Source organism: Caretta caretta, chromosome 26, assembly GCF_965140235.1.
Source record: "Caretta caretta isolate rCarCar2 chromosome 26, rCarCar1.hap1, whole genome shotgun sequence".
Taxonomy (NCBI): Eukaryota; Metazoa; Chordata; order Testudines; family Cheloniidae; genus Caretta; species Caretta caretta.
This window is the reverse complement of record NC_134231.1, coordinates 12,170,954-12,294,555: the sequence shown is the minus strand read 5'-3', so window position 1 is coordinate 12,294,555 and position 123,602 is coordinate 12,170,954. Positions and strand designations below refer to the sequence as shown.

At 47.1% G+C, this 123,602-nt stretch overlaps 2 protein-coding genes across 3 annotated transcripts; both read left to right on the top strand.

Annotated features, from left to right (window-relative positions):
- The first annotated feature begins 6,091 nt into the window (after positions 1–6,091).
- ADD2 (adducin 2) lies at positions 6,092–105,867 on the top strand. 2 transcript variants are annotated; one of them, XM_048829540.2, is made up of 16 exons: positions 6,092–6,418; positions 34,686–34,819; positions 71,890–72,120; positions 72,871–73,006; positions 74,292–74,443; positions 76,054–76,134; positions 76,935–77,084; positions 78,716–78,859; positions 82,070–82,168; positions 85,909–86,085; positions 87,190–87,447; positions 88,691–88,810; positions 89,565–89,654; positions 90,970–91,135; positions 91,497–91,625; positions 100,393–105,867. In XM_048829540.2, the coding sequence occupies exons 3-16, from the start codon at positions 71,923–71,925 to the stop codon at positions 100,707–100,709; spliced, it is 2,217 nt and encodes a 738-aa protein (XP_048685497.1). In that variant the 5' UTR covers positions 6,092–6,418; positions 34,686–34,819; positions 71,890–71,922; the 3' UTR covers positions 100,710–105,867. The 2 variants fall into 2 exon arrangements, with proteins under 2 accessions (XP_048685497.1, XP_048685496.1); XM_048829539.2 differs by lacking the exon at positions 34,686–34,819 and having other exon boundaries at positions 6,093–6,418.
- A 6,534-nt stretch (positions 105,868–112,401) lies between these two features.
- SNRNP27 (small nuclear ribonucleoprotein U4/U6.U5 subunit 27) lies at positions 112,402–119,855 on the top strand. The gene is made up of 6 exons (XM_048829549.2): positions 112,402–112,545; positions 113,501–113,621; positions 114,285–114,397; positions 115,975–116,054; positions 117,662–117,726; positions 118,990–119,855. The coding sequence occupies exons 1-6, from the start codon at positions 112,509–112,511 to the stop codon at positions 119,042–119,044; spliced, it is 471 nt and encodes a 156-aa protein (XP_048685506.1). The 5' UTR covers positions 112,402–112,508; the 3' UTR covers positions 119,045–119,855.
- The last annotated feature ends 3,747 nt before the right edge of the window (positions 119,856–123,602 follow it).

Here is a 123,602-nt window from a genome sequence, read left to right as displayed (position 1 = left end):
TAAGCCTCTGAGGGTGTCCACATTCTAGGTATATCTTGCTTAATAATTTCAGGGGCACCAGGCATTGATGTGCCTTGGTCCCTCCTATTCTATGCCTGTGTCATTGAACAGTCTAATCTCCTGTGAGCTGTAATCTTTTGGTTGTTGGCTTTCGTGTGCGGGTGCTGGGTGATGCTAGTGGCCTGTAATACACAGGAGGTCAGATTGGATCATCGGGTAGTTCCTTCTGGCCTTAAACTCTGACTCTTGACAAGCCCTGCCACTAGATATTTTTTTCATTGCCCGGTAACTTTACTTCCTAAAACTGCTCCAAGTTATGGTCTCTTAACCACACTGTCTTTCAGGTGTCAAACACTATGGATTCGTGGATGATCTTCTTTTCAAGTGAGATTTAATGAAAACTTGAGTTTCCCGGGATGGGTTTTTTTTGCTTTACGAAAACTTTATTTAAAAAATTCAATAAACTACCAGAAGCTGAGTGTTCTCTCTAGCTTGTGTTTTTTTTCACTCTTGAAGCCTGATCTTAGTTTTATTTCGCAAAAGAAACGCTTTTCTTAATGGCTAGCAGATGCACAGATGTGCACAGAAATAAGTAGAGCTGGTTGGAAATTATTATAATTTTTTTTTACAAAGGTTTTTGTTGGAAAATGCAAATTTATTGAAATGGGGAACAAAAACAAATTATGAAATGAATTTTTTTTCCAGCCAACCCTAGAAATAACAAAAGGGGTGAATGAAAACAGCTCTAGTTATTTTGGTGCAAATCTGTGTGTAGACAAACATTAATATAGTAAACAAATGGACTTGTGTTATAAAAACTTCCTCCTTTTATATAAAGTTAGCTTCTGTCCTCCGAATTCCGCAATGAACTTTTCATCTTTAAACTGAGATGCAATTACAAACCAGCATTCAAGCCCAGATTTTCAAAACTGGCCCCTGATTGTTGTGTGCTGTAGTTTTGGACCCCCCCTCCCACCCCCACTACAATTGAGTGGTTCGAGCAGGGGCTCAGCCGCCTCGGGCTCCTAAAATCCGAGGCTGTGTCTATACTGAACTAGGGGCATGATTCCCCTGCTCGCATTCAGCTAGTGCAAAGATAAAGAGTGGAGCGTAGCGTAGCCACGCTGAGTACAAACCTGCCTCAGTGCTACGCATCTGCTGCCAGTACCCATGGCTATGCTGCTGTTTATACTGGTGTTAGTCATGCACACAAGCAGGAGACTCACACCGCTAGCTTGTAGTGTAGACGTAGTCCACAGTGATCCAGTGACAGAATTAGGCTAGGGCAAGTAAACATAACTTCTGCAAAGCTGAGAATACCTGCCCCCCTCCCCCCCGCGCCATCATGGGGAGCACTAGAAAAGGGCCAAGTATCTCTCATTACCTTTCATCGCCAAGCATTTTATCCACAGGAGCTGTTTGTAATGATCTATCAAAGAGAACTTGCATTGCTTTGAGATCGTGAGCTTTGCATAGATTGACTTAAGCCTTCTTGTGCAGCTCCCAGCAAGCTGATGGAGTGTTTAGTCACACCAGCAGCTTCTGGGCTAGAGCTTGACCGCTGTTTAATCGCGCACAGGAATGCTATGCAACCGTTTAGGAAGAGTGTGAAGAAACAGTCAGGGTTGACTAGAGTGGAGAGAGGAAGGATGATCCTGGCAAGATGGAGCAGCTGCTACAGGACTCAATTAATAAAGAATTAAAAGAGGGGAATATAATTAATGCCAATTAAAATGGGTTTATGGAAAATCCTTTTCTGATGAGATTACAAGTTCAGTTGATAAAGGTAATACCGTTGATGTAGTACTTAGGTTTCTGTAAGGCATTTGACTTGGTGCTGCAAAATGTTGTAGGAGGAGCATTGCCAGCAGATCGAGGGAAGCGATTGTTCCCCTCTATTCGGCACTGGTGAGGCCACATCTGGAGTACTGCGTCCAGTTTTGGTCCCCCCACTACAGAAGGGATGTGGACAAATGGGAGAGAGTCCAGCGGAGAGCAACAAAAATGATCAGGGGACCGGGGCACATGACTTACGAGGAGAGGCTGAGGGAACTGGGCTTGTTTAGTCTGCAGAAGAGAAGAGTGAGGGGGGGATTTGATAGCAGCCTTCAAGTACCTGAAGGGGGGTTGCAAAGAGGATGGATCTAGACTGTTCCCAGGGGTGGCAGATGACAGAACAAGGAGCAATGGTCTCAAGTTGCAGTGGGGGAGGTATATTAGGAAACACTATTTCACTAGGAGGGTGGTGAAGCACTGGAATGGGTTCCTAGAATCATAGAATATCGGGGTTGGAAGGGACCTCAGGAGGTCATCTAGTCCAACCCCCTGCTCAAAGCAGGACCAATCCTCAACTAAATCATCCCAGCCAGGGCTTTGTCAAGCCTGACCTTAAAAACCTCGAAGGAAGGAGATTCTACCACCTCCCTAGGTAATCCATTCCAGTGCTTCACAATCCTCCAAGTGAAATTTTTTTTCCTAATATCCAACCTAAACCTCCCACACTTCAACTTGAGACCATTGCTCCTCATTCTGTCATATGTCACCACTGAGAACAGTATAGATCCTTCCTCTTTGGAACCCCCTTTCAGGTAGTTGAAAGCAGCTAGCAAATCCCCCCCTCATTCTTCTCTTCCGCAGACTAAACAATCCCAGTTCCCTTAGCCTCTCCTCCTAAGTCGCGTGTTCCAGTCCCCTAATAATTTTTGTTTCCCTCCGCTGGACGCTTTCTAATTTTTCGACATCCTTCGTGTAGTGTGGGGCCCAAAACTGGACACAGTACTCCAGATGAGGCCTTACCAATGTCGAATAGAGGGGAACGATCACGTTCCTCGATCTGCTGGCAATGCCCCTACTTTATACAGCCCAAAATGCCCTTGGCCTTCTTGGCAACAGGTGCACAGCTTCTGGTCCACCATAACCCCTAGGTCCTTTTCTGCAGAACTGCTGCCTAGCCATTCGGTCCCTAGTCTGTAGCAGCGCATGGGATTCTTCCGTCCTAAGTGCAGGACTCTGCACTTGTCCTTGTTGAGCCTCATCAGATTTCTTTTGGCCCAATCCTCTAATTTGTCTAGGTCCCTCTGTATTCTAGGGAGGTGGTGGAATCTCCATCCTTAGAGGTTTTTAAGGCCTGGCTTGACAAAACCCTGGCTGGGATAATTTAGTTGGTGTTGGTCCCACTTTGAGTAGGGGGTTGGACTAGATGACCTCCTGAGGTGTCTTCCAACCCTAATCTTCTATGATTCTATTTTTTTATTTTAAAAAAATCTAGAATGATATAAAATCAACATAGTGTGCATTAAACAGTGGTGGAGAGGTCTCACTGTAATTGTTAATGGTGAACCATATCTGAGCAGGTGTATTTCTAGTGGGATCCCACAGGGATTGGTTCTTGACCCCATGCTATTTAACACCTTTATTAATGACCTGGAAGAAAATATAATCACTAATCAAGTTTGCAGATAACACACAGACTGGGGGAGTGGTAAATAATGAAGAGAACAGGTCACAGCTACCAAGCAGTTTGGATTGCCTGGTAAGCTGGCTGCAAACAATGTGTTTTTAATATGGCTAAATGTATATGTCTCGGAACAAAGACTATAGGCCCTACTCCATGGAGGACTCTGTCCTGGGAAGCAGTCTCTCTGACAAAGATTTAGGGATCATGGTAGATAATCAGCAGAACATGAGCTCCCAGTGTAATTCTGTGGGACAAGGGCTAATGCAATTTTTGGATGCATAAACAGGAATCTCAAGTTGGGTTCTAGAGGTTATTTGACTCTGGTGTAACCGCAGCTGGAACACTGTGTCCAGCTCCCATGCCCACGGTTCAAGAAGGATGTTGTTAAATGGAAGAGGGTCCATAGCAGAGCCACAAGAATGATTAAAGGACTAGCAAACATGCTTCATAGTGAGAGACGCACAGAGCTTCATTTACTGAGCTTAACAAAGAGAAAGTTAAGAGGCGACTTGATCACAGTTTAGAAGTAGCCGTCGAGGGAGTAAATGTTTGAAAATGGGCTCTTCAATCTAGCAGACAGATATAAAATGATCCAGTGGCTGGAAGTTGAAGCTGGACAAATTCAAAGTGGAAACAGGGTGTACGTTTCTAACAGGAATTATTTTGGGCTGGCTCTGTGGGCTGGCCTGAGTCATGCAGGAGGTCAGACTAGAAGATCACAATGGTCCCTTCTGGCCTTGGAATCTCTGGTTTGGGCACTGGCCTATGACTTGAGAGACATGGGGGTCAATTACCTTCGCCACAGACTTTGTGTGTGACCTTGGGCAAGTCACTAACCTCTCTGTGCCTTTGTCCCCTGTCTGTAAAATGGGGATAACAGCACTGCCCTACCTCACAGCAGTGTTGAGGGAAAATACATTGAAGATTGGGCAGAGCTCAGATACTACGGTGTGACTGGTGACATATGAGTACCTTAAATAGAATGGAGAAGCACCATCTACTACAGTACACAAATGTGCTCTGCTGGCCTGATTTCTCCCCCCCCCCCTTAATACAGACAAAATGTCCATTAACTCTAGAGAGAGCGTGGCTGGCCCATCTCATAGTAGCAGAGGTCACAACGTTCTCCGCTACCTTAACGGCCAACACGTTGCCACTCCCAGCCAGCGTGCAATTTGCGTTAGCCACTTCTTGTGTGCTTTCCAGAGTAACATCATCTCAGTGACACTGCAGTCAACTTGCAAGTGTCGCTTCACGGGAAAGATCTTATTGCCATATTTGTTTCCCAACGGCTCTTCTCCAGAGAAGCTACAGGCTCCGAGGTCTTCTGAGTACACGTTCTCTTCTTGATCTTGGACAGGATTTGAGGCTTTGATGTTGAAAAACAATAGCTGAGTTAAAAAAAAAATTAGGGTGTGTGTGTAAATAAGACAGCTACAGACTAGGGACCGAATGGCTAGGCAGCAGTTCTGCGGAAAAGGACCTAGGGGTGACAGTGGACGAGAAGCTGGATATGAGTCAGCAGTGTGCCCTTGTTGCCAAGAAGGCCAATGGCATTTTGGGATGTATAAGTAGGGGCATAGCGAGCAGATCGAGGGACATGATCGTTCCCCTCTATTCGACATTGGTGAGGCCTCATCTGGAGTACTGTGTCCAGTTTTGGGCCCCACACTACAAGAAGGATGTGGATAAATTGGAGAGAGTCCAGCGAAGGGCAACAAAAATGATTAGGGGTCTGGAACACATGAGTTATGAGGAGAGGCTGAGGGAGCTGGGATTGTTTAGCCTGCAAAAGAGAAGAATGAGGGGGGATTTGATAGCTGCTTTCAACTACCTGAAAGGGGGTTCCAAAGAGGATGGCTCTAGACTGTTCTCAGTGGTAGCAGATGACAGAACGAGGAGTAATGGTCTCAAGTTGCAGTGGGGGAGGTTTAGATTGGATATTAGGAAAAACTTTTTCACTAAGAGGGTGGTGAAACACTGGAATGCGTTACCTAGGGAGGTGGTAGAATCTCCTTCCTTCGAGGTTTTTAAGGTCAGGCTTGACAAAGCCCTGGCTGGGATGATTTAACTGGGAATTGGTCCTGCTTCGAGCAGGGGGTTGGACTAGATGACCTTCTGGGGTCCCTTCCAACCCTGATATTCTATGATTCTAAGAGAGGACCATGCTAATTTGAAACCTTGTGGTATGTTATTAATGGAATAATTCTCACCCACTCAGCACCTTCCCTCTGCTAGTGCAGAATTGTTCCATAAACTGATATTCCTACTGCTCTTACATCATGTCCCTTGGGAGACTATTCCACAATCTAACTCAGTGACAGGATTGTTTTTATTCAACGCCAAAATAAAAAACCCAGTCGACAAAACTCCTGGCTCCCAATAGCTTTCATTAATCTATGGTGGAGGAATTAGTTGGATGGCTGCATCTATATAGAAAACATGGTCATAAAAATGCCTCATTGCATCATGTTTTCCACACTGCAGCAAGAGAGAGTCAGTAAAGGATGGCAGTCCCTAGCCCGTGCCCTGCTGTTGGGGACATGTGCCACTAGAGGGTGCCCGGAATGCGTAGGGAGTTGGCCTTTTGTCATCAAAGGTATTGTCAAATAGACGCCTTCCCCTCCAACATCATGTGAGCCCTGGATTTAATTTTGATGCCAACGTAAGGAGGGTGGGAGGAAGTGAAGCCTCCCTTCTGCATTCTCCCCCGCCCCCGGGTCTGTGCGGGAGCCCTAATTCTCTTCCAACTCTATGTCTGGGTGATATTGGCTGGAAAGTGGACTAGCAGGCAGGCGTGGTAAGGAAGCTGTTGCAGCTGACCTGTCAAATCGGAGAGCCTGCAGGATGGATGGAACAAGCTCATCTGCTTAGCTGTTTCGATTGGGAAGGCACAGGAGAAGAGATTAATCACTGCAGATATCAGGGCTGGGAAACAGATGCTAGAAGATGCTTAAAGAGGTAAGCAATTTTGGACTATTGCAACCCCTCACTCTTTTGGCTGTTCTGTTTGTGTATCTACTATATATTTGTAAATTCAAGCCAAGGTTCCCTGCTCCTTGCTAAACCCACGCAGGTCTCTGAATGCCAGTGTGGCTGGGAGACTTTGGGCATAGTGATGTTGATGTGTTTGAATTTAATTCCTGCAAGTCTAACATGGTGCATTGTCTGCTGCCTTAGGTGGAGTCTCTCAAGGACTAATAAGTGCATTCTCCAGGGCAAGTAAGATGGGAGTCAGTGCGTTTCTTGAAATGGAATGCTCCAAAAGCATAATTTGCAAGAGATAATCCCCCCTCCTACCCCCCATCTGACTGTATTCCAAATATCTGCAATAGAAGATCTTGTTGCACATTTTAATGGGGATACAGGAGAGATCATACACCTCAGACAGCTGAGTCCTCCCCCCATCCCAAATGCTTTTATTCAGGGACAAAAAATGTTTTTTGTCTGGCGAGACTGCTGTATGGCTTCCGCATCGTTTGATCTCAGGGAATCCCTCTTGTTTCCTAGGCAGCAATTCCTGCAGGGACACTTGGCTGCAGAGGGGCTGGTCTGGGTCTTGTGGAGTGGCTGAAATGTTAAACCTTTTGATGCTGAGACTAATACGAATGACTCACTGTACTATTTATTTTGCATGTGCTGGTTCTCTAACCTTTTCCAGGGCAGTTAAGAGAGCAACTTTAAAATCACTGATTTTAGTGTCCCTCCTGTATAATTTTTTTGGAATATCTGGGTTTGGCCTTCCCCACTGAATACAAATCACTTTCTTTTGTCCTCCCCATCTGAAGCTTGATACATTTATCTCTGTGACACAGGGTCGCTGCACATCTGCTCGCTTCTCTTCCCCACCCCCGCTTCTTCACAGTTCTCTAAAGTACCGTCAGATCAGCTATTCCCCACTGAGCTGAACCCAAGATGTATAATGTGCCTGAATCTGGCACTTCATAGCGTCCAAGTCTGTGGACAACAACCCTTTCCAAGCGTGGCCAGCACTCTGAGACATTACGACTATGGTCAGAATTTAAATAAAGCTATGTCTGCCCATTTATATCAATCCTTAATTATAGGTTTTTGTAAATACTCAGCGATATGAAGTCACTTGGAGGGATATTTGGGGGTTCTCTGAATATCTGTAAACTGGGGATATCTCTTCTTCTCCTGCTGCCTCTCCCATGCAGCTTGATTTTTTGGTTAATTCGTGGAACACCATACCACAAAGTAGAATTGGAATCTCTGGTGCTCCCAGGTGCTGAATATGGGGACCTTGAGGGTGGAAACTAAAGTTTCTAGGCACTGAAATACTGTATGTCTGACAGATCTGGGTTACAAAGCCTGTGTCTGCGCAGTTAGCACCTGCAACTCACCCCGATACAGCTTTGCTGGGTGTGTCAAAGGTGCAGGCTGGTGTGTAGATTCAGGGGCTTTTACTACCGTATCTTCTATTCTGAGGAAGATTAGGGGACACAGGTAAGATTCTGGCATTTTATCAATGTGCAGGCCTGCGGAGAGAAATTTTCATCCCTGGTACATCATGTTTGCTACATTTCACTTGCTATAGATATTTGGTGGGGGGCCCTGAGCCAAGTACAATTGTCTCCCCCCACCCCCTTTTCCCCACTCTCATCAGCCTTGTCTACATGTCCTGTTCCACTGAGCGGCACAAATTACAGGTCCTAATTTTCCTAGCATAGTCAGTGCCACAGAGACTGGGTGTGTCGACAAGACCGCATGGGAAAGGAATGTCTTCTGTCAATGCAGGGGACATGACCATGATAATAGTCTAAACATGCATGTGCAGGCTTTGGGGAACATTTATTTTCAGCAGAACCTGAAGGACTTAGACAATGGAAGTTCAATCCTCTTGAAAGTAATGGGATTGAGGTGCCAAGATCTCAAATACTTCTGGACATTTTGCCCTTCGTCTTTCTGTATCAAAACCCTTTATCCCAGATTAAAAAGTGAGTGGCAACTAAATTTAACCCTCTTCTATTCCAGTGCCCCATAATTCATAACTTATGACAAAACTAACTTTTTCTGTGTCAGTTCTTTGATCAGGCTTGTTGATGTTACCTATTCACTTCTCAGTTTAGAAATAACTCGTTCACGCCTGTCAAAAGGCCTGTTCCGAAGCAACGTAAACTCTCTCTTACGCCTTCTGATTTAACAACAGGCGGGGTGGGGCAAGGGGATGAAAAATTTTGTAAATTAGTGTCAAATGAGCTTGTGGCATCAAAATGCTTCAGAGGCTAAATTCAGCCAGACACAGGTGTTTCTCCCTAATGCATGACATGTGGGAAGAGGTCATTTGTGATAACCTGTCAGATGTGAACTGGTGGGCTGGAGTTTGGTCTGGATCTCCATCATCAGACCCGCATTAGTACGTGAACCATCTCTTAGGAAGTAACTTGGCCAGTAGGGTTTTTACTGCAGAACAAGAGAGCATGACTAATCAAAGTGTCGGGGCATTTGGGGCTTTCTCCTGAATTCTAATCGCCTACAGTTGAAGTCAGGGGAGTAGTTGCATCTCCAGAGCTACAAAAACATAACTCATCAGGTTATTTGGAGGGCCAGAGGTGAACATAGGTGTATGACCTTTAGGACAGCAAATCACGGGGAGGAAAGTGTGTGTGTGTGTGGAGAGAACCACTGATCTGCTGCTACATCCTGGATATTCACTGTAGCCGACAATCGAGAGATGTGGTTTACATCTAGGTGATCAATATGCAAAACAAGAGGTCACTGATTCTGGGTTTGTTACTAGGCTCCCTTGTTTCTCTGACTCGGACTCCAAATGGATTGTTGCTGAATGCGTTTATAAAGGCCTGTTCCACACACCACCTCCCCTGCTGATAAATATGGGGTGAGAAGCTAATACACAGTAAGCTCAGAAACCATAAGCATGGTCACTATTCTTTATTTCTATTACACTAGTTCCTAGAGATCCCGCCCCCAACTGAGACCCCATTGTGTCTGGACAGCACATACCAGGACAGGAGCTCTAAAATGCAATTAAGCATAAAGTAACACATTTCAGGTGCTTGTGTATCCTCTGAATAAACTGAAGGTGCAATTTACCTTGGCCTGGCTAGTTCCATTTACCCCTTTTATGTGACTTCTTGGTCACTGCATTTGCACACAGACGTGGACGGTGGGTGATAGACAGTGACACCAAATAGCCAGTGACTAAGTTGGCTTCTCATCAGTACTCTCAGAATGTCTGAGCTCTTGCAACTTAAACATGAACGAGTCTCTCAGGGTACTCTTGTTCTTCTAGGTTTTACTGCAGATGTATGGCTTTAAGGTCAGGGCCAGACTTAAGGGGAATTCAGTTCTTTGAGACTACTGCTTAGCCACAGTGCTTCATAGCTGGAGTCCCTCATCTACCAACAGGAGTAGAGAAGGTGAACCTGGCTTTACCCTAGAGTTCTTGCTTGAAGTGCCACCAATCATAGGCCCAGACCAGTATGAGTTTGTAACTTGCCCCAGTCTCTGAAGTGTCTAAGCTTGGGATTAATTTTCCAACCTCTAATGTATTGTGGTGTTGCAGCTAGGGTATGTTTCCCAGGCAAAAAAGATGTGAACAGGCTTTGCGGAGACCTGCTCTATTGAAGAGCTGCCATCTTGGATTTTTGTGTCAAGATGGAGCCCGCATCTCCCCACCTGCCAAAGCCCAAATGTAGCACGCTATGTGTGAGAGACTCAGAATGAGCGTTACCCTGACTATCGATGCAGGACAATCAAAAGGTTGCATGGCATTCCTTCCTTTGGTATAACGACTTAGCCTTCCTTTCCTGATTCTTTATTTCTGAGGTAAATTTTCAGCAGTAACAGTGAGGCGATACCAGGTCTATGTGGAACTTTGGGACTAAAGTGATGTCCCTCAAAACGAGGGACACTTGAGCAGCAGGATTGAAGGAATGTCAAGTTGGTGAGTAGCCCTGAGTGAGCAGAGGGGGCATCATTCCTTCTCTTAAACCTTGTGCATCACGATGCTTCCTCTTCGACTGCTGTTCAGAATTCCTTCTACCGATGTGACCTCACAGCCGCTCATTTTGTTTCAGTCACATTTATCTTAAATCAGGGTTTCCTTTACCTTGTTCTTGGAATTTAACAATGAGCACTAAAATATGTATGAGATTTATACTTTTGAGATATATACTCTGATGCAGTTCACTGGGATATTTCAAAAGGACCAAGCAGTCCTGCTTGGATAGTGTTTATATTTAGTAGAGAATGGAGCAGGGGCTCCCAAACCAAAAGGGCCCTGATCTTGACAGGGGCTTCTGATTACTACACTAATTGTTCTCCATGTGCAGGAGAGTGGATTCTCCATTTTTCTCAGTGGGTGCTGGGCTCTTATGGAAAATTTGGCCACTTTCATTTAGGTGCTTAAATGAATGCTGGGTTCTTTTTAAAATTTGACCCTAATTGTGGGTACTGTGCACTTCTGGAAAATCTGGCTGGCCAAGAATAAGTGTCTGAATCTTGCACTGCAGCTTACATATCAGTTCTTCCCCCAGTATATCAGTGGAATTTGTAGCCATTATGATTGGTCTTCAAAAAGAACAGGAGGATTTGTTTGGGTGCAGTAATCTGAATGTAGAGTGTTTTGTATTTTTTAGGACACTGGTCACCCAATCAGTTTTTTTCTTTAGATGGGCAGATTTGGCTGTCGTGAGATCCTTAATATATATGTGGTGACTTTGGAAAGACCTGATTAATTCTGACTACTAACTGAGCCATAAATAAAATGGACTGGGGTAACAGGCACCATACACAAGACATGTATTAGCTCCTCTGCCTATATTGTGTTCCCCACTCTTGACATGCTCTGGTGATGAGTGGTAAGACTGGTCATTAAAAGCAATCTAGGAAATAGTCTAGTTGCTTTTGTGGATCTTCATCAGGCTATGGGTCTCATCCTCAAAGACCTCCACAGGCTCCCTGTCTACTGCAGAATTACTCTCCTGATTTCCAAAACCCTGCATAGCTCTGCTTCATTTTACTGGGTTTACAAATGCAGCTCAAAGCCTGTCGTGTACCTGCTGCCTGAGCTCTGGAATCAGGACACCAGCCTCCCATGGTGACTCGTTCCCTTTCGCGTCCCCTGCTCCAGTTATAGAATCCTAGAATATCAGGGTTGGAAGGGACCTCAGGAGGTCATCTAGTCCAACCCCCTGCTCAAAGCAGGACCAATCCCTAACTAAATCATCCCAGCCAGGGCTTTGTCAAGCCTGACTTTAAAAACCTCAAAGAAAGGAGATTCCACCACCTCCCTAGGTAACCCATTCCAGTGCTTCCCCACCCTCCTGGTGAAAAAGTTTTTCCTAATATCCAACCTAAACCTCCCCCACTTCAACTTGAGACCATTGCTCCTTGTTCTGTCATCTGCTACCACTGAGAACTGTCTAGATCCATCCCCTTTGGAACCCTCTTTCAGGTAGTTGAAAGCAGATGCAAAGTAATTACAATCTCTCATCTTTGGAGATGCTCCTATCTTTAAGAGCGTTAACTTTTCCCTCCTACTGCCTGCTCTAGCATTTAAAGGAACATGTATTTTTGAATTTCAGAGTAGTAGCCGTGTTAGTCTGTATTCGCAAAGAGAAAAAGAATGCATCCAATGAAGTGAGCTGTAGCTAATGAAAGCTTATGCTCCAATAAATTTGTTAGTCTCTAAGGTGCCACAAATACTCCTTTTCTTTTCATGTATTTTTAGGTACTGGAACAAGCACTTTTCCCTTTTGGGGTGTGTTCTTGCATGGTTTATTCAGTGTTTCATCTGTCCAGACCTCCACTTACAGCTTGTAGAGTCTTTCGTTTTTAGCCTCAGTGCTGTCGCGTAACTCATTTGCCTCCCCCCTTGTTCCAATTTGTCTCTATGTAATTAATGTCAGCTGCCACTTCCTCTGCCTCCCCACCTTGTTCCCTCATCCCACGCAGATCCCTGAGCCTCATTCTCCCACTCTGTTCTGCATGCCATCCTCTGTGCCCCTCCGTGAAACACCTCCCACTCCTTCAAATGCCTCCTTTAAAATTCCCGTGGCCCTCTGTCAATCATCTTCACTTGCTGCTGTATTCTCAAGAGGACGGTTGTATGTGCGTTTATTGACTTGTGCATGCAAGTAGCTAGATGCATTTTCCCACTCACCAGATTTGTGTGCAGTCACAGCATTGTGCACGCAATCTAGATGCATAACAGCATACCTAAATTGCCTACAGATGGTGCCTTCTGTGTATTTTCATGGGCTTTTAGCTAATGTAGGCATACAATTGTGTAGCTAGACAGTGTGCATGTAATTTAGGGTTCTTGAACACTCAGACATAAACAAAAAAGACGATCAGGCTTCAGAATTTTCAGTCATCAATAGCTTGTTGAAATCCATAAAAATGTTTTCTAGTCTTCATGTCGCATTCCCTTACGGGCACAATCATTTACCTCTTAATTCTGCAATGTGCATACTAGACTGCGTAAACACTCTTTACTAACCATTCCCATCTAACCCCTCCATTCTTGTACCCTGAATAAATTACTGCTTTACTTGGAAATTCTGTCTTTCTGACTGCAACGCATCCTCCTACAACTATAGGCTCCATGTTCTGATACCCTAGTTGGCTAAATGAGGAAGATAGTCTTCGTTTCCATGGTTATTTTATATTCAGCTGAAATCCTTTAGCTGCTCTCTGAACAGAGCATATGTTGAGTAAAGCAGGAATTGTCCATTCTCATGTGGATCCTACATTTAAATCTAATGGATACATTTTAAGAGGATGTGATTCTGGATAGGCAAGGTACGAAAGTACTGCTTCCTGAAATTTACCAAGATGGTCTGTGACTGCCCTTTTTTGGGGCAAATCTTAACCCCCGACCCCAATTACATCATTGTCGAATACCAAATGTGAGGCCCCATCCTAGAAACCGTTACTCGTGTGATTAGTTCTTGATAGCAGTTCTGTTCTAAACAGGTGGGGGTTGCTCTTATGAGTCCAAGTTTGAAATGAGTGAAATTTAGTTGGGGATTGGTCCTGCTTTGAGCAGGGGGTTGGACTAGATGACCTCCTGAGGTCCCTTCCAACCCTGATATTCTATGGTTCTATGAGTGGACCTGTGCTGGAAGCTCTTTCGCGCAATGGCATTGGGTAAGTCCTCTCTTCAAGAGAGGCTAAAGCACTTAGCCTGAATCCCATTGACTTTCATTAAAACTAAGGCTCTTGAGTGCTAAGTCACTTTGGAAATGGGACTTAAGTGCTTTTGAAAAATGTATTACTTGTCCTTTGTTTGCAAATTGCCATGTACACTTACACACCATATAAATAATAATGTGTTTACTGTTTGTATCCAACTGTGACAACTCCTATTTCTGTAATGGTCTGACCCCCCTGCTCTCCATGTCCTTCAGCTTCTCCAAACAACTCGACTCCAACTTAGCAGCTCAAGCCCATGTGTATTTGAAACAGCAACTTATTTCCTTCTTGAAAACTTTCCTCATCATTCTTTTCTTTTTGGGGGGAGGTGGGCAGCTAACAAACCCCTGTGGGCAATGGAGGAAGAGAGATTCATGAAGGAAATGATCTAGGTTTTAAGCATCCCAGGTGGCCATATTAAACATTGGGTTGAATTTTTTTTTGTTTTAAATGATGGGAAAATGCCTTGAAGGCTGTGAAGCCTTTGCTGGTCAGTCTCATTTTTCTCTGCAAATGAGCAGGAGACAGATCAATCTTGGAAAGCTTCCTAGAAAGACATTTCACCCGGCAAGATGAAAAAGTGGGTTGACTGGGAAGAACACGCTATGGTGCAGATATTAGGACACTTACTGCCTTTTGGTTTACATCCATCTAACCCTTTTGAAACCAGCAACTTAACAGTATGGTTTCCACTTATTCCACTTTATTGCTAGGTTATAATGACCCGTGGCTCCAGAAAAACAGATGGGTTCTGATCTACCATTCCTTGTGCACTTAAAGAAGTCAAAATTTTCGGTACGCAAAGAATTTCATTGCATTATCCCCTATTCCAGTGCGGGATCCGAAAGGACCTAGCCACTTCTTGGACAAATCTATATTTGACTTTTTCAGCGGTGTTAACACATGGTAACTAACATGACTGTATATTCTAGCATCACCACCTTACAAATGTTTGTTCCTGAGTATGTAGCTACGGTTAAACACAAATAAGGACTAATATTTGTGTAGTGCGCACACTAGAATCAGTTCATTTCCATAGGTTAATTACATATGTTAACGTGACTGAAAAGTCAAGTGTAGACGTACCCTTTCAGGGCAAATGGGGTGTCCTCGCCAGCTCTAATGGGCTTCCTTGAAACGGGCTATGCAGGTGCTGTTTCAAATTCTTGGGCCCCTTATAGGAGCTGTGTGCTACACCACCGCCAATTCATGACACAGAGCCCTTTGGATCTTGGATATGTCAACACGCACGAAACATACAACCTGGGCCCCACCATGACTTAAAGTGAACCCCCCTGAGACTTCAATGCCGCGGAGCAGACGCTTGGGCTGGATGAATAATTGATGCTTCTGCCTGCAGCCAGAAAGCACTCTGGGAAATGGCATTAGAAGTGCGTCTTTAATCAATGATGTGTTTGAATGAACCTGGGAGGTGGGGAAAGGAGACGGAATGCCTGCTGGTCTGGGAAATCCCTGTGTGAATTCAGTGCTCCTGACGAGTGCCAGATAGATGACTCTGGAGATGGATGTGTTTCAGGTACTGTGTAAGTTTCCTTCACACTTCCACGGTCACTGTGCCTCAGCTCTACCAAGAGGCATCATCTCAAGGGCCAGGGGGGACACATTCAGGCGTTGGTGCTTCTGCTGAGGCTATGAAACAATGCTGCCAATGCAGTGTTGAGCTTTATGATGTGGACACATAAGCACCAGGATCTGAATGGATGTTACTACTTCAATAATAACGTTCCACTGCTTTTATTAGTGTGTTCTTCGCTTTCAGTATTTTGCAGAACAATCCTCCCAACCATTGTTGGAGTGAATACAATGGCCCTTTATCAGTGTTCTTTCAGGCCACCTGTCTTTCTGATTATCTGCCTTGCTTTGCAACTTGTGACCCCTTGTTTACAAGTTGTAAGAATAAGTTTTGGAGGACGCATTGAAAAAAAAACAAAAAAACTTCCACTGCAGCAGTAGTTCGATCGAACGTGGAGAGGAGATTTACACGCTTTCTATTGCTCTGTTTCTAAAGACCACTGCGGATGCGCCTAGCTCCAGTAAAGCCCTATATTACATCGTTCCCTTTAACAGCATGATAGAACCTCAGTTAGCTTCTGAAAAACTCTGAATAACATTCAGCACAATGTTCCCAGGGTGGGCACGGGGCCCGTCTTCTGGATGAGCCCTAACGGGGCGCTACCACTAGGAAAGATTGCATTTCCATCCATCGCCAGTCGCACCTGAAGGAATTTTAAGGCCTGGCTTGACAAAGCCCTGGCTGGGATGATTTAGTGGGTGTTGGTCCTGCTTTGAGCAGGGGGTTGGACTAGATGACCTCCTGAGGTCTCTTCCAACCCTCATCTTCTATGATTCTAAAGAGGTTAGAGAGACAAAACACATTCCATTTCACTTACTGTGAGGTTTTCTTCCCTCCCTTTGTTGCTCCGTGGCTGACGTACAAACACGCTGCCCTTTCGTTAGGGCAGACCGTGTAGCCACAAACTAGCCCGTGACAATGATTTCCAAAGACCACATCCTCCCCTTTCCTCACAGGTGTCTCTGAAAATGGATTTTCTAAAACTGGTGCCAGTGAGAAGGGGCTTATTTCCATAGAGACTGTCTGCCCCAGATTATCTTCTCCCTGATGCAGGAGTAATTCCGCTGAAGTGAGTGGATTTCCACCAGTGTGAAGAGAATCAGGCCCTATCCCTCTGGTGTCTAAATCACAGCACTTGGTGCATCTGCCTGGTACAGAGCCATATTGCAAATTCCACTGTTGTACATTATTAATACACTTATAAAACGAAGCCGTGTGAGTGAGCATCTCTGAAAGATTAATCAGGCACTGAACAGCATGCAGGTGCTTCCACTCTGGGCTGCCATACTGTCAGCTCTCACATGCTGGGTGTGGTCTGTACGAGGAGCAGAGTCCGCCACGTAAGCCCAGCAGGCTGCAGAAAGTGACGGCTTATTTGGCAACACTCTTGCCTCGAGCTAAGTTCTGCATTAAAGCCTCAGCACAGGGCTCAGATAGCGAACGACGTTTGGAGGAGCCCCTCTGTCATAAATTAGCTGAAAGACTGTACATGGCTTTAAGAGCCCACTGCAATCTTAGCAGAAGTTGAGCTGCTTGCCTGGCATCCTAGACGAATTCCAGTAGGGGTTATTCTGCTCTCTGGGGACCTTATTTGCAGCCTTCTGTTTGCTCCATCTCCTGTCTTTCCATGGTGTTGTCCTGTATTGCTGAAAAGCCTCTGTGTTCCACCTCACATGTGGCTGTATGTCAGTGATGGGTAAATCATCCCACTGTGTTTAATATAGGTCTATATGAATACTGCTGCACTCTGCAGGTCAATAAGTGGGCATAGTTTACATGCTGAACTCACAGAAGTGTGAGGCTGAAGCAGAAAAAAAGATAGTGGGAGAGTGAAAGGCTATCTTGGTTTTATCTGACACCTCTTTAAACCCTCTACTTGGTGGATTTTCCTGCCATGTTCCCTTTCTCCCTCTCGACACACGCATTGTATTCACCGCTCACAATAGCAGATGCCTATTTACTGCGGTGCTGTTTACATGGGTGTTTATGCCACCTCTGAATCAGGCCTTTAAACACAGTTGCTAGCAGCCTGGTAACACTGTTTCCCTAATTAGTGCAGATGAAAATTTACCAATGCACGCCGTTCTGCTGTATCCATACCTACAGCCACAGATGTAAAATATTTAAATATCTCTTGCTAACATAGCTCTAGAGTGAGCAGAGGCTGGGCCATGCTGAATGGCTTTGGGGCAGGGACTCGCTAAGGACAGATCTGCAGGACTGACTTCCTGGTTGAGCAGAAGGAGATCAGGACCTTGGACAAGGCACTGTCCCTGCTAGGGTATTTACTGTATGTGTTCAGAGTAACCCAAACAGCGATGCCCCAAGACGACAAAACAATCGGACACAATCCCTGGGAGTGTTGTTCTGCCTAGTCGCCCCTCTCCCTTTCCTGGTCTTTCTGTTCAGCAAATATACTCTGAACTAAACAGCACCTCTGACAGCAGTAAATAAACAAATCCTGGAACAAACATCATGTTTGCTGTTGTCACATAGATCTTTCTGTCTCTGTGTGTTCTATTCCTTTCCCCGCACCCTTTGCCTGTGAGAAATGTAACTTCTTTAGGGCAGGGAACTACCTGCTCTTGGGTTTGTACAGCCCCTAGCACCATGGAGCTCTGCTCTTAAATGGTCCATAGGCACCACCAAAATAAACATTAGTAAGAAACTCAGGATCTGTGTCAAAATCTAAATCAAGCCTGACGGGAGGTAACTGTAGGCCCTTGATGGGTCCTGATTTGCTAGGTTCCAAAAAGCCAGGTAACATCTGTGAATGAGCTGTTAGCTCTGGGGAAGTTCAGCTACATTTCTCCTGTGGAAGAACTATTGTTCCTGCTCAGCTCGTCCTGATTCTGTCTTTTGTCTTAGGCCAAGGCAAAGTGGCCTTATTTGTTGTTTCTTTACATGAATGTCATATTCAGTTCTGCACATAAGCAGCTGTTGTTTTAGCAAGGGGTTTTCCCAGAAGTATTCCTTGATAAACCCAGTGTCTCTGGAGTGTGAGGAAGTGTCAAATCTATTGGCTTATTTTGCCGATTAAAGAAACACTTCTCATCATAATCACAGCAGTACCGTTTGGCAAGCAAATGTTTGGCTTATGCCTTGCATCACAGAAACTATGCTGAGAATCTTGGGTGAAATTCTGTGGTCAGACTCAGTATGATCCTTTCTGGGATAAAAATCTATATCTTTAATAATATAGCACAGTGTTTTGCAAACCACCATGCTGAACCTCTTCAGACACATTGGCTAGTTTTTATTTATTAATAATATTATGTCTCAGAGCTTTGGTGCTTGTAAGCATCGCTTCATAAGGAGGACCATGTTCAGTAGCCCATTATCAAATTGCTATATATTATTTAGATACTTTTACTATGCTTGGCTACCCCATGGATTCCCATGCAATCTTGTTTTCACACATTCTTGTTGAGCCCCATTTCTGCATCAACACCAACAAAGAGACACAAAGTCAATTTTGCTTTTGTTAGCAATTGATTCCTTAGGGGTTTTTTATTAGTGGTCATCGATAAATAGACAATCTGGGCTTCATTTCAGTTTCCAGCAGGGTTGACTTTTATAGAAAGGCCCTGCTCCAAAGAGCTTCCAGTCTACATCAAATGTACAAGGAATGAGGAGATAAGAAAGGAGGGGATAGAGAAAGGGGGGACCATGGTTAGACAGTTAAATTGGACTATATGCTTGGGCGTGGGAATAAGGGGAATCACCCCTTTCTGCCTCTGCCTGGGGTACCTGGATTTTGGGTCAGGCGTGCAGGATTAGAGGAGGAGGAGGAGAATGAACTGAACCTCTCCCTCTCCAATGCACTGGCCAATGCAACTAAGCTGATGCCGGGAGATTGTAACTTTCTCCTGGCATAGGCTAGCAGAAAACTATTCCTCACCAGAGCCATGGGGAAACAAGGAGGGGATTGTGTCTGAGTCACAATGCCTTCCAGAGTTGTTAAAGGACTGGTGCAACATACACCCCGCTCCTTGCTCAGAGCTGGGCTGACCGGTGAAATCTGCCCTTTTGATGTTCGTCTTAGGCTCCTATCCACAAGGGAGAGAGGCAGCAATAGAAAGCATATGAATCCTATCAACAGCTGGCTGGATTTTATCAATTTTGGAATGAAAAATGGCTCTTTGACCCAAATGAAGAATTTTGTGGAAAATCTTCACTGGAGTTGAAATTTTCTAAGTTTTTATGAAAAACTGAAAGCTTTGCCTATTTTTGGCTTCCTTTTTTTTTTCCTTCTGCAAAACGTGCCTTTTTGGAAAATTTAAACAGTACATAACGCCCTATGAGAAATAATTGGCATCTTTCAATCAGCTCTTGTCACATCCTATTGTGAACAAACTTTTCAGGAATCATAGAATATCAGGGTTGGAAGGGACCTCAGGAGGTGATCTAGTCCAACCCCCTGCTCAAAGCAGGACCAATCCCCAATAAAATCATCCCAGCCAGGGCTTTGTCAAGCCTGACCTTAAAAACTTCTAAGGAAGGAGATTCTACCACCTCCCCAGGTAACGCATTCCAGTGTTTCACCACCCTCCTAGTGAAAAAGTTTTTCCTAATATCCAACCTAAACCTCCCCCACTGCAACTTGAGACCATTACTCCTTGTCCTGTCCTCTTCTACCACTGAGAATAGTCTAGAACCATCCTCTCTGGAACCATCTCTCAGGTAGTTGAAAGCAGCTATCAAATCCCCCCTCATTCTTCTCTTCTGCAGACTAAACAATCCCAGTTCCCTCAGCCTCTCCTCATAAGTCATGTGTTCCAGACCCCTAATCATTTTTGTTGCCCTTCGCTGGGCTCTCTCCAATTTATCTACATCCTTCTTGTAGTGTGGGGCCCAAAACTGGACACAGTACTCCAGATGAGGCCTCACCAATGTCAAATAGAGGGGAATGATCACATCCCTCGATCTGCTGGCTATGCCCCTACTTATACAACACAAAATGCCATTGGATTTCTTGGCAACAAGGGCACACTGCTGACTCATATCCAGCTTCTCGTCCACTGTCACCCCTAGGTCCTTTTCCGCAGAACTGCTGCCTAGCCATTCGGTCCCTAGTTTGTAATGGTGCATTGGGTTCTTCCGTCCTAAGTGCAGGACCCTGCACTTATCCTTGTTGAACCTCATCAGATTTCTTTTGGCCCAATCCTCCAATTTGTCTAGGTCCCTCTGTATCCTATCCCTGCCCTCCAGCGTATCTACCACTCCTCCTAGTTTAGTATCATCTGCAAATTTGCTGAGAGTGCAATCCACACCATCCTCCAGATCATTTATGAAGATATTGAACAAAACCGACCCCAGGACCGACCCTTGGGGCACTCCACTTGATACCGGCTGCCAACTAGACATGGAGCCATTGATCACTACCCGTTAAGCCCGACAATCTAGCCAACTTTCTACCCACCTTATAGTGCATTCATCCAGCCCATACTTCTTTAACTTGCTGACAAGAGTACTGTGGGAGACCGTGTCAAAAGCTTTGCTAAAGTCAAGAAACAATACATCCACTGCTTTCCCTTCATCCACAGAACCAGTAATATCATCATAGAAGGCGATTAGATTAGTCAGGCATGACCTTCCCTTGGTGAATCCATGCTGACTGTTCCTGATCACTTTCCTCTCATGTAAGTGCTTCAGGATTGATTCCTTGAGGACCTGCTCCATGATTTTTCCGGGGACTGAGGTGAGGCTGACTGGCCTGTAATTCCCAGGATCCTCCTTCTTCCCTTTTTTAAAGATTGGCACTACATTAGCCTTTTTCCAGTCATCTGGGACTTCCCCCGTTCGCCACGAGTTTTCAAAGATAATGGCCAATGGCTCTGCAATCACAGCCGCCAATTCCTTTAGCACTCTCTGATGCAACGTGTCCGGCCCCATAGACTTGTGCACGTCCAGCTTTTCTAAATAGTCCCTAACCACCTCTTTCTCCACAGAGGGCTGGCCACCTACTCCCCATGCTGTTATGCCCAGTGCAGCAGTCTGGGAGCTGACCTTGTTAGTGAAGACAGAGGCAAACAAAGCACTGAGTACATCCTCTGTCACTAGGTTGCCTCCCTCATTCAGTAAGGGGCCCACACTTTCCTTGGCTTTCTTCTTGTTGCCAACATACCTGAAGAAACCCTTCTTGTTACTCTTAATATCTCTTGCTAGCTGTAACTCCAGGTGTGATTTGGCCCTCCTGATTTCATTCCTACATGCCCGAGCAATAATATTATACTCTTCCCTGGTCAGTTGTCCTATCTTCCACTTCTTGTAAGCTTCTTTTTTATGTTTAAGATCCTCAAGGATTTCACCGTTAAGCCAAGCTGGTCGCCTGCCATATTTACTATTCTTTCGACTCATCGGGATGGTTCGTCCCTGTAACCTCAACAGGGATTCCTTGAAATACAGCCAGCTCTCCTGGACTCCTTTCCCCTTCATGTTAGTCCCCCAGGGGATCCTACCCATCAGTTCCCTCAGGGAACTGATGTCTTAAGGATGGGAAATTTACTCAGCCAGGGGAGGTGAGCAGGGGGTTGGACTAGATGACCTCCTGAGATCCCTTCCAACCCTGATATTCTATGATTCTATGATCTGTAACCAGTTATTGAGGGACCGAGTATCTCAAGCTGCCGATTGTCTCAAATAATGATTGCGAGGTCCTCAGCTCCCATTGACTTCATGGAGTGTTGCAGATGCTCCATGCCTCAGAAGTCTCTTGGTCCTAAATAACAGGCCTGATTCTGCAATGTCTTTCTAACACAGCAAGGCAGGGTATAAATCTATAGTATGTCCGTTTGCCATGTAGCAACCTCCTATGTGGATGCAACAACAGCGCCCTGAAAGTGCTGGAGTGTGGCTTGGCATACTAGACTTGGCTACTTAGCTTTCAAGCAGTATTACGGCAGACTGCACTCCAGGACTTTCACTGCCTCATAGCGGTGTCTACACAGGAGAAGGGGCACTGTAGATTCAGGGGCACTGTAGATTCACACCCTGACTTGCCACATGGTAATGCACCATAAAGACAAGCCCTAAGAGCTACTAAATACCTTCAACTCCTTTTGAATTCTGTAGGAGTTCTGGGTGCTGAGCGCCCCTCAGAATGCTCAGGACCCTGTAAAACTAGGCCCTGTGTTCTTGAGACCCCATGCTACTTGCTAAGAGGATGAGAGGCTTGATTTGTGGGAGGAGGATACTCTCTCAACGTGATGAAAAATTGAGTATGTCGCCAGACTGCTGGGAACAGATTCTGCACTCGGTTACATCAATGTAAATGTGACCTCGTAAATTACTCCATTGCAGCTACTCTGCATTTACAGCAGTGTGGATACAAATGGCTACATTCTGCTAGCATTTTCCCTTTTAAAATAGGTGTTGAATTTACCCTTCATTTTCAGGCTCTTTTCTGCGCAATGTGCTTCCTAAATTTGTCAATTTATTAAAAAATACAAACAATAGACGGAATTATATTATGTTCTTTTTATATGGTACTTTTGCTCTCAAAATACTTCATTTATGAAGTCCTCCTTCAATATTCTACCTTGTGATTGTTCTCAGATAAATCAGGGGTAACATTAATGAAACAATCTTGCACTTAATTAACATCTTCATTTTATCTATCTGGGGAAAATACCTGTGTTTATATAAACAGGCTGCTAGATATTACCATTTTATGGTTGAGATTTTAAAAGCTGACTAGGGGCAATTACAAATAATGGGAATTGTGTCCCTAAATTCCATAGCTAGATTTGAAAATACCAACCTCTGTTATACCTAAATTGCAGTACAGTACCTCCATTTTCCTTTTTTATCATTTCCATTTTTTTCCATTAAGCTTTGACAAAAACAGGACTACACTTCGTTCTGTCATGAGTAGCTAAAGCAAATTTTGCACGGCAATCATGCTAGCTAAAGGGAAGTGCAATAGTGTATATCTTGGTTACTGTGTACAAAACGTTTGTAAGTATACAATAGTGAACAGCCAGAGCCAATCCCAAAGCAGATCTGACAGGTTCATTATTCATGGGATATAACCTCTTGAGAATATGCTCAGCGGCTGTTGTCTAGCTGCCATCTTTAAAGAGGGGGATCATCACCCGAACAGATTTCATTTTGCTTTGCTTTGGTAATGCTTCCTGTGTAGCACACTCTCAAACCTAGTTTCTAAAGTAATGTGTTTTGCAATAATATCAAAATCCAGGTTAGCATATTTTAAAACTCGACACCAACACTTCTTTCAATCTGAGCATTTTTGTACTTCACCTAGGCTGGACTTTCAGGAAAATACAGCAGAGAGCATCTTGCAAAATGCATCTAAGAAAAGATCACGTTCACCCTATCATCTGCACTGCACAAAGAAGCAAGATTTGACCAGGTGGAAAGACAAATTGTTTGTCATTTTTAAAAGACACCCCCTTCTCCCAGAAGAGCATCAATCACTGTGGCCCCAATTCAGCAGAGCACCTCTGTTTAGCAAAGCACTCAAACACGTGCTTAAAGCCCAGTGAAGTCAACAGAACTTCAGCATGTGCTTTGCTGGATATGGATGGGTGCAGGGGGTATGTGCTTCGAAGCAGGGCTGCAGTGGAGCCTGAGCGGGTGATCTCATGGAAAACACTGTGAATCCTTAATGTGGGGCGGGGGAGGGAGAAAGACCAAATTTTAAAAAAAACAACTAGTTCCTCAAGTCAGTAGAGCTACTAAGATTTACCCCAGCTCAGGATCTGCCACTTTGCCTGTTACCCTCCTTATTGCACCAAGGATTTATTTTTAAGGTAGACTTGAAGCAGAAGGTACTTTTGTGTCTGGAAGATGGAACTGTGAGTGACGAGACGCTCATTTGCCCAAGTCTTGTAGGGTCCGATTTTTCCAAATACCTTTGGAAGCTGCTTGGATACCATAGTAACGGGCTTGGGAGGAGAACCGGATGCTCCATTCGAACCTAGCAGAATCAGGCCAAGTGGCAGGCCCAGTATTAGATAGCACAGAGTGGTTCTTGAGCCATACAGAGCCTGCACCTAGTATAATTCACTGGAGTCTTGCCCTGGACTTCATTGCAAGCAGGAGAAAATTCTAGTTGTACCTGAGGGCACTTGCACATCTCAGGATCATGCCTGATTTCTAAGCTGGTTGTGACCTACCTCGTTTACAGGCCACCCCACCATATGCATTCCCTGCTGTCACCCCCATCATCCCATCTCTGCAGTCTCGGTCCTGGGTTGGCATCGACAGCCTGGCTTGCAAATCAGTGACACAACGGTAGCACCCAATCAAAAGGGAAGAGACACAGCAAATGACCTATCAGGATGCTTAGGCTAGGGACCACCCCACTTTGAACCAAAGAACGATCCCCCGCCTGTGTGCTGCAGCCATAGAATGTAGCAAAATCTTCTTAGCAGACTTAATCATAGAAGATTAGGGTTGGAAGAGACCTCAGGAGGTCATCTAGTCCAATTCCCTGCCCAAAGCAGGACCAACCCCAACTAAATCATCCCAGCCAGGGCTTCGTCAAGCCGGGTCCTAAAAACCTCAAAGGATGGAGATTCCACCACTTCCCTAGGTAACCCATTCCAGTGCTTCACCACCCTCCTCGTGAAATAATGTTTCCTAATATCCAACCTAGATCTCTCCCACTGCAACTTAAGACCTTGCCATCAGGCCTTAAGCAGAACCCCTGAGGCCAGTGGAGAGTCCTGCTATCGGAGGGCCAGATCTTTGAAGTCATTAGAGTTACTGATACACCAGCTCCCGATAGTACAATATGACCCACGGGTTGACCTACTTTGGTGGAAGGACAATATAAGCTTTCAGGATTCTTGGCCTGCGTGTGAAGGCCTTGGTGTGACATGAGCATATTTAGGGTTTTCTGTATGTGGTGGGTATTTTCTGATTTCCCCTGCCTCCCCCCCACCCAGTGTTTAATAAGTAGGTAAACTAAAGTTGACTCTCTTTTTCTTGGAGTCTGAAGCAGGGTTTTTAATGACTTCAAGTATTTTTCTCTTGAATTGTACACAAAATTGGGCTCCCTCTGAAATGAGAGATTGGTGAGCAACGGTAAAACGTAGGTTCACACCATACTTATTTTCAACACTGCAAAAACTGTAAAAGTCAGGGATTTTCTGTGTGTATTTAATACAAAGCGGTTTATTTTGCTTCTGTTGGATTTTATTGGGTTTTAACCCACAGCAGAAGGGCCCATGTGTATTATAACAGCTTATGGGTTTGAGTCAACTGATGTCAATTGGGAGCAACTCCATGGGCCAGATTCTCAGCTAGTGTAAATCATAGAATATCAGGGTTGGAAGGGACCTCAGGAGATCATCTAGTCCAACCCTGTGCTCAAAGCAGGACCACTCCCCAATTTTTGCCCCAGATCCCTAAATGACCCCCTCAAGGATTAAGCTCATAACCCTGGGTTTAGCAGGCCAACACTCAAACCACTGAGCTATCCCTCCAACATAGCCTCAGGGACTTCCACCGAGGGACAACTTACACTGGCTGAAGGTCTGGCCCAATGGAGTGAGGAGAATTGGGTGTTGTGTACTTCCCATGCTGATTTTTCTGAGCACTTTAAATGATGTCATCCAAACGAGAAGTAATTCTACAGCAGGTGAAAATGGATCTGGGGCTTCTCTCGCCCCAGCGTGACACGGGTGTAACACCACTAAATTAAGTGGAGTCGCTCTTTACGCTACTACAAGTCTGGGGAGCTGAATTCAGCCTACCAGCGTGAAAGTTGCAGTTATTTAGTCAAGGCTTTCACCTTTGCCTTATCAGAATCTCCATGTTCCTTGCCATCTCTTTGTACTGAAAGGAGGTTCAGCTTGCTGTATGCTCAGATTTGCATTAAGAGACAGCGTGGGGTATTTGGGGGAGGAGCAGAGAGTGGGCTTTTCATTGCCCAGGGGAGAAATGGGAGAGGGAAATGAGATGCAGCATGTAAATCTAGGAATACATACATAAACATAATGCTCTGTGAAAGCACAGACAAATAACCTATGTGCTCTGCAATCTTTAATACTAAACACCAGCATAAAACACGCTGTTTTCATTAGATTTCCTGCTGTCTTTATTAGATTTGCAGGACAATGGTTCTTACGATTGTATTTCTTTCTGTAGGGTTCTGCTACTTTTTTTAAAGGTTGGGTACGGCAAGCAATGGAACACACACACACCCACACACACACCCCATAAATGATGCATGCTGCAGGTGCTGTTATTGCATCTGGTTCAAACCCCAGCTCTGCCCAGTTAAGGGCTTCGTTAGCAACTTGCCATGGGCCTGCAGCTCTCTTCTGATTTGCATGAAATGGAGCAGATTGCAGCTGCCCTGGTCCTCCTTTAGTCTTGGCGCTCACTGGAACGAGGTTTACACCAGCATGGTCAACTTCGGTGGAGCGGCTCTTGATTTGTATCCGGGCATGAGGAAATCAGAATCAGGCCTGGTTTTGTTCAGTATGATCAGCTTCCCAGAAGGTTAGGAGACTTGATTGGCCAGTTCCCGATTCCCATTACATTTTTCTGGGAAGTGGATGTCCATATCTCTTCTGTGTCAGACTTTTAAAGCTGCATATGTATTTTTGGGCCTGATCCTGTTAGGTGCGCTGAGAACCTCCAGAGACCCCAGGGGAGATGAGGGTGCACAGCAGTTTGCACAATTGGACCTTAGGAACCCCAGCCACGGACCAGGACCCCCCTGCTGACTCCGAAGCTGGAGCACCCATGGGGGAAAAGTAGTGGGTGCTGAGCACCCACTGGCAGCCCCGCGGATCAGCACCTCTCCTCCCTCCCGGCACCTCCTGCCTGCCGTAATCAGCTGTTCAGCGGCAGGCAGGAGGCACTGTGTGGGAGGGGGAAGAGCGGGAGGGGGAAGAGGCAGGGCAGAGGTGGAGCGGGGGTGGGAAGAGGCCGGGTGGAGACTTGGGGGAAGAGGTGGAGTGGGGTCAGGGCCTGGGGCAGACCGGGGGTCGAGCACCCCCCAGGAACAGAGGAAGTCGGCACCTATGCCCCACTGGGCAAGGTGCTGTACAAACACAGAACCAAAAGATGGTCTCTGCCCCAGAGAGCTCACAATCTATGTATAAGACAAGAGGTGTCACAAAACACAAGACTTCTTCTTTAGTTCCTTAGTTTCTCTAAGCAGGACTTAAATAGAATCATAGAATATCAGAGTTGGAAGGGACCTCTGGAGGTCATCTAGTCCAACCCCTTGCCCGGAGCAGGACCAATCCCAACTAAATCAACCCAGCCAGGGCTTTGTCAAGCTTGAGACGTCACCTTGTCTTTGCCCTGGTCCGCTCTGTAAAAGGGAACGTCACCCAACCCAAGGAAAATAAAACGTCAAACCTGCCTGGAAATATGGGAATAATCTTCCTATTAAAAGAGAATAGTATTAAGGGACATGCTGTTAAATAGCTGCTCGGTGGATAATTCAGACACTAAAAGCTGTCGGGTGCATTTGCGGCAGAAATCATCCTGACTAGCTATAGGGGAGGGACTTTGGTGACCATTTTGGCCTGTTTTTTTTAGAAATTGTATGTGTGCTTAATGGCCTGTCCTGGAGCATCAGGCAGACCTTGCCATACACTTGAAGGAATGAATAAATTACTGGTTATCCTCAATGGCAGCGATTGATGAATATCATGCTAATCGTGGGGCCCGATCCTGCATCGCTTGCCCACCCAAACAATCACTGACTCCTGTAAAAGCCAGGATTGTGCAAAGAAGGCCGGAGCAGACGCAGTGGAGCTGTGGTGGTAATGGAAGAGAAGGCAGGCCAACGAGAGGCAAGTAGAAATACCAGATACAAGAAATGTCTTTCCCAGGCTACACGAAAGTAAACTGTTGCATAGGGCAAAGCAGAATTTATCCCTATTTTTTTAAAATGGAGATACCCAGATTTTCCGGCCAGGGGCTCATGGTGTCTGTTCACTCTGACCACCTGCTTAACGCAGACCACAGAACTTCATGGCTCGTTCTGATGCCCAACACAGTAATTACAGTGGAACTAGAGTATGTTTTCTAGAAAGACATCAGGTTTTGATTTAAAGGTTGCGGGAGATGCAGCCTACCACTCGGTCAGCTGTACCAATGGTGAACTCCTTCACTGTTAAATAGATTGCCCCTTATTTCCACTTTGATTCTGTCTCGCTTCAACTTCTGGCTCTTGTATCTTGTTATGCCGTTTTTTGGCTATGTCTACACTACCCGAGTAAGTTGACCTAAGCTACGTCAACTCCAGCTGCATGAATAGGAGCTTAGGCCGACTTACTGCTGTGTCTACACCTGAGTTGCAACGTGCACGTTGCAAAGCATTGAAACAATCAAATGCTTTCACACTACTCCACATGGAGTTCCCTTTCTATGAATCTACTCTGCCCCAAATCCTCTTCCCGGCTCTCGTAGTGCCATGAAAACAACAAAGAGTCCGGTGGCACCTTAAAGACGAACAGATTTATTTGGGCATAAGCTTTCGTGGGTAAAAAACCACTTCTTCAGATGTTTACCCATGAAAGCTTATGCCCAAATAAATCTGTTAGTCTTTAAGGTGCCACCGGACTCCTTGTTTGTTTGGTGGATACAGACTAACACAGCTACCCCCTGATACTTGTAGTGCCATGAGTTTCTCATTTTTGTATTTCTGCATATTGTTCCCATCAGTTGGTGTCAGTTTTTTTCCCATTAGTTCCATGTTTTTTCTTAAATATGGCCTGTGTTTGGATGTTTCGACTTACAAGTATTGGATCCAATCCAGACACTTTAACACTGAATACAACAGGACCGCTTGCGTGCTCAGAATCCACCAGACGCTTAAATACTTTGCTGGGTTAGAGCCAGGGTTAGTTAGATTTTTCAGCATCTGGGTTTTCCCCTTTATCTGCCTGGTGTGGTGGTTGGGAAACAATCAGGTGCACCTCTATGATTTCCATAAGTTAATGGATTTTCTGGAGTATTTCTTTGCGCCGCTACCAGTTTGCAGATCCCAAAGGCGCGTGATTGCATTTGCACCCTAGGGTACGTCTGCCCTACAAATGGAGAGGTGACTGCATTCCACGTAAGCATACCTGAGTTAGCTTTGATCTAGCTAGCTTAAATAATAGCAGTGAAGCCAGAGCAGGACGGACTGGCCACTTGAGTGCACACCCAGGCTCCTGGGTGGACTTGTACAGCCCATGCTGCTGTGGCTTCACCGGTGTTGCTGCTGTTGGAGCGAGCTAGATCAAAGCTAGTTCAAGTCTGTCTACACATGCTGCAGTCACACCACTGATTACAGTGCAGACCGACTCCCAGCATGAAACTGTCAAGGGATTGGGCTAAACGGATGACCGAGGGCCAGAATTTGGGAAGGTGTAAAGGGGCAGAGGCAATAATTATGTTCAGCTGGAACGTATTTCAGTTATTCCTCCATCTTGAAAAACAACCGGCAAAGGAGAAGGAACAGGCTAAGACTATTAACCTGGAGTAAATCCGGTGGAATTACTTTGGCATTGAGCCAGCGTGAAGGAGTAGAAAGTAAATCCTAGTTGCCTGAACTGAACACTGGGGGTCAGTTACTCGCCTGGTGAAAATGGGTGTGACTCTGTTGTCTCTGAGGATCTGGCACGTGGAAGTACAGAGGGCAAATCAACTTCTGGTCCTCACGGCAGTATTCTTAAGGGAATAACAAATCTGAAGCTTGGTTCTTGTCCTTCTTGGTAGGGGTGCCGTGCTGAGGGCACTTGCTGGCTTTCGCCGATCCAAATAGCGCTGTTAAATATTCAGATGAAATGGCAGAGGGAAGGCAATTAGAGCAGGCTGTTATCAAAAGGTAATCATGTCTCCAGAGGAGCAGAACCGAGGAGTCTCCTTTGTGCTTTGGTATATCTCAGCCCTATGATTATCTCTCCTCTTAATCTTGCCCTCCGCACTGCCCCATCATTCCTGGTGCCGGCGGTTATGCTGTTCAGAGGCGCTCAAGGCCTATCTTTATTCTCGACCCTCATAGAAAGTGCTCCAGCTGCTGCAGCCCTGCTTTGGTAAAGAGATTACATCAGTTTCCTTATGCACACAACTCTCAAGAAGTTGCACCAGCTGGATGTGCATGCCATGTTTGCTACATGGCAACTTAAAGAAAGAGCTCCGGATTTACTGAGTTTGTGCCTCTCATTTTCATGGGGTCAGGGCTTGTTAGGGGGAACTGGCTTACTTGCCCAAGGGATCAGTTGCACGCTAACTTGACACCTCCACAGACCTGAGATCAAAGGTGTCTTCGGTCGGTTCTCAAACTCGTAGAGCGTGGATCAGCAGTGATCCACGGTTGGCCTGTTAAATTAACCCCTTTGAGAACCAAGGAGGAGAGGTGGTCCCTGAAATGCGCTCTCAATGATGAAAGTGCAACGTGCAATTAAGTTACAGAACCGCTGACTGATATCCCACACGCAATGCGTTAGACGGAGCCCTCTTCCCTAGAGGACAGCATGCTGGTTCTGCCACCCGCTCTTTTTCAGCACCGACCTGTTGTGTGATTTGGCCACCCCAGGTAGCCCAACATCACAACCCTCCCATCGGACACGAGTCTTGACCCATAGACCTGAGTTCAGTAGGTGTTTGCGAGTGGGACAGGCAGCTGGGTGTATTTTGCAGTACTTGCCATATCGGAAACTGGCAATGAGGGACCCATCAGCTGCATATAGACTAGGAGAAGAGATATTGCTTTTCCCTTTCATTCTTGTTGTTGGTTGCTCTTACTTTCTGCTCTGGGCTCGGAGGAAGAGCAGACTTCTAGCTGATCGAAAATCACACATCAGTTCTTAATTTCCCAGTTGTTTTGCACACTAGAAAGAAACACTCCGCTCCCAGCTACTACTGGGCAGGGGAAATTCATGCCCTTTCAGCGGGAGCTTTAAAGCACTTTCTCTGCCTCTGGAATACCTCCGGTTCTTCACTTGTGTGAAATTGGCAGCTCTCTGTCGCTGTCCACAGCTGGTTGCCACCTCTCTGAGTCCCACTTACCAGCTGCTACTCTAAAACCTTCCCATAATCCTTTGCATCATCCTAAAGCCTCTTGTCCCCTTCCATTTGACTCCCTGTTCATTGCAACAATGGCTGATGAGCAATAGAATGTGGAGCTTGACAGGACCAGGTGCCTGTAGCCAGGAGTCTTCTCCCTTGCGGTTTCTCCCTTGTTTCTTACGTTGGAAACTGACACCGAGCGTTGCTACAGACTAGTAGCTTATATCAGTGACAGACTCTGTGCTCCAGCCTCATGGCTTGCATCAGCTGGCCCAAGAGTCAGGAGTTCCCCGGGAGACAAAGAATGTGACAAAGGGGAATGATCAGGGGATGCTGAAAACTTGCTGCCAAGGTAACCTCATCTAATGATAACTGCCCCCAGCACGGATGAGCAGCATGTTGCAGACAGGCTTCAGGTCAGCAGCATTCAGCCTCTAGTGGGAGACACACCGCTCAGATGTTGTTGCAGGCCTTGTCTTTTATTCGTATTGCAGTTGCGCCTAGGAGCCCCAGTTATGGACCACCACCCCAGGGTGTGAGGTGCTGTACGAACACAGAACAAAAGGATGGATCCTGCCCCCAGAGAGATTACAATCCAAGTACTTAGGGATTTTTTTTATCCAGCCACCGTTCTACCACGGATGCTGCATCACCAGAGAGTCTTATGGAAGAAGGAACACAGGACGCCACTGGTATTTTAACCGCTGTGTTGTCTTGAGTTAAAGAGTTTGTGGTTACAGTGCCAGCAATCCTGAAGTTACTACGTGTGTGCGTGTAAGGAAATTATAAAGCTAATTTTCGCACAGCCTAAGAAATCAACCTATTTAGACTGCAGGTACATCTACATTTGAGCTGGGAGCAATGATTCCCAGCGCATGCAGACATACCTGTGCAAGCAGTGTGTCTTGTAGCAACCCGGGTGGCCGCTCAGGGGAGCCACCCTGAGTACCATCCCACCTGAGCCCCCCAAGCAGCTGCCCGTGCCACAGATATACTGCTAGTTTTTGGTGCTAGCTCAGGCAGAGCTAGTGTGGGCATGTCTACATGAGTTGGCTCAAATGTAGATGTGCCCATCGCAGTTTCAGGGTAACTGCACCCGCATTCCCTCCTCCATGGTTCACTCCCTGAGTGCCCAGACAGGTCTCAGGTCTCCAGCCATCACCTGGAAGGCAGGGCAGGGACCCTGTCCCACTGGCTTCTGACTGGGAAATTTAAGGCCTTATCCTGTGATATCAACAGTCAGCCAGACTATGTAAAGGTCAGCACCTGTGCTTTGCTTTCGCCAGGGCTATGAATGTTGTGTTGCCAGCAGTTACGAGTTACTACCCAGCTCTTTCTCAGTAAGCACCTTTATTCTCAAGGTAAAAGCACCACAGAGAAAACATGTTTCAAACAGTGAAAGTTCTTCTATGCATATTAAAAGCTCACCAGAGGTCACCTATCAGTCTTAGGGGGCCTAGTAGGCCAAAGTGTTTCCAATACTTCTACAGGGGTTGGGACCCTTGGACAGAAGGTCCATGTCTGAGTCAGTTCAAAATCATCCCTTTGTACCAAAAGCCCTTTCTTTGTCTCGGCAAAACCCAACCCAAAGCAAAATATGGAAACCACTCTGGGGATGGTACCTCTCTACAGTTGTTTAATCTCAGTAATTCACCTTAATACAATAGGATCCCCAAAGATACTGCAGGGGTGGCGATATCTGTCACGGTACCCTGTGGGCCATGGAGGGGTCACAAGTTTCCACTAGTCACTGTTCTGGCATATGGGTTAGAGCTGTGACAGAAGCGGCCTGCCAGTGGAGTGGGGTGTGAATTCAGGGTTTGTGCTGGAGCTGTTTAAGCTTTATAACACCCCGTGTGACGTAACAGCCGCGTTCCCATTTTGCAGACAGGGACAAGTTGGAGCAGAGACAGGTGTCTTTCCCACCATCACACATCCCATCAGTGACAGAACTGGGAATAGAAACTCAGGAGTGGAGCTGGGCTAAACTATTTTCACCAAAAGAAAAAATGTAGTTTCAGGTCAGACTGAAACATTTTGTGGATTTGGGTCAAATTATTTTGGCCATAAACGAAAAACACAGATTTTTTTTTTATTGGCCTTTTCTAAACTAAGGGTTTCAATTGTTTTTATTTGAAATGCCATCTCCTTTGGAATTTCACTGCAATATTCTTTTTAAAAAAATACGTCTCCCCCCAAACACAATTCATTTCGTGTCAACTGAAACGATTGCTTCAAACTGAAGTGAAACTTTTTTCTCTTTTTTGGTTCAGCCGCTGAACTGAAAACTCATTATTCCCCCAGTTCCACCCAGGAGTCCTCACTCCCCGTTCTTTGCTCTAACCAACCAGGAGTCCACGCTGCTCGCTCCCTTATGATGAAATGCCAGCTACCTATGGATCTGGCCATGTGCTTGGGGGAAATGTTACTGGATGTAAAGATGGCACAGAAAAGCAATGTGTGGACTCTCTGCCATGTTTTGCCCAAATTGCTAAAAGGGTTTGTCTAAAAGATGCACGAAGGCTGAGGACTAATTTAAGATGGCAGTTAGCAGTGCTATCTCTGGGTAGCTAGTTGGCTTTTTCCAGCTGTGTTGTACTTACTGGAGGACAGATGGAGGGCGGTGACCTACTGTATCAGAGAGCTTATCTGTCAGTGAGCTTGTTTCCTAGTTCTGCAAGCTTCATGATGCTGTTCAGCATCATTGTTCTGTAACACACGTGGACACTGTTATAAAGAGGCATTCTTTCTAAACCAGCTTTTTACACAGTTTCCATTTTCCCCTGCTAGACTGGGGAGATTTATCCTGAATTCCTTAGAGGAGTTACCACTGTGATCAGATCAGACTGAGGTCCCATTTATTACAATTCTTTTGCACTAGAAATCTCTGTTTCAGTGGCACAGGTAATTCTGATCGTGTGACCCACATAATGTCTTTGTTTTGTTCATTTGCAGTGCTAGTTATACCTTATCTGGGGTGGAAATACTAAGAGATCAGAGAACGTGACATTTCCCTCCTCCTAGAGCTAGAAGAGTGAATAATAAGCTGCATAGTCTCTCAAAAGTTCTTGTTGTGCAAAAACACAGATGGTGGGGGTGCACTTCCACATAGAGATTAGAAAAACGCAATGCAATGTAGATTCTTTCTAATTGGTTTGGTGACATTTATACTTGAATCTGGTGCATTCAAAATGATGACGGCAAGATGTGATTTTTTTCCTTTTTTGTTTTTGTTCATTTCTGAGCTCATGGGTAAAATTTTCAGAAGTGCTTATGGGACCCTAAGTTCCATTTTCAAAGGTTACTTAGGTTCTTAGGAGCTTAAGTCCCATCATGGCACCTAAATGCCTATATCCAAATCAGAATTTAGGTTCTTAAGTCTCTTATGGGCTTGAAAAACTTTATCTACCACTTTCACATCTCAGCAACTTGCTCATTTATACAAATCTGTTCTTATGCCAGAATTGTCAGCTGGTCCATTTACATGAGGGATCTGCACAGAGTCTAGTGTTTTGGATTTGTGTTTCAAGCAGCGTCGGGGAGCTGGATTTTTGCTGCTGTTCTCTTGCAAGCCTGAAACACAGGCCAGGCTCACGGTAAGCGACTTGCATTTCTTTGATATCTGAACACATTTGGCTTTGGGCCCTGTGATCACGGCCTGATGTCAAAGATTTCCGATTGGTGTGGGGTTCTTCAGTTCTTAGGTGCCCAGCTTGAAACACCTTGTGCCTAATTTCTCAGAAGATCTGAGCACTTACTGCTCCATGCAATGTCAGTGGGAGCTGGGGTGACCAGAGAGCAAGTGTGAAAAATTAGGACACTTTTTTTGAGCGGGGGGGGGGGGGAAGGCATAGGCGTAAAGATGTGTATATAATTTAAAGCCACTAATATCAGCAGGGTCCCAATAATATCAGGACATCTGGTCACTCTAACGGGAGCCCCGGATGTTTGTCACTTGTGGAAATCAGGCTCTAAGTATCTCCAGTTGGGCATTGAAATCTGAGAAACTGGCTGCACGCCTGTACGTATCCAGTCTAGCCGCTCATCTTGTGTGTCCCATATTGCACTGGAGAAGCTTTTTTTTCCCTGAACCCATCTGCTTTCACGCCTCCTTCAAATCCCTTTTCAGAAACTTCATCAAGGAGGCTTATGAACTGTGGCATTTTAAACACTTAATTTTTTTAAAAAAATGTTTCCTCTCCATCATATCACACTCTCCCTCTCTCTTCTGGTTTCCTACCCTGTCTCCTTGTTTGTCCTTGTTTGTATTCAGGCCCTGAGTTTGCCGGGACAGCCACAAGTGTGAACTCATCTTCCCCAAGGAATCCCCTTGTTGAAAATCTATGGAACTCCATATCTGCATCTGCGGATTCTTTTGCAAGTCCAGGCCCTTGGACTTTAATTCTGTGATTGCACCCACGTTGACTCTAATGGGAATCTGAGGAGGCATAAAGAGCTGCTTGTGTGGGGGGAGGGATAGCTCAGTGGTTTGAGCATTGGCCTGCTAAACCCAGGGTTGTGAGTTCAATCCTTGAGGGGGCCATTTAGGGATCTGGGGCAAAAATTGGGGATTGGTCCTGCTTTGAGCAAGGGGTTGGACTAGATGACCTCCTGAGGTCCCTTCCAACCCTGATAGTCTATGGTTCTAGGATTGGGGCTTTAGAGCATAAGCCCTATAGGGTAGGGAACCCATCCTGGCTTAAGTGTCCACTTCACATCCGTAAGAAACAATAACGGAGCATTTTAAACAAGACCTGTATTTGCAGTGCCACAGATTTACTCTCTCCTGTGAATATTTTTCTGATGGCTGTTGGGAGCTGGTTAAAATGATACCTCACAACACAACTCTTCAGAAATAGCTGCAGTGAGATTAGTGGAAGCTTTATGCACTGAAAGTACATGGCATATTTAAACAGACTTTAGCCCAGTTTTACAGAATCAAGAGCCCATTTGCTGTAACGTTAAACAGTCAGGCAGCTGAGGCTTTTTCAGAATTTAATTTTCTCCGAGAAAATCAGTGAGGGGTTTCTCTTTAGTGGCTTTTACCAGGCACTTTTCTGTAAAGGTGTGCAACGTTCAGAGATGCTGTGGGCCTGATTCTCTTCAATTTCACAAATTTTACTGCCAGAGTAACTCTGTTAATTTCAAGGGAGATACAGTGGCATAGGACTGGGTGCAAGTGAGCCGAGAATTGGACTCTTTAGAACACACAATGTCCCCCAAAATTGTCCCCATTCTACATGCTTTGTTTAAAACATACTCCAAACACATCTTTTACCAGAGCAGTAAATATTGCAATCTGTGTTTTAGATTGTATCTCAGAATACCAGGTATAAACTATCAAACCTGGGTTTATGGAAAATAGATCCCATCAAACTAACTTGATATCTTTTTTTGATGAGATAACACATTTGGTTGATAAAGATAATAGTGCTGTTTTAATAGACTTCTGTAAGACATTTGACTTGGTACCACACAATATTTTGATTAAAAAACTAGAACAATATAAAATGAACATGGCACACATTAAAGGAATTAAAAACTGGCTAACTGATAGGTCTCCAAATGTAGCTGTAAATGGGAACCGTCATCGAGTGGGTGTTTCCAGTGGTTTGGTTCATGGCCCCACACTATTTAACATCTTTATCAATGACCTGGAAGAAAACATAAAATCATTGCTGATTAAGTTTCTAAATGACACAAAAATTGGGGAAGTGGTAAATAATAAGAGGACAGGTTACAGATTCAGGGTGATCTAGGTCACTAGGTAAAGGGGGCACTAGCAAACACTAGGCATTTTAATAAGGCTAAATGTAAACGTATACTTCTGGGAACAAAGAATGCAAGCCATATTTGCAGGTCAGGGGATTCTGTCCTGGGAATCTGGGACTCTGAAAAATATTTAGGGTTGTGTGTGGATAATCAGCTGAACTTGAGGTCCCAGTTGCAATGCTGTGGTCAAAAGAGCTAAAGTGACCCTGGGGTGCATAAACAGGGGAATCTCACATAGGAATGGAGAGGTTATTTTTCCCTGTATTTGGCACTGGTGTGACCGCCACTGGGGTACTGTGTCCAGTTCTGGTGCCCACGGTTCAAGAAGGATGTTGATTAAATTGGAGATGGTTCAGCGAATAGCCAAGGGATTGGTTAAAACTGCTTTATAGAAATAGACTCAAGGAGATCAGCCTATTTATCTTAACAAAGAGAAGGTTAAGGGATGACTTGATTACAGGCTATAAGCACCTCCATGGAGAACAAGTATTTATTAATGGGCTCTTCTGTCTAGCAGAGAAAAGTCTAACACGAGCCAATAACTGGAAGATGAAGCTAGACAAATTCAGAGTGGAAATCAGGCGTAAATTTTTAACAGGGAGGGTAATTAACCATTGGAACAATTTACCAAGGACTGTGGTGGATTTTCCATTGCTGATAATATTTAAATCAAGATGGGATGTTGTTCTAAGAGATCTTCCCAATTAAGATCATAGCTCCATGGTGCTAAGTGCAGTACATATACATAGTAAGAGACAGTCCTTGCCCCCACAGAATTTGCAGTTTGTGCAGATAAACCAAAACTGGAAGAAAGGGACCAATATCCTCATTATACAAGATGGGGAAACTGAGGCACAGAGGGAAAGTGACTTGCCCAGCATTATACAGAGAGTCTATGGCAGAGCCAAGACCTGAAACCAAATCTCCTGAGTCCCAGTCCAGTGCCTTAACTGCAAGACCATGACACACAAGCTGGGTTGCATCCCATGCAACTCCAGTGAAGTCAGCGGGATTGCTTGGGGAAGATGGCAGGTCAATGCAGAATGTGGCCCACCATGTTTGATTGGGAGTTGTATGGCGAGAGATGGGCAAGCAGGTCCCCTTCTCTATCCCCACTGTTGATCACTCGTTTAGCACTCTGGAATTATAACGTGTGTATATTATAATGGTAACGTGCGTATTCATGGTAGCATTAGAAAGTGGTGGCAGAATTGAGGCACTGATGAAGTAAACTGCGAGCAGAAGGTGACTGAAGGAGTTAAAAGGATTAAGAGTGAAAGTGAAGAGAAATAACAATCGGGGGGTGTCTGCCTAGAAAGAAATCTGAAGCTGCTCAGTATGGTTCCCCCACCCCCACCGCTGCTCGTGCATTAATGACCTGAACAGAAATATCTCTTTGGAGACCTTTTATTCTAGCATCTGAAAAATAATCCCTGCGTGCACTGCCACTGAGTTGTCATCTGTGGGGTGAGCCACGCCGGAGTAACCGGCGATGGCTGGTAGAAGCTGTCAGGTGAGAGCGTGATGCAGAAGAAGAAGAGCTTTTCTGTTTAACTCTGTAGAAAAGCTTTGGAAATATATAGCCATCTTTTCTGCTGGTGCCAGTGGGCACAGCTCCACCGACGTCAACCAGAGCAGCGCTGGGAGTTAACACCACACGGTGAGGGCCCAGTTCGGAGCTGATGTAAATGAGGGCAGCTTCGTTTGGTATTAGTGAGTTTTGCCATTTATTTTCTTACACGGGGGTAGGATTGGAGCCTTATTTCGTACAGCAGCTTTGTATGAAAGTGCAAACCTGACTCCAATTTCACCTGGGCTAACTCTACCCCCTGACGGGACTCCATTAAACCAGTCTGATCTTGGGTCTGGGCATGGAGTTACGTAAGAGCAGAGGGAGTGAGAAGGTAAAGTGGAATGGGCCAGGGAAGAGAGACAGTCTTCACTGACGCCTGCCTTGAGATGGAGAACCCAGTTGTGTGGAAATGATGAAACGTAATAAAACTTGTATTTGGCTGCTGTTTCCATTAGATGGAAAGGCCCTTGGATTAGGAGATCAGATCATCTCTGGGTCATTTCATTTAGCAAAGCGCTGGTGTTCTCTAGCAATGCACTGAACTGAGGACTACACAGAATACTAAGTATCAGAGGTGTAGCCATGTTAGTCTGTATCCACAAAAACAAAGAGGAGTCCGGGGCACCTTAAAGACTAACATTTATCTGGGCATAAGCTTTCGTGGGTAAAAAAAACACTTCTTCAGATTCCATGCACTTGAAGAAGTGGGTTTTTGTTTTTTTCCCCACGAAAGCTTATGCCCAAATAAATCTGTTAGTCTTTAAGGTGCCCAGGACTCCTCATTGTTTTTACAGGATACTAAGACCTGCTGTTAATGTGGATGGACCTATCTACCTAACATTTGAGGCCAACTTTTTGAAACCTAAAGTTAGGCTGCTAAATCCATATCTATGCCCATCTGTAGAAGGATTTTTCAGAAGATACCGTTCTCCCCCTGTATGCCCATTGAAGTCAATGGGAGCTATAGGTGCTCAGCACCTTTGGAAATCATGCTCCTTCTACTGACAGGTTCCATATTTATACCCATCTTCATGCACCCCTGTTTGAAAGTGTTGGCTCAAGTCTTCAGTGGTTTCTGAGCATAAATCAGCTTAGTTTCATCAAGTCTCCAAACTTTGCCCCAACCGGGTATGTTTTTCTATCCAGGCCACATGAAGATGAAATCAGACACCCCTTTGTTCGTGTGTATTAACTTTTGTTGGTCTTCCTAAAGCGATCGCTTCTGTTGGGCTTAATACAATTAAATTAAATGGTGTTCTATCCAGAGGGGCTTGTAAGTGGGTCCCAGCCTCCTCCTGACAAGTCAATGGAATTCTGACCTTATCCCATTAAGTATGGGGGGAAATAAGAGGAAAACCTGTGTGTTACATAGTGATCCTCTTTGTGTCGGATGACATGCCAGGCACAATGTGTTAGAAGGGAAATATATTGCATACAGGACATCTTATAAATAGAGAGAATTTATTTATAGAGTTTCCAAACCCCCGCCCCCCGCGATGCCCGGGTGTACCCTTATTTAAAATTTAAATCTGTTGCCTAGGGCTACCCACAGGCATCCCAAGTTTTTATGCTTCCTCTGAGGATGGCTGCTGCAAATTAGCCAAAGAAGATGAGCCAATTAAAAAAACCTTCACAGATGTGGCTCTCAGTTAGCTAATTCTGCCCTTTAATATATCTTGTGCCCTTGGCATGGGATGAGAGACAGCTCCTCCATATGTCCAGGAGGAAGGCAAGTTCCCAGAGCAGTGCATTTGGGAGACGGGTAGGGGGCAAATTACCCTCATGCTTTCGTAATATATCAGACGGGAAATATCTTCAGGCATTGACTATTCATATCTTACACAGTCGCTCTCTAAAGCCCCGGCCAAAATAAAACACTGTTGTTCTAGGCGTTAGAGGGGCACATGATAAGAAATTTCTCCCTTCCTCCAAAAGAGCTGACTGGAGGGGAAGCCAAGCAGTGACTTGCCCACAGTCAAACAGGAGGTCAGCCGCTGAGCTAGAAACAGAACCCAGCTCTCCTGACACCTAGACTAGTGCTCTGTCCACTAGACCAGCGTGGCCCCTTCAAAACAGGCCGTGTTTATGTTTATACGTGCTCAGATTTATAGGCCATCGTTCGCCGCAAGGGAGCCTAAGACACTTCCCAAACTGTGGGCCAAATCCTGGTACAGTGAAAGCTAATCTGAAATATTGTTCAGCTGACATCTGCTGCAGGAATCCTGCTGGCTGTGGCCACCATTTGCTCCAGCAGGGCAATGAGGGAGAACTGCAGCTGTTCCAAACGAGCAGCATACATCTTCTACTAGCACGGGCTGCAGCCTAACGTGCCATCATGGGCTCGCACAGGGGTGGGCAAACTTTTTGGCCCGAGGGCCACATATGGGTATGGAAATTGTATGGTGGGGCCATGAGTGCTCATGAAATTGGGGGCTGGGGTGCAGGAAGGCAGGAGGGCTCCGGCTGGGAGGGGGTGGGGGAGGGGCTCTGGGGTGGGGTTGGGGATGAGGAGTTGGGAGTTCAGGAGGGTGCTCCGGGCTGGGACTGAGGGGTTCAGAGGGCCGGAGGGGGAGTAGGGCTGGGGTAGGGGCTTGGCAGCGTGGGAGGGGACCAGGGGGGCAGGTTCCAGGTGGTGCTTACCTCAAGCAGCTCCCGGAAACAGCGGCATGCCCCCCCTCCAGCTCCTACACAGAAGTGCAGCCAAGTGGCTCTGCACACTGCCCTATCCATAGGCGCTGCCCCTGCAGCTCCCATTGCCTGTGGTTCCCGGCCAATGGGAGCTGCGGGGGTGGCGCTTGGGGCGGGGGCAGTGTGCAGAGACCCCTGGCTGCCCCTACGTGTAGGAGCTAGAGGGGGCACATTCCGCTGCTTCTGGGAGCCGTGCGGAGTGGGGCAAGACCCCGACCCTGCTCCCCGTCTGGAGTGTCAGAGCGGGGCAAGCCCCGGACTTCACTTCCCGGCAGGAGTTTGAGGGCCGGATGTGGACCCTGGGCCGCAGTTTGCCCACCTCTGGGCTAGCATCAGCCCAAACCCTTTGGGAACTGTGGTGTGTGAACCATTGCACATCTTGACTTCTCTCCGGGTGCTTTTATGGCTTTCTATTCCCAGTGCTCTGCTGTTGGTGTGTACAATCAAGGTAACTGATCTCTGGATGTTGGAACAAACAACATTCACAGGTGACTCCAAGCTGCTCCTTGGAATATGCAACATGGCATTTCCATGAGCTGTCATTTATTCTTATAAGGATCATTGCTTAGACTGGGATATTTAAAGCCAGACTGGGAGCACTAGAAGAATACTCTGCAAGGAACCAGCTCTGCTCTGGTAGAGGGAGAATGGATTGGAGAAGAAGACTGGCTTTGTGGTTGGATGGTGGAGCAGCCACTAGAGGAAGTCACTCTGCGTAAGAGGTTATACAAGGCAATGGAGAATCAGGCCAATTCATTAGGATTCTTTTTGTTTTAATGGTATTTGTATTTCGGAATTTTAATTGCCCCAAGTACCGTACCAATTGGCAGCCATAAGTCAGCGTGAGCGGTGGTCTCAGATAAGGGTTTTCTCCGAGCTAGGTTAAGATGATCGGGTTATTTATTAGAGCTGTTAAAAAAAAATTTCAACACAACAGGTTTCCATCGGAAAATTCAGTGGGATCAAAATCAAAATGTTCTGTGGGCATGTGTCCGCTTTGACAAAATTTGGTGGGGAAAAAGTCAAAACAACTCATTTTGACTTTCTAGTTTTGATTGTGGTGAAGCGTTTCGATTCATTTTGGTTTTGATGCTTATATAATATTACATTATTCATTCGAATATATATTTTATATCAGAATGTTTCAACATTATCTAAACGAAGTGTTTTTGTGTTATCGAAATGGACTGTTTCAACATTATCAAAGTGAAACTATTTGATAATCCCAAATTGATTATTTATTTTTTTTTGGAACTTTTTGTCCACGGGAAATTTTGATATTTTGGCTTTTTGCTTCAGTTTGGGGGTGGGGAGGACTGTTGGAATTTTCTAACCAGTTCTATATAATTTTCCAAGCAGTTCTATATAATTTTATATTTCCTGCATTATGGTCCTGAAAATCAATCCCCTGTGCTGTTGGCATAATCCGAACAATATACTGAGCCACTTTTTCAGCTGGTATAAATTGGTTTAGCGTCACTGAAGCCAATGGAGCTATGCCAATAAGATCTGGTCCATTATTACTGCAATTGAACTGTGAGTTTTACTAAATTCTCAGGAGTCCTCCGCTCCTTACATTATTTTAATTTTCATGAGTCATGTTAGCTCTTGCTTAACTCCAACCTTTTACAGGCTTCGGTCTTCACTCCTTCCTGGCATGACTGCGTCTCATCCCCACAAGCCGTCTTTCTGTTCTCAATGAAATTTTCTGCTGTGGGACTTGTCATCCTTTTAACTTTTCTTCAGCAAAATAAGGTTGTGTTTTTTTTTTTCTCCATGCAGCTTCAGTGAAAGCAACTTCATTAAGGCATCAGCCATCTAAGAAAAAAAGCGAGGAAGGAGAATTAAAGACTTTTCTCCCCAAATCCTGTAATGGCTTCTGGCAGCCTGGTTTTGATGATAGCTTATTAAACACTGCCGTGTCAATGCAATGCCAGCTCTGGTTAGATTCTTAAGTTGCGTTCGAAGTGCGGTGAGATCAGAAGTCCTAGGGAACAGTGTGCTGTGTGGGTTGTGCTATGTGTTGTGTTGATTTTAGGAAACTTTGTAGACACCCAGAAATCTTAAATAGACAAATCTCTGCGTTTCCCATGGGTGAGGAATAAGGATGCAGTGGGTGGGGTCAATAGAAATGTTTTGAATTTCAGTGTGTGGGGAGGAAGAGATGGGGGTATTAGAGGAAATTATCTTGATTTTCCTCTCTCTCACACACACACACACACACACTCTGAAGCTGGTTGAATATTTTTAGCTGGAAATTTAGGTGAAAAATCACTAATCTCCCCCCCACACACAAAATCTTTTCACTCAGCTGTCTTTGGAAGAGTTTGTGCTTTACGGGAGGGAGACAAGTTTTACTGCCACTCTGCGCAGGCGTAAGTATTTACACAAGGTGCAAGCCAGTGGAGAATCAGGCCTATTGTATTTGTACATACAGCAGAGGAAAGAGATGTCATGGAAATCTTCAGACTTTAGCCATATAATATGGCTCCAGAGTGCCGGGACGCTGTCTAAATGGAAATTTCCACTACATGCATCCAATGAAGTGGGTATTCACCCACGAAAGCTTATGCTCCAATACGTCTGTTAGTCTATAAGGTGCCACAGGGCTCTTTGCCGCTTTGTCTAAATGCTGTGACCACGCATGCTAGCAAATGGCCCATTAAAATGGCAAATAAAATGCAATTCCTTATCTCAGCCTTCCCAGTTATGCACAAAATAATGGCCTTGTTACGTGAGCTAATGTTCTGAATCTGCTTTCACTTTGCTGTGAATCAGGGGCAGCTCTGCTGATGTCAGTGAAGTTATACAGGGGAAAGCTGGAGAATCAGGCCTTTTTGTAGTCGCTAGACAGGAGCACAGGTTTGCTGCTTAAACGTTTGTCCTTTAAGGCATTTACCATGTCTGAGCTATTTTGCTCTGACTCTTTGCTGCACCACGGCACTGACAATATAAATCAGATACAATCCCTCACGTAAAAAGAAAAGGAATACTTGAGGCACCTTAGAGACTAACCAATTTATTTGAGCATGAGCTTTCGTGAGCTACCGCTCACTTCATCGGTTGCATCCGATGAAGTGAGCTGTAGCTCACGAAAGCTCATGCTCAGATAAATTGGTTAGTCTCTAAGGTGCCACAAGTACTCCTTTTCTTTTTGCGAAAACAGACTAACACGGCTGTTACTCTGAAATCCCTCACGTGGCTTTCTGGTGTACTCATTTATTGATCTATGCAACATCAAGCTCTCCAAGGCAGGGGCTGTCTGGATTGTCTGCGTTTAGCAAACATTGTTGGCACTTAGCCAACAAGAGATGCGCCAGGTGCTTGACAGAATTACTGCGCCCACCTCTGAAATGCAGCCACCTCTGGGGTGGGATATGGCAGTATTTAACAGCACATAACAATGTCATTTATTATTTTTTTATTTATACTTTATTTTTGGTGTGGCCACGCCCAAACTGTGTGAGGTGCTTTCAAAAGAGAGGATAAACTAGCTCCTGCCACAAGGAAGCCTCATTGTTAAAAGGCAAGCTGCTCTGGACACGCAGTGATGCAGAATGCTTTGTACAGTTGAAACAAGCTGGTTGACGTATGCAGGTCAAATGTAATTACTGGACAGGGTAAGTTGCAGAATTTTCAACCCCGTGGTGCTTAGGGATGTATGGAGTTGAGGGAGGTGGGAGAAGGTTGATTTAATCCATTTAGAAATGGGGCAGACTCCCCTGATCACCAAGCTCAGTTGGAATTTGGCCAGGGCACTTGTTCTTGGATCATCCCCTCTGGCAAAAAAAAAGTTCCTGGGCTGAGTCAGGGCCTGAGTTTTGCATCTTTCTTGAAAGAACATAAGAATGTTCATACTGGGTCAGACCAAGGGTCCGTCTAGCCCAGTGTCCTGTCTTCTGACAGTGGCCAGTGCCAGGCTAGGGACACCATCCTTGCCCATCCTGGCTAACAGCCATTGGTGGACCTATCCGCCATGAATTTATCTAGTTCTTCTTTGAACCCTGTTATAGTCTTAGCCTTCACAACATCATCTGGCAAGGAGTTCCACAGGTTGACTGTGCGTTGCGTGAAGAAGTACTTCCTTTTGTTTGTTTGAAACCTGCTGCCTATTAATTTCATTTGGTGACCCCTAGTGCTTGTGTTATGAGCAGGAGTAAATAACACTTCCTTATTTACTTTCTCCACATCAGTCATGATTTTATAGACCTCTATCATATCCCCCCTTATTTGTCTCTTTTCCAAGCTGAAAAGTCCCAATTTTATTAATCTCTGCTCATATGGCAGCCATTCCATACCCCTAATAATTTTTGTTGATGGATGGGGCTTTCTGCCAGGCTGCTTGGGGATTCATATCCTTCATTGAGAGCCTTTAATTAATACCTTAAGATTCAGTATTAACAAGCAGGTTCATTAGATACAACTAGCATGGGCAAGAGTCCGCTAACAAAGATCCCAGAGTGACCTGTCTGAGGCTGCAGCGTGTACTAGATCTTATGAAAACCCTGGAGTTGGATACAGTGAGGCCTGTTCCTTTGTTGTGCCAATGAGCTGGCCTGGAACGCAGGGAAGATCATTCTACAGCATTAGATTTCTTGACCTTTCCATTCGGTATCAATAGGGGCTGGGCCACACTTTGCATCTCTGAATTACAGTATTGTCAGCCTCAAGCATTCAAGAAATCAGACTTATAAAATCGTGATTTATTTAAAGCAATAAACCTGGGCTTTTTTAATTTGCTTTCTGGTTCCAGAGCCTTTAAGTTGCACTCACTTAAAATTTGCCTTTCTCTGCAACAAGGAGCCCTAGAAACTTATTTTTAAAATGAAAACTTGAGATTCTCATGTGATCTCTTGCTTCCAGGAGCTGGGGCTTTAAGAAACACATGTCATGAGAGTTGGCAACACTCGAACTAGCCGTTGTTAGTTTACGCATAAGTCTGGCAGAATTCAATTTTTTTATTTTTTATAATTTTGGCAGATAATATCAAAGTTTAATTGGAAGCATTTTTCCCCTATTTTTATTTATTTAAGTTTTCACAGTTGTGGTAAATTACGGGGAGGTCAGGCAATAATTATTTAATGATAACAGACATTGAGTTTCAAAAAAGTTAAAGCTTTACCAGTATTAAAACACAAATATCGCATGTCAAAATATACACGGTAAACGTCCTTTCCAACTTGCAGTTCTCGAGCAGCATCCTTCGTACTTTTTGCCGATCTGTAAATTTTGATTACGATGGAAATAGTTTTTGTGTGCATCTGGTGAAATCTACGTGTACCGACATTTACCAATGAGAATCGAATCCTTCCAACGCTGTTTATGCTCTTATTTGGTCAACAGGCACATTTGATTGCCGGAAAGCGGCGTGGAAAGACAGAAGCCCCCACCAAGCCTTGGTGGTGGCACCCGACACAGGTTCAGGGGGAAGCATCTGGTTCAGGTTGGGTCAGTTCTGAAAACAACTCAACGCTCTCGGGTCGGATCGGCTGTGCTCAGTTTGGGTTTGGGTCGGCCTTTAAAATTTGGCCCGAGCAGAGGGCTAGTTTGCTCCAGCGTAACTAGATCAACTTTGAAATGCTTTCGGTTACGTTGGCACAACTTCAGAGCAGGCCATGGCCTGAAAACTTTCAAGTTAAAGTCCAATGAAAAAGTAAATAGGTAAAGGCTGACTTCTTCCCAAGGATTGTTGGGAGCTATTTAACTCATCGGGTGGACAGAGATAGCATATGCCAGGATTTCTGCCAGTTTCCCATGTAACTGCACGAAGGTTTCCATAGTTAGGTTGAAAAAATGAGACAAGTGAAACAAGAGCAGTTTGGATGCAGGCCGGCCTGCTCAGAGCAGAGGGACATTGAGAATGCAGTGTGATTGATGTTCTGCTGAATTGTATTTATTGGTTCCCCTCTCCGATTTGGGCATGTAGTTAATCCACTTTGAAACCTGGCTGTGTTAGCAGCAGCCGCTTCAGAATCGCCCGATGGTTCGTGCCAGAACCGCGATTTCCCTAGGGAGGTCAAGCAGAGGGCTGAGGCTCAGGGTATTGTTCAGGTGATAGAGAAAGGAGTATAGACTGAATTATGGAGTCAGCTGCTGGACTGAGAGACCATGGGACACAGGTCAAATAGTGTGGGCCAAATTCTCTGCCCTGGTTACAGCGACTTCAAAGGCATCTGCTGGAGTCTAACAAAGGCAGCATCTGGCGATGGGTGTTTACAAAAAGTCACACCACCCTTTTTCAGTCCATGGAGCCATTCAGTGCTTCCTGATTTGTTCGCCCCCCACCCCCATGTTAGGTTTCAAAATCACTGCTGTAAAAACAGTGTTGAATATGCATTTGGGAGGTGCATGTGGGCATTTCTGAATCTGCCTCTGCGTTCAGTGAGGATTTGACACAGGTAACCCCCACATCCCAGAAGGTTACCATCCACGAATCCATCCCAATCCAGTGAAATATGGCACGGATCAGGTTTGCATGACTGAACCTACTCACACGGTCTGACATGCTGTTTAGAGGGAGGAATTGCCATCACTGTGCGAAGCAGCCTGGTTTAGCGGTGACAGCCGTGTGACTCATGCTTCCAGCCTTTTGTGGGAACAGCCTTCATGAGCTTCTCCAGCAGTAGAGGATATCATGCGGCATCTAATCCCATATTCACACCCTTACGCTATCTTCCCTGACCTGTGTCCTAGATGATACACTCTCTGCAGGTGGGACTGTTTACTGGTCTCAAAGAACCATGCATAGCTAATAGCTCTAGAAATATTATTAACAACAGCAGTGCTTGGGGAAACTCAGTCAAACCAGGGATGGAATTCAATTCTCTAAGATAGCATTCAACTGCTCTACCCAGGAGACCCTCCTGTCTCTTCCTGGCATTCTCTGCATCATTCACCGCAGACCTTCCAACTTCTGCAGTATTTGAGGCAGGGGTCTTACAGGCAAAAGCGTCTTTTGCTAGGCAACCCTGATTCATCCCCAGAGCAGATCTCTCCTGTGCACTGAATGAGGTAGGGAGCCCGTGGGGAAAAGGGATGTGATCATATCATTAAAAACTGCATCATAGTGCATACACGCAAGCAGCCATTTTCTAACTTATGAGAGCCGATGATTGCAAAATCAATGGTCTTTTAACATTGTGTTGTTTGTTATATAGTCTTGCTGAGTGTGCATGTGACGCAAAGACCCAGCAAAGGATACAGCCATTTAATTCATTCTTGGGGAAATTGATCTTCACTCGTCAGACAAGCGCTGATGACAAAGAAGTCTCAAACGGTGCTGTTTTTAATAATAACGCTTAGCTCCTACATGGTGCTTTCCATCAGTAGGTCTCAAAGTCAGTGGTTTGAGCATTGGCCTGCTAAACCCAGGATTGTGAGTTCAATCCTTGAGGGGGCCATATAGGGATCTGGGGCAAAAATTGGGGATTGGTCCTGCTTTGAGCAGGGGGTTGGACTAGATGACCTCCTGAGGTCCCTTCCAACCCTGATATTCTATGATTCTATGAAAGTGCTTTACAAAGGGAGGTAAGCAACACAAGTTGGCAGGAGCTAGTGAATTTTCTTCAATGTGACATACGCCACTTTCCCTGCAGAGGGCACTGAGGAGCCCAGAGTCAACCCCCCAGCAAACTGTGAGTTTGTCACTGCTGAAGAATATTGCAGTGCTTTATAATAAGGGGTGTGGCATATCCTGCTGGGTCTTCTCCCTTCATTTCCCTGTGCTGAAACCTCTGTAAGTTCTGCAAAGTGCATTTTTCCTGGGAGACTCAAGGTATGTCTGCAGTGCAATTAAAACCCCTCAGCAGGCCGCGGCTCAGCTGACTCTGGCCTGGAGGGCTTGGGCTAAGGGGCTGTTTAATTGAGGTGGAGCCATTTGGGCTTGGGCTAGAGCCCAGGCTTTGAAAGCCAGGGAGGAGGGAGCATCTCAAAGCCCAGGCTAGGGCCCAAGCCTGAACACTACACTGCTATTTTTACCCTGCAACGCGAGTCCCAGTCAGTTGAGCTGGGCTCTGAGACTCGCGATTGTGGGTTTGTTTTTGCTGTGTAGACCCATCCGGAGTGAGCAGTGCTGCCCCTTTAAGAGAGCTCCCCTTTTCTCATGGGAGGAGTAGCTCTTTACTCCAGCACGGTCTGTATTCCACCCACCCCCATCCTTAGATCACTCTTCTTCTCTGTGTGTCCGTAAAAAAACGTGACCCTTCCCCATCAGGCAGCTCTGCTCTCTCGAATGACACTCAGTATGATGTCTGCCTGCCAGCATTATTATTTTCCAAAGGACCATATGCCAGAGCAGTTTCCTGCACAAAGGCATCCTTGCAAAAGCAGACCGCTCCCAATGGGCAGTTTTTAATGCACTGCCTATAGACTTCCATGCAGCATCCAACGCTTTTCATTGTCTGACTGATGATTTGCCCTGCCTCCTGTATATTCATTTTAATTGAGCATGCAGGGCAGCCTATTGATTTGCGAGGCTTGACCCTGAATAGGCTGTGACCATGGCCTCTTTGTGCGTTCTGTTTTCTCCCTGCAATGCGCACGTGCTTCCCAGCTGCAAAACTTTGCTGTTGCTAATTTTGGGGGGCGAATGTGGTAGACGCTGAGGGCTTGTGCAAGCAAGAAATGCGGCGTGGACAACTTAGCTGCAGCGTGGGAAGAGTTTACGGTGTTCAGATACCACTGTGATGGGGACTCTAAAGGTAGCTGAACTGCACAGACTTCTATTCGAACCGCCCAGCAGACTTCTAGCAAGGCACCGTAATCCTAACCTGCAAGCAGCCCTGCGGCTCTGACCTTGCACGGAGACACAGTTTCCAAGGAGTGTTCGCAATGCCCTTTGTGACATTTTTGCATGTGTCGTACTGATTGGTGTGTGATTATGTCTCCCTCTAGAGGTTCCCCATGACTGTAGCAGCCTGCTACGAATACAGAGCTAAGAGCTGCTCTTTCTGTTCAAAGGGCATAGGTGCTGGAAGTCGGGGTGCGGCAGCTTGAAGCGATTTCCATCACTTACATGAGAGGAAAGTGATCAGGAACAGTCAGCATGGATTCACCAAGGGAAGGTCATGCCTGACTAATCTAATCGCTTTCTATGATGAGATTACTGGTTCTGTGGATGAAGGGAAAGCAGTGGATGTATTGTTTCTTGACTTTAGCAAAGCTTTTGACACGGTCTCCCACAGTATTCTTGTCAGCAAGTTAAGGAAGTATGGGCTGGATGAATGCACTATAAGGTGGGTAGAAAGCTGGCTAGATTGTCGGGCTCAACGGGTAGTGATCAATGGCTCCATGTCTAGTTGGCAGCCGGTGTCAAGTGGAGTGCCCCAGGGGTCGGTCCTGGGGCCGGTTTTGTTCAATATCTTCATAAATGATCTGGAGGATGGTGTGGATTGCACTCTCAGCAAATTTGCGGATGATACTAAACTGGGAGGAGTGGTAGATACGCTGGAGGGCAGGGATAGGATACAGAGGGACCTAGACAAATTGGAGGATTGGGCCAAAAGAAATCTGATGAGGTTCAACAAGGATAAGTGCAGGGTCCTGCACTTAGGATGGAAGAACCCAATGCACAGCTACAGACTAGGGACCGAATGGCTAGGCAGCAGTTCTGCGGAAAAGGACCTGGGGTGACAGTGGACGAGAAGCTGGATATGAGTCAGCAGTGTGCCCTTGTTGCCAAGAAGGCCAATGGCATTTTGGGATGTATAAGTAGGGGCATAGCGAGCAGATCGAGGGACGTGATCGTCCCCCTCTATTCGACATTGGTGAGGCCTCATCTGGAGTACTGTGTCCAGTTTTGGGCCCCACACTACAAGAAGGATGTGGATAAATTGGAGAGAGTCCAGCGAAGGGTAACAAAAATGATTAGGGGACTGGAACACATGAGTTATGAGGAGAGGCTGAGGGAACTGGGATCGTTTAGTCTGCAGAAGAGAAGAATGAGGGGGGATTTGATAGCTGCTTTCAACTACCTGAAAGGGGGTTCCAAAGAGGATGGCTCTAGACTGTTCTCAATGGTAGCAGATGACAGAACGAGGAGTAATGGTCTCAAGTTGCAGTGGGGGAGGTTTAGGTTGGATATTAGGAAAAACTTTTTCACTAGGAGGGTGGTGAAACACTGGAATGCGTTACCTAGGGAAGTGGTGGAATCTCCTTCCTTAGAGGTTTTTAAGGTCAGGCTTGACAAAGCCCTGGCTGGGATAATTTAGTTGGGGATTGGTCCTGCTTTTGAGCAGGGAGTTGGACTAGATGACCTCCTGAGGTCCCTTCCAACCCTGATATTCTATGATTTTATATCCAGGGTTTACAATGTGGTTCAATGGCTCTCAGAACCCCCACTGTACAGGTTGTTCCAGACCCCCCCTGTCAAATGGTAGGGCCTTGTGCTTTAGTTGTGGAAGATCTCAGAGCTGAGTTAAAGGAACAGTTCCATTAGATGGTAGCAGTAGTAGATCCTTATCCTCTTTTGTGGACAAGGCACATAAAACACCCCAGGATTCCCCTAAGCCTTTTGCTGCCGTAAATTACATGGCGGCGGCGGTGGGGGGGGGGGAAGAGATCATGTTGCTACCCCAGCTAAAGGGGAGACCACTCTTGCTCAAGCTGGATCTGCATGTTTTTAGCAGAAGGTTTCTCTTCTGCATTGCCAGCAGTTTAGCCACCGTGCCTGAGGCAGCTGGTACCCAGGGACTGGGATTCTCTGACCCCAGAATGGCTTTTTGAATGACTTGACACCTTTTTTGTCTTTCCAAATGTCTTGTTTTTTCATCAAACCCCCCACCCCAATAATTTTTTTTGGGGGGGAAGGGGGAGTCCTTCCCTTTTCTGACGTGAGGGAAGCCGAAAAATTGAGATGAAGCAGCTGGGGATAGACCAACCCAAAAAAAACACCTGTGAATTTTATTTTTTGTCAGAATGACGTGGGGGGAGGGGGTAGAAATCCATGCAGATTTTGGGGGAAATTCATTAAAAACATTCTTTTGAAATATTTTTATGGAAAATACCACTTTTCGACCCGCCCTGAGGCACACTCAGCACAGACTTGCAGATGCTGCTCTGCGTGGTTCATGCCCTGTGGGATTAAACACCCCTTCTGCCAAATGGCCCTTGGCGGGGTCCCCCCCCCAGAAAGAGTCCTGTGCTATTGATTGCAAAGGGCACCCGTTTCAATGGCAAACGGCAGGGTTAACATGATGGGAGCATACCACCGGGCGGGTGTGTGCAGCGAGCCGTACCGTATGATACACACTTTGTCCTGTTAAATCCAGTATTTATCAAGTACACAACCCCTTGCAGGAGAAGACTATGTGGATCAGTGTAATCCTGCACCCATGGCTTTTCCGCATTAAAATTGGATTGGAAAATAATTGCTGGATTGTGCTCTCGGTTGGAATCTGTTTGCTTATGGAAAATGTTACCTGAGCTCATATGCCGGGGACGATTTAATGGAATAAACATACAAGTTCAGATCCTTGGTTGTGGAGTGCAAAGCCCGGCTCAGGAAGGGTGTACGACTATGCTTCCCCAATCCCGGGGTGGCCACTCCCTGCTCCACTCCCTGGGTGTAAATTAGAGCAGCCTTCAGTCTTCTCTAAAATATGCCAAGTGCTTTTTGGTCCCAATGGGCTGGAACATCGGCAGTGTATATGGAACACCTCTCCCCGCTCCCCCAGCTGCAGCATTGATGATTGTGTCGTTTTAGTCACTAAGCTGGTTTCATGCCATCAGAAGATTCCCTGATGGAGGGGACGTCATCCTGTGGCTGGCCATGCCCAATTTAGGGAAGCTTGGCACTGGGGGGCCACACCATCAGGCAGGATCCGGGCCAAGCCCTGAACACAGGTAGGCCCAGACTCAGAAAAGTGGTCAGCTAAATGTGCCAGGACAACGTGCCCAGGCAGCTATTTCATACACACAGCTTAGAGTAATTGCACGCACAGTTCTGCACCCCAATATCTGTTATGCCTGGGCACAATACTCTGTTCTGCTTGCACAGATTCAGATGTGTGCAATCATTGGAAGCACCCATTAGGCCTCCATGACTAAGGTGGCTTCAGTAGACAGCTGAGCCACCCAGGCTGCAGGAGAGGGGAGTGAAATCTCCATTATGATACATTGCCTCTGGTGCAGGTGTCCAACCACAAGCCATCACCTCCTTAGTGGTAGTTGTGGACACCTGCCCTACTGTGGCTGACGTGGCGTGGAGAGACGGGCGCCATGGAATCTGCCTCGACAGCTCCCCAGTTATGCCACTATTAACACGCGGAATGAAGCCTTCCCTTTCCTCCGCTCATCAGTTTAACCGCATCCTTCGCGGTCTGCGGTGGCCAAAGAGTGGAGCAAAATGCTGCTCAGGGCGATGTCAAGCTTCCTCTTAGGTTATTCGGGTTCAGCTGAACAGCCCAAGGTGGCAGCTGTGAAGCGAGCTGCCTTCCTTGTAATGAAACCGGAAACACCGCCAGCCACTCCGTCTTCCTTGAGCCCAAGTATATGTACCCGTTTCTGAAAACAGGGCATTGCATGGTGGCCTCTTATATCTGGATTTCCGACATACTCTCCAATCCATTTTCAGAATAACATTGTAGCAGCTGCATGTGTTCATAAGAACCCCAAATAGCCTCCACTAAGGCTGGTGCGTGCAAAGCAGCCAGTAGAGGAAAATTGGAGAAAGAAGAAAACGTCTAGGTTCATAAGAAAACGTGTCTCTCCAAACTAATATCCTTGATCCAAACACTCCTGCACGCTGGGGTGCACTGATCTAGTTGGAGCCAGTCTCCAAACACAAATGGCAAACAGCTTTCTGTCGCTCCTTTTCAATTATTTCTAGATGAAACAGCCTTTCTTCTCACAAACCCATTGCAACGTCTGCGTAATCCTATCAGGAGCCAGTGGAACCAGGTGATCTTGGTTTGCGTGCAGAAATGGAAAAGATGCAATTTTCAAGGGGCATTTTCCTGGGAGCAAAATTTGGGACTGGCATGAGGCCACCGTGACTCCGTGCAGGTGATCTGGTAACATGAATGAGCCCCTCAAGCATGTTGTCGTCTCAAGCCCTCCAGCGGATTACAACCTTTCATTCCTCCCGAATAACGGGAATAGTGTTACAAACATTGGTGCCTTGTGTTAAAAACATGTTCCCCGCAGTAGCAGCCTCTGAAAGCTCCTGGTTCTGCTAGAACCATATAGGATCCAGAAAGGTCCAACCTATTTGTTTTCCTGCTGTGGAAATCCCGTCCTTATTTAATACCAACCGTCCAGCCGCCAGTGAGATATTCCTCGGCAGTGTATTGGATGGACTGAGGATACAATATCAGATTGACTGCTATGCTGAAGTCCTTCAGTACGGTTAGCCACAGAATATGCATGGCTTGAGCCCCATGGCACTGCAAGCTTCTCCCATGCTACCCTGCCCCTATTCCCGGCTTCTAACCCCTGCAAGGGGCAGTCCATTCTGCATGGCTCAACCCCCCGCTCGGACTGCCTACAAGGGGAGCAAGTGCAATTCTGGGGACGGGACCACTTATCCACTGGCAGCCGCCCTGAAAGGAACCCAAATCACCTCCAACGAGCCACCGAAACAGGAATTGGATGGCAGTGCCTCTCAGCCGCTCCCCTCCAGGGCAAAATTCTTTATGCCGCTTGCATTTCACGCACTGGGTTAAACGCAGAGCAGGCTGCTAGCAGGTGCAGCTGCAGTGGCTTGAGTGGTTTTTATTTCCACGTCTGAATTTGCACCACCGACTTCATGCACCAAGCTACTTAAAATGTGAGGCGGCTCCTCGGGCTTGCCCACAAAGTGTCTGACTGGCTGATGAGATGCAGTTGAACTGCGTAGTTTTAGGTCTAGACGCGGTTGTACTCGGCCTCCTTTTAAGAGGTGACTTTTATTTTTAAAATATACATGCCCTGGCATGAATAATTGATCCAAATAATTAAAGATATTGGCTGAGACAAATAGGCAGCAATTACTTTATCCACCGAAGAGGCCAGGACCTATGGGATGAAGTGGGTAAGAGGCAAAGCTGTGGGCACTGCAAACCCTGCTATGTCTGCCTGCTATGCAACAGCATGTGCCAGGGAACTCTTAAGCAGAGGGGTAGAAGTTCTTGTCCTGAACGTGGCTCCTCTCAAAACCCATGGAGTAGAGACACAACGGGAGCCACAGAGGGACCCAGAGGTTGGCAGGTGTGTATAGATGGTGGGTAAGTGTGCCATGGCAATTGGGCGCCTCTTATTTATGTTCCTGGCAGTAATGCTGAGTTTACAGTGTGTTATGTGCTCTTTGGGGAAGGGATTGTCTCTCACTGTGTCTAGACCAGGGTGGGCAAACTACGGCCCAGGGGTCGCATCCTGCCCTTCAGACGTTTTAATCCAGCCCTCGAGCTCCTGCTGGGGAGTGGGGTCTGGGGCTTGCCCCGCTCTGGCACTCCAGCTGGGAAGCAGTGTTGAGGGCTTACCCCAATCTACGTGGCTCCTGCAAGCAACAGCATGTCCCCTCTCCAGCTCCTACGCATAGGGGCAGTCAGGGGGCTCTGCACGCTGCCCCTGCCCCAAGCGCTGCCCCTGCAGCTCCCATTGGCCAGGAACCATGGCCAATGGGAGTTGCAGGGGTGGCGCCTATGGATGGGGCTGGAGGAGGGACATACTGCTGCTTCTGGGAGCTGCTTGAGGTAAGCGCTGCCTGGAGCCTACACCCCTGACCCCCTCCTGTGACCCAAACACCTGCCCCAGCCCTGATCCCTCTCCTGCCCTCCATACCCCTCAGTCCCAGCCTGAAGCACCCTCCTGCATCCCCAACCCCTCATGCCCAGCCCCACCCCAGAGCCCGCACTGCCAACTGGAGCCTTCACCCCCTCCTGCACCCCAATCTCCAATTTTGTGAGCATTCATGGCCCGCCATACAATTTCCATACCCAAATGTGGCCCTCGGGCCAAAAGGTTTGCCCACCCCGGGTCTATACAGTACCTAGAACAATGGGGCCCTGATGGGACCTTTTGGTGCTACTTTTCAGAGTAGCAGCCATGTTAGTCTATATCCACAAAAAGAAAAGGAGGACTTGTGGCACCTTAGAGACTAACAAATGTATTTGAGCATAAGCTTTCATGAGCTACAGCTCACTTCATCTACTGTAATACAAATAAAAAATAATAAAAGGGAAAAACTATCAGAGCCTGCCCCTGTTGCTGAATAAACTCAAGCAATTTAAGAATATGGCAGGCCCCCAAATTTATGTGAAAAGCAGGGCTGTCAAGCGATTAAAAAATTAATCATGATTATTCGCACTGTTAATAATAAAATAGCATTTATTTAAATATTTTGGATATTTTCTACATTTTCAAATATACTGATTTCAATTACAACCCAGAATGCAAAGTGTACAGTGCTCACTTTATATTTATTTTTGATTACATGTATTTGCACTGTAAAAAAACCAAAATAGTATTTTTCAATTCACCAATACAAGTGCTGCCGTGCAATCTCTTTATCATGAAAGTTGAACTTACAAATGTAGACTTATGTACAGAAAATAACTGCATTCAAAAATAAAACGATGTAAAACTTTAGAGCCTGCAAGTCCACTCAGTCTTACTTCTTGTTCAGCCAATCGCTTAGACAAATACATTTGTTTACATTTGCAGGAGATAATGCTGCTCGCTTCTTGTTTACATGTCACCTGAAAATGAGAACAAGCATTCGTATGGCACTGTTGTATCCAGCGTCACAAGATATTTATGTGCCACGTGCGCTAAAGATTCATATGTCCCTTCATGCTTCAACCACCATTTCAGAGGACATGCGTCCATGCTGATGACAGGTTCTGATCGATAACAATCTAAAGCAGTGTGAGCCAACGCATATTCATTTTCATTAGCTGAATCAGATGACACCAGCAGAAGGTTGATTTTCTTTTTTTGGTGGTTCGGGTTCTGTGGTTTCCTTATCGGAGTGTTGCTCTTTTAAGACTTTTGAAAGCATGCTCCACACCTTGTCCCTCTCAGATTTTGGAAGGCACTTTGGATACTTAAACCTTGGATCAAGTGCTCTAGCTATCTTTTGAAATCTCACATTGGTACCTTCTTTGTGTTTTGTCTAATCCGCAGTGAAAGTGTTCTTAAAATGAACAACATGTGCTGGGTCATCATCAGAGACTGCTATAACATGAAATATATGGCAGAATGCGGGTAAAACAGAGCAGGGGATATACAATTCTCCCTCCAGGAGTTCAGGCACAAATGTAATTAATGCATTATTTTTTTAACCAGCGTCATGAGCATGGAAGCATGTCCTCTGGAACGGTGGCCAAAGCATGAAGGGGCATATGAATGTTTAGCATATCTGGTATGTAAATACCTTGCAATACCAGCTACAGATGTGCCCTGCAAATGCCTGTTCTTGCTTTCTGGTGACATTGTAAACAAGATGTGGGCACCATTATCTCCTGCAAATGTAAACAAACTTGTTTGCCTGAGCAATTGGCTGAACAAGAAGTAGGACTGAGTGGACTTGTAGGCTCTGAAGTTTTACATTGTTTTGGTTTTGAGTGCAGTTATGTAACAAACAAAAGCCTACATTTGTAAGTTGCACTTTCACCACACAGAGGAGGGGTAGGAAGTGAATTGAATTGAATACTATTTCTTTTGTTTATCTTTCACAGTGCAAATATTTGTAATCAAGAGTAATATACACTTTGATTTCAATTACAACACAGAATACAATATATATATAAAAATGTAGAAAAACATCCAAAATATTTAATACATTTCAATTGGTATATTCTATAGTTAACAGTGCGATTAATTGGGATTAATTTTTTGAATTAATGGTGTGAGTTAACTGCGATTAATCGACAGCCCTAGTGAAAAGCTCCTGTAACTCCCATTTGGACCATCCCAGCTTAGATCAATGAATGCGTTCCTCTATCCTTTTGTGTGCTGATGGCACACTGAAAGGCTACGCTATGTAGGGCAAACAGATTGTGTTTATTGCAAACTTCTCTCTAAGAGCCGAGTGACTTGCTGGGTCACTGTTCTTGGTTAATGACAGTTTGGGGGTGGGGGGTTCGCCTGAGACTTGGCCGTGAATGCTGAAAAATGTTTGGGTCTGGCAGTGTGGCTTGCTCTGTAGCATGTGACAGTTCCTGGGTGGCTCTTAACCAAGTGCCTTCTAAGGAACAGAAGCATTGGAAGCTCTGGCATGGCCAGAACATTATGCTCCGGTGTCTTAAGAGCAGGGGGAGGCTGGCAGGTAAGCAATGTATGCCGCTGCTGTTTGCCTTCCATTTAAAAAATGTGCTATGTAACTATAACGTGCTTTACTGATGGGACTGTTAACCCTACGCTGCTGGGATGTTGGCTTGCTGACAAAGGGCAAACAATCCAAGACTTAAAAGACACGGTCACAGCATTGCTACTGGCTGAAAAGAAAACCAGTGATTAGATCTGCTTCACAGCCAGGATAGTGAGTGTTGCTGCGTATTGTTAACGACCCCTTGTTGGGAGCTTAGTTAGTGTTTCTAACGAATTCTGAGACCCTCTGAGATGAAAGGACTGTCCTTAGTTCACAGGCCTGTGTGCAGTCAGCGTGTTTGTAACCTGCTTAAACTCAGCTGGAGTCTCGCGTTCTGTGTTCAGTCTCTTTCAGCCTTAATAGGGATCTTTCAGAAGTCTTATAAGAGAACCAAGCAACGTGTTTAACCCTCTGCTGTGTGGGGCAACGTTCCTGCAGCCAGTGGGTTCTTGGATTTGATCCTGCGAGATCCCGAGCCTCGGAGGGGCTGAGTGACCCCCAGCTCCTGTTGAAATTAGAAGAGGCTGAGTGTGCCCAGCACGCTGCAGAACCGGATCTTCCACAAAGGAGCTTTGAGCCTGGAAATTCAGATCCAAAATCGGCTCAGAATCTGTTCAGAGCTGGGAGTTCTGATTCAGGCCTATCTAGAATCATAGAAGATCAGGGTAAAAAGGGACCTCAGGAGGTCATCTAGTCCAACCCCCTGCTCAAAGCAGGACCAATCCCCAGTTTTTGCCCCAGTTCCCTAAATGGCCCCCTCAAGGATTGAACTCACAACCCTGGGTTTAGCAGGCCAATGCTCAAACCACTGAGCTATCCCTCCCCCCCCACATCTGATTCCTTCCAGCTTCTTGGGGAGGGGAAAAAAGAAGAGGTGGGGGGCAGGTTTAAGATCCAGGGGTCATCTCTAATTGAGACACTGGAAATAGCTCAATGTGCAGCTAATAGTGCAGTGGCTTCCTTCCCGCCCTGCAGATAAGAAGAATTAATGCAATTAAATGAACTCAGTGTTTGCATACTGCTGTCACTAATGTAAGTTTTGAACATCTATTTCAGCAAACATCTGACTTTTGAACCTTGAATCCCCTCCCGTGTCCAACCTGTCCTGCTTGAGGTTAGGATGGAGCATCACAAAGTTTATGGGTTTGGATCAGAACAAGTAAAGAGCCCCCTGCCTCAGAGCCAGATGACTTAGAAAGGTTGGACCTAGTTTTCTTCTGCCCGGCACCTCTGTCTCTTCTCTCCACATTACAATTCTGATTGGGGAATCATAGAAGGTTAGGGTTGGAAGAGACCTCAGGAGGCTATCTAGTCCAATCCCCTGCTCAAAGCAGGACCAACCCCAACTAAATCATCCCAGCCAGTGCTTTGTCAAGCCGGGCCTTAAAAACCTCTAAGGATGGAGATTCCACCACCTCCCTAGGTAACCCATTCCAGTGCTTCACCGCCCTCCTAGTGAAACAGTGTTTCCTAATATCCAACCTTGCAGTGGGGGAGGTTTAGGTTGGATATTAGGAAAAACTTTTTCACTAGGAGGGCGGTGAAGCACTGGAATGGGTTACCTAGGGAGGTGGTGGAATCTCCATCCTTAGAGGTTTTTAAGGCCCGGCTTGACAAACCCCTGGCTGGGATGATTTAATTGGGGATTGGTCCTGCTTTGAGCAGGGGGTTGGGCTAGATGACCTCCTGAGGTCCCTTCCAACCCTGATATTCTATGATTCTATGAACCTAGACCTCCCCTACTGCAACTTGAGACCATTGCTCCTTGTTCTGTCATCTGCCACCACTGAGAACAGCTGAGCTCCAACCCCTTTGGAACCCCCTTTCAGGTAGTTGAAGGCTACTATAATGTTTTGCCCTCACTTCACACAGATGTCAAGGGGGGAGAATGAGTCCTTAGAATCCCCCACTCTCCATGACTCTTCCAAGTGTCTTCAGCACGGTTTATCTGCTCAGTCCATAGTAAAGTCAATAGATTATGCAGCCCTATCTGTCAAGGCTCAGCAAAAAAATATTCCTTGGGATTCTTCCATGTGATTAACACTTGCTGGGGAGCTGCCTGCCCCGTCCCCCCGTTTAAGAGCATTGTATCAGGAATATAATGAAAATACCTTTATATTGACAGTTGCATTAGCCACTGTGGTGTTTTTTATGGCCTCAGGTAACCCGCAGTGTCCTAGCTTTGGAGCCTGGTGGTTAGCTTTTGGTTCGTATGTCAATATTACAGACAAGCATGAACCGAAAGCATATTTTAAACAGGCAGCAGATGAGTGAGGTTGCCGTACTGCAATGTGCCACCCAGGTACCTGATCCTGTGAGCTGCTGAGCCAGTCTGGAAAGGTGCCACTGAGCTGAGGGTGCTCAGCACCCTAGGGATGCACTTAGCACCTCTTCAGCTTAGGTGCTAGCTGCCCGTGCGTGGCAGATGACTGAATTCCTAAGACTTAGGGTTTTGCATCAGAAGACTCCAGGGGATCTCTCCCAAGGTACATTCCCAAAGATGGGCAGAGATCAGTCTGCTATTTATCTGATCAGAACAGCAATTCCCCCAGCGTATCTCCCCACTACCTGAAACACAGGGCTTGATTTGCAGGCTGTAGTGAGCACGTCTGCTATAAGGGGTTCCTTACACCTCCTCCTTTGGCTGGATCAGGTATAGTACATCTCTGTGCTGGCGTAGATCCTACCTGTCTTGAACTAGCTGGTCCATTGGAAGGCAGCGACCAACGGATGGACACAGTTGCTTTGTGCACCGGCTGGGTGCCCTGGGGGCGAGGAGGGGTAGTGGGGGCTCCGATTGCCCTGCGCGGGGAGGGGAAGTAGGATCTCTGATGGCCCTGCAGGGGGAGGGGAAGTGGGAGCTCTGATGGCCCTGGGGGCAAGGAGGGGAAGTGGGGGTTCCTCACAGCCCTGGCTTTCTCAGGGGGTTGAGATTTGCCTCTCCGTTGTCTCCGGGAAACTCATGTTTGTCTTAATGTGACCACACGTGTTGCAAATCCAGCATGTGAGAGGCTAATGCCGGGGCTGATAGTCTAGTGCCTTGGCAATGCCTGTACAGGAAAATACAAATTGTGGGTAAAATTGACCCTGCTTCAAAAAATATCCCCTTTGTTTCTGTTTCTGAAAGCACATCGGGTGGCTGCTTTTCATCTTGAGCCCACGCGCTCCAGGACACGCATCAAGCAGAACTCCAGAGCGAGCTGCTAATCCCAAAGGGCAGCTTCACACAGCTCATGTCTGGGAAATGCCGGGATGGAAAGGAGCTTGCCAGAGGCCAAGCTGGCCTGCAGGTCGGGGAGGGCATACACCGGTGGATCCCAGGGGACCTACGCAAAGACACTAGGGTTGAAATGATCAAAGATGCCATGCAGTGAGTGTGACACAAGATGCGTGGTCCTGATTGGGCTGTGAGCAGGGGGACCCCCCGAATCTCTCCCACTTGAGCTAAGGGGCAGCTACGTGCAGGTGTTGAGGCCCCAAGCTCTCCTTGCATCACTTGGAGACGCATGGGCCTTTGGCCTGTATTTATATCTGATGGGCCCAGTTCACTACCCTGCACAGACAAAGGGGGTTAGCATTTGCACTCCCAGGCAGTGAATCTGTGTCCCATCCAGATGCACGAGAAACACTGCCAGGCCCTTGGCTACAGTAATCTGTACCGCACTGTACTAGAACGTGGCTCTTGCTAAATATTTGGGCTGCGTTCTCTTCTTACGTACACTGGAACAAGCCAATTGACTTCAGAGCCTTTGCTCCTCTGCATCCAGGTGGAGAATTGGGTCTGTATTTATTTTGTCATACAGGGTACGTCTACACTGCAGAGTAAGCCCAGGGTTCGAATTCAAGCTCAAGCCTAACCCCCTTTCTGTCCACATACAAATCAGGCTAACCCAGGCCTTGGACCCATGGTCCCGGGACCCCACAGGGGTTGAAGGATACAAACCTGAGTCAAGCCAGGACCCAGGGCTCAAACCCTTTTGCTTTGCAGTATAGACACAGCCCCACTGGATTTACGCTCTGGAAATCCACCATTAGTATCCCACAATCCCACAGGCCGATTTCCTTTGTCCTCTGGACAGTCAAGTTTGGTGGGCGGTCCCGGAGTGTTCACTGCTCCATGAACAAACGGCTAGAGCAGTCACATTTGGGGAGGGTGCTAGGAAGTCTGGGATGTGGGTGGTTGGACCCAGGCCTGCATAATGCAGCATAGGCTGGGACCCAGGGTTCAACAAATCCTAACCTGGGATTACAATTTAGTATAGATGCTGAAGCCTTAGGTTAACAAACCCAGAGTCTGCTAACTTGCGTTCTATCCAACCTAGGTTTACATTGCAGTGTAGATGGGCCCTTCCATGCTAGCTTAGGGGCCTTCTCTGCATGTGGCCGAATCCTGTGGCATTTGAGGAGGATTCCTTTCAAGCAGGGATCAAAGTTGTATGGTGGAAGAAGTGCACCCCCATCCCTTCTTCTCTAATGCTGTGATCCTTCATCTCCTCCTTGTGCTGCTGGCACATGTTGCATAGATCAACTGAGTGAAAGCCAATGCACCCGGTTCATATGGGTATGAACTGCTAATGGCCAGCGGAGACTTTGTGAAGTTCATGCTTTTAACCTGCTTGTTTGTCAAGGTAGAAAATGAATTTTTGAACATTAATCCCAACTCCCTTCTCCTCGAGCGCTCAGTTTGTCTGTCTATGTTGGGGTGACCACATGTCCCGATTTTATAGGGACAGTCCCGATATTTGGGACTTTTTTGAATATAGGCATCTATTACCCCCCACCCTCTGTCCCGATTTTTCACATTTGCTATCTGGTCACCCTAGTCTATGTATATATCTCTGTAGCATCGGAGTGTCTTATTGCTGAGGTGGGAGGGCTTTTTCAAGCAAGACCATTACCTATGCCATTCCAGATTGCACCACCGGCCAATCTAGCTGGATCACTGCTAAGGGCAGAATGCCCCTGCCTCACGTTTCTCAGTGGGCAGAGAAAACCTTCAGCAATCACCATGGTGCAGTTCTGTACAGGGGGTGGAAGGAGAGGAGCGAGTTCATTCCTGAGCACTACCGTGAGCATTGTTTAAGCCCTGAAGCATGAGATTTCAAGTATCCTTACCTTAGCCAACGAAAGTGCAGATGTTAATAGAAATTGGCCCCTGTAAGAACTCTGATGCAAGCCTTCCTTCCAAAGCCAGTATTGCCAAACACTCCCCTCCTCCCCTGCTTTAAGCAATTCACCATAGGCCCCTAAAGTTCATGGATTTAACATCCCCACTTCTCAAATTTACTATTTTTAAAAATCAAATTATTTTCAGTTCACTTCCTGGGTTTTGAGCCTGTGGGGTTTATCTTTCTCTGCAATCACAAAGTCTAGAAACTTTAAGTGAGAATTTCAGAGCTCTTTTATTTTTTTAATCACATGCTTCCAGGAACTGCGACTTAGAGAAAGAGCCCCAAATACCGTGAGTCTCAATGATCAGTCACAAAAAGTGGCAACACTGGGAAACGCTGAGGAAGTTTGGATCTAAAAGCTGTACAATGGTCTGAACCAGAACATGGAACCCAGAAGGTTCGATTCAGCTCAGAGTGCAGATTTAACCATCTCTGATTATTACTGGCCCCTGAGTGCTCCATCCGCTTCTTAAATCGGGCTGCAGGACCTCCGGGTGCCAAGAGGGCACCGTCTCTCAGCGGTGCAGCCTGCAAAGCCGTGCACAGCCAGTGACTCGGGCCGCGTCGCATTTGGGGCTGCAATGGTGGGAGCATTTCACAGTGCTACCCAGGCACGCTCCTTGCTCGCCAGGGAGCCGCAGCACGGAGTCTGCCACTGGCAGACGGCAGTGGGCTAGCTTGGTGCTGCAAAACCACTCGGTGTGCTTGCTCTGTGCTCTAAGCAATGGCCCCACCCCAGCCTGCTTTCCTGATTAGCCTCGTCTTCCCAATCAGTCTGCGCACAGCCATCCACTTGGCTTGCGAGGCATAAAGAGTCCAGCAGCATCCAGCCGGCTTTATCACCCCGGATGTCTGTATTTAGGCAGCAGGCAGCTGCGCCGTGGTGCTGCGGTACCTTAAGACCCTGGGTAACTAGGCAACAGCTCTGATGCTCCTTTCACCGGAGCGGAGGCGAAGGGAAACGACTCCGTTCTGCAGATGCTGGGGCAAAGACTTAGAGAAAGGGGGAGACTGAGCTCCCCAAAATCAGGACCTTGGAGACTGTGGCTTTTTGGAGAGGAGGGTCGTGGGCACATAGTTGGTCAGGAGTCTGTAGGATGTACCCAATGCTAGCCCAGCCTTGCGTTTCCCTTGCTCGGTGAATAGAAAGTACTTGCTGGGGTGCAAACTAAAAGGAGAGGCTGCAGTGTTCCCCGCACTCCTCCATATCCTGCCACCTGTGTCCTCATGCTGCAGCGATAGGGTGCCAGCATGTAGCACGCCTCGGGCAACGCCCTACGCATTAGGGAAGGACCATCAGGCTCCGCCATGGAGCCTTCCTGACCCCAGTTGTGATCCGCTGACACCCTGATGCATGAGGTTGCTTTACCCTAATCCAGTGCGGCAAATATGATTGGTCAGGAAATGATCCGACCACAGCTTGTTTCTAGGATGGATAAGATACGGCTTCAAGCTGGATCAAATCCGTGGTCCATTCAATCCAATATGCTGGGGTTTTAGAGGAAGGTGTCAGAATCCCACAGTAGCAGAAGTGGGATAATCTGTCCACCCACATACATTGGGTCTCATCCTTCTCTGACCATTGATGCTGACAAGTTTTTGGCAGCTTAGTAAACCTTATGCTTCCGGACGTAAGCCAGCCTCGAGCCATTAGAATTCTGGATAGCCTTGCTATCCGTATAAACGTGTACTCCCTTCCTCAGTCTTGCCGAGTTCGTGGTCTCCATGACTGCATGTGGTAGTGAGTTCCACAGGCTAGTTACAGGTTGTGTGGGAAAAAGTTTCCTTTGTATCCGTTTTGAATTTTCTCCCTCCAGGCCCATCAGGAGAAATTTGGGGGTTGAGGCCCCACACCCGTTCGTATCACTTTGTTTCCATGGATGTTTGGGAGGGGGGGCCCTGATCTTGGAGCCCTGGTACATTTGCCCCTCCCCACCTCTTTGAACTCATTGATGATGACCTGTTCTGTTCATTCCCTCTGGGGCACCTGGCGTTGGCCACTGTCGGAAGACTGGATACTGGGCTCGATGGACCCTTGGTCTGACCCAGTATGAACGTTCTTACATTATGTTCTTATTGAATAGGCTTTTCCTCTTGTGTTAGGAGACGGGGATAACAGTAAAAAGAAAAGGAGGACTTGTGGCACCTTAGAGACTAACCAATTTATTTGAGCATAAGCTTTCGTGAGCTACAGCTCACTTCATTGGATGCATTCGATACATCCGATGAAGTGAGCTGTAGCTCAGGAAAGCTTATGCTCAGATAAATTTGTTCATCTCTAAGTTGCCACAAGTCCTCCTTTTCTTTTTGCGGATACAGACTAACATGGCTGCTACTCTGAAACTGGGGATAACAGTAGTTTCCCCTCTCCCTTTTCTAAACTACTCTTTATTTTATATATTTCTATCATGTCCTCTCTCATTAGTCTCCTTTCTAAGGGAAACAATCCCATTGTTTTCAATCTCTCTTCATAATGGTTTCCATGCCCCATACCGTTCTTGTTGTCCTTCTCTGAACGTCCCCTAATTCTGCAGTAACAAGTGTGCTCTGAATGAGTCACATACACATGGGCCAGGTCCTGGGGCCAGGCTCTCTGCCAAGCTGCAGTAGCCAGGCTCAGTACAGGGTGGGGCTTTCTGGAGAGGGGGGAGGAATAACTCTACCCACCAGCTCAAGGGTACTGTAGTAGTCCCCAGTCATTCCGCCGGTGCCCTTTGGGGAGCAGGTTATGTTGTCAGTAGCTGGAGGATCCACCCCTGTTGAACATCAGGACCACACCACTTCCGATGCTTTTGTGGGAGGCAATTCAGTAGCAGAGGGGGTCAGGAGTCGCCTCCATGCATGCAAATGCTGACCAGTGTCTTGATCCGCTTCTGAAACCACGGGCATGTGGTTTGCTCTTTCACAGCCGATGGGGGAGAGGAAAAAAATGTAACCAACGCTGAGAAGAGCTGTGGAGAATCAGTGGCTCATGTGTGCAGCAACGGAAGCAAAAAGGTGGGGAACCATTCCTCGGGGGGCACTTTGATTTACAGCCTGGACCTCGAGCCCAGCCGGCAAAGACAGTCCCTGGGTTGTGACCGTAATGTGCAGAAAGATGTGCAGCATATATTTGACTAGACCGTGTGAGAGCTTTCCCCAGAGGACATCATGAAAAATTTGGCAGAGAAGGGGGAAAAAACAATATTTTTTTTCTTGCACGTTTCCCCCCACCCCCGCCCCCCAGCTTTTTTTGGCTATTTCTTTGTATGCAGGAATCTCATCCTAGCAACTAGATGTGACTAAGGCTTCTCGAGCCGTTTTAGTCCTCTAAATGAAGGGTTGATCCCTGCAACATATATTTCTGGAGCAGCTTTCACCATGGAAACCAGAGAGCTGTTTTACTTTCGCAAAAGAAGCAGAGAAGCATGGGGAAGAAATGATCAGAGTTCAAATCCTTCGTAGCCTGGTAATCCCCAGCATTCCCCATTCCTGCTGGAGAGAGCTTCAAAAGACAGGGAAGGCGCACAGACTGCAAGCATCTCCGAGGCAGGGGAAAACAGATTGGAACAAAACAGTCACCAAAAAGTGCTTGGAAGACAAGACGTTTCCTGGCGCAGGTGATCAAGGGACGGTAAAAAGGTGGAGTTTGGCGAAAGCAGAATGGGCATTTTATTGCTAGTATCAAAATAATGCATCGTGCCAATATCTTAAATCCTTGGCCTGGCTCCTTAGCTGGTGTGAATGGCCATAGCCCCACTGACTTCCCTGGAGCTGTACTGATTTACACCAGTCTCTGATATCCAATCATAGAATATCAGGGTTGGAAGGGACCTCAGGAGATCATCTAGTCCAACCCCCTGCTCAAAGCAGGACCAATCCCCAATTTTTTTTTGCTCCAAATCCCTAAATGGCCCCCTCAGGGATTGAACTCACAACCCTGGGTTTAGCAGACCAATGCTCAAACCACTAAGATATAGCAGCAGCACCAGCCAAACACGCTCACAAATCTACTGCTTTGCGTGCATGTGAGCGAAGCAGGGTGCAGGTGGGTTAGCCCGTGGAGGGGAACGCACCAAGGAGATGGCCAGGATTCCTAAGGGAGAACAGAGTAGGAGTCAGCCACGGAGTCAGCCTTCTGTTCTATTCAGGTTCTTGTACTGTGCCCGTCACCTTGGTGTCTGAGCGCCTTGCTGAGGGTGCAGGGTGAGTGGCAGAGGCCGCGTCCCCCAAACAGGCATGGCAGTCGCACTGGGTATGGTAAGTCCATAGAGAACTTCACAAAGTAGGGATATTCTCAGCCTCCCAGCCTGCACTGTCCTGTTAATTAACTACACACCTGAACTCCTTACCCTAGTCGGTCTGGAATCAGTTGCCCTTCAGCTCCCCCATAAAGGGATGTAGGGAAGCAGGCACTGCATTGCTGGACATCATGATCTCTGGAGATCATTAAACATCCCCTGGCATTTATCATAAGAGCAGGAAGGTCTGCCTCCGTGTTCTGTAGTTATTTGTATTGTGCAGCCACTTCGGAGCCTTGTTTCCTGGCACTTCCCCATCTGTCTGTATCCCTCTGTTCTCATCCTGAGATTGCCATCTCTGTGGGGCAGGGACTGTCTTTTTGTGCTGGGTTTGTACAGCACCTGGCACACGGGGATCCTGCTCTGTGACTGGCCTCTGGGCGCTACAGCAATTCAAATCTTAAATCATCATAAGCGGGGCCTGGTAATGACTTCCTGCCAATCTGATCACCTTACAAAGATGCAGTTGCTTTTGACAGTCTTCTTCACCTCCTGCCCTAACCTGTTGTGTAGCATGGCTATGCACTGCCTCACTCCACCCCAGAAGTGGCCGCATTTGCATGGGGAATGAAAGGACCCTATATAGTCTTTCGAGCTCTGTAAATGTGAACAGCTGCTGCCGTAGCTTCAGCAGCATCCGCTTGGAGGAAACCGATGTGCACGCAGCAAAGCCAGGCACTGGCAGACGCAGAAATGTCAGCAGCAGAGAGAGCTGTGCTGTGGCAGATAGGCTGCAGGCAGGGAACAGCCTCGCTTCTCACCCACGCAGGCGAGCTGCCAGCACATGTGGGCTTTCCGGCGTGGCTCCAGCAAGCCACTTTGGCTCCAGCGTTCCCCCCCCTGCGTCTGCTCCGAGCTGGGTGCCACCTCGGCTGATGGTACGAGCCCACGGGGGCAGATTGCTCGGGTGCACAGATCCTTCCCTGATGCATTCTGCGAGGGCCGGGGGGAAATCAGACTGCTCCCTCCTCGGGGAAGGGAGGAAGTTTGCGCCGCCCTCTCTCAGCTCTGCATCCTCCCCTTGTCCAGGCGGTGACAAAATGCCGCGAGAGCTCCGAAAGGGTCTGCCAGCATCACGTTTTCCATCCGCCGTGCTTTGCCCCGAGCCGTGGGGGTGCTGTGTGCCCGTCTGGCCTGTGCGGCCTGGCTTTAGTGTAGCCTGTTAATGCAGGGCGACCTGTGTATTGTTTCAGTGACAGTGGATCCGTCTCTGCGAGCTCACCTGAAGGGCCGGGGCGCAGCTGAGGCTGGCAGTGTCGATCAAGGCTCGTGCTTCGTTCAAGACAGGCAGGCACATGTTGCCCGCGCAGTTGTGCTAGGGAGGGAGTAGTCAGGGGTGCAGATGGGTCTTCCGCAACCTGCCCGGTTTCTCTCGCTGTCCGTTTCTCATTCTCTTTCTAACGTCTGAGGCAAATCCCGCAGTATAATTTCACTCTAGCCTGGGCCATGCATATCCCTAGGTCTAGAATGTAGTTTGGGAGCAGAATGCGATCCCTGACTTCACTGCAGGCATTCCCTGTTCCCACCGTTCTCTGCAGTCTCTGTTAACATTGCGCTGGCTAGAAGCCTGCAGGCTTCACGATTGCTGCAATGAACCTGTCCCCTCATAGTTAAACACCCGGTAGCACTGAGCTGAGGCACACAGCCCTGCGATGCCCCCCCCCGCCCCTTGCAAGATGAATGCTATTCAGTCTCATTGACCTCCTGTGAAAGGCCCTCCCTGTAGGACAGGTGCAGGTGTAAGTCTCCGCTGCTGCGTGCCTCCTTCTCCATGCTATAAAGCCTGCCTTGCTGTGTGCAGACTGCACGATTCCAGCTTGCTGGCGGCTTGCAAAGAGCAGATCGCGCCCTGGCTGAATGCTGCCGGCAGTGGCTCGGCCATGGCCTTGCTGCTAGGCACAAGCTTCCTGTGTGCCCTCTAGGGGCTAATCACCATTGCCATCTCAAAGGTCTGCCCCCAAGGGGTGTAGGTGCTGGACAGACTTAGCCCTCTGTACTCAGCAATGTGAACTGCTTCCCTAGCTGAGAAGAGGAAAGACTAACCCTTAAAAGACTGGTTTTTGGAAGGAAGCGTCCAAGTCTCCCGGCCCCCAGGCTCCAAAGAGTTAAGGTGCTGATGCATGGCTTCCTTTCTCTCCCTCTGGATTGTAGCTGAGAGATGTTCTGTGCATCCAGCCCCTGATGGGACCAGCGCTCCACCCCCCTCCCCCGTCAGGGTTATCACCCTCAGCAACGCCTGCATAACACCCCCCGCAGGTGCTGCGGAAACCAGATTAACACCAATGCGAAGAGCAAAGCACGTACGTGCCGCGGAAATGGGTCTCTCTGACGCAGAGCCGCTGCTGGCTGCGAAGACACTGCCCTGTTCCCTGGGCGAGATGCCCACAGCGAATCTTATTGCCGTGGCCCCAGCTTGGCTCCGTTCCGAGCGCTGAGGCCAAGGATGCTGCAGAAAGTCCTCTCCTAGGAGCCAGGCCGAGGAGGGGACACTCTGTGCAGGCTGTGTCCTGCCACTTCTTAAACTCACAGGCCTGAAGATGATCAGGAAGCCGAAAGGGGACTCTGCACTCTGAGCGCGAACTCTAAAATCCCGGCCTTAATTAAGCCTGCTGCTCCGGTGTTCGGAATTGGTCCTTATTAGCTGATTCCCGAGCACACCTGGAGGACGCAGGGAAACACTACCGATTTGAGGGCATAAAGGCAGTTCAGCACATGAGTGCATTAAGGTTTTGCTTCTGGAGGCGTAGGTTTAAGTGCTGGTTTAGATCACAAGGGAATTGAGTTTGGTGGCATCTCATCTTCGTCCACGTCTGTCTTCATCACAAAACCACTGCGCGGAAGGATAGGGGAGCCCATTTCTGTTTGAAAGGCTCAGAAGTGGAGCAGCTGGGTGTGCTGCAGGACGGGACGGAGGTGCATCGGGGAGCAGGAATGGGACTGCAGGGGGCGCCGCAGGACGGGACGGAGGTGCATCGGGGAGCAGGAATGGGACTGCAGGGGGCGCCGCAGGACGGGACGGAGGTGCCATTGTGTCACAGACAGGCTAGTGACTTGCCCAAGTATAGCAGGGCAGGGAATTGCATCCAGGTCTCCCAGCCACCTTCCTCTTTGTGGCTGGTTTGAATAACTCAGATAATATGAAACTCTAGTATTCAATGTTAGAGAAACCATAGGGTATGTTATCCTAGGATGGCCAGGTGTCCGGTTTTCCATCACAAAGTCTGGTCGAAAAGGGGACCTGATGGTGTCCGGTCAGATCTACTGACTGAACACCCAAAGTCCAGTTATCACCCGTGCCAACCCCTGCTCAGCCAAGGGCACCTCCTACCTGCATCGGGTGGCTGCAGCTCCCAGCCCCGGCTGTGCAGGCGAGTCCCTCCTGATCCACACAGGGTGGAGGGGAGAGGGGGAAAAGCAATGAGTGATGGGGCGGGAGGGGGAAGAGGAGAGGGCGGGGTGGGGCAGGTCCTCGGGGGGCAGGACAGGTCCTCGGGGAAAGGGATGGGGAAGGGGAGGTTCCAGCAGTCCTGCTAGAGTGCCCATTTTTTAAATAACAAGGAGTCCGGTGGCATCTCAAAGACTAACAGATTTATTTGGCCATAAGCTTTCGTGGGTAAAAAACCCACTTCTTCAGATGCATGGAGTGAAAATGTACAGATGCAAATTAAGTTTTTTAAATATTACCAAGTTGGCTACCCTATGTTATCAATATAAGGGATACATGCCATGCACCCACCCCAACCCCCTGCCTCCCATTATTGTTAACTGAGTTGTACATCATCCACTATCCCCCCAGGCAACATCCAGAATGTGTTTTTATGTTGCTGTCAGAAGTGCAAAAAAACCCACATCCAGTCCTGCTGGCGGCTCTTGACCCTTCCATCTCTCCGCACAGGTACCAAGAAGTAAACTCTAGACAGCCGTGAAGATGAGCAACGAAACCACCCCAGAGGCAGTCTCTTCCCCCCCGGTCTCCTCCCCGCCTCCCCACGGGCAGCGTTACTTCGATCGGTTCTCCGAAGATGACCCGGAATATCTGCGCATCCGGAACATGGCGGCCGATCTCCGGCAGGACTTCAACATGATGGAGCAGAAGAAGCGAGTCACCATGATCCTACAGAGCCCAGTGCGTAGAGAGTGCCTGGCAAATGGCCAAAGCGAGGGAGTGGGAGTCAGGGGTTTTTATCCCCCGTTCTGTCTCTGTATCCTAAGACCTAGCTTCTCCACTAGCGGGCTCTTTGTTACAGGTGCCTCTATTTATTTGTTTGGAATGCCCAGCTCTAGAAACCAGCTGAAGTCACTAGGAGCTGTGGCTACTCAGCACCTCTGCAGAGCAGACCCACGGAGCCGCCAAAATGAGTGGCCAGATTCTTAAAACCCCTCAGCACGTTGGGTGCTGAGCACTTCTAAAATCTGGCCCCGGTTTTGGGTGATGAGCCCTTGAAAATGTGGCCGGGAGCTCTTCTAAAATCTGGCCCTAGGTGTCTTAAAGTTGGACATCCAAAAATTGAGACTTCTCCCCCCACCCCCAGTTATTAAAAGCTCGTTCTGCAAGCATGAAGCGTTCTCCTCTTGGAGTGGTCACCGGGGCAAGCTCTGTGCTTAAGGGACAGAGCATAGAGAGAGCAACTGATGCCCAGTGTCCTCCATTAGGTGTTGCTCATTCCCCTGTACCAGCGGGGCTGTGAGTGCCAACCGTGTTTAATGTGTGAGGCCGGGGAGCCTGTTTCCCATGAAGCGCCTTGCCTTGACGAGGAGCGCTGCCGACTTTGTCAGGAAGATGCTGGCTCTGTAAAGCTCACGGCGTGGCTGTAAGGCAGCGTGGGCGCCGATCTGTGAAATCGCTGATGATTCACTGTCTGCCATGCTGTTTCAGTCTTTCAGAGAGGAGCTGGAGAGCCTTATCCAAGAACAAATGAAGAAGGGGAACAACTCCAACATCTGGGCCCTGCGACAGATCGCGGATTTCATGGCCAGCACTGCTCCCTCCGTCTTCCCCACCTCTCCCATCAGTATGTTGGTGGATAATTCTTCTCAGGCTGGGGGGGGAGGCCTGCCTTGTTGCCAAGTTACCAAACCAGGGTGGGACAGGCATTGCAGGATTCGGAAAGACAATCAAAGGCACCTATGGTGCCCATCTCATGAATGTCAGTTGGACTGAGGTGCCTAATTCCCCTAGGCTAACAAGAAAGTCTCAGCTATATCTCTCCCTTCTCTGAATGGGGTTGTTCGAAGTGCTCGGGGTTTCCAGTGAAATATTATCTGGTTGCACTGATTTCACATACACCCATACAGTGGTCAGCTTTAATGGCAACCAGCGTGGGGATAAATAACATTGGGTTTCTGCCCCTCTTTGCTTCTTTATAATGCCCAAAATAGGCCTTGAAGACTGTGTTTTGCTGACTCTGTTTTAAAGGGTTTCCCCTCTTTATATTTCACCTTAAAAATTCCAGGATTATCAACTCATTCCCTGTTTTTCCTGGATGTCTCCTTGGAAGACCAGAGAACCGTAGTGGGAGCTTTTCTGGCCCTTAACTAAAGAAATGGGTGGCTGTTTCTTTAACAAAGAGAAGTTTCCTCCCAAGTGGTTTTCATACACTTGCGTTGAATAAGTGATAACAAAAGAGGTATTTTAAAATGCCCTGAACATTATTGCCTAAAAAAGGTGAACATTAGGGTTGTCTGAAATTTTTTGTTCAACTGCTTTTTGATGAAAACCGTCTGGTTTTTTTTAAATGGAATGTTTTGCAAACAATAGGTTGGGGTTTTTTTTTTTGAATTTTCCAGGTTTCTGATCAAGCAAAATGTTGCTCTTTTGTTCCCCATTTTTCCTCCCCACCCTGATTTTTTTAATGGCAACGTGTAAAAAAAAAAAAAAAAAGGAGAGTTAGAGTAAAGGGGGGGGGAGGATTAAGGAGGGGAGATCCGACAAATAAAATCAACCCTAACCCATTGCATTTAAAAATGGGGCTGGGGAGGGTGCTCCCCTTGTGTTTTTTCTCCAGCGATCCCCATCCCCAGTCTAAGACTGGCAGTGATGTGTTCGGGAGTCCCACAGATCCTTCCACGGCCCTCGTGGGCTGAGAGGTAAGGTGTGAAGGTTCAGGGAAGGGAATCCACCATGGGAGTCAACACATACGGACTGAAGAGCTTGGGGAAGTATCCTGCCTCTCATCTAGGGGAACAGATAGAGATTGGATGGGCCAGATCCAATGGCCTGGAAGCCTCCTTGCTTCCCAAAGCACCTCCTAGCCAGGAGCCCCTCAAACCAGCTAACCGATCTCCGCCTCTCCTCAGGTCTCTCCATGGTGACGCCCATCAACGACCTCCATAGCACCGAGTCGCTGTCCCTAGCGAAAGGGGAGCGGCTCATGCGTTGCAAGGTTGGCAGCATCTACCGACTCCTGGACCTGTACGGCTGGGCGCAGCTCAGCAACACCTACGTCACGGTGAGGGGGGAACCCCAGTGGTAACATGGACATGGGGCCATCTCCGTAGTGAGGATGGAACACGACTAGGGCCCTACCAAACCCCACGACTCCTTTTTGGGTCAGGGCCCCCAGTTTGAGAAACGCTGGTCTCCCCCTGTGAAATCGGTATAGTATAGGGTAAAAGCTCACAAAAGACCAGATTTCACAGGGGGAGGCCAGATTTCACGATCCGTGATGCATTTTTCACAGCCATGAATTTGGTAGGGCCCTGCAGATGACCGCACACTGCCGTCCTCCTGCCTTTGCCATCCACATCCTTGTGTGGAGTTGAGATGGAAGCGTAGAGTTCTTGATCTTCCAGTTACCGGAGTGGACCAGACTTGTGGGGGGAAGGATATAAAGAGAGGGAGTTCCGACTGGGAGACTGGTCTCATCTTTTCTACTAACCTCTGGCATCCCTCAGCAAACACTACACCATGTAGCCAGTGCAGGAATGTAACATTTGGCACAGGCTGTCTGTGCTGGTATCTTGCAGAAATCAATGCGTGACCCTTCAGAGGAAGGGGAAAGAAAAACCCTCTCCAACCTACAGTGCTTAAGCACCGGCTCAGCGGTTTAATACTATAGGTGGGAGTTGGGGGTTCAAAGTGAATTCTCTCTTGACGTCTGCTCAGCTGTGCCCTGCATCAGATGACCCTGATCTTAGCTCACATACATGCCCATGTGCAGGGTCAGAGGGCATCCAGCTGTGACTTCCACAGGCTGACTTTACAGTCCTAGCTTGGGAACTGCTCCTCAGCTGGTGAGATAAGAATTCCCTTTCAGGCCATTCCATTGCTCACTATGCAAAGTGGGCCAGATCCTCAGTGGAGCTATACTGAGCATCTGGACCAGAGACAACTCGTCAACACAGCAAAAAACCCCGTAGTGAGTGGCATAGATGCTACCGAGAAATGCCATATCCCTTTATCTTTGTGATCAAAGGCTAGGAAATTTAGCAGCTCCAGCGCAGCCGCATGATATGTGATCATGGAACATACGGCACTATACTCTTTGAATTTTTCTCCGTCACTGACTTCCTTTTTTCTTCAGCCCCAATTTCCAGCTGTTAAAGTTCTTGCCCATTGTGTGACCCAAGTGGTACAGTACTGAGACCATGCTTGGTCAGTCACGTTTGACTTTCCCGGAGATCTGAAACCAAAATGAAACACAGTGGAATCTCAGAGATTGGAGGCTTGACTGGAAAATGCAGATGAAAGGAATTATGTTTGGTTTCTTAGCATTATAGGTGGGCTTGGAAGGATCTAGGATTCCATCCCAGCCCAAACATCTACACTGCAACTGAACAGCCCCTTAGCCCAAGTCAGCTGTCACGGGCCAGCTGCTGGTTTTTAATTGCGGTGTAGACCTATCCTTAGTTCTGGCCAGGAGTATGCAGTCATGGGATGGACCCTTGACTAAGCAACATAGTTTGGAATGGAAATGGCTATAGAAAAGACAGATACTCTTAGTAATATGAAGGACTCAGAACGCCCCACCAGGAAAGTAAGAATGCACATGCTACTGAAAATTGTCCAGTTAATCTTAACTCGCCTCTTTCCCCCACTCCTGTGCATTTCTTTTGGTAGATGCGTGTCAGCAAAGAACAGGATCACTTCTTGATCTGCCCTACAGGTCTTTCGTGTAATGAAGTCACCGCTTCTAGTCTGGTGAGTGTGCTAAATAACACCCTCTTCCTTCATAATGAAACCCTCCACTTTCTCTCTCTCTCTCTCGACGGTAAATTAAATCCATGCTGGTAATCTGGGACCGCTTTGGGAGACGTTGACGGCAAAGAATTCTTTATGAGAGATGGTTTAAAAAAAGACCAAAAATTATTATTTTTTTTAACAAATTCCACCTCCACTCCCACCGTTTTTTCTCAAAATTTTGAAATTTGAAATGCTCCAGAGTGGTTTGAACACTGCGGTGTGAGGGGGAGAGAAATACGTGTGGCAATCTCACCATTTTTTTCACCCTGTTTTGGTCAAAATTCAAAGTTTCATGGTTTTTATCACCATTTTGAAAAAGATAGACAGTGAACATTCAATAGCCACCTGATGCATGTTCTCTTCATGCATGCATGGCACACAGTAGATTGTGATCCCAGCAGATGTCACAGGCCGTATGGGAATGGGCTGAGTTGCTGTAGAATTGACGGACCTGAGTCTGTATCCCATACCTACCTCGCAGGCTTAATTAATAGATTCCAAGGCCAGAATGGACCATTGTGATCATCTAATTTGAACACCTGTAGAGCGCAGGCCAGAGAACTTCCTCAAAATACTTCCAAGAGCAGATCTTTTGGAAGGAAGCACATTCTTTGAATGCAGAGCCACCTGGAAGGTGGATCCAACGGGTTGATGAGGGAGCGCAGTGGTGTTCTGCAGATTTGGGGTGAGCCATAGGGAGTGTGAATTCCTCCCCTCCCCGGTAACTCTCCTGCGGCCTCGTTTCTTTCCTGCTGCAGATTAAAGTGAACATCCTGGGTGAAGTGGTGGAGCAGGGCAGTACCAGTTTTTCCGTGGACACGAGAGGATTCGGCCTGCACTCAGCCATCTACGCAGCCAGACCCGACATCAGGTGCATTATCCACTTGCACACGCCTGACACTGCAGCGGTAAGGAGCCCAATCAGTCATGCTGACGGGTTTGCCAGGGTCAGCCGCTGTATGGTTTGCACCGCAGCCGTAGAGAGCTGCAGAGTTCAGCTCTGGCTCTGAACATCCTGAGTGAAGTTGGGAGGATGGGGAATCCAGGGCTTCGTTCAGGCTCATTGCTGATAACACCCTGCTCGCCTCTGTGGCTTTGAGATCCGTGTGTGGCATCCCCACTCCACTCGTCTCTCAAACACATCGCTCCCTCAGAGGCTGATCCACATCCCGTTAAAATCAGTGGAATTAACGGGGCCTCTGACACAGTGGTATTAAGTTTCATTTCCCTTTAGAAACCCTGTGATGCTTTGTAAATAGGATAGGTATTTGCATCAAGTACGGCTGTTACTTTAGCAGCTAATAAAAACAGCAGAACTTCTGCTCAGGAGAATGGCCTCTTGTTTCCGGACAGCCACAGCATTTGTTGATCCTGGGACAAAACTCAAGGACAGTGACTTCGTTAGTCTGAATGTCTAGCACAAGCCCATCTCTGCTAAGTAGCGTCATTCGTAATGGGTTATGAGAGACCAGTCCTTACTGAGGCTTATTTTCCAATGGGTTTCAACCTCGACTTTAGAACTGTACCCGGGACTTTAGAACACCTCCCCGCAACCCCCTGAGCATGCAAATGGTCTTTGCTCATGTGAAGATGAGAGGGATGAAATTCACCCCAGTGCAACGGATTTGCACCAGACCGTGTGCACCTCTTTGAACGCCATGTAACCTTTTGAGGGGCCAGGACTCAGGCGTTCGGAGTTCTCTTGCCACCTCGGTCACAGACAGTGTGACCGTGGGCAAGTCGCTGAATGGCTCTGTGCCTCAGTTTCCCCACCTGTTCTGTGGGGATAATACTTGACTTACAGGAGGGGTGCTGGGAGACGACCTGCCCTCTCTTGCCCCTGGCATGCTACTGCTCAGGGGGATTACACTAGAACTGGGCAAGGTCTGTGCTCATTCAGTCCTTTCTGCACAGTGGGACTGTGCTCTGTCTGCTGCACTGGGATGCTGCAGGGCCCCGAGAAGGGGGCTCCGTTTGCCCCTCACTTGAGCACTTCTCGGACATGTGCATGTTCCGTCATTTAAGAAATGAACATTTTTTTATCCCCAAACTTCATGTGACTCACCTTCGGTCAGTTGCTTTATGCTTCTAATGTGAGGCAGAAGCTGTGGGTGGGATGCGTAAAAGTAAGGGAAAGATGCAGCCCCTGGGAGGAGAAAGGCCAAAATATGTGACTGCTACAAAACTGCTGTTTTCCTGGGTTCCTTTTGTTGGCGCTGATGGCAGAGCCTCATTGTTCACACTGATCTGCCACTGCTGAACCTTCATGGCTTCATATGCCTGCAAACTGATGCAGCCGCTGGTCTGAGGGGCCAGTCCTGGGAGATGCTGGGCAACGTCTGCACCCGTTGATTCCACTGAGAGAGAGGGAGAAGGATGCTCAGGATATTGCGGGATCAGGGCCGTAAAAGCGCAACAACAGGCCACAGGTTGCCGGTTTGAAAGCTGAGCGTAGACTCGACAGGTGCGTTGGTGTAAACGTGAGGGAACCAAAATGCTGATCTTCCCCTTGGCTTCCTGCGTTCTCTCTGTTTGCCAGGTGTCTGCCATGAAATGTGGCATCCTGCCTGTATCCCATGATGCCCTGCTGCTAGGCAACATTGTGTACTTCGATTTCAATGGAGAGATGGAGGAAGAGGCAGACAGGATTGAACTACAGAAGTGCCTTGGACCAACCTGCAAGGTTAGGAGAAAAGACACACTCCTCCGACTGAAAGATATTGTGGCTGATCAGCCGTTGGGCTAATACAGCTCAGCAGGGTCAACAAACATGTGGACAAGGGGGATCCAGTGGACATAGTGTACTTAGATTTCCAGAAAGCCTTTGACAGGGTCCCTCACTTGTGGAAAAATTGGAGAGAGTCCATCGGAGGGCAATAAAAAGGTTAGGGGACTGGAACACATGACTTATGAGGAGAGGCTGAGGGAACTGGGATTGTTTAGTCTACGGAAGAGAAGAATGAGGGGGGATTTGATAGCTGCTTTCAACTACCTGAAAGGGGGTTCCAAAGAGGATGGCTCTAGACTGTTCTCAGTGGTAGCAGATGACAGAACAAGGAGTAATGGTCTCAAGTTGCAGTGGGGGAGATTTAGGTTGGATATTAGGAAAAACTTTTTCACTACGAGGGTGGTGAAACACTGGAATGCGTTACCTAGGGAGGTGTTGGAATCCCCTTCCTTAGAAGTTTTTAAGGTCAGGCTTGACAAAGCCCTGGCTGGGATGATTTAGTTGGGGATCGGTCCTGCTTTGAGCAGGGGGTTGGACTAGATGACTTCCTGAGGTCCCTTCCAACCCTGATATTCTATGATTCTATGAAATTAAGTTGTCATGAGATAAGAGGGAAGATCCTTTCATGGATTGAGAACCGGCTAAAGGACAGGGAACAAAGGGTAGGAATAAATGGTAAATTTTCAGAATGGAGAGGGGTAACTAGTGGTGTTCCCCAAGGGTAAGTCCTAGGACCAATCCTATTCAACCTATTCATAATTGATCTGAAGAAAGGGATAAACAGTGAGGTGGCAAAGTTTGCAGATGATACTAAACTGCTCAAGATAGTTAAGACCAAAGCAGACTGTGAAGAACTTCCAAAAGATCTCACAAAACTAAGTGATTGGGCAACAAAATGACAAATGACATTTAATGTGGATAAATGTAAAGTAATGCACATTGGAAAAAATAACCCCAATTATACATACAATATGATGGGGGCTAATTTAGCTACAACTAATCAGGAGAAAGATGTTGGAGTCATCGTGGACAGTTCTCTGGAGACGTCCACGCAGTGTGCAGCGGCAGTCAAAAAAGCAAACAGGATGTTAGGAATCATTAAAAAAGGGATAGAGACTAAGACGGAGAATATCTTATTGCCCTTATATAAATCCAAGTTGAATACTGCATACAGATGTGGTCCCCTCATCTCAAAAAAGATATACTGGCATTCAAAAAGGTTCAGAAAAAGGCAACTAAAATGATTAGGGGGTTGGAACGGGTCCCATATGAGGAGAGATTAAAGAGGCAAGGACTTTTCAGTTTGGAAAAGAGGAGATAAAGAGGGGATATGATGGAGGTATATAAAATCATGAGTGGTGTGGAGAAAGTGAATAAGGAAACGTTATTTACTTCTTCACATAATATAAGAACTAAGGGCCACCAATTGAAATTAATGGGTAGCAGGTTTAAAACAAATAAAAGGAAGTTCTTCTTCACTCAGCGCACAGTCAACCTGTGGAACACCTTGCCTGAGGGGGTTGTGAAGGCTAGGACTATAACAGGGTTTAAAAGAGAACTGGATAAATTCATGGAGGTTAAGTCCATTAATGGCTATTAGCCAGGATAGGTAAGGAATGGTGTCCCTTGCCTCTGTTTGTCAGAGGGTGGAGATGGATGGCAGGAGAGAGATCACTAGATCATCACCTGCTAGGTTCACTCCCTCTGGGGCACCTGTCATTGGCCACTGTTGGTAGACAGGATACTGGGCTGGATGGACCTTTGGTCTGACCCAGTATGGCCGTTCTTATGAGTTGCTCCAGGAATGGGTTTGACCCAGTAATATTTTCATTGGAGATGGGCCGAAGAGGTGGTGTTCAGATCTGGGTCCTGTGCTGGGGTTTGGGTTCTGGTTTGCGGTCCTGTCGGGGCTTCACATTCTGACGTGTTGTGAGGTTTGGGCCCGTCATGTGGCAAAAGCACCAGGCTGAGAAGGCTGGGTTCTACAGCTGGCTGGGCGATTGCCCTGCTGTTTGAGTTTGGGCCTCCCAATTGCTTTGTGCCTCAGTTTACCCACCTGTGTCCTGAAATACCCGGGGTTTGATTTATAAATGTTTGTAAAGCTTTTCTGAGACCAGACACAGCAAGAGGAGTGCCACATAGATTGGATTAGAAGGAAATGGCCAATAAACCAGGTGAAGTTACACACAGCTACAGACTAGGGACCGAATGGCTAGGCAGCAGTTCTGCGGAAAAGGACCTAGGGGTGACAGTGGACGAGAAGCTGGATATGAGTCAGCAGTGTGCCCTTGTTGCCAAGAAGGCCAATGGCATTTTGGGATGTATAAGTAGGGGCATAGCGAGCAGATCGAGGGACGTGATCGTCCCCCTCTATTCGACATTGGTGAGGCCTCATCTGGAGTACTGTGTCCAGTTTTGGGCCCCACACTACAAGAAGGATGTGGATAAATTGGAAAGAGTCCAGCGAAGGGCAACAAAAATGATTAGGGGTCTGGAACACATGACTTATGAGGAGAGGCTGAGGGAACTGGGATTGTTTAGTCTGCAGAAGAGAAGAATGAGGGGGGATTTAATAGCTGCTTTCAACTACCTGAAAGGTGGTTCCAGAGAGGATGGTTCTAGACTATTCTCAGTGGTGGAAGAGGACAGGACAAGGAGTAATGGTCTCAAGTTGCAGTGGGGGAGGTTTAGGTTGGATATTAGGAAAAACTTTTTCACTAGGAGGGTGGTGAAACACTGGAATGCGTTGCCTAGGGAGGTGGTGGAATCTCCTTCCTTAGAAGTTTTTAAGGTCAGACTTAACAAAGGCCTGGCTGGGATGATTTAGTTGGGGATTGGTCCTGCTTTGAGCAGGGGGTTGGGCTAGATGACCTCCTGAGGTCCCTTCCAACCCTGATATTCTATGATTCTTATCTATGATTCTATGATTCTAAGTATCAGAACTACTCAACATCTGGGAAGTTACAAAGGGGTTAAATTGCTGTCACTTTTTACAGAACCTGTCATTCCGAATGTGAGCTGAAATAGCCTGCAAGTCATTCGAGGGACCTTCAGGTGCTGGGCAAAAATCCAGACTTGTCGATGGACTGTATCTCTGAGCCTCTTTAGAAAGAAATGCATTCACTGGCAAGGACCGTGTAAGCTAGTGTTTCATTTTCCCCGCAGATCCTGGTGCTGCGAAACCACGGCGTGATCACTCTGGGAGACACGGTGGAGGAAGCTTTCTATAAAACCTTTCACTTGCAGGCTGCTTGTGAGATCCAGGTGAGCGACTCCACTGGGGCAGCACCTTGGAATGAGCATCCGCCCTCGTCGATGTGTTTCCAAGGTCGCGTCTCATTGCAATGCTTTGTTACTCTGCTCGCTATGTAATCTAGGTGCATATTCCATCTAACCAGCCACCTAGGTACTTATGATTCTTGTCACTGTAGAGTTGGAGTGTCTCCCATAAGCTAAAGACAAAACGACTTGCTCTCTTTCCCTTCCCTACCGCCAGTATAGACTGACAGACAGACTCACAGTGATAACTTGCTAAGACAGGACTGCATTGTGTCTGGTATGCCTAATATGGGGAGAGACCCAGGATCATTATAAACCCCCCTGTACCAGACTCAATGAGTCCTGTGTTTGCAAGTTATCACTATGGTATAAACTCCAGCGTTCTAAAGCCTCCATCCCAAATGCTACATCTTGCTGGATTTCCAGCCACAACTGTGAAATACTCAAGTGCTTGGTGTAGATGGTGGGCTGCAGGATGGCAACATCTTGTTTTGACCTGGGGAGATGTCCCCCAAGGAGCAGATTAGGGTTTGCACCCTAGGAGAATGCTGCCGGGAATACACCAATTCAATCTGGCTGCATTGCACTGATCATTTATCTCCCTCTACTGGGCAGTCCCTGGAACAGACTTCAGGACAGAAACCAACTTCTGCGAATACAGACTAACACGGCTGTTACTCTGAAACTTCCAGTGTGGTTTTTATTTTTTTTTTACAGCTTTATATACGGTCGTGGCTTTCAGTCACTCCCAGGTTAGCCTTGAGTTTCAGCTGCTGCCCTGTTATTTGCTCAATAACTTGAACTGGGCCTTTGCTTTCTCCTCCGCTGTTGACTGTTGGTTTGGGGTGGGATTTTCAGAAGTGTTTGGCACTAGCCTAAATGATTTCCCACTGACTTCAGTGAGAGCAGAGATTAGCAAATGCTGATTTGGAAACCTCGCCCTCTAAGCCTTCAGAGCTCAGCAAGAGCTCAAATGGGGATGCAAAAGTAGTGATTGCGGTTATTGTTCATTATTTATACGGTGCCATAAACGTGAGTCGTGCTTTCATGATGAATAAAAGACAGTGGCCCTGATTTGGATCTTGCAAACACCAGCATAAATCAGGAATAACGCCACCAAAGTCAATGGCATTACACCCATGTAAAAACCAATGTGCGATGTGAATCGGGCCCAAAGAGTTCACAGTAGAAGAGAGGGTGTAACGTGGCAAGGGACAGTATTTCAGGCGTAGTGTGTGTTTGCTGGGCTAGTTTTAGGAGCATTTGCCTTCAGTACACCATCTAGGTGCACCTGTTCAAACACTTTGAGACCATGGTGTCGCCAGTTTCAACCTGAGCCATATCCAGAAAAAGTCTTTGGCTTCCAACCCCTCACGACATTGGCACTGCTGTTATGGTAGTTAAAATGATTATTATTTATTATCAAGCACCATCCATTCTACCAATGCCACGGATTCATTTCTAGGCCTAGATCAGAGCAGAGAGCTTTGCCGGCACACTGGAGGCTTTTGACAAATGTTAAAAACATCCAAGGGCACCAGTGCTGTACTCCACACCTGCCACTTTTACCCTCTTCCCTCCTGCCCTGTCCCCCTCACTCTCCTTCGTTTCAATGCTCCCTCTCCCTTCTCTTTTCTTTCCGTTTAGCTGATCCCCTCTTAACTAAACCCAAAATTGGAACATGACCTTGGCTGCCACTACGTTGTTCACTCTGCTTGTGTGTTATGGCCTTTCCCCCACCCTGTATTTGTCTTGGTGTTTCCCTTGTAAGCACTTCGGGGCAGGGAATGGGGAATACTACAGTGGAGACCATCTCTTGGCTGATCCTTAGGGGCACGACCATCATAAACGTGATTCTATCTGATAACGATATCCATCAGCACATCTAGAAACCTAACCTCCCTCGGGTAATCAACGTTAGCCACCCAGAATGTTAACAGGCAAACGCCCTCAGTTCTGTCACCAACTCAGACCCTCACCTGGCTTCCCAAATCCCCATAAACATAGCACGCAAAACAATACAGCATCTGTCTCGATCTGAACAAACCAGCCAGAGTCAGCAGGAGGCACTGGGAAGAACAGAAAAGGGAATAAACAGGGGTTGGACGGTTCATAGCTTCTTGTTGGCCACATGGAGTAAACCGGTCTGTAGGAAGGGTTTGCATTAAGAAAGGACAGTCGTCCAGCTGCTCAGGTATTCCATGCACGGAAGGGGTGATATGGCCACGTCTGGGATGATGCCACAATCCTCAGAGGTTGGCCCTGTTATCGGCACTGGAATCGCTGAAGACACCAGTGCTCAGATCTCTGCCCTGGCTCCGTGCCTACAGCCAAACCTCTTGCGGCCTCACCTACAGCTACTGTCGATTTCCTTTGTGGGCTGGTTTTCGATTTTTGATTCTTTTTAAACAGTGGCTTGTCAGCAAAGCCTGAATATGCAACATGATGATAACGTTCTCCTGCTCTGCTCGGCTCTTCCCACGCACTGCGGACGCGGCTGTAGCGACGCGGCGGGTTTGGTTGCGCTGGTTAGGCAGCTTGCTTGCCGTCGGTGACGTTTATTATAAATGCCGCTGTCCTCCTCTCTGCACGCCGACCTACTTTAGCTGGGGAAACGAGGTCAGCAGCGCTTGCTGAGGCCTGGCGCAGGAGCCACCTGCAGGTGAAGGGCGGGGAATACATGCCCTCTGCAGACTGCCTCCTTCCCACGGGCAGCTTTGATGACAAAGGGCTTTGGGATATTCCTGCTACTCATGGGCCCCGCTGCCTGTTCCCTGTCTGTCCTCTCCGCCCCCACTCATTACTCTCCCCTCATTAACTCCCCAGCACAATAGCGGCATTTGAATGCCCAGTGACTCCCGAGGCTGCTTGGCTTTGTTTCCAGACTGGCATGCGCTCTGCCTCTGTGGCTGGCAGGCGGGGAGCGCTCTGGGGTTGGGGGCTGTTACATGTGTGCCTAGGCCTTCTGAAATACAGCAATGCCGGGGCAAGCGCCACGCTGCTCTTTCGGTGCCGTCAGCTGAGGAGAGGAAAAGGTCGTCCGTAAATACGTGGATTGGGACCGACGCTGCAAACCGTCCGGGTGCATGAGTAACATGCATGTTGGCAGGATTAGGGTCTCACATGGCAAACCCTTCAGGGCAGGGGACATTGTTTCCATTCAGGGGCCCGGGCCAGACCTCATGGGGGGGCCGGAAGGGAGTGCCACCCAGCTCCGCTGCTGGTCCCAGCTGCCAGCCCCGTGCCCAAGGCTCCACTCCTGGAGAGGTGCTGCACTGGGGGCTCTGCTCTTGGCCCCCGCTGCTGGCCCCACGCCCGGGGCTCTGCTCCCAGCCCTGCGCCCACCCCAGCTGTGGCCCCAGCCTTATCCCCCTTACCCCTGTCTGTGTCCCCCTCTCCCAGAGCTGCACCTCTGGCTCCAGAGGGTGGGAGGGGGGCACGGACAGGGGCGAGGGGGGTGCAAGGTAAAAAGTTTGGGGACCAGTGGTGTAGGGTAACTCTGGCACGCCCCCAAGGCTGGGCTGGCGAGTAGCTGCTGCAGGAGTCCACTGTAGAGGCTTTATTCCATTTAGGAGCTCCCTTCCACCAAGGGAATGCTCTGCTGGCCAGAATCCTTCCCCTTTCTGCCGAGCAAACGGGGGTGGCACGTAACCAAGAACCTGGTCCTTTCTCAGCGGCTTCCCCAGCGGCTCCTGTGTTGCTGTCATCTCTGTGCTTTGCTCTAGGTCTCTGCCTTGTCTAGCGCTGGGGGAGTGGAGAATCTGATCGTGCTGGAGCGGGAGAAGTACAGGCCCCACGATGTTGGGTCAGTCCGATGGGCCGGGAGCACGTTCGGACCCATGCAGAAGAGCCGCCTGGGAGAGCATGAGTTTGAGGCCCTCATGAGAATGCTGGACAACCTGGTGAGTCTCCAGCCGATTTAGCGGTGACCCGTTACTCGCTCTCCACACTCTCCTTCCGCCTGCCTGGAGCCAGTGCAGGCAGGTTTACACAAGCTGTGGATCACGTCTCCAGCTGCAGTGTAGACGTGCATCTTCAGCATCTCACGGGATGTGTTCCAAGCCAAACAAGCAACTTGCTTTCCTGCTAAGGATTCTGCCTCGAAACATCAGGCATGCCAGCTGAACAGACTACAGATCCAGTTCGGGGCATCATGAGTGCTCTCTTCCTGCCTCTGGGGGAGCGAGTTTACAGCAGTCTTGGGAGGGAAGAGGCAAAGATCTAGGTTGTAGATAGCCCTTGTTTGACCACAGGGAGATGGGCAGATAGCACCGCTGGCCAAAAATGCTTGAATGAAGAACTGTTTCAAAACAAAATGGCCTTTATTCAAAACCATTAAATGCGACAGTCTTAAATTTTATTCTGGGGTTTGTTTGTTTGTTGCAACGCTTTTAAAATTTTCTTGTATCAGAAATGTTGTTGCAGACATCATCAAAACTTTCATTCACTGAAACCATTCCTAAAAACCAGGATTTGGGGAGACAAAAAATGTTAATAACAATTTCAGTGGTTTTGCAAAAAGGGGAAAAAGCAGAATCAAATCAAGCACTAGATCTGGTTTGAACCCTGTGGCATTTTTCTCTAACGTTTCCCCCCCCCCATTTTTTGCCCAGTCCTAATAGCTAGAGCAGTGGTCCCCAAACTTTTAACCTCGCACTCCCCCAATCCCTGTCTGCACCCCCCTCCTGGAGTCAGGGACGTGGCTCAGGGAGGGGACGCAGACCTGGGTAAGGGGACTGGTGACTGGGGCCACAGCTGGCGGCCGGGACCCTGGGCATGGGGCCAGCAGCCAGGACCTTGGGTGCGCTGCCTGCAGCTGGAGTTGGGTGCGGGGCCAGGAGTTGGAGCTGGGGCCAGGAGCGGAACTGGGTGGCACTCCCTCCTGGGCCCCAGCCACGCCCCCTGAACGTCCCTCCGCCCCCACCTAAGGGGGCGCACGCCACAGTTTGCGGACCTCTGCCCTAGAGTTTTCCAAGTAAAGAAGCATTTTGTTTGTGTCCTTCCAGGGTTACCGAACAGGCTACAAGTATCGGCACCCCTTTGTGCAGGAGAAAACCAAGCATAAAAGTGATGTGCTGATCCCTGCCACCGTCACAGCATTCGTCTTTGAGGAGGAGGGTGCTCCCATCGCCACCCTCCGACAGCATGCCCAGAAGCAGCAGAAGGAAAAGACCCGCTGGCTAAACACGCCCAACACTTACCTACGGGTGAACGTAGCTGAGGAGAACCAGAGAAGCGTGGGCAGCCAACGGACTAAGACCACGGTAAGGGGGAATGCGCTTTGTGTCCTGAGTTTGAGGCACTGTCATAAAGGAACATGGCCAACTTCCTCCACAACAGCGGAGCGCAGCGGGTAAGGAGTTGAAAGGCCCAATAGATGCTTGGAGCCAATCTAGACGTTCTCATGATATTTCTGGTTGGACTCGGTATACCCCAAGCACGGCCTCTCCCAGAGTAACTGGGGCTCAGGCCAGGCCCAGAGTAGGACAGCCTGTAAATCGTTACCTTCAGGTTTTAGGGGGAAGAGGCAGTTTGTATTCAAACCAGTTCACACATCGCTGAAAACAACCCCTCAGCTTTCAGGCATCAAAGCTGCTTTCCAGCAGCAACAGGTACCACGGGGAGCCCTCCCAAAATTGGCGACTGGTCTGTATAAAAATCATAGAATATCAGGGTTGGAAGGGACCTCAGGAGGTCATCTAGTCCAACCCCCTGCTCAAAGCAGGACCACTCCCCAATTTTTGCCCCAGATCCCAAATGGCCCCCTCAAGGATTGAACTCACAACCCTGGGTTTAGCAAGCCAATGCTCAAACCACTGAGCTATCCCTGCTGCCCCCCACAATGTTCACCTTCCTCTTCTATTGGAAGATGCGCTAACCAGCTGGGGTTTCCAACAGACTGGAGTCACCTGGGGCATAGACAGGAAGAGTGGGCCAGTGGTGAGGGTGCCTGGTCAATCCCTTACTTTGCCATTGACTTCCTGTGTGACCTTGGGCGAGTCACTTAGCCTCAGTTCTCCATCTGTACAATGGGATAATAGCCCTGCCCTGCCTCACAGGAGCGTGGAGGAGAAATACATTAAAGGTGGGGAGATGCTATGGTATTGGGGACCCTACAAGTTCCTAAGCTAGATAGACATTTGGACAGGGATTTAACAATTGCTTAGTAGACACAAGTCAAGGCAAAACCCTGAAGTGGCACACACCAGAATCCAGATGTGTGGAATTGAACCCGAATGGGCTGAACCAAAACCTTGAACATCAAGGAAGGGGGTGGGTTAGATCTGAATCCAAATTCAGATTCCTGAATCTTGCAGCTGGCTCCTTTCTCCGTAAGGGATTCTGCCCAGCTCTGAATGTCTACAAAATTTGGAACATCTGAAATTCTGTGGTGGGTCAGAAACCCATAGGCTGGGCCCATGTTTCTCCTGGATCTTAATGATAGTGCAGTTCCGGGCTTGATGCATTTTCTTTGCTCTTTCCCTACCTATCCTCGGTACGGGCCAGTGGATGAAGGCCGATGAGGTGGAAAAAACCAGCAGCGGGACCCCGATCCGAATTGAAAACCCCAACCAATTTGTGCCTCTCTATACAGACCCACAGGAAGTGCTGGAAATGAGGAACAAGGTGTGTCAGCTCTCAGATGTCTCTCTTGTCACCCCATGCTCTACGGCAGGTCTTAGTTTCCAGGTGGCCGAGAATCAGTAGATTCCTTGGAGACTCCAGTGACCTGACTTTCCTGCAGCTGATGGGGGAACAGATGACCCACTTCCTTTTTACTTTTTCTCTTCATTTTATATAAACAAGTTTAGTGCTGGTGGTGAGGTCCAGACTTGCAACTTTGAAGTCCTCTGTTCACCACCAGAGCAGGCACAAGGGTAGTTTGCCATATACCCTTTCCCCAACGCTGCCTTGTAAACACGATTCAGCCCTGTTCGGAATGAACCACCCCTAGGTCAGAGGGAAATTCACTCGGTGACCCAGTCGGTGCTTGGCCTCCTGGCTGAGGCGGACGTTCCAGATAGTGCCAGAGTCACGCTCAACCTCCCTGTCCTCTAGGAACGGGGCTGAGACATGCTGACTCGTTTCACGTAGGCCAAGGACCGGGCGTTGGATGGCAAGAGCATTCAGTTGCTACTGAGCTAAACTGGATTCAGATGGGCAGCCAGGGAGAGAGAGGTTCTGTGCTTGACTCTCTGATTCCTTGGTACTGGTGCAAAGAGCTTTTTACGCTACCTTAGCCCAAGTGTAAATGTCTCTCCGAGGTGCAAAGCAGTGGCAATTCAAGGCCCGCTCTATCTATTACCGTGCCCCTAAGCCAGCTAGGCTAGACTTTTTTATTTCAGCTCTTTTTATTTATTGGATGATTTTTCACCCACAGATTCGGGAGCAAAACCGCCAGGATGTGAAATCGGCAGGACCCCAGTCCCAGCTCTTAGCCAGCGTGATAGCAGAGAAGAGCAGGAGTCCGGTACTCTTATTAACGAAGGGGCTAGCTTCACGGGGAAAGTTACAGAGCAGTAAACATCCCTGCTCTCTGCCGATTGAGGCAGAAGTCATGTGTGGATTAAGGGTGAATAAAGTCATAGAAGATTAGGGTTGGAAGAGACCTCAGGAAGTATCTAGTCCAACCCCCTGCTCAAAGCAGGACCAATCCCCAACTAAATCATCCCAGCCCGGGCTTCGTCAAGCCGGGCCTTAAAAACCTCTAAGGATGGAGATTCCACCACCTCCCTAGGTAACACCCATTCCAGTGCTTCACCACCCTCCTATTGAAATAGTGTTTCCTAATATCCAACCTAAACCTCCCCCACTGCAACTTGAGACCATTGCTCCTCGTTCTGTCATCTGCCACCACTGAGAACAGCCGAGCTCCATCCTCTTTGGAACCCCCCTTCAGGTAGTTGAAGGCTGCGATCAAATCCCCCCTCACTCTTCTCTTCTGCAGACTAAATCACCCCGGTTCCCTCAGCCTCTCCTCGTAAGTCATGTGCCCCGGCTCCCTGATCATTTTCGTTGCCCTCCGCTGGACTCTCTCCAATTTGTCCACATCCTTCCTGTAGTGAGGGGCCCCAAACTGGACGCAGTACTCCAGATATGGCCTCACCAGCGTCGAATAGAGGGGAACGATCGCTTCCCTCGATTTGCTGGCAATGCTCCTACTAATACAGCCCAACAGCCCTTCTTGGCAACGGGGGCCCACTGCTGACTCCTATCCAGCTTCTCGTCCACCATAACCCCCAGGTCCTTCTCTGCAGAATGAGCGTGCGAGCTCCGCTTGTGGAGCTCAGATCAGGGGAATCCTGACGGCGATGTGTTGGTGTTGAAGTGGGGCGCTTCTCTCCCAGCTCAGAGTTGGAGTGGAGCTGCCCCCACCCCGTTAAAGCTGCACTGTGCCCCAACTCCATGGCTGGCAGTATCAAGTGGAGACACAGAGTAATGGATCCACTAGCCCAACCCCCCATAGCAGCCCCCTAAGGTATTCCTCCCACCCTGGAGCTGAGTTCATGTCACGCAGGGGTTATGTGCCTTCCCCATAACCTGCTCCCCTTGTGCATGGTGGAATGCATCAGTTCTGCTGGACGTGGGGCTGTGCTCCCTGCAGATCAGGATCAGCATCTGTGAGAACAAACACTTAAGCCATGGGCTGGGCTCCTAGAATACTGAGCCTCGGTCCGTGACAAAAGAGGATGGCTAGCTTAAGTTAGATGGCCCATAAAACCCACTAAACCATATCCCCAGCCCTTGTGCTGATGGTGCAATGTCATGTCTGCGGTTGGTTTCAGTCTGCGGAGAGTAACCTGGCTTCCAAAGCAGACACGGAGACAAAAGAAGTATCCCAGGAGGAGATACCGACCGAGCCAGAGCCTCCCAACCCGTTCAGCCAGCTAACCGACCAAGAGCTGGAGGAGTACAAGAAAGAGGTGGAAAGAAAGAAACTGGGATTAGATGGTAAATAACCGGAGGGAGCGGCTATGGCTTTGTTCGGTCACGTGAAGTGTGTGTATGTTGCGGGGGGGTTAGCTAGGGCACTGGCCAGGGAATCCAGGTTCAGAGCAGAGTTTTTCCTCCCAGATTGAATCAAGCAGAATAGGGACTTGCTTCTGGCTCTCCCACATCCCTGGCCAGTGCCCTGTGTATGTACAGCGCTCTGAGAAAACCCTTCCTATGGAAACCGATACGTCTTCAAAACATTCAGGCTTGGAGGAAATATTTCCAATTAGCCGTACCCAGAAGACAGGCAAGGAGTGTGTCTTTTGGGATCTCATCCCCCATTTTTTACATAGCACTTGGATGTCTTCTCTGCTCCTAGGTGAGAGAGACGCGAGCATAGAGGAATCTCAGGCTCCTCCGGTGAAGTCCCCCTCCGCTTCCCCGGAGCAAAGCCCCACAAAGTCGCCACCAAAGAGCCCATCCGTGTCCCCCGCCAAGTCTTCAGATGGTAAGTTGAGCCTCCGTGCCAGGCGGTGGTTATGCTGCATGGCAGGAATTGAAGCATTTGGGGGTACTGCCTAGGGTGGATGCAGCAGTGTTCCTGCAGTTGCATCCTGGGATAAACCTGAGCCCTGTCACATGGGCAGCAAGGCCTGGGCATACTGTAGGGTTGGAGGGGCATCTTCCACCAGTAGAAAGGCCTCCTTTTCTTTGTTAAAAGGAGGGTGGGTTATTATGGCCATAAGTTCTGCGCCACCTTTGTCCCAACAAATCACACAAGAGGCCTTTGGAACGAAGATGTGTCTATTTCTTTATTATTTGCACGGCAGCCGTGCCCAAAGCCCTCACCCGGAATAAGCTCTCCGTTGTGTTAGGCGCTGTACAAACCCATAGAAAGACACAGCCCCCGCCCCAAAGTGTTGGCAGTCCAACTTGAAACGAGGCGCAACCGGTGAGCAGAACAATACGTGTCATAAGAAACTGCTGGCTATGGACCTGATCCAAACCCTATTGAAATCAATGGGAGTCTTTCTACTAACTCCAGTGGGCTTTGGGTTAGTCAGATGTGTGTGAGTTGGTCCCAAAGATTCCAGAACATTATACATACATATATATATATACACATATATATACATACATATATATATGATGGTATTATGTTGCCTCTGCTCTTACATTGAAATCCAAGGCAGGAGATGTATAGATATATAGATATATGTTCCAATTCGAACATATATATGAAATCCAATTAGGATATATATATAACACCAACAGTGGCCGTCTGAATGACTATGAGTTCAAATGGCCAGCATCAAAACTGGCCAGCAAAGGTACTTACGCTTGCTATAAACAGCTTTTCTTGCCGTTCTTCTGTGTGTGTGTGTGTGTGTGTGTATATATATATATATATATATATATATATATATATATATATCCTCCCTTGGATTTCAGTGTAAGATCAGAGGCAACGTAATACCATCAGAGGGTATCAGATAGATAAAATCAAAACACGTCAGTGTTGTGTTAATCAGTAGCTGGGCATAATGCGGGAAGAGAAATAGTGCGAGTTATTAGCATGCTCCTCAGATCAGATGCGCAGATCACTGGAGACAATGAAGATCTGGCTGTCCTAGGCAAAGACGTTGACCTGGTCCATGAAGATCAACGTGGTGGCGTTACGTTTTTTATTGTTCTCATTGTGTCGCATTGTGTCTCATTGTGTTGGTGTATGTTTGTCCCCACAATTTCTTCCTTTCTCTTTCCATGTGTTGCTTTCATCAAAGGACTTACCTCTGATTCTGAATACTTGTCACTGTAGTAAGTATAGAGAGGCTGTTTTCTAAGCTCACATACCATCACCTTGCGGGAGGTGGGATGCTTCTCACAGGGGAGATAGAGGGTGGGTGGGGAAAATCTTCCAATACGTTCACAGCAGGGATGCAGCTCCATGGAGAAGCATCCAAATGTGCCAGCTTTCAGTTCGCCCAGTATCCGTCTTTCGTTGTATGGGAGACCAATAGGAACCAGTTTTCAAATGTTGGGCACCTTAATAGAACCTGCATGTTCTGCATTTGGCTGTTTCAGTCAGCGCTTAGGCTCAGAGGCAGGGTGGCCTACTGGACGGTGCACCAGAGCAGCACTTAGAAGACCTGGGTTCTATTCCTGGCTCAGCCCCTAGCCTGTTGGGTGACCTAGGGCAACTCACTTCCCCCCTCTATGCCTCAGTTTCCCCATTTTACAAATGGAGATCATGCTACTGACCTGCTTTGTAAAGCACTTTGAGATCTACTGTGGGAAAGTATTATACGAGAGCAAAGCAATATTATTATCCTCATCAATTCTATCTGTCATTTCTCTAGAAACTTTCACCATTGTATGTAAGCACTGATACTCGAAAGTTCCCACTTCACCTGCCTGTGTGCTGATTTGACCATCCAACTGTGTGATTTAGACCTCTATTAAGATGCTGATGCTTCTCACTTCAGAGGGATTAAGAAAGGCTCCTTTCTTATATGCTGTTTCAGAAGAGTTGCCCTGACTTTTTCCTTGCTCAAGATTTTGAGAAGGATTTATTTTTATGCCCCATTTTTATCTCCTATCTCTCTTCCACCTAAAGATAGTCCTGAATGCTGTAAAAAGGAGCCAGCTGTAGCCTCAGGTCTTTGTAGAAGGAATCTCCCACCCTCAAGAGCACCGCACCAAGATCACAAAATCTGCTTAATGGACAAAATTCTACCCAGGAGGGCTTGAGAGTTTTCTTCTTGCCCTGTTCACAGAACTTCCGCTGAGCTCAGTGGGTAGCCTGACCAGACAGCAAGTGTGAAAAATTGGGACGGGGGTGAGGGGTAATAGGTGCCTATGTAAGACAAAGCCCCAAATATTGGGACTGTCCCTGTAAAATCGGGACATCTGGTCACTCTATCAGTGGGGGATCTGTGCATGGGGGAGGAATGGAATATCAAATTCAAGATCTGCCAGGCGGATCTGAGAGCAGAGCTTTGTCCTAGCTTACTGATTTCAAAACACCAACAATGGCCATCTGAATGACTATGAGTTCAAATGACCCGCATCAAAACTGGCCAGCAAAGCAATTTACGCTTGCTATAAGCTGCTTTTCTTGCCGTTCTTCTGTCTTTCCCCCATCGCTTCCCATTGTGCATATCACTTTCTGCTGTTGCATACGCAATTTGTGCCTTTAGTGTCCTAAAGGACAGCATGGAAAAAGGAAAGCTCTAAAATTTGATGAGGTTTCTGATGGAAAGTCATTACTTGGGTCAGGGGTGGTAAAATGAAAAAAATCGATGTTATAGATACTTCTAGGGACCGTTTCACCTAGCAGCTCCCTCTCTGCCATGCAGGAGACCAGAGTCTGGGCAGGTTTCAAGCCGTGTATGTTTAAGGATATTGCAGAGCGCAGGGTCTGGGGGTGATGCAGTGTTGCGTTCCTCACGCCGCCTAATGTGAGAGCATCTTACAGAGGCAAAGATTTTTTTCAGAATATTTTTCACTTGTTTTTTTCCCCTATCAAACCAATTTGGTGAAACTGACATCTCGTGAAATGTCTTAGCGTCGCCAAATCTGCATTTTGTTGGGGGGGGGTTTAAATTTCAGCTGAAAAATTTCACCCATGTACTGAATACGCAGCCTGTCTGAGAGCTGAAGCTACTTTCATTCTTCAGTCCTAGCCAGCTTACTACCCCTTTGCATTATTTCTTTACTTGGAAATGTGTGGCTGAATTCTTACACGAGTACGTTCTCAGGACTCGGCACTGGGCTTCTCTCGCCAAAGTACTTCTCACTCCAGCCACTGACTGGCATACCTTTGCGTAGTGATGGGTGTTACTGTTTTAAGTAGGCTACAATCTTAGGGCTTGATTCAGTCAAAATTACAGATGGGCTCCAGTCTGCTTCAGATTTTGGAGCTTTCTCGGCTCTGACCAATCTCCTGTGATGGGAGGGATGGAAGTAAGGGCTTGTCTACGCAGCGACTTAGTCAGGGTAAGCCAGGGTATGAACGTAGAGTGTGCTCGTCTGCTACCGCCCGCTAAAAGTTCCGTGGTGTGCTTTGGGGTACATCAAAGTGCACTCTGGAACTTGGCATGCATGGTAGTTGGGTCCATGTGGTGACTTAGTTCACGGCAGGCTAGTGCATGGTACATTCAGACCCTGGCTTGCCGTGCACAAAGGATATGTCTACACTTTGACCTGGGAGTTTGAGGAGACATACTCACCTCACCTCTCATCAAGTTAACACAGCAGCGTGGGTGGAGGGGCGTTCTCGTGTCTCGGACAGTGTCAGGGGCTGTGGAAGACCATGCTAGTGGCTGGGACGTGGGCAGTCTGGCTGGTAGGCAGCACAGTGTTCAGGAACTGGAGATCAATGGGCAAGTCTGAAGTCAGGAGCCAGGTGTCGGAGCCGAAAGTCAGACAGGAAACAGGAGCTAAAGCCATGGATCAGCGCTCTGTCAGAAACAAAGAGCCGTTGCCTAGGGTTGGAGCCAGAGCAGTCGGAAACCGGAGCAACGAGGTTCAGGGACTGGCATAAGACTGAGCGCAGGAGCCGGGAACAGAGCAGGATCAAAGTCAGGAACTGAGGATGAGACCAGGAGCCAAGTAGCGGACAGCAGGGGCTGTGGCAGCAGCAAGCCAGGATCCACCTTGTCGCACAGACCGCTTCTCGTGTCTCTTCCTGGCTTCAGTAGCGTACCCGGCCCAGTCAGGGACTCCAGAGCGTCTCCAGTCGGGTCCCTGTGGCTGGTGCACTTAGTGGAGTGTTACACCTTCGGGCTCCCATTTCCTCAGTCACGAGTTGTCAGGTGGTGGTGTGGATGGTGGTCTCTGTGGAGATAGAGGTGGTTAGGGACTTTTTAGAAAAGCTGGACGTGCACAAGTCCATGGGGCCGGACGAGTTGCATCCGAGAGTGCTGAAGGAACTGGCGGCTGTGATTGCAGAGCCATTGGCCATTATCTTTGAAAACTCGTGGCGAACCGGGGAAGTCCCGGATGACTGGAAAAAGGCTAATGTAGTGCCAATCTTTAAAAAAGGGAAGAAGGAGGATCCTGGGAACTACAGGCCAGTCAGCCTCACTTCAGTCCCTGGAAAAATCATGGAGCAGGTCCTCAAAGAATCAATCCTGAAGCACTTGCATGAGAGGAAAGTGATCAGGAACAGCCAGCATGGATTCACCAAGGGAAGGTCATGCCTGACTAATCTAATCGCCTTCTATGATGAGATTACTGGTTCTGTGGATGAAGGGAAAGCAGTGGATGTATTGTTTCTTGACTTTAGCAAAGCTTTTGACACGGTCTCCCACAGTATTCTTGTCAGCAAGTTAAGGAAGTATGGGCTGGATGAATGCACTACAAGGTGGGTAGAAAGCTGGCTAGATTGTCGGGCTCAACGGGTAGTGATCAATGGCTCCATGTCTAGTTGGCAGCCGGTATCAAGTGGAGTGCCCCAAGGGTCGGTCCTGGGGCCGGTTTTGTTCAATATCTTCATAAATGATCTGGAGGATGGTGTGGATTGCACTCTCAGCAAATTTGCGGATGATACTAAACTGGGAGGAGTGGTAGATACGCTGGAGGGGAGGGATAGGATACAGAAGGACCTAGACAAATTGGAGGATTGGGCCAAAAGAAATCTGATGAGGTTCAATAAGGATAAGTGCAGGGTCCTGCACTTAGGACGGAAGAACCCAATGCACAGCTACAGACTAGGGACCGAATGGCTAGGCAGCAGTTCTGCGGAAAAGGACCTAGGGGTGACAGTGGACGAGAAGCTGGATATGAGTCAGCAGTGTGCCCTTGTTGCCAAGAAGGCCAATGGCATTTTGGGATGTATAAGTAGGGGCATAGCGAGCAGATCGAGGGACGTGATCGTTCCCCTCTATTCGACATTGGTGAGGCCTCATCTGGAGTACTGTGTCCAGTTTTGGGCCCCACACTTCAAGAAGGATGTGGATAAATTGGAGAGAGTCCAGCGAAGGGCAACAAAAATGATTAGGGGTCTGGAACACATGAGTTATGAGGAGAGGCTGAGGGAGCTGGGATTGTTTAGCCTGCAGAAGAGAAGAATGAGGGGGGATTTGATAGCTGCTTTCAACTACCTGAAAGGGGGTTCCAAAGAGGATGGCTCTAGACTGTTCTCAATGGTATCAGATGACAGAACGAGGAGTAATGGTCTCAAGCTGCAGTGGGGGAGGTTTAGATTGGATATTAGGAAAAACTTTTTCACTATGAGGGTGGTGAAACACTGGAATGCGTTACCTAGGGAGGTGGTAGAATCTCCTTCCTTGGAGGTTTTTAAGGTCAGGCTTGACAAAGCCCTGGCTGGGATGATTTAACTGGGAATTGGTCCTGCTTTGAGCAGGGGGTTGGACTAGATGACCTTCTGGGGTCCCTTCCAACCCTTATATTCTATGATTCTATGATTCTATGCGGCAGTGGCTGAGAGCCCATCGGTTCAAGATCCCGGGATCCTCTCAGACAGATACATACTCAGGGTGCCTAGTTTCAGCTGCAATCTGTTTTTAGCACACAGGCTTGCTCAGAACTAGCACAGGTATGTCTCTTTGAGCTGGGATCCACACCCCAGCTTGAAGGGTAGACATACCCTTGGTTTCTGCATAGACAAGCCCCAGGGTTTTCTAAACTGTATTACGTCTTGAGGGTCAGATTCTATCACCTTCATTCATTGCAATTAGTCACAGGAACAACCCCAGCAGAGACAGCGCTATGCATTGAGTAAGTACCTCTCTGTGCCCGTTAGGATCGGGCTCTAAGTCAAGGAGCGCTGAGTGGGGGTGCAGGCAGGCTTGGAGTCAAGCGAAGAGCCAGGCCTTACAAATGAGAGCAGCCAAGATTAGGGGTTGACTGCTTGATTCCAAATGTTCTCTGCTCTGCAGGCCCTGGAAAGAAAGCTTCCTCCTCCATGCCGTTTGCGCTCTATCCCAAACCCTTATGGAATCACGGCAGGGATGCCTGCAGAAACTGTATTCACTGTCTGAATTAGCAAAGTTAATGTGTCCTTACAGCCAGCCTCTGGGGGGGCGCGGGGAGTTTGGAGAGGGGAGATCCAGCTTTCACCATATCAAATGTTATCCATATTTCGATGCTAGCTGTATCCCAGTGACAAACCAGCAAGCCCGGCAAATACCCAAGCCGTTGTATCACCGTTTTAAACGTGTCCCATATTTGCCTACGCAGAAGGAGTGAAAGGTAGTTTGTTGGCAAAACAGCCAGGGAGCAATATATTCATGATGAATATGTACAAAGGGAACCGCTGCTCTGCTACGTATATTGCATGGGCTTTACACAAGCTGTGACAAGTATCAGCCAAGAGTGCGGTCTAGCAATTAGAGCAGGGGATCCATGGGTTCTATTCCTCACACTGTGTGACCTTAGGCAAGTTGCCGAAATGATCTGTGCCTCAGTTTCCCCATCTGTAAAACGGAAATCATATTGTGTGCCTCACAAGGGCGTTGGGTGGCTCAGCACCTCTTTGTAAAGCCCTTTGGGATCCTTAGTTGAAAAGTGCTATGGAAGTCTGGTGTGTTAATTATAGTTCTCTTGGTAAATCCAATAAAGAAATCTAACGGGACAAGGGGAAAAAAGAGAGAGGGAGAGGAGAAGGAAGAGGAAAAGAGAAGAGAGGCATGCATGCAATTGTTTAATTGCTTCTTCCCAGAACACAGCTTCCTGAGTTCATTGTCAAAGAGGATCATTCATTAACACTAGTTGCAAAAGAAGCCCTTTGCAAAACACACACCCCAGTCTGTGTTTGTGGGCTCGGAAGAAAAAACAGCATGTGTGAGCAAATGGAAAACCCAAGTGCCTAGATACCCTTAGCACTGTTTAAATGTACAGCTCATTTAGCAGACAGGCTTCCAGGAGTTCTGACCATCCTCGGCCAATCTGCTGCTGTTGGGCATTGTGTTCGGTTAGCAATAACCCCTTCTTCTCCGGATTGCTGTAGATGGAATTTGCAACCTCTTTTTCCCAGGGAGGAAGTTGAGAGACTTCTGGTTTTAAATCTAGGCCAGATTTACACGTAAAGCATAGACTGACCTAGCTACCTTGCTTGGTGGCTCTGAACAATTTTGCACCCTGAACACTGTAATTAGATTGACCTAACCCCTGGTGTAGACATGGCTAGGTCGACGGAAGGATTCTTCCATCAGCCTCTTGGAGAGAGAACCCTTCCATTGCTGTAGGAACTGTCTACACCACGGTGCTACATATGCTTTATGTTACATGTGCTTTAGCAGCATAGCTCTGCCACTGCAGTGGCTATCGTGTAGACGTATCTTTAGTTGCGAATTCTAGCTCTGCCTGCATTCAAAGAGGGAAAATGAAACCAAGGAGGCAACATGAAGCACAAGCTCTTTCCCCAGCTCTAGGACATGTGAAATCAATCTGGGTCAGAGGATCCCTGGGGGGAGGGATAGCTCAGTGGTTTGAGCATTGGCCTGCTAAACCCAGGAATGTGAGTTCAATCCTTGAGGGGGCCATTTGGGGATCTGGGGCAAAAAAAATTGGGGATTGTGCCTGCTTTGAGCAGGGGGTTGGACTAGATGATCTCCTGAGGTCCCTTCCAACTCTGATAGTCTATGTTCCTTCCCGGCCACATTGTCTCAACCCATCAGTGTCCTGTTTTCTCCCCATCACAGCAAAACTGCTCTGGCTTCTTTTGAAATCAAGGGCCAAATTCCCATTCAATGGGAGCATGATATGGTCTAGTCTGTGTAAATACCATAGGCCTGATTCCCCACTGCTCTGCAGCTCCTGTGCAAAGTGGATGAAACACACCACCAACTTCAGATCACACCCACTTTGCAGAGATGTATAAATACCCAAGGTGCACGGCATAGGAGAGCCAGGCCCAGTGGACTTACGATGGTGTCAGAGAGAAGGGAATCAGGCCATGACAATTTCCTTACAGCGTGGGCCAGATTCTGCTTCTATTTAAACTAATGTCAATCTAGAGTATCCTCATTGAAGTCTCTGGTGGAGTGATTATAATAAGGCCGCAGGGCTAGCTCTAGGCAAGCTGGAAAATGCCCACCCCTTATTAGCCGGCAGTCTCCCAGTTGAAACCACTTCTCCGATATTCTGCTGACCCTTATCTTTAACAACCCTAAAGCAATCAGCTGTTCCGTCTGTATGGCAAAGCCAGGCGATCCGGTCCTGTAGCCACACAAAGTAGTAGCCCTTCTAGTGAGATGGGGGACCCTGCCTCCATAAATCCTCATGCCTTGTGTCTTTCTTTTGTGAAGGTGCTAAGAAGACGGACACCAGCCCAGCCCTTGCTGATCCCGCTGCTGCTGGAGAGATGGCGCAGCCGGCAGCAGTGATTGTGAATGGGAAAGATGATGACCAAACTGCAGAAGACACCCTAAGCAAAGGAATGAGCCAGATGACCACAACCACAGATGCTGACCCAGATGCCCCTAAGGACAAAACCGAGTCAATCACCAGTGGGCCTGTGTCCCCAGAAGGCTCGCCATCCAAATCTCCCTCCAAGAAGAAGAAGAAATTCCGGACCCCATCCTTCCTGAAAAAAGGCAAAAAGAAGGAGAAGGCTGAATCTTGATTCCTCTCCAGGCCTTCTCCTCCTGCTGCCTCCTTCCTTCTCCCCCACCCACCAAGGTTACCAGAGCAGTAGAAGAAGCTGATAGCCAATAGCTGCCTCTCCTAGAATGGTTTGTGCTGAGATAGAACCAGAGGTTGAGGGTCCCGGAATGACTCCCGTGTAATACGTGTGGCTGAGACAACACCTAGACTTTGGGGGGAATGAGGCAAATTTTATGGGTACCCATGGCGTGAGATGTATCGTTCCCCGTTAAACCGGTTTTTGAAGAAGTAAGCGAGTTTAGGAATGATTGTGGTCCTTATTTTCTGCTCAAGGGAGCTAGTCACTAATTTCACAAGCTGTAAAACTGGTTCTCTGTACCAGTTCCTCCTCGTCACAGTGCTAATGCTCCAAACCATTTATTTCCCGTGGGCTGAGGTCTTTCCACGTGCTGCTACCTTTACAGCCCACGTGGCCACCTTTCAGAAATAATTTGGTGCAAGAACAGACCCTCACGAAACAGGAGGGGACATTGACAATGCTTGATTCCTTTTTTCCAGTTCTGCAGTGGAATCCTGGCTAATTACTTTGTTGCAATTCACTGTATAATCTCAAATGGAGACCATCCAATTTATCAAAACCCAAAGGTGAAGGATTGCTCTCCTAGAAGGAAGGGTCAGGCTGTGGACCCATGACCTTTTGCTTCCTGGGTGACTACCTTGCACCTAGGCTAACAAGCCATCTTCAAGTTCCTTTCTAGCCAGAATGGTGACACCAAGTTATCTAACGATCCATTTGCTGCGGTAGTGAAGCCTCTTGGAAATGACTATTGTGTCTCAGTCGGTGGGGAACTACACAAATCCCTCCCCCAGAATAACACACAAGATAACGTGTCCCACTATAAATATAGTGGTAAGAGCGGGGAAGGAAAAAAAGCCTCCAGGAACTCTCTGTGTTAAGTTTAAGAAGCAAGGAAATTTCAGTCACTAAGTGCTACTTTGTTAGTTTGGAATAAATGCATGCTGACGATATCACTCCTGTAATAATCACTGCAGAATGAAAAGCCTATAGAAAATGCGACTTCACCCCCACTTGCTGCGCTACTAATTAATTACACTTAGACGAGGCTGTGATGCAGATATGAGACCTGTTAGCGCTTTTCATTGCGTTCAGCTTCCGCTGGCTCGGCAGATGTCATTCCAGACTGGCAGCGAAGAGGGGCTGTGAGTACATTCCCTCTTCCCCACCCGCCCCCTCCCGCCAACCCCCAACTCCAGAGTGAAAATGAAACACGAGTTCACTCCAGTGACATGTTATTGCCAACTGGCTTAACCTGCCCCCTCCCCATCTCTAACCTTCACCCTCTCTTCAAAATAAGACAAAGTTACCAACAGTTGAGGATTATTACAATTTCCAGTTCAGAGAATCTTAGAAATATAGGGCTAGAAGGGTCCTCGAGAGATCATCTAATTCATCCCCCCATGCTAAGGTAGGATTAAGTAAACCTAGACCATCCTTGACAGGTGTTTGTCCAACCTGTTCTTAGAAACTTCCAATGATGTGGATTCCACAACCTCTCTCGGTAACCTGTTCCAGTGCTTAACCATCTGTATAGTTAGAAAGGTTGAACTAATATCTAACCTGTCATGCCACAGTTAAAGGAGATAAACAGGCCAATGTTCCTCTGTCACTTTTAGGACTCTGGCATTAAGGGTGCTAACCAAATGAGATCTTGATCTTGCCCCATTGAAACAGAAGTTTTCCATTGGCTTAAATGGGAGCTGGCTCAGACCCTGAAGGCTTAGGGTGGCCGTTCTCAAACTATGGGCTATTGTTAGTCCACAGAATGGCACCTGGAGAACCATGCAAGGGAGTGGGGGGTGGGTTTGAGAAGCTGGGAAAGAGGTGGTCCATGGAGAAATCTTTCTCTGTCATCAGGTCCACAGAATGGAAGGCTTGAGAACAACTGACTTAGGAGGATATTGTAGTCTGTATACTGATGCGGTGTTCTGGTTCAGGTTCATCTCTAACATCTACCCGTAGATCTATAAAATCAGGAAGCTAGCCCTCTTTCTGTAGTGGCCTGGACTTGAAACCGTGAAACCAAACTCCAGTGAAGTTTGGATTTGGATGTGATTCCGGATCCTTAATTTGTATGTGTATGAAGCCAACTGGCTGGAAAAATTCTGATAAAAAAGCAACAACTTTCATTGTTTTGTTTTTTTTAAATGTTCCAGCCCTGTGGTTTTCAGAGTCTCATCTTTGTTGGAATGAGGCTGTGGGGTCCAGTGGTTAAAGCACATGACTGCCTCTTAGGAGACCAGGGTTCTATTCCCAGCTCTGGCCTGGTGGGTGGCCTTGGATTAGTCTCTGTACTTCAGTTTTGCCTATGTGGTTTGAGCTCTGCTGTTGAAAAGTGCTCTATGTGAACACTAGGTATGGTTATTTATTATTCCCTTTCATAGTAACAGCATCTGTTCAGGCAAAATGTCCTTGAAATAAACTTTTTTAATCAGGCTCTTGTGGTGGGGAATCCAAGAACGTGCATTCTAGCAAGATCCACACTGAGAAAGTAGCTGATGCATTTTCGTCATAGGGTAAGGAATCAGCTCCCCAATCTTGCATCACGATTTGCCTTAATACAGAACTATGGGGTGATTCGCAATTTTTAATAAGCACCAAAATCTTGCTTTGCTTTTTTTTTTTTGGAGGGGGTGGGGATAGGCTGGAGGGGAAGATATTTTGAAAACACAAGGTCTTTTTGTTTTAAAGAGCAAGTTACTAGGTATGTTTGGCAAATGTGGAACGTGAAAAAAAATCAACAAAAAAACCTCAATGGCAAAAACAGCATACCTTTTAGATATGTACTCTTGGTGTTCATGTATGCTAGATAAATTAAATCCAGGTTCTTGAGGATAGCTGTGGCTTAAGTTTCTGTTGCCTAAATCCATTGTATGCACGATGGGCAGATTTTGACAAATTAAAGGCCCAAACCTATAAACATTTACTGTTGGATATTGTGCTTATTACCGTTAGATTTTAAGGCCAAAAAGGCTCATTATGACGATCTAGTCTGAATTCCTGAATAGCACAGGCCAGAGAATTTCACCCTGAGTGATCCCGCTGAGTCAATGGTTATTATTGACCATGATGTCTTATTGTTATTTAATATCTGAATTACAACTCTGCCCAGAGGCCCATGATCGGGATTGGGGCCCCATTGAACTAAGTGCTGTATAAACATAGATGAAAGCATGGTCCCTGCCTCCAAAGAGCTTGAAAACTTGGGTCATTCTTCTGCAACAGATTCCACAGACACATGTGAAGGGGTCCGTCTATGTGGTGTCAGTCACAGTAATGGGCCTATGACCTCGGTCCTGCAGTCAGATCATCTGGGGTCCCACAAACTCCAGTGGGGCTTCACATGAATGCGTACACGCCATGTGGATCAGATTGCAGGACTGGGGACTAGAGTGGTGACTGAGTCTTATGCTGAGGTGAATTCCACCCTTAGTACAATTAATACATGGGGCAAAATTCAGACTTCATATAGCTAATAAGTTCAATTGACTTCCTTATTTGCTACTTGAACTGGAGTTGCACCTGTTTACACCAGCTCTGATTTTTGCCCTGTAGTGTGTCCAGTTTTAAGGTATGGTGCTGGGTGTTGGGCACCAAAGAAGAAAAACATGAGCAAATGGTCTGCTCCACAGAAAGCAAAATGTTGAGATGGGTGACTGGGGTAAGCCAAGAAGGGCCATGTGAGGAACATGTAGGTTAGAGACATGCTCAAAGTAACAGCCATAAACTAAAGAACGAGGGAGTGCAGGCTCAGACGGTTTGGTGATGTAAAGCGCAGTCTAGACAATTGTGTGGGTAAGAGAGTCCACGAGATCAAGACTGAAGGGAAAAGACAGAGAGGCTGACCCAAGAAGAAATGGTGGGATGTCATAAGGGAAGACATGGTAGTTTGTGGTGTGATAGAAGCTATGGCATTGAGCAAAGTGCTTTGGAGAGAGAGAGGACACGTAGAGCGGACCCCATATGATGGGATTAACGCCAGGAAAAAGAGGAGGCGTGTGCGTGTGTGTCTAAGTCAAATAAATAGGTGCACAGAGCTAGGCTTAATGCCTGAAAATATCATGGGGAGCAGAGGCAAAAGTAATATGGCTCCCCACATTGTATTTCGAAGAAAATAAAGAAAGGCTCAGAGCTAAGTTCTTGGAATGTCTCAAGTCACCATTCCCCCAGATGCCTAAGAGGTTCACAGCTTGGTTCTAAGGCTTTTTACTTTTCTTCTTTTTCCTCTTTCCTATTGCTCTTTTGCGTCTCCTCTCACCCCTTCTGTACTCCTGCTTTCCTCTACTCTTGTTTTCTATCTACCATCTTGGATATGTTTGTTGATGGCACCATGGCCGATTGCCACTTCCTTCCCCTTCCTTCTGATGCAAGGTTGGTGTCAGCTTGACATGCGCCCAATTCAGAGCTGTATTTTGGGTATAAAGAAAAGGAGTACTTGTGGCACCTTAGAGACTAACCAATTTATTTGAGCATGAGCTTTCGTGAGCTACAGCTCATGCTCAAATAAATTGGTTAGTCTCTAAGGTGCCACAAGTACTCCTTTTCTTTTTGCGAATACAGACTAACACGGCTGTTCCTCTGAAACCTGTCATTTTGGGTATAGACGCTGGTACCACCAAAGTTAAAGGATGTTTAGATCCAGTGTTCTTGCTGGACCTGTCCCTGGCAGAGATGAGACCATTTCAAAACCCATGATCCAAATTTTGCAGTCTGGGGCTGGGGATCATCTTTAATCTTACCAGTCTTCTAAATTGCAGGCTGCCTGGCTTTTATCACACTAGGCAGTAAAGGCCACAACCCAACATGCAAGATCAAGTACGATGAGATTCTGAACCATGAAATGCAGCAAGAAATCAATATAAATCTCCATTCCTTCTGCTTCTGCCTTTTTGTTCTTCAGTGAAATGTCACACTCAATATTGGTTCTAATGCCTCTCTTTGCAGCCTTACACATCTGGACTCCCATTCAATTAGGGGGAATTTCACTTGTGTGAAGCATACAGCGCTGGGGTCTAATAGACTGTCTTTCAAAACAGCATTAGTTATAAGCATTAATTTTAAAGGATAGGAATTAAAAAGGGATAAGACATTCACCAACTGGGATCAGAAAGAAACTGCTACTGTCCTTGTATGGGGAAGTATTGCATTATTAGATACAATTACAAGGTATTGATCCCTTCTTCTCAAGCACTGTCCACTGTGAGAGACAGACCTTTGGACTAGATAGATCATTGATCTGTTATGGCCACATTCCTATGAAATGCCATGATTTCCTATGTTTAAGACTGAATGTCTAGCAGTGGTTACATATGAGTTTGCATGTAAAAACAAAACAAGCCCTGAATGCCAGAACCTGAACTGCCAAAAGAGGCCTGGCAAAGTGACTGGGAGCCAAGCCAAGCCCCAGACATGATTTAGAAGTGTCAGATAAAATAGCCTGAAAGGGACCTGAACCAAAACCCCAGGTCTGATCATTCCTGAACTGTGATGAAGCTTGGATCTGAATCCAAATTCTTGCAGCTTAAGGCCATCTCCTCTATAATAGCCCTTGGATTTGACCCTAATTTGGAGCTGAAACCATACTGGTAAATATTACTCACTTTACTGAATATGTACAACATTCCTCACAAGTGATTCATTGAATAGTTGTGCTGGTGCCATTCAGGATCAGACTCTGAGCTTCCATTAAGACCCGCTGAAGTCCTGATTCTAATCTCGCTTCCCGTGGTTTCACACCAGCACAGCACCATTGACTTTAGTGGAGTCAGTCATGATTTGAGGCCTGATCCAGAGCCTGCGCAAATCTATGGAAGTGTTTCCATTGACGTGTAGGGCTTTGGATCGGTCCTTTTCATCAGTATAAAGGAGAGCCAAATCAGGTGTGGACATCAGGGGGCATTGTGGGCGCTCAGAATCAGGCCCATGAAGAGTCAGTGAGAGCCTTTCACACATAAGGCACAGAACTGCAAAAGCCTAATGCACCAATTCCCTCAGAATAACCAGATCCACATAATTTAGGAATCTCCAGGGCTTCTGTTGTCTTTTTTTTGTTGAGCTGTTCTGAAGAGAAGCACTTGAGTTAATAAGGAACAATGACCATAGACTAGCTCTGTAATTACATGATATTTACTTACTGGTTATTCATTTATAAGTTTACATCTGTTCATGCTAACACTTGTGCCATGTAATCATCAAGGCATAAATAACCATATAATTATTCTGAAATTACCCCCTAATTATCCCTGCCATTATGGATCTGATTTATGGTTATTTGTTCCCGGGAAAGGGGAGTGGGGGGAGAAGAGGAAGAGCTCCGTGTGAAGCAATGGCAGAAATGTACGGGATCTAATTCTGTCTTCTCCACCCTTCCTGAATGCTCCCAATGCTTGGCTGGATTCTTGGAGAAGGCTTCATGCAGAAGTGTTTTGTGATTCACAGAGGGCTGGACTGGCACCTGGCAGTCCAGCCACATTAAGGGCAGCATGGAACTGCAGTGCCCCAGGGAAAGCACGCAGTCTCCATTGTGACTGTGAGAATCACAACTGGATCCCTGCTTCCTCTTTTTTCCACAGGGGAAATAATCTTCCCCAACCCTTTTATTGGCACACGTCACTTCCCTCTCCAGCTGGCTCAGTTATGTTGGCTGGCATGTTCGGGGAGGAGCCAATGCCCATCCCTCCCTGCCCACCTGCATCAGAGGGGGTTTGGCAGCCGCTTTCCCCGCTGTACAGGGGCTGGTGCTGCAGGTATCCAATCCAGGTGAATATAGGAGCATACACCTATATGCAGCTGGGCTGCTGACTGATCCTGGAGATGCTTGATCAAGGTTATAGCCGTACAATTTGGAGACTGGGCGGAGAGGAGGGAGAGGGCTTTTTAAAATAACACACACAGCCTGTAGCTCTTTTCTTGCAGTCACACATATACTGGATTTTGAGCACCTACCCAGAGAAACAGACTGCTTGAAATATGAGTTAGAGGGAGGTTGTGACTATCCATTATCCTGTGTCTGAGTAGAAGAGCTTCATTCTTACTTTCAACCTCCTACAACAACGCCTGCACTGTGGACCATACCACACAGGGACTGTCTTTGTCTTAAGCAAGTATTTTAAAATAGCCCCAAAGCTTCCAGTTCAAATTTGTTTGCTAGATTTTTTTCTTTTCTTTTTTTTTAAAGAGAGACCCTGGGCCAAATTCAGCTCTGGAATAAGCAGGCACAAATCCTCATTCTCTTCTGTTTAGGTTCATAGACTGTGCTCATCACCATGGTATCTGAGAACATTGAACTGGATTCTCCTCTCACTGATACTAGTGTAAAGTAGGAGTGACGCTATTGAAGCCAATGAAGGTGTAAACACAGAGGAAGGTCTTAATCCAATGCCCACTGAAGTCAATAGAAAGACTCCATTGTCTTCTGTAAGTGCTGGATCGGACCCTCTATGAGAGTAGCATAAGGCTTGTTGAGTTAACTGGTAGGTGCACTCACTCACAAGACCTTTCGTCCCACCTTTGCTAGGCTACTGGGCTGGTGCTTTGAGCAATTATTTCCATCAGGTTTTTCAATCCAAGGCCAGTGCATATGCATTGGTCTGAACGGAGTGTTTGGGTGTTAGCCTGACAACTGTCAAACACCAAACAGATTGGGAGGGTGGAAGAAACTTGTCTTTCAAAGAAACATTCATCTAGAACTGTAGTCCCTCGTTTGTACGTGTTCATTGAGTTCACAACCAGTAGCTGGCCTGATTTGAACCACAGTTGCAGGGAAGTCAAGGCAAAAGGCTAGGCACTCCTCACACTTCAGAAATAGACATCACAATAATTCAGCCCCCTACCAACATGAATCTTAGAGAAGATTTCAGAGTAGCAGCCGTGTTAGTCTGTATTCGCAAAAAGAAAAGGAGTACTTGTGGCACCTTAGAGACTAACCAATTTATTTGAGCATAAGCTTTCATGAGCTACAGCTCACTTCATCGGATGCATAAAGTGAGCTGTAGCTCACGAAAGCTTATGCTCAAATAAATTGGTTAGTCTCTAAGGTGCCACAAGGACTCCTTTTCTTAGTGGCTCACGAAAGCTCATGCTCAAATAAATTGGTTAGTCTCTAAGGTGCCACAAGTACTCCTTTTCTTTTTTCTTAGTGAAGATGAACTTTGCAGAGAGACCCTCCGTGCTTGGCGGCGAGGGGAATAAGAATATGGCAGTAGCGGGCTGCTAAAGCAATGGAAATGGCTAACAGGTGACATCAAACCGATGGAAATATGAAATAACATCAGATTTCCCTTGCTGATTGACAGGTGAGCCTGCCTCAAATCCACAAGCAGGTGTTTTCCATCCTTCAAACCAGCTCTTTATGCTTTGCCTGTCACAGCAAATTGGCCTAGGGTAACAGTACACTAAAATGTATAGTAACCCAGGGTAGCCTGATCAGTATATTAACAATAACCAAACTAAGTAAGGTACAATGTTCTGTATATCAGTTGGGCTGTTAAAGTGAAATGTCTGTGTCTGACAATCGTTGCTTGAAAGTGCTATTTAATGTCTTTGTCTGTAAATAAGCCCCAATGGTTGGGCTTTTGCTAATATTGTGAAGTTTTACATTAGGGTTCTGGTGTAAAGAACTTTATTGCTACTTAGACTCTGGTATCCTGTATCTGTGCATAATTACTTGAAAGCTATATTTTTTTCTGTATGTCAACATACACTTTTTCAGTGTGCGGGACATTCAGATTTGCAGTTTGTTTCCTGGGGGTTTTCCTTCGCAATTTTATATTCTGGTTTGGTTTTTAATCTTTCAATATCTAAGTCATCCTGCTGGTTAAAAGAGAATGTTGTGGTGTGATTTCCGAGGCCTTTATCTGCATTGGGTTAGAGTTTTGTTAAAACTGCATGTCCCTGCATACAGATGATTGTATATGCTCTTCTTTACTGAATGGATATTACTGTATTAAAGCAACTACACTCAGTGTGGGTATGGTTCTCTCTTTAGGCCTATGCAGGTCCAGCCCGAGTGATGTCAGGACCAGAGGGTTGTTGTTAAAATGCTATTCCCCTTTGATAGCTCTGGAACAGCAGCAAATGAAATAAACTTTCACCATAACACTTACAACACATTTTCTTTTCATGTGATTTTTGCTTTGGTAAGTTAAATCCTCCCATGAAGCCACTTCCATGATGCTGGCCTGAGCTGGAGGTAGCTTGAGGCAGAAGAAGGGTGTTCAGTCTTCCTGTCTTTCACTACTATGCTGAAACTGCTCATTAAAAATGCTACTGGCGGCTTTCCTACTCAATGACTGAAACTTCCCAAACAGATTTCACACAGTTCTTAGATCACTTTTAGTCATTACCACCGTGGGCTGGGCTGAACCAGCAATATAGAGGCAAACATCTGGCGCACCTAGCTCATTCCCTGAACTATCCAGCTGCTTTAGAACATTTCCTCGAAGACCGGTTACAAGCTTTTCCATGGGCCCTGTATACCAGCACTCAATGTGGCATTATTCTCTCAAGCTCCACTTATGACACCAAAATGAGACACTGCTCAGATTAAGTTGTCCAGCAATTTATAATATAATTGTCTCTCTTCCTTCTTGAAAGCTTTGCCTAGCACTGAAGTAGTCAGCAATGTTGACGTACCTTACTATCATTGAACTGCACCTCCATTGTGGTTCACTAAGGGTAGTTTACACCATTTTTTCAGGCTGTCTGCATTTCAGGCAGACATCACGGCACAGGTTTACATCTGGTTCCCGTTTTTAATGTTCTCTTTGGAATTTTAAGGGCTAGAGCCTTTGTTTTACGGGTAACTGAAGATTCTAAAGCACATGACAGAAGTCCTGGAGAAAATACCAGCATGATAAGTTGATATAAACCAGCCCAATCTGACCAGTGCATAAGATCCCTGTATCCAGTCCCTGTAGTCCCATTTGTCCTTCTTTAAGACAGTAGGAATTCATATGGGTCTTTCTCTGCCAGGCTGCCAAATTAGCAGCTCAGAGAATCCATGTAACACAGCTGGAATATGATACCACCCCCAAAGTAACATGAATTGATTGTATTAATGCCCACAGTTATTCAAGCCTTGGGTTTTATATCTTCACTGAAAGATGGCACCTCCTGATGCTATGCTGGGTTATTGTCTCACTACTCTTTCACAGGGAAAAGTACCACCTACTGAATCACCGGCATCTTAGATACTCCTTGGATGTCTCCCACCAATACAGTGATCCAGCCCAAAGCTACTTAGATTGCTTACAAGATGTAATGTGCTGGTCAAAATATAAGGTGGAATGGCTGCAAGGAATTATGGTGTGGTAGGAGGAGAAGGAGAGAACTCAGAAGCATCACAAAAAACATAGCTGAGTAGAGAATTAAGTGAGAATCCAACACATTTAAGAGAAAGGAGCATTGGGAATTAAGCTAATTTGTTGTAATATACAGAAGGAGCATTTCGTGGCCTGTGACCTCTCATGCTTCAAGATTACACTTAGCCTGAAGGATCCCGGGGTGCCTACATATGTAACACCCCTGAAATGCAACTACCTCACAACTGGAGGACAACAGCTGGCGCACAGCATGCTGCAGACAGCAGGGAGAAAGGAAATTGTGTCCACGGACACTTATGCAATTCCTGTCCCTTCTGAAAAGTTCCCTGAGATGACTTATGTCTAGGCAGAGCAAACAGGCCTCAGTTCATAGAATCATAGAACTGGAAGGGACTTTGAGAGGCCATCTAGTCCAGTCCCCTGCACTCAAGGCAGGACTAAGTGTATTATCAGTTCTTAAAGTCTCATCTCAGAAGCGCACACACACACAATGAATAAATTCCATAGAACCTCGCTAGATGGAAAGGCTGCATAGCTAGCCTGACACCGAAGAGGGTCAAGGCTTGATTACCCACGCCATCTTTGAGCCACGGGAGTAGCGATGAGCACACGGCACAAGAAAACAACGTTTGGTGGGGGCAAGAGAGTGATGAAAATATGAGTGGCAGTGTCTGAAAGACGGAGTTGTGTGACTTGTGACTCACACGTACGTGCAATCACCAATACCCTTGGGTATCAGTCAGCCCCCCCCGGCGCGCAGCTAGGTAAAATGTTGTGCGCAAGCCCTTGTGGTTGTGAAAACGGCTGGCACGCAGCGACGGAGAAGACACGTGCGCCACGGAGCACGAGCTGGGGCTGAGCTGGCAGCACGAGGGATCCCAAAATGGAGGCAAATGCTTGGGCGTTAACACGTCGTGGGTGGCGGGGGCTGCGCAGGGGCTTCAGCAGGGAGGTGCGCGGACGCTGGGATCTTGTCCTGTCGGCGCTGGGATCTCCCCGGGGTAGCTGCGCTGGTGCAAACAACGCAACCGCGGCGCCCACCGTGTCCACACTCGCGGTCTGCCGGGGTCTAACTCCAACCCGGGCCAGGCCCTGAGCCTACATGGGCTGGGCACTGCAACTCGGGACAAACCCTCGTGGTTGGGCCCTGCCATGTGGTTGGTGTGCGGCGGGAGGGGGGATAAGGGCAAGACTGTGCCCTGCGGGGCCTCTCCAGGGGCCCCGCCCCAGCCCAAAGAGGGGCTCAGGGGAACCCCATCGCCCCGGAACCAAGCATGCGGCGGAGCGAGTTCCCAGCCGGAGCCGGAGCGGGGACGGACGGCCCACCGGAAGTGCCCGGCGGACGGTTTTTCTGCCGGATGTGCGTGCCGGCTGGGGGCTGAGGCCGAGGGAGCCGTCGGGGTCCGGGCTCGGCGGGATGGTCCGGAGCCGCTCCAGGTCCCCCCCGCGGAGGGGTGAGCGCCTGGGGAGGGGGCGGAGATACCGGGGCGCCCCCTGCAATAGAGGAGGAGCGGGGGGGGGCGGTCTCACATGCACCGTCCGCCTGGGGGGAGGGAACCGCTGGTCCGCGGCCTACGGCGGCGGGGGGGGAAACACCTCCCTGGAGTAGAGGGAAGGAGCCCTTGATCTTTGCCCTGGGGGTCAGTGGAAGTCCCCCCCCCTCACCAAGAGAGGAGGGGAGGCGTCTAAATCCTTGCCCAGGGTGTGTGGGAGACATTAGCCCCATCGTCCAGAGACTGGATCTTTGTCGGGGGGGGGGGAGTATTACCCCCACCCAGAAAGGCAGGACTCCTCTGATCTCTGCCCTGGTACAGGGGATGAGTTAGACATCGCTCCGCAGCCAGGGGAGGGACCCCATGAAGCCAGATAACGGGGAGACCTATTCACATATGGGGGTAACAGGGGAGCTTTGCCTCCCTCCAGGAGAGGGGATCCCTGATCCCTACCCTGATACAAGGGTGGAGGGGAGATGCACCACAAAGCAAAGGGAGGGGGCCGGCTGTTAAAGGAAGGGAAACGAGCCAGCCCTAGAATCCAAACCCCCTGTGGCAGCGGCTCGCTGACCAGCATCTTGTCTGTTAGGAGGGATGGTCCCTATTTCTGCGTTGGTAATAGAGCCTTAACCGTTTTCCTTTTCTTTGTCTCTGAAAAGTTGAACTCAGAATTTTGCAATGAGTGCTGTCGTGCGTTCCTCATCTTTCCTTCTCTGCTCTCGTTGCTCTTAGGACAATCCTCTTTACCGCTGAGCAAGTCTTGAGGTTTAGGGGATGGAAGAAATCCTTCTCCCCTTTTTTTAGTTTTAGTCATGGCTGATATTCCCTTATAAACACAGGGCTTTACTGAAGCTATAACAAGGGTGGTGATAGTTCCAGCTAGCCAACACTAATCAGCACTCCCCGCTTCTTTCAGAACGTAGGCGCTCTCGTTCTGCTTCCCGGGAGAGGGAGAGGAGGCGACGGGAGCGTTCGAGGTCCCGGGAGAGGGACAGGAGGAGGAGTCGTTCCCGTTCCCCGCACAGGAGGCGATCCAGGTGAGAAAGTATCTGAATTATCTGAAGCCAATAGGCAGAGCTTCTAGCTGACAGCCCCATTCTCCCACTGTTCTTATTGGTGTAATTCTTACTGTGATATCAACAAGGTGACAGGGTACTACCTTTCCGTGGTGTGGGAAATGGTTTTTGGGTAGGCTGAGGGGAGGAAAAAACAATTCTACAGTCAGACAGATCTCACTGTTAGGAGGCTCTTTACTAATATTTAGCCTGTATTGTCCTTTACTTAACTAGAGCAAATGTGATGAAATTATGCCTCCTTGTATTTGTTCATTTGTTTGGAGTGCGTTAGCACCTGTGGTCTCTTGTCATGGGTCAGGGCTCCATTGTGCTAGGTGCTGTACAAACACAGAACAAAAAGATGGTCCCTGCCCCAAAGAGTTTACAGTCTAAGGGTAAGATGAGACAACAGATAACAAGTGTTTCCTTGTGCGCCCCCTCTGCCTGTGTTTAAGACAATGCCAGCCATTGTAACACCACATAACCATTATTCTGCTTCCTTGCTGTCACACGTAAAGCTGTAGGTGGGATTGCAGTTGAGTGTTTGTTGTAGATTCAACCTCCAGCACTTGTTACTGTGTTAACTGCTGCAATAGTTTCCTCTCTTGTTGTTAGATTGAAATCTGTACTTGTGTGAAATTCTAGGTCCCCGAGGCGGCATAGATCCAGCTCTTCTTCACCGTCCCGGCAGAAGGAAAGGCGAGACGATGAAAAGAAAGAAAACAAAGATGCCAAAAGCAAAGAGCATCAGATCACCGGTAACAGAGCAGAGTCCTAACCTTGGGAAGCAAAGCTGGCTCTTGGGGCTTTGCGTTGATCTTACCTTAATGCGTAGAGAACCAGTTAAAAACTACTGGACTTAAATAAAATTGGTAAATGGAGTAGATGCCTGTGAAAGTGAGGGCCTCTGCAACTGCATAAACCAGGATTACTAAAGGCAGATGCTAGTCAAATTTTCCCTCGATTATCCTTTTTCCATCTGCGAGTGCACCCGAGCCCTGGACCCACGCAACCCTTTTTAATAATACTTTGCCCTCCTAGGCCCTATTCCATGTGCTTAGTCATAGTTAATGCACAAAAACTGTTCTGGAAGAGATATGAAACCTCGTGCTTTAGGGCACAATTCAGTCACTAACTAGTAGGAGTTAGGATGTAGGGCAGATCATCTCATGCTGCCTACGGTAGGGTTTCTGGCATTTTCCTCTGAAGCATTTAGTGCTGGCCACTGTCAAAGACAGGAACTAGATAGACTTTGGGTCTGATTGAATTTGGCAACTCCAGTATTTCTGCAATTGGTTCTTCAGGGGCAGGCATTTGCAGCTTCATGGAGGTCCATGAACTGCAAAGGGACTCCATGCAAGACCGAAGAGTCAGTCCTTACAGATCTGATCCCAAGATCTAAGGCCTGACTGTGTCTTTAATCTAAGAGGATCTCTAAGCACTTTACAAATGTTAATGAATTAGGCAGCGCACGCACAGGATGAGGTAAGGAATTTTCCCCATCTGTATAATGGGGCAGAACTGAAATACAGAGTAGTTGTGGTTTGCCTGGTATTGTGCAGTCCATCCAAAGCACCAGCGTGGCTCTTATCTGCATTCCTAACAAAGCAGTTCACTTTCCTCTCTCATCTGCGATACTTGCTAAGTTTTGCTTTTAAAAAAAAGGATCTCAAGTATATGTGTAAAAACCAAAAAAGAAATTGAAACCACATTGTCTCCCCTAGAGGAAGTTTCCCTTCCATTTTCTGTTGCCTCCCATATCCCACCTTAATCGTCCGTCATTGTATGCTTCTAGTTATATATCTCTGTCTAGCTATGTCGCAAGCTCCTGAGGGCTGGGATCTTGCACTCCTATTCATCTGTAAAACATCGTGCACACGTGTGGTACTGTGTAATACATTAGTAAGACTGAATTTAAAAATAAATCTCAATTTCCCTGTGCTCTTCTTGCCATTCTCTTTGCTCAGTTCTCCGCTAGCACAAGGGTTGCAAACACTGTAGGGGAATGTTTGTTTTTCTTTGGCATTTAAAAGCAAAGGAACTTGGGAGTATTTTCATTAGATACTGTAAAAACAAACATCTGCAAAACCTCCATTTTTGGGCCAGATCTGACCTTGCGTTGTTCCTCTACCCCCTGGACCAGTTTTCTGTTCCAGAGCTGTGTTTGGTCAGACCAAAGAGCCAGTTTTGCAATACACATAGTGGTTTTGTCATACGCACAAATCTTTATTCCCTACCTTCCTAATCAGCATGTTCAATAAGTTTCCATCAGGTGCCTGGTAATTTTTCCTAGTATTATATTTCATATCCCTCTTGTATCTTTCTGTCTTTTCAGAAGAAGATATGGAAGGCAAAACAGAGGAGGAAATTGAGATGATGAAAACAATGGGCTTTGGATCCTTTGACACAACAAAAGTGAGTGGACTGTTCCATAGAACTTAAGTAAAAAGTCCTGACCTTCTTCCAGATTATATTTACAATTCATTCTTGGGTATAGCCAAGCTATCTTGGTAAGTTTAGGAAGATCCTTTACAAGAGGATGGAGGAAGTTTCGCTGTTTTGCTGTAATATTAAATCTCTCAATGTTACAGGTCTGTGTCTCAGCTTTTCAGTTTGTCAGTAAGTAGCAAGAAATAACTCATCAGTGTGTTGAAACATTGCATCAGAAGAGTATTGTTGATAGGAACTACAGAGGCGAGACAGTATTGATCTTATAATACAGAATTAGCATAGGACTTCAACATACTGGTCATGATTGGCAGCTCTGCCCCCTTGTGCTGTGAGCCCTTGAGCCCTCACAAGACAAGTAAGGTGGGACCAGGTCAGTGCTGTGCTGGGACAGAGGGGGTGTTGTGCTGGATCTTGAACAGATACCCCAGTGTGGTGCTGTGCTTCTAATGGTACTGGCTTTCAGGTGAGATGTTAAACCCTGTGGGTTTCCGAGGGAGCAGGGCTTCCTATATTGGCTTCTATTGTGGAAAAATGCGGATGTACTGATTTTATTTTCTTGTCGCTTGCCTCTACTGCTTTTGATCTGCTAGCTCCTGGCTACAGCCCCACAATATGGAATTCTAGTTGCAGAGCTTGGATCAGTCCTTTAGCGTGACTCTATACTTCTCCCTAAGAGTGTGATCCTGCAAACACTTAATACTGGTCATAGTGTTTACTACCCTATTGGTGCTAATTAATCATAACTGTAGTGTCTGTCTATGCACCACTCATGTTATAGCACCTTGTAATCATTATTTGCCCCTCAGAACTCCCCTGGGGGTAGGGTGGTATCATCCCTGTCTTACAGATGAGGCACTGTGGCACACAGAGGTTAAGTGACTTGCCCAGGGTCACACAGGGAGCTTGCAGCTGAGCCAGAAATTGAGCCCAGGTCTCCTGAATTACAGACAAGTGCCCTATCCACTAAACCATCCTTCCTATTCCTGATGGGTACTAAGGCCCCTTTTACTCAGAGCCCTGGGGAGGCCTGGGTACAGTGTATAAAAACATGTTCCAACTGTGCCTCCTATCCATGCTACAGCCTTGGTTAGACAAAGCTGTATCCTGCTACTGTTCTTCACGGCACCCCCATGGAAGCAGGTGGGAGTTAACACTGAGCTTTGTGATATGGTGTGACCTTTGGAAAGTGATTAGGTCTGTAGTTAGTTGCTTCTGAAAAGGGGGTTTGCTCTGTTAGTTCCATTCATCTGCGTTGTAAAACTAACCTAGCAAAGATCTAGAAAGTTGGTACTAACTGGTTTCAGCTTACATGCAGTGTTGCTGTAGGCTTCAGTCTGTGTAAGCTCGAAAGCGCGTCTCTCTCGCCAGCAGAAGTCGGTCCCATAAAAGACATTGCCTCACCCACCTGGTCTCTGGTTTCAAGTTGGCTTGCCTAAGAGTGACATACCCTGGGTTAGATGTGTTGATCCCAGCTCCACAATCTGTGCCCTTGTGTTGCTATGCCTCTTCCTAAACAGTTCTCTGTAAAACACACTGAGTTTTGGAGCTCTCTTTCCCATTGTATCTTTCAGGGGAAGAAAGTGGATGGCTCTGTAAATGCCTATGCTATAAACGTGTCACAGAAGAGAAAGTACAGGTTTGTGTTTCTACCACTTGGACAGACTTGCTCTGATTTGGAGGCTGTAATATCTGCTGCCTGCATGGGTATGTTGGAGGAGACATAATTTCTTTTCCAGGACAATCTGATTCAGAGAAGGCTTTGTAGTCCTGGTGAGAAGTATGGCGGTCTTTTGGATTATTGACTGAGAGGTCATTCTCATTTGTATTGAGGAGTGCTTGTTGATTTTACACCTCAGCAGTTGTTATACACTACTCAAAGCAAATGTGTTTCTATACACTACTCGAAACAGATATGTTTCTTGCCTCTAGTTTCTCTAAATCTCCATTGCTAATGGAGAGAGGAGTGAACCAAAGAACAAAGGTGCACTTGCTCCCTGTTTCAATATATGTAACTTTGTACGAAGCTCAGATGCTGTGGCAGTAAACACACTGTAAACACTTGGCTAGAGTGGGACAGAATGTCACTGGGACTCTTCTCCCCCTGCTTCTTGTAACTGCCTGAAAAATGTAGCCTACCTTCTCTTTTTTGTGCACTGTGCATCTCTAAGTTAAACTTAAGCACCAGTGAAACATACTGTATTGATGGCCCTGCGGACTGAAGTCCTTTAGCCACTGAACACAAACAGCCTGGCAAAGGCATGGCAAGCTTCCGAACCAGTGTGCCGGAGCCTGATATAAGCCAGGTTTGCACTAGAATCTTTTGTCAATATAGCAGGAGTGTGCTATCTGTTTTGCCAATATTTCTAAACTGGCAAAAGCCCTAGTGCAGATCCAGTTGTACTGGCATAAAAGTGCCTTTGTCGGTATAACTTATTTTGATCACTACATCAGGAAAAGCTATACTGGTGAAGACCTCCCTCTCTCCTCTCTCCCCCTCTTTTTTTTTTTTTTTGGTGTGTGTGTGTGTGGCCAATATAAGCTCAGTCTAGACATGAAGGGTTTGCTGGTGTAGACCTGATTGTAGTGATTAGCTCCAGTGGTTGGGTGAGTTCTCCATGGCTCATTCAACCATGACTTCTTCGCTAAGACTCCCAGCAGACATACCAGTTAGTGCCAATCCTGTTTGGTATTTCCCGAGAACACCCAGCTCATGTCACATGAGGCACGGACAAGCTGTCGTAGAGTGGGAGCAGCATTCTGTCCCAGCCAACCTGTGCTGGATTTCCACCAGCACTTTAATAAACACCAATCCCATATGAGTAGATTGGAGCTGCTAAAGCTCATCACAAGTACAGACAATTAAGTTCTAACTATGCTGATTTCTTTCCCCTCATCACAGGCAGTACATGAACAGAAAAGGTGGATTCAACAGACCGTTGGATTTTATTGCTTGATGTCTAGTCTTGTTACCTATGAAGAATGACATCTGGAGCACGAATGGTTAATATTTTATTGTCTCGCTGTGACTTGTGTGTGCTGGGGTCTCCGAGACAGGAACTCAGCTTCTCGCTGTAAAAAGAAATCAGCTTATTTATGAGAGTCCAGAAACGCTTGCTTTGCCTGCAAAGAGAGGGAAGAGAGGGTAAAAATGATGCTTTCTCGAAATGTTGGGTTTGAATATGTTCAGGCCTGTTTTGTTCCCTGTCAGGACTTTCCTGTTAGATGTATTTTTTCATTTCTTCTCTGAGTTTTTTAAAATAACGAAATGTTGTCAGTTACAATAAAAACCAGTATATATTTACCCCCACCCCAGAATTAAAATATGATGGCGTTGCTCAGGAATAAAGCACCAGAGAAGAGGCTGCTGGAGATGTCTGGGCAATTATTTGCCTGTCAAACAGAGGGATAAATCACTGTGAAGATAAATCTGGTTGAGGGTTTAAAACAGAATTATTTTGAAAGTGTGCTCATGGGAGAATGTTGAAAGAGAATTGTTTTCCTAATTTAAGATCCCCCCCCCTTACTTTTCACTTATCCCTTTCCTTACTAGTTAATAATCAAAGTTGTCAAGAACTACCGAGTAAGATAGAATAGCATAGTGTCAAAGGGTTGCAGTGAGTTTACGTAACGTGTTTGAATATTCCTCAGTTTTCATATTTGTTTACAGATTTGTTACTTAAAATTCTTCTTGAGGCTGATGCTTCTCTGAGCAAAGTTTGGAGGTAAATCTGGGTTATATTAAAGACCCAGAGGTGAAACATTTAATGCCTTCCGCCTTCATTGCTTACTATGCATCTAGATTATTTTTATAAACAACCATTTTCAGATGCCATGGTTTATTTGCTGTACCATTTCACACACATACCAGCAGGTGGCAGCACATGGAAGGGCTAATTTTTCAAGTGGCGGCTTAAAACTTATTCGTAGAGTAGACCACACGCCCATGTGACATAAAACGCCTAATGAACACCTCTGCTCCCATGTGCAGTCATGTAGACCACCTCTCCCATTCATGATTGCATAACGTCCCTGTGGCAAATACCGCCATTACTTTCATGGCAAAGGAACATTTGAAAAGTGCTGCGTGTATTTTAGCTCTTCCTAGTTCAGTGTTTGTCCTTTGGAAAATATTAATCCTGCTCTCTATTATTCTTCATCTCCTCTCTCCTCTGTCTGTGGGACCTGTCTGCTGTCTCTGAACCACCAGCAGCTGATCCTAAACCACCAGTAGTCTGTGGACTGAGGTTTTGGGAATGTCTGATCAAAAGTTTGATAACTCTCACATTATGCAAATAGTTAAAATCTCTTGCATTCATGTACCTTTTAACCTCTGAGACTTGGATAGCAAATAGCCTTTGCCTTAGATGACCTGTTTTTCTTTTTTAATCAAGCTAAGTATTCATGCCTTGGCAGGTGAGATTGTTTCCTAAAGCCCCTCTGCTACTCCATCCTTCACATTTTATCACAGCTTTTCCAATAGTCTCCATGACCATTGACAAGCAAAACATGATTTTATATTTTCCTTTCCCCCAACTAATCTGACAGCGGGAACAATCCAGATTAAAGTCACATGTGCAACCCTCCAGTGACCTAGAATGGCATTAGGATTTATTCAGCCCACACAAATAAATGTAGGGACCTGACACTAGTAGGATGCCACGCAGTCAGAAAACACTTGTGCCAAGCACAATGTGAACCCTGGTAATGGAGACTGTTGAAATTGGGCAGGCAAAACCAATAAACAAAGGTATGGCCAGAGCCTGTTTAAAACAGTGAGTAAAGATCGTACTGCATATAACAGAAGACTGAGGAAGTTGACAGCCTGCAATGTAGAACTGCCAGTCATTAGATGAGGAGGAAGAAGATTTTCAAAGGCACAAATAAGTTTCAGGTGTTCAATTAGATTGATTTTCAGTTGGTGCTGGTTGGCTAAGCATTCTTTGTGTCTTCAAATATCTCCCTGAAGTCTGGAGAGGGCACGCCAAAATACCCTACAGAAATTTCTTTACAATACCAAAGACCAAAAAATGATTTGTCTGTTGAACACTCTTGAAAAGAACCTGCATTTATGAGCGATGCTGTATGTGTGTTGTCAGGTTCTGCTGTGTATTCTTGAACATATAAAATCATGCCTTGTTGGATTTCTTTTAGAGATGTGGGGGGAAAGAGAGATCTGGAATTTTACATGCAAACCCTGAGAATGATGTCTGAATCCTGCACACAGAAGTCCAGCACTTTGGGTCACAGTAAGGAACCTAAAGCCTGTAGAAAATCTAAATGTCTAACATTGTCTAATTTGTGCTGGCTTTTGTAATTTTTTTTCCCATTGGGAAGATTCTGTTTTACATGAGGACAATGATATTCCCCCACCCCAAAACACAACCACAGCAGAGATGAAGATGTTCTGTTAAAGCTCATGCCTGATTCTTAATCTCAGGCAGGATTCCAGTTTTCTACTGGGCCTGTGACAAACATAGATTAAAACAGCCTAGAGGTGAGGGCAACGTCTTTATTCCAAGGCTTTATCTTACCCTAAGTCTTGATTAGCACAATATAGCGGGAGGCCTCTTTTTTGCTGACCTCCAATAAATTCCCTCTGGTTGCCTGAACCATGTCAAGTTAGGATGTGAAATAGAGTATTACTACCTTAAATCCTTAACTGATTGATTAAAAAACAATCATTGGCAAGTGTCTGGTTGTCCTAGAACACCATGTCCTGGTTTGTTGATGAATTCTTCACCCTCACCTCTAAACCTGGGAGGTGACTGCTGCCTGAGGAACTCCATACCAGTGCAGAAACAAATGCTCCTCGTCAAGCACTAACTTATCTTCTCTGTGCATTAGAATCATGTGATGCTTCTCTGGGAGATCATTGTCCTGCATGTCTCAGTGAGGTGTGGGCTAGGGCTAAAGCAACTCCAGCAATCCTTCTATAACAATATAAAATAGCTTAATTCCAGGTGTTTCAGGAATCCACCTGCAATTAACATTGTACTCCCGACCCCCCCCCATCCCCCAACACTACTAGCCACATGCTTTGAGATGTAGCTTTGCCTGACATTGTCCTTGGAAAAACTGAAGGACTGTAAGCCATGGTATTATGTTCATAATAAGAGAAGAGGGTTTGCTATGCCCTCTGTCACAGTGGGAAACCCCCAATTCAGGCAACATGGTTAACAGATTCCTAGGGACCTTTACGAATGTATATTCCTACTATCTATCAGAGTAATATTGAGCCTCTACTCTGATGTTGCCTAACTAGGTATCCTGGAGACTACTGAGTTATTGGAAGTGTAGCATTGTCAGCTGGAAGAAAACATACAAATTTTTAGAGGGTTAGGTAGACAGTGCTCTGGAGAAGTAGAAATGAAGAGAAGGTGGGAACAGGCTGGGATACACAGGAGGAAAAAACCTAAGAATAGGTGAGGGGAGAGAGGCACAATTAGAAAAGAGAGAATTTTGTGGGGTTAGCAAGAGTCTCAGGGGAAAGCAAATATTTGAACTAGATGAAAAATAGCAAAATGAGGCTGGAGGGAATACAGACACTGAAAAAGACCAATACACTAAGATTAAATAGGAAAAGTGGAGGCTAGCAAGCAGGAAAGAAGGAGAAAAGGCAGGCATAGTAAGTTTTTGTGTAGACGTGTTTGCTCTAAACAACTGTGACTTAATGGTAGTTCAGCTATTTGCAGCAACATCAGACATGCTCCTCCCTGGTATTTGGAAAGAGGAAATTGATGATCTTTGACTGTTGTGAGTTCCCCCTGCTCTTTCAAAAGGGCAGAGGTAACCTGCCTTTCTCTGCTGCTTCAACTGCATGCTATTTTCTGTGGTTGCTTTTCATGACTCCATTTACTGATTGTTTTTTTAAAAATGGATCTGAAACGTAGTTGTTCCTCATTTACATGTGTCGGTTATGGTCAGTGAGGCAAATGTTAGCCTGCTTGTCTGAATGCTGTATGCAAGAGAACACCTGCCAGTCACTTCTGATCATGTAAAAGTTGTTTGTGCACTTCCTTTGTACATGAAGTCATGATCTGATAGGACATGGCGTGATTTTCAAGAACAGAAACCAAGCATGTACAGCAATCTATGTTTTATTATGTTGTCAGGTTAAATGGTCAAACTACTGTTTAGATTTATATGTCAGAGTTCATACCAGAGGAATCATTTAGGGCCAAGTTGCAAACCCCCAGTGACAGGTGGTTTCTTGGGAGGCTGGTCTGACAATAATCAGTGTGTGCTCATTGTTTGAACCAATTTACTGAGTTGGAGCCTTCTCCATGCCTATCATGCCCTGTTCTACTGTATGCACCTTTACCAGCGCAGTTCAGCTTTAAATAATCACAGATTGTGGCAGAAGTGTTTGAAGCAGCCTTTTCCCCAGAGCGGGTCTGACTTTGTGCCCATGAGCGTGAAGCAGGTAGTACTGGCGTATCAGCACAGGGCAAGGAGAAGCAGCCTGGACAACCAGTTCTAAAAAACCTGAAGGGCCAGTTCTAGTGATGCACA

Bases quoted from the DNA above. Each gene is read 5' to 3' on its own strand.
- SNRNP27 (XM_048829549.2), top strand. From the start codon at position 112,509: ATGGTCCGGAGCCGCTCCAGGTCCCCCCCGCGGAGGG. The intron at 112,546-113,500 runs GTGAGCGCCTGG...CGCTTCTTTCAG, and splicing joins CAGGTCCCCCCCGCGGAGGG to AACGTAGGCGCTCTCGTTCT. The intron at 114,398-115,974 runs GTAACAGAGCAG...CTGTCTTTTCAG, and splicing joins CAAAGAGCATCAGATCACCG to AAGAAGATATGGAAGGCAAA.
- ADD2 (XM_048829540.2), top strand. From the start codon at position 71,923: ATGAGCAACGAAACCACCCCAGAGGCAGTCTCTTCCCCCCCGGTCTCC. The intron at 86,086-87,189 runs GTGAGTCTCCAG...GTGTCCTTCCAG, and splicing joins TGAGAATGCTGGACAACCTG to GGTTACCGAACAGGCTACAA. The intron at 91,136-91,496 runs GTAAATAACCGG...CTCTGCTCCTAG, and splicing joins AAAGAAACTGGGATTAGATG to GTGAGAGAGACGCGAGCATA.